The sequence below is a fragment of the Pinus tabuliformis genome, chromosome 6 (genome assembly GCF_031772625.1).
Source record: "Pinus tabuliformis cultivar Carrire ecotype Pingquan chromosome 6, CPIR1, whole genome shotgun sequence".
NCBI classification, from domain to species: Eukaryota; Viridiplantae; Streptophyta; class Pinopsida; order Pinales; family Pinaceae; genus Pinus; species Pinus tabuliformis.
In genome coordinates, this window is record NC_142292.1 from 1258308002 (window position 1) to 1258452180 (window position 144179).

A 144179-nucleotide genomic window follows, 5' to 3' on the forward strand; every position below is an offset into this window, starting at 1 on the left:
ATTGTCTGCCCTAGTTTGGTTGATCTAGGGTTTGCTGCTGCTGATGTAAATCAGATTTATGTACTATTTCTCTCTGCTGAATTATTGAAGATAAAGGAAGATTTGATCAAAGGGTTTCCCCACATTAGGGTTTGTCCCTAGCTAGCCGCCACATCTTGTGTCTCTTGTCTTGGCTTGTTTTCTGTCAATCGTTTAATGTTCTATCTGCAATTTACTTTATGTACATGTAATTGCTAATCTGTGGATAATAATAAGAAAGATAAGTAAATTGTTATAAGCATAGAACATACCATGAATTAACATGGTATCAGAGCTGAGGTGAAGACAAAGCTTGAGCAAGAGCAAGAGCAATCACCGAAGAGAAGATTGGCAAGGCTATCCTAAAAGAACTATAGGGTCCTCAACACTCTTCCCTGCTGAAGACAAGCTCCGTGAGAAAGCTGACTATCATGGATGGACCATCCGAATGGTACATGTTCAAGACTACTCTTCTAAACAATAATGTAATTCCTAGTTTCGAGGAATTAATGGCTAGATGCATTCAAGAAGAAACAAGGGTAGAAGAGCAAGAAATGCCCATTCCTAAAGGTCATCCTACTACCTTTTCTTCTCATGCTAAGAAAAGAAATAATTTTGGGACTAAATAAAAAAAAAAAGGCTGGACCTAAGGATGGAAGAAAAGGACGATGTTACATTTGCAATAACGCAGGTCACTATGCAAGGGAGTGCCCTAATAGAAAGGACTCACACCAGGACGATGATTAAAATCCCTCTCATGGGAATCAAGGGAATGGAAAATTTAATAGCGAAGGTAAAAGGAGTGTTGGAAATCAAGGAAGAGGACAACCATTCAAGAAGGCTAGAAATTCTAGGTATGAATCCAACATTGTTAAAAATAAGCAGGATGAATGTTATCTACCAGCTGCTTTATCTACCTCTGCTCCTTTAGAATCAATGGGAATTTGGCTCATTGATAGTGGTGCCTCAAGGCATTTCACTTGTTACAAACAATTTCTCCATAATATGATAGAGAAAGAAACTATCCTGGAAATTGTCCTTGGAAATAATATGAAATATCCCATGAAAGGTGTAGGCAATGTCTCTCTCAAATTGAGTCAAGGTAATACGATCCACTTACAAGATGTATTACATGTACCTGACCTCAAAAAAAGAACCTGGTGTCCATCTCGACAATGGAAGACAAAGCCTACAAGGTGGCTTTCAGCGATGGCAAGGTACGTGCATGGAAAAACAATATTAAAGATGCCTTCACTCTTGGGTTTCGAGTTGATTCATTATATCAGGTCAGAGGAAGTTCGCTAAGTGTCATGTCTTGTGACACATCTCAAGCCTTGATCGAGAATCAAACCTAAAAGAAGATCAAGATCTTAAGGACTGATAATGGGACTGAATATCAATCTAACGAGCTTCATGACTTTTGCAAAGAGGCTAGCATCAAGAGGGAGACTACTACACCATATACTCCTGAACATAATGGTGTGGAAGAAAGGAAGAACCGTACGATTGTGGAAGTTGTTCGTGCCATGCTCCATGATCAAAGACTTCCGAAGTTTCTATGGGCCAAAGCTACAAACACCGCCGTATATGCACAAAACCGATGCCCTCATCAAGCATTGGGTTCTCAGACTCCTGAAGAAATGTTCACCGATAAGAAACCTGACGTATCTCATTTTAGAATTTTTGGAAGCCCTGTATATTTTCATGTGCCGAAAGAGAAAAGAAATAAATTGGGTGCATTTGGAAAGAAAGGAATCTTTGTGGGCTATGGTGAAAATACTAAGGGCTATAGAATCTATGTAGCTGGTCAAAGGGAATTCGTGATTAGTCATGATGTCACCTTTAACGAAGATATGGCCCTTAGAAAGGTGGACAATCTTCTGACTTTGAGAAGCTCTCAAGAATCTGACACCAAGGAACCGAAAGAAAAGGATGATGAAACAATGCCTGATATGGAAGAACTGATGGATCCTATTGATCCACCTAAGCCTTCCTCTTCTAGGAAGAGGCCCTCTTGGGTTAGGGGGCTACTCGATGATGTTGAAGGACACACTGCACCCTGAGGAACCTTTTGTGAAAGTAAGAAACCCAACAGGTATAAGGGATACCTGACCATCATGAGCACAATCATACAAAATAAGCCTTCATAATTCTCAGATGTCGTCAAGCATCAAGTATGGAAGGATGCTATCACTGAAGAATATGAGTCTATTATGAATAATTATGTCTGGGAAGTAGTTCCCAGACCCCAGGACAAGAAAATTGTCACTTCTAAATGTCTTTACAAGATAAAGCATGCAACAGATGGAAGTATGGAAAAATATAAGGCTCATTTTGTCGCTCGTGGCTTCTCCCAGAAGGAAGGTATAGACTATGACGAGATATTTTCACCTGTTGCCAGATATACCACCATCTGCTCGATCATAGCCCTTGTGGCTTCACAAGGATGGAACCTACATCAGATGGATGTCAAGACCGTGTTCTTGCATGGTTCGATCAAAGAAGAGGTATACATGGAGCAACCCGAAGGATTTGAGATTTATGATCGAAAATCTCATGTATGCAGGTTGAAGAAGCCCCTCTATGGGCTTAAGCAAGCACCCCGAGCATGGTATGAGAGGATCGATAGCTACTTGATGAAGCTAGGATTCACTAGGATTGAAGTCAATCCTAACCTTTACTTTAAGGTTGAACATGAAAAACCTCTCATACTGCTGCTGTATGTTGACGACCTCTTCCTAACAGGTGTAGACCCTCTCATTCACAAATGTAAGAGGGGATTGGCTTCTAAATTTGAAATGAAGGACCCAAGACTAATGCACTATTTCCTAGGACTTGAGGTCTGGAAAAAGCCAAGGGAAAATTTTCTATCCCAAGGAAAATATGTGATGAAAATATTGGAAAGATTCGATATGGTGGACTACAAGCCTGTAACTACCCCGATGGAGCTTGACTTTAAGAAGTTAAGTTGTAGTGCTATTGGACCTGTTTTACAAAATGCCACGGAGTATCGTCAACTTGTCGGAGCATTAATGTTCTTAGTGAACTCCCGTCCAGACATATGCTTTGCAGTCAACACGTTGAGTCAACATATGGTTGAACCTCACCACATACACTGGATTGGTGCCAAGAATCTATTAAGATATCTTTGTGGCACAATCACATATGGGCTAAGATACACTGCCCGAGATGTGAGACTACTTGGATACACTGATGTTGATTGGGCAGGCAGTGTGGTGGATTGTAAGAGCACTTCTCGGTGTTGTTTCTCCTTGGGATCTGCTTCAATATCCTAGATGAGTAGGAAGCAGAAGTTGGTGTCTTTGAGCACTGCCGAAGCAAAGTATATTGCTGCTAGCATGGCCTCCTGTGAGGCAGTCTGGTTGCGGAATCTCTTCAGTGAGCTGTCTGGATTTACACTGAATACCACCGTGATCCTATGTGACAACCAGAGTGGGATTCGTTTGTCAGAGAATCCTGTATTCCATGATCACTCCAAGCATATCGATATCAGGTACCACTATATTCGAGATATGGTGCAGTGGGGAGCTATAAGGCTCTAACATATTGGTACAGATGAAAAAGTCACTGAAATTCTGACAAAGCCCCTAGGGAAAGTCAAATTCTTGACTTTTCGAGAACAAATTGGTCTTGTTCAAAGACCATTTGATGAGGGTCCTGTATGATGCATTGAGCTCTGGGAGCTCCAGGGGGGTGCGGGGTACTTCTTGGAGTGACATATGACCATAGGGTGATTCACCATCCCATGGCGGTATACATGTACACCCCATGGCAACTATGTAGCAGGATGATTGGTTCTCCTATGAGGTCTGAATGATGTGTTCTCCATGATGACTATGTAGCAGGATGATTAGTTCTCTTGTGAGGCCTGGATAATGTGTTCTCCATGGTGTTTATGTAGCAGGATGATTAGTTCTCCTGTGAGGACAAGATTGATTAAGTTCTCCTGTCAAGGCATCCTACCCATGCAGTCTGGGACTCATGGGAAGTACCTCTCATCTAATCAATGAGTAGGGAAATGACGATAGGGACCATAGTAGTACTGATGGACGCATTGTTGTATCTACCGTACTCCCCATGCTAGGATGACCTTCATTGATCTGGGATCAATGATACTAGTCTAGGACCAGTGGTAGGAGTTGTACCCACTATGACACTGACTTTGGGTCAGTTGAGACTGGTCAGAGACCAGTGGTACATACTCTGAGACTCTCTTCAGGTCAATAAAGGACTAGTCTAGGACCAGTGGTAGGATTGGTACATACTATGACGCTGACTTCGGGTCGGTTGAGACTAGTCTAGGACCAGTGGTACTCACTCTGAGACTGAATTTGAGTTAGTGGAGGATGATATTGGTCTGGGACCAGTGGTAGGAGTTGTACCCACTATGACGCTAACTTCAGGTCGGTTGAGATTGGTCTGGGACCAGTGGTACATACTCTGAGACTAACTTTGAGTCAGTTTGATACATCCTCCATCATTTCTTCCTATTCATAATTCGGACAAAGTAGAGCAGAGCATAACAGAGCAGATCAGAATAGGGAAAAACAGAATAGGTAGGATAGAGAATAGCAGAGTAGGGTTCAAGTTTTACAGGGAAGTGCATTTGATGGATGACTAGTAGCGACTGACAGATAGATTGCAGATGGATTTCTCCCTAGTTGAGAGGGAGTGTTAAAATTGGCAACTAGGGGAAAAATCCATGTGGGTCATCTTCTTCATGGCTGATAATATTTTTATTAGATTCCTCTCGTCGAGAGGTGTAGGATTGATCTAAAGATTATCCAATTCTGATAATTATTTATGGAGATATGAATTTATTTTGATTATGGAATAATTATCAAGCCAACCTACAACTCATGTAGGCTCAGAAGCCCAACAGTCGCATCTATTCAATCATCAATAGTTGTGTATAAATACAGGAGGTCTTTTCCTCATTTGGACACACTCATCTCATCACATCTCTCTCTCAACTGCGCAGAAAAGAGTCTCTTCTCTCTCTTGCGCAGAAAAGGCTCTCTCTCACACATGTGGAAGGAAGGTGTAGAATTGAGGGTTGCAACTGCAGAACCAAAGTTTGACCAGAAGACTCCCTCCTCAAAACTGCACTGTAGGTCCATTTGGATCTCCTCTGAAGGCCGCATTTTCTTGTGGTGGAAACAAGCTGACCTGACGGGCGGTTTGTAAGATATTGTCTGCCCTAGTTTAGCTGATCTAGGGTTTGTCGCTGCTAATGTAAATCAGATTTATGTACTATTTCTCTCTGCTGAATTATTGAAGATAAAGGAAGATTTGATCAAAGGGTTTCCCCACATTGGGGTTTGTCCCCGGCTAGCCACCACATCTTGTGTCTCTTGTCTTGGCTTGTTTTATATCGATCATTTAATGTTCTATCTGCACTTTACTTTATGTACATGTGATTTCTAATCTGTGGATAATAATGAGAAAGATAAGTAAACTATTATAAGCATAGAACATACCATGAATTAACAATATCACTATCATGGTTTGGATAATGCTCAATGTAGGTGTTTGCTGATGCACTCCAAGGAATACTGAGTGTGATAAAGTCCACTTGTGGGATAGCAGTATCACTAGCATGTCAACAATGTGATCAAATACCTTAAAGATGAATTGGGAGTGAAGATGATCCCAAGATCATAAATAAGTCTCGGTGATGTCAAGATCACAAATGGCATGATGCTAGAAGGTTTCCAAAGAAGTTTTGGTAAAAGGATACTAGTGGTTCATGATGGGAAGCTTAAGAAAAAGAAGAATCAAGGTGAATATCTCCTCTTCACATGGCAAGTAAGTATCTTTCTTGTTTTCTCTTTAATAACTTTGTTTTGCAAGAAAATAGACATATTGAAGGATAGCCATAGTCCTCATGAAAAATGTCCTTGAATAAAATAAGGAGGATTGTCATATTCCTCATAGAAAAGAGAAATCATTAATGTCTATGGAAAGGTCTGTGGAGATCTAAATGTACTTGAATGTATCAAGAGACTCATAGGAATCATATGAAATCACTCATAGGTTCTCACGTGTCTGAAATTATAGTAAGGAAGGTCACATCACTTAGACCTACATAAAATCTTGGTCCTCAAGCAAAGCAAGACAAAATAAGTATAGCTAAGACTCAATTCTATAGAAATATTTTGGAAGATCATATCATTGAAAGATGAAGGAAGATGAAGAAAAGGGCCAATGAAAGAGGGAGTAACAAATCTCTCCTATCAGTAAGATAGTATCCCTCACAAAAAGGGTCCCATCATAAACTCCTAAATCTTGTACTATAAGATATGAAGATGATAATAAGATACATCATGGCATCATGGAAGCATTAGAAACAAGAGCTCCTAACATCACCATGGGAACCACGAAAGAAAAATTCCATGGCAGTCAAACATAGCTCTTGGTAATCTCATTGAACATTGAAGGAAAGAAAGATGTCATCTAGGACAAGGCTCATCATACATTAAGAAAAAAAGGAAACATCTGCCAGATAGGGATCTGCAAGATCCTTAAGATTCTCTAAAGGAATCCTCAATGGAGGGTTCACTAATCTAGAGAGGGAGCAATTGTTTCATCAGGAACTCCAACTTAGGGAATTCATGGGATAATGATGTGATGACATGAAGCATATCAAGGGATTGAAGATCTCTTCAATCAAGGAAGTTGTTGGAAGAAGCATCAATGACCTGATGAAGAGCCATCTCGTAAGATATTATTTAATTTAATAAGGTATTTTTATTTCTTGAATAATATTTGGATGAGTTCATGTAGGGCTACTAGAACAAGACTTGTAAGTACAAGTACAACCATCATTCATGCGATGGATGGAAACTCCTGAAAGAAGCATGGAGAGAAAATAAGTAGCCATATGAAGAAAGTTCTAGATGTATACCAAGAAGGCCATTTTCCATGAAGAAAGGAATGACATGACGGAATTGTTACACAAAAATATCGTCACCATGATTATTTGCAGCCAGTATGGGTCTATCATCACTTGTACTGTCCTCCTAAGCAAGTCTAAGACCTCAGCTCTTCAAGTCAAGCTTTGGAAGTGGGAGAAAGACATTAAAAATCAATGTAACTCTGGTTCCGCACTTTCTCTCATGGTCACCTGCAGTCCCGCACCTTCTGTGTACAAAAGCTGCGTACCTACCCGCTCTGTTCCTAACGGTGTATGTGTGGACCCCTGTGAAAGTCAAAAGGCGCAATTTTTATCTTAAAAAACTCACTTTGGGTTAATTCTAGAGTTTTCTAGAAGGAATTTTGACGTGGATTGTTCGCTCTGAGGTGGTTCATGCATCCCAAAAGAGAAGGAGCTAATCCCTTGACTAAAGGAGCTATCCCTTTGAAGGAGGGCTTTATCCCTTTGAAGGAGGACCTAGTAACTTCCCTCCATTGCACTATAAATACAGGCATTGGGGTGAGGACTAGAGAGGTTAGAAGCTGAACATTTTGAGGGTAAATGCTGGTGAAATTGAGACTCTTTGGTTGAGCTTGAGAGGAGAGATCACATACCTCTTGGTTCCATTGGAGAGTGAGTGAAACTTGTCAAAGTAGAGGAGACATCTTGTTGGACCCTGGGAGGAGCTTGTACAGCGTCAAGGCAAAGGTTGTAAGGTTCTTCTTCTTTTGAATTAATACAATCAAACTCATTTTTCTCAACAAGTATCTTATGTTATTTGTTTCATGGACTCCTTGACTTTCATGTTAAATATGTTTTATGCAATTGGTTTTTCAGGTGCTATTTAATGTGTTTGCCTTGTTTGTGTTTGCAGATTCGCGAAAAGGAGCTCATTTGGATCAAAGGAGCGAGGGCATCCACAAGCTTTCGTTGGACCAAAGGTAGGCCCTAAAAACCTTTGTTTTCTATTGTTAATTGAAGAATATTTAGAGAAAGATAGTGTCTGGTTGGTTTGCTTGTCGTTAGGTCTTCTTTAGATTCTCGGAAGGTCTATCTTGTCCGCAAGATCGACTCATTCCGCGCGACAAAATGGCAACTCCGTTGGGGATCGAACCCAGAATCATCGGTCTTTAGAGTCATAAAGTTTCCACATAATGGAAAGATCATAACAATAGACCAGCTGGCTTACTTTTCATCCGACCCAACCTCTTCGGAGAGTATTCAGCATGTCGGTAAAACGACTATCCCATATAAGGATGTTGGAGTAGGATTAGTTAAAGATGTCGGTTTACTGGGAACTTTTCCTTTTCCTCCAATCAACGCATCATCTTCATTTGCAACCATTCATATGATTACATCAGACACTATTTTTTATGACGATCCTTGGATCGTTCCTTCTGAATCTGAAATAGACTCATTTGGTAATTCTATGCCTTTGAGTCCATATGAAATTGCCTATGAAGCCGTGCAGTCTTTTGTCGACCCGTGTTCAACCGAAAATGACTTAATGAATGTGGTCCGTGAGGAATCACTTTTCACATCTACCTCGGATTTAACTACGTTTTCTAAACTTGTTCACTCTGATGAGCAAATTCGTGAAATCCTATGTGTAGATGATTTACCATGGGAAGATCTCCATCACAGATCTTCGTTTTTACCTGAGGATGATCGTTTTGAAAATTATTTCTCATCAATCTTTACGACTGAATATGTCAAGGAACCTCAGAATCCAATGAAACATCCCGATTCAGAGTTAAATTTGGGAAACATCTCTCGAACTATTCCCATTGACATTTCGGTTAAGCCCGGAATTGTTGAGAACATTCATATAGGTGCCTCGTGTACAGATGACGAAATCCAATTATATAAGGCCCTATTTCAAGAATTCCGCGACGTGTTTGCCTAGTCCTATGAGGAAATGCCAGGAATTGATCCCGCGATTGTTGTTCATGAGAACGAGACTTACCTGGATGCTAAACCCGTCCGGCAACGTTTGCGTCAGATTCACCCATGAAAAGCTGCTGCAATTAAAGCAGAAGTTGAAAAACTGTTGAAAGCAGGTTTCATTTATCCGATCCCGTTAACGGATTGGGTATCGAATATTGTTCCGGTTAACAAAAAACAGGGAACAATAAGAATATGCATCGACTATAGGGATATTAATCAAGCTTGTCCAAAAGGACAACTACCCAACTCCCTATATCGATCAAATCATTGATGATTGTGCCGGCAGCGAAATATTTTCCCTTATGGACGGTTTTTCCGGATACAATCAAATCAATATTCTACCTGCCGATCAACCGAAAACGGCTTTCATTTGTCCATGGGGGACATTTGCTTATTGCAAATTACCTTTTGGGCTCAAGAATGCCGGAGCAACTTTTCAAAGGGTGATGTCTTATGCGTTTCATGACATCAAACACATTGTGCAACCGTATCTCGATGATTTGCCTGCTCATTCATTACATCGAGCTGATCACCTCGTCCACTTACGTGAAATTTTTATGAGGTGTAGGCATTATCCGATTCGTTTGCACCCACACAAATGTGTCTTCTGTATAGAAACGGGTCGATTGCTGGGGTTTGTAGTTTCGAAAGTCGGCATTCGCGTTGATCCCTCGAAGGTCGAAGCTATCATCAATTTGCCTCCTCCTTCGAGTCTTCGCCAACTCCAAAGTTTGCAGGGGAAAGCAAACTTTTTACGACGATTCATTCCTAACTACGCCGTGGTTACAAAGGGTTTTACACGGTTGTTGAAACAAAATACTCAATTCTCTTGGGATGAGATAGCTCAGAAATCTTTTGATGCACTCAAACACGCGTTGACCCATGCACCATTGTTGCATCCTCCCAATTACAACTAGGATTACTTTTTGTATCTCGCCGCCTCCCATTCCACCATTGGAATGGTCTTAGTTAAGGAAGATGAATTCGGAACGGAACATGTGATATATTACCTTAGTCGAACGTTAAATCCAACTGAGCTAAAATACTCACATGTGGAGAAATTGGCATTGGCAGTCGTTCAAGCTGTCCAACATTTTCGTCACTACATTTTACTACGTAAAACTACAGTCATTTCGGATTGCAACCCTATGATCTACATTTTGACCAAACAATTGCTAGGGGGCAAGTACTCTAAATGGATCGTTATCCTGCAGGAGTTCGACTTGGAGTTTGAGAAATCTAAGTCTAAGAAATCTTTAGTTTTTGCAGAGTTAATGTGTGACTTCCCGCGTGCTGACATGGAAACTGTGGCAGAGGAGCCCATTGTGGACGAATCTTTGTTTCTAATCAGCACTTTAGATCCGTGGTATGGGGATATCATCATCTATCTCCAGACCCAATCCTTTCGTTCATAAATTTCAAAGTCGGAACGTCGGAAAATATGCTTCCAGCCCCAACAATTCAAAATTATTGGAGATACTCTTTATCGCCGTGGGGCGGATTCTATTTTTCGACGTTGCTTAACTCACGAAGAGGCTGAAAGGGTTCTAAATGACTGTCACTCTGGAGCATGTGGTGGTCATATGTCTGGGTATGCCACAGCCCAAAAGATATTGCGCGCTGGCTACTTCTCGCCGTCTTTATTTAAAGATTGTATTACGGCGGTCCAAAAATGCCACAACTGCCAGATTTTTGTGTTGGAAATAATACTGAGAGGGGGGGGTGAATCAGTATTATCACATCAATAAAACTTTTTCATTTCCATATTCAGATTTATATATGCTACTTCCACAACTTCTTATGATTCGGTTAGTTGATCCTTAATGAGTGCATTAGAACATTATCAATCATATTAACAGTAAACAGGTGCAGTAAAATAGAACAAATCATCACACATAAGCCACACACATGAACACCATGATATAAGGTGGAAACCCAACGTGGGAGAAAACCACCTGCTGTAAGTCATCTCAATCTTCTTCTTAATAAGAAAATCCTTTTACAATATTTCTGTACTGGTGCAGTCTTATACCAGTACGCAGGCTTCTACCTGCAGAAAGCTACAACCCTCTCTCGTTCTCCAGTCTTTCCTGGAAGGGAGCTACAACCCCCATAGTTCTTGTACTAGCCGATCCATTTACTAGTACGCAGGCTGCTACCTGCTACAATGCTCCAAAGTTTTCAACTGCTACTGGAAAGGAGCTGCCACCCCTTTAGCTCTTGTACTAGCTAAGATACTAGTACGTAGGCGCCGGCCTACAATCTTCTCTCCTCCAGGTACCACGTTTCATACATTTTCATACTCGACCCATAAATAACATTGAAGCTCATAATCAATCAATCTTCTGAATCACCGAATCACCATATACAAGTATAGCATGTGTGTCTAGTCTATCAGATCATATAAGGATAAGTCATTATGAACCTGATCCATTCATCTATCAAAACTGAAGTTAAACATAATCTATCACTTCTCAGAATCAGAACTTAATACCAGAAACCAGACATCACTTCAAAACCCAAAACACAGAAATAATAAACAGGGGCAGTTAAATAGCTTTCATGAAAAGTCCGCAGCTTCACCCATAGAACACCTGCGTACATCCGCACCTTCTCCTGCTGCTTGCCTGCGTACCCCCACACTGTACCTTATGGTCTGCCTGCGCACCTCCGCATTGTGTCTGATGTACTGCCTGCGCACCTCCGCATCTTCTACACTTCTGAGCCTGCGAACCTCCGCACCTTCAGCGCTTCTGCGCCTGCGAACCTCCGCACCTTCAGCGCTTCTACACCTGTGTACCTCCGCACTGTTCCTTCACTGTACTTGCGGTCCTGTGGGTATAGATAATTTTCAGTCTTCAAAGATAACCCAAACTGTCAGATCTACCGACCTGATCATGCACCGAGGAGATCTCAACCCATTAGTAGATCCGACTTGTAATCCTCATGTTTCTCCTTGACTTAGATTCAGCTATCTCTTCACAAACCGATTACAAGAATTTCAGATCTAGCTTCTCTTAAGATCTTCTGATTTCACAAGTGTCTAGCCAAATGATCTCCTTTGCTTTATATAGGCAAGCTCTTGCTAAAACCATGAATCAATACCATAGATAACCAATACAAGGGACCCAAAAACATGGGGCTCAATAATAATAATAATAATATAAAACAATACCACTGACCAAACCATAGGATCAAATACGTCGGGCTAAATACTATGGTCCACCATTGGATTCCCATGTGAGAATACTTTTTCACTGCTTGAAAGTGTGTGAACTAGGGTCCGCACCTTTTACATGGTGTACCTGTGGGTATGTACGCACTTTATCTATGACATGCCTACGGGTTCGGAGCTTTTGTACGGTGTACCTGCGTACCTCTTATTTTCTTCATTATTTGTGAGCTAATCATCAATCTCTGCTACTGAACTGTTGTACAATGATCCATCACCTGTATGAGTTGCCATCAAGGACAACACTTTAGCCATAATGCCAACAATCTCCCCCTTTGGACTTGATGGCAAAGCTTACTTGTCATACTAAGAACTTGTCATTTGATTCCTTTGAACTGTCATGCATCCATGAATTATGTCACATCTGATATCTCTTCTGTAGATTCATCTGAATGTATATAAGTGAGATGTTCTTCTATGAGTGGGTTGCCATCAAGTACAATACATGCATCATAATGCCAACAATCTCCCCCTTTGGACTTGATGGCAACAACACCGAATCACTCTCCCCCTTTGACATCAAGGGCAAAGGGGTTATGCTCCCCCTGAGTATAAACCAGATCTGCTGAAGTCTCTGAATGAGCTCCCCCTTTGTATATGCCATGGTGCACCAATCTGATCATGCTCTTTCTGAGAACATGCTGAAATGTCTGCTCTGCTATATAGTGCTGATCATGCTCAAGCTCCCCCTGACTGTAAGCAAGGTCTGCAAAAAAAAATTTCTACAAGAAGAACATGACTCTATACATCATAAATGACCTTCCTATCACCAAAAGACTCAATACATACATCCATCACCCAACCAAGTGGGGATACATCAGAAATATGAAAACCAAATACATTACATCTTCATCCCAGGCATAGTGGGGAAACCAACATAGGCCGTTACATGACCTGAAGAGATGACTACAATAGATAGAGACACACTATTACATCATGAGTCTTGATATGACATTTACATGACATTTATAACAGAGACCAATCACCTAAATAAGATAAACATCAGCAACAACATTGTATGATCTGCTCCATAGTATTTGTCAACAGCAACTAGATCAGCAACTTGCATTAGTGCATGAATCATCAAGGTATGTCCGTATCAACAGAATTTCACATTCTATGAGAGAAACACCATAGCCATCCAGATCTTCATGAACCAAGTATCATCAATTGGGAATATCTGCATCAATCAACATATGAATGAAACACTCCTATCATCATATAGATAAGAGTTCATTATCATCATGTCTCCAGCAATGCAACTTTGAATAATCATCCATGTATCCAGCCAACAATCCTCATCCATATGTGCCAAGAATAATAGGAATCCTGCATCATAACTGTAATATATGATCTTTATGCATATGACGACAGCAGCATATGAGTGACCCATCATCAAGAAGATGTGAATTCAAGCTAAGTGCTTCTCCTTATCCTTATGAAGATTACCATGCAAGCACCATTAGAGAATCAACCACAAATCTGATCCAAGAACCATGTGAACAACTCATAATCATAGCAAGATGAATCATTTATCCATATAAGCATCATCACCAAGGACTATTAACCATAATGCCAACAATGCATTAAGAGCATATGCTCCCCCTAAACCTGTGCCATCTGTCAGATCTGATCATGCATATCAATAAGAAGTATCAAGACATCATCAGTATCAAGTTAGAACCAGAACACTTCTAACCATCATATCCATCATCAGCAAAATGAAACCATTATTAACTAGAGCAAAACTGATCCTTTTCTTGAACCTATCCCTACTACCTTTCTTCAAACAATCATATACGTGACTGTGCAGTATCCAACTCACGTATATACGCGACTTCCCTTTATGGAGTTTGCATATGAGATTCAGGACACTGAAGTTTTATACTTTCAGCTCCCTCTGAGTCTGTATGTTGTGCTGTGCCGCTTCTTTCTGACTGTACTTCCTTTTTCACCCATATCTTCAAGTGTGATGACGTTTTCTTCCTTTGGTGTGATGTCCGGGCTTTGTTCCTACATTCCTTTGCTATATGTCCAAGCTTGTTACATGCATAACATCTTACATGTTTCATATTCCTCCTGTAACAGTCATCAGCTTTGTGACCATACATATTGCCAACAAAGCAATATCCATTAAAGTACCTTGAATGTGATGATCTTCCTACATGATGGTCTTGAACCCTTCTTCTTCTACATCTAGCTGCAACATGTCCAAGGTTATGACATACATAACATTCAACATTATTCATAGGAGGATTAAAAGATTTTCTTTGAAGAATCTCTTTCCTTGATAGATGATGAGATTGACCTTTCGTCTCTTCGTTGATCATTTTAGATTTCTCTTTAGAGTTCCTTGCCTCACCTTGTGAACTAGATTCACCTTCAACATTTTCATGAAAGCCAAGACCAGTTTTGATAGCAGGAGACCTTTGACTATTAAGAATATCATCCAAGACTTTAGAACTATCTTGAAATCGTAAAAGATTATCCTTTTCTTCTAATTTACTTTTCAAGATATTTACCTCAACCTGAAGCTATTCTTCCTTTTCAAGAGATTGCTTCTTCAAATCTTCTTCAGCTTTCCTTCCTTCATCCATTTGTTCCCTTAGTTTGAGTATCTCCTTTTCTTGTTCTTCATTCATATCCTGCTGCATTTGACGAATTCTGAAGGCACATTCCAACTGAGATTTTAAGTTGATAACTTTGTTTCCCTGTTTTTCAATATCTTGGACTAGATCTTTATTCTGCTTCTTTGATTCTTCAAGATCTTCCTTTAGAGAGCGGATCGTGGCTTCAAGATTTTCATAGTAATTGGATCTATCTCTGAGTTTCTTGATGGTTGTGTTCTTTTCATTGACTTTATTTCTTAGAGATGTTGCTTCAACCTGCAACTTTTGATATTTCTCCTTGAATAACTCTCGTTGAGCCTTTTGTCTAGTAACAGCTTCTTTGAGAGCACCACTCTTTATGTTCAGAAGTCTTTCTTGTTCACTAATTTTGTTTGTCAGCCTGTTAAATTCTTCTTCTATTTGATATCCTTCTTCCTCACCCATAAGAGCACATTCAGTTGTTTCGTTATCACTTCCATCTTTTCCAAATGGATAGATAGCTAGAACATCAGAGGATAGAAAATTCATACCTGATAGTTCATCTTCATTCTGAAATGATTCCGAATTTGAATCTGAATCTGAAGAGCTTCTTATACCTAATCCCCAATCGATTCTCCCACTGTCATAGTTCTTCTGAGATGTCTTCTTCTTCTTATGAGCTTTCTTCTTAAGCTTCTTTCCCATTGTTCCACAGATCTCCTTCAAGCGATCAAGATTCTACCAAAGGACCTACTCTGATACCAATTGTTGGAAATAATACTGAGAGGGGGGGGGGGGGTGAATCAGTATTATCACATCAATAAAACTTTTTCATTTCCATATTCAGATTTATATATGCTACTTCCACAACTTCTTATGATTTAGTTAGTTGATCCTTAATGAGTGCATTAGAACATTATCAATCATATTAACAGTAAACAGGTGCAGTAAAATAGAACAAATCATCACACATAAGCCACACACATGAACACCATGATATAAGGTGGAAACCCAATGTGGGAGAAAACCACCTGCTGCAAGTCATCTCAATCTTCTTCTTAATAAGAAAATCCTTTTACAATATTTCTGTACTGGTGCAGTCTTATACCGGTACGTAGGCTTCTACCTGCAGAGAGCTACAACCCTCTCTCGTTCTCCAGTCTTTCCTGGAAGGGAGCTACAACCCCCATAGTTCTTGTACTAGCTGATCCATTTACTAGTACGCAAGCTGCTACCTGCTACAATGCTCCAAAGTTTTCAACTGCTACTGGAAAGGAGCTGCCACCCCTTTAGCTCTTGTACTAGCTAAGATACTAGTATGTAGGCACCGGCCTACAATCTTCTCTCCTCCAGGTACCACGTTTCATACATTTTCATACTGGACCCATAAATAACATTGAAGCTCATAATCAATCAATCTTCTGAATCACCGAATCACCATATACAAGTATAGCATGTGTGTCTAGTCTATCAGATCATATAAGGATAAGTCATTATGAACCCGATCCATTCATCTATCAAAACTGAAGCTAAACATAATCTATCACTTCTCAGAATCAGAACTTAATACCAGAAACCAGACATCACTTCAAAACCCAAAACACAGAAATAATAAACAGGGGCAGTTAAATAGCTTTCATGAAAAGTCCGCAGCTTCACCCATAGAACACCTGCGTACATCCGCACCTTCTCCTGCTGCTTGCCTGCGTACCCCCACACTGTACCTTATGGTCTGCCTGCGCACCTCCGCACTGTGTCTGATGTACTGCCTGCGCACCTTCGCATCTTCTACACTTCTGAGCCTGCAAACCTCCGCACCTTCAGCGCTTCTGCGCCTGCGAACCTCCGCACCTTCAGCGCTTCTGTGCCTGCGTACCTCCGCACTGTTCCTTCACTGTACTTGCGGTCCTGTGCGTATAGATAATTTTCAGTCTTCAAAGATAACCCAGACTGTCAGATCTACCGACCTGATCATGCGCCGAGGAGATCTCAACCCATTAGTGTTGGATCAGGTGCACAGCAAAATTAAATAAACACAGAATTAACACAGTAGAACAATCAAGCACATAGGAGACAATTTTTAATGTGGTTCACCCAACCAATCTGGGCTACGTCCACCAAACATAGGCATCAGGTGTTTATTAATCAAATTAGGAGATTACATCATGAAATCCTCACACTCTCTTAGCAAACATCCGAATGGTTGCCTGTTATATGGCCTAGAGAATCTAACAGCCTCATTAATTCCCTCACATCAAATATAGGAGGCATTAACTCCCTCCCAACAACCTGGAGTTAATCTAGGACCTGAATTCCTATTGTTGTCACCAGGTGAGATTTTTCCTATTTCATCCCAAACAGAAAATCTCAACAATCTCCACCTTGACAACAATTCACCTGATGCCCTGTTATTATTATTTTATCTTTTCTGCAAGCCAAGAGAAGCCAAACACCAGTGTAGCTTCTCCAACAAAACTGGTTTCGTGAACATGTCTGCACAGTTCTCCTTTGTATGCACCTTTTCAAGAGAAACTCCCCTTTCAGTGATAACCTGTCTTACAAAATGATATTTGATTGGAATATGCTTTGATTTACTATGATAGGCCGGATTCTTAGCCAAATGTATTGCACTTTGACTGTCAAAAAGTAACCTGATGTTGTCCTGTAACCTACCAAACTCACCAAGCAAACCTTTCAACCAAACCGCCTCTTTGCAAGCATGAGAAGCAGCAATGTATTCTGCTTCAGTAGTGGATAAAGCAACAATGTTCTGTAGCTTTGACATCCAGCTTATAGCTCCACCTGCAAGAGTAAAGACGTACCCTGAAGTTGATCTTCTCTTATCCAAATCACCTGCAAAATTGGAATCAACATATCCACAAACAAATTCACTACTCTTATTGTAAGAAATACAATAACTACTTGTGCCTCTCAAGTACCGAAGCACCCATTTTACTGCTGACCAGTGTTCTTTACCCGGATTTGCCATGTACCTGCTAACAACCCCAACTGCATGTGAAATATCTGGTCGCGTACACACCATCGCATACATCAAACATCCTACTACATTGGCATAAGGAATTCGAGACATATAATCCTTTTCTTCATCTGTATTAGGACATAAACTCGAAGAAAGCTTAAAATGGGAAGCTAAAGGGATCGACACAGGCTTCACATTGTTCATACCAAACCTCAAAAGTATTTTCTCAACATACTTCTGTTGTGATAGCCACAGCTTACCATTGCCCCTGTCTCTGAAAATCTCCATGCCCAAAATCTGTCTTGCCGCTCCTAGATCTTTCATATCAAACGTCCTTGCCATCTGAGTCTTCAACCTATTGATTTCTTCAATGCTTTTGCTTGCTAAAAGCATATCGTCAACATACAATACCAAGATAATGAATATGCCATTATTCAACCCTTTGAAATAAACACAATGATCATATTCACTTCTAACATATTTCTGACTCAACATGAAAGAATCAAACTTCTTATACCACTGCCGAGGCGACTGCTTCAGGCCATATAATGACTTCTTGAGCCTGCAGACAAATTTCTCATTGCGATGCTGAACAAACCCTTCCGGTTGTTCCATATATATTTCCTCATCTAAATCGCCATGTAGAAATGCAGTCTTAACATCTAACTGCTGCAACTCCAAATCAAACAAAGCCACTAATGCTAACACAATTCTAATTGAAACAATTTTAACCACTGGCGAAAAAATCTCATGAAAGTCAATACCAGCTTTCTGAGAAAACCCTTTTGCAACTAGCCGAGCTTTGTACCTGTCTTCCGTATCATTCACACCGCGTTTCAGCTTGAAGACCCATTTGCATCCCACAGTTTTCCTGCCTTTGGGAAGTTCAACCAGATCCAACGTACCATTCTTACCTAAGGCCATCATTTCTTCCTTCATGGCTTCTTTCCATTTGTCACTATTTGAACCTTCTACAGCTTCCCGATAACACAAAGGTTCATCATCATTAGCGATCAAAGCAACTGAAGTAGCATGATCATCATACCTTCTCGGACGACGTTTGATTCTTGTAGATCTCCTTAAGAATGTTTCTGGTGCTTCCACAATTCGCTGTCTATCATCTATAGAAACTTCTTCATGATCGCCATCTGAGACCTGTTCATGTCCTCCATCTGAACCCTGTTCATAATCTGATTCTGAAACCTGTTCATGACTAGAATCTGAACTATGGTCGTTATGACTATCATTAGAAATGCTGTCAAACTGAATATGCTGGAAATCAGATACATCATCCTGTTTCAATATTCTATCTACATCTAACTGTACAAGAGAGGATTCATTAAACTTTACATCTCTGTTGATGATGATTTTGCGGGTAGTAGGATCCCACAATCTAAATCCCTTTGTTCCATCACCATACCCAACAAAGATATACCTTTTAGACTTTGGATCTAATTTAGTTCGCTGATGTTTAGGCACTAGAGCATATGCATCACAACCAAACACTCTGAGTTTAGAATAGTCACAAGGGTGTCCTGTCCATACCTCTTGCGGAACCTTGCAGCCTATTGTCGTTGATGGAGATCGGTTTATCACATAACAAGCTGTTGCCACTGCTTCCGTCCACAACTCCTTTTGCAACCCAGCATTACTCAACATACACCTTGCTCTCTCTAGAAGAGTCCTGTTCATGTGTTCAGCAACTCCATTCTGCTGAGGAGTATAAACCGTGGTCTTATGTCTTTCGATCCCTGCATCCTTGCAATAGCTGTCAAACTCCTTGGAGGAAAACTCACCACCATTGTCAGTTCTTAAACATCTTATAGTTCTACCAGTGTTGTTTTCTACCAATGCTCTAAACTGCTTGAAAACTGAAAAAACATCAGACTTCCGTTTCAACATGTAGACCCACACTTTCCGAGAAAAGTCATCAATAAATGACACAAAATATGACGAACCACCATATGAAGCTGTAGGAGCTGGACCCCACACATCTGAATGGATATAATCAAGTATGCCTTTACTAGTATGTTTGCCTGTTTTAAATTTTTGTTTACTTTGTTTACCAAATAGACAATGTTTACAGAAATCCAATTTTCCAGATCTTAGATTAGGAAGTAACTTTCGGTCAGCCAAAATTTTCAATCCTCTTTCACTCATATGCCCCAATCTTTGATGCCATAAGTGAATGGAACTACCATCATGTTCAGACACAGACACATGATCTGACCCAGTTCTACCTTCTAACTGAAATAGATTTCCTACTTTCTTAGCCTTCATCACTAGTATGATACCTTTATAGATTTTCATAACTCCACCTTGAATTACAGTTTTATATCCATTTGAATCAAGTGCTCCTAATGAAATCAAATTTTTTCTTAAATCTGGTACATGCCTCACATCAGTTAATATTTTGGTTGTGCCATCAAACATTTGTAGTTGTATGCTTCCAATCCCAACAATATTACATGTTACATCATTACCCATGTACACAACACCATCATCAGTTGATTTATATGTTTTAAACCAATCTTTATGAATACACATGTGGTTAGATGCCCCGGAATCTAACAACCAATGTTGATCATGTTTTGAAATATTAACTGACAATACCTCATCACTCATACCTGAACCTGATACTGAACCTGTATCTGTGGTGTTGGCTTCCTTCTTTTCTGTCGAAGAGCCTTCTTTAGCAGCCTGCTTTCGCTTCCAGCAATCCTTTTTCAGATGTCCAGCCTTGCCACAATACCAGCACTTCACCTTGGGCTTCTTTCCTTTGGATTTTGAACGAGAGTCGCTATGCTTTCCCCCGGAGTGTCTCTCTCGTGAGCGACCTCTGGCCATCATTACCTCTGATGTAGAGGTGTCTACATTCGACCTCTTCCTCGTCTCCTCAGCCAACAAGGCTCCAACAACATCGTCAAACTCAAGGATTTCTGATGTACTAAAGCTTATGGAAGTAACAAAGTGATCCCAGGATTCAGGCAAAGAACATAATAGAGTTATTGCCTTATCCTCTGAATCAAATTTCACATCTAGACTGTTTAATTGCACCAACAAGGTATTAAAAACATTCAGGTGATCAGCAATTGAGGTACCTTCTTTCATCCGCAAACTGTAAAGCTGTCGTTTCAGAAGAATCCGATTTGTCAAAGATTTCATCATATAGAGCTTCTCAAGCTTCGACCACAAGCCTGTGGCGGTTTTCTCTGACACAATGTTGAACAGAACATCATCCGCCAGACATAACCGAATTGCGCTTAGAGCTCTATCATCCATCTCATCCCATTCATCCTCCATCATGGAAGGAGGTCTTTTGTTTTTCCCCAACAGTGCTTTCGCCACACCTTGTTGAACCAGCAGATCGTGCATCTTCACCTTCCAGATCTCAAAATTATTCTTGCCATTAAATTTCTCAATTTCAAAACGGGCACTTTGAGTTTTCGCCATTTGATATCAGCAAAAAAACACAGTAATCTCCAAAAATCCAACCAGCAATTTAAAAAATTGCCTATGCCTTTGTTTTTACATAACAAAAAAACTGGCTATGCCTTTACAAAAAAAAAACTGCCCTTTGCACTTATTTTACTTTTCTTTTAAAACAAAACTTTCCTTTTATTTGTGCAAAATTCTGCCCCACAAATAGTTTCGCAGAAAATCTCAACACCAGATGCATTCGTTACTTGCAATATTTTTTTTTCTAGCTGTCGAATACATTTAAAAAATGAAAAAGCGTTCTGTGAAACGGACGTTTCAGGCTAGATACCACGAATTATCTCTAAATAATTCAATGCGGATAGGCTCCTACACATAGATCATTGGCTTTAATATGGCTGTTCCAAATAAAATTCATTGCTCCTTTAATCACACTACAGTCAAATATATGATGACAACAATCATGAGTCATGCGATTAGCAGCTTCTTCATTTCCCTCTACTCATTTTCCAATGGCTGAGAGTGTTTATAAACATATTTAACTAACCAGCGAATGCAGGACGTTTCGATACGATAAAAAAAACATGGATTCAGAACTTTGAAATTAAGTCAAGTTCCACCTGTATCGAGAGCGCCTTGGATTCTTATAAAAAATTAAATCATCTCAGGTATAAGATTAGAGGCACATTCAAACTGTTCTTAACACAGTTTCAGATCCGGCAATAATAAACAGGCTCCAGCAATAATAAACAGCGCAATCAGATAGCGCACCAGCAGTGTTATAAAACATGCACCAGCGATTTAACCAAAAAATACGCACCAGCAATTTAAATATGCACCAGCCATATGTAAAAAACAGCGATCCACGCAGCAATCAGGCTTCCACGCATTCTTATCATACCTTTCAGGCTTCCACGCAGCAATCAGGCTTACAGTGCTCAGTGCGCACACGCAGCAACAAAACAAATAACCTTTACGCAGCACCTCCAGCACCACGCTCCCTCAGCGCTCCAGCTCTTCACGCAGAAAAAACTGCCAGCAATCCACTCACCAGCACCTCCAACTTGCTCTGATACCATTTGTTGGATCAGGTGCACAACAAAATTAAATAAACACAGAATTAACACAGCAGAACAATCAAGCACATAGGAGACAATTTTTAACGTGGTTCACCCAACCAATCTGGGCTACGTCCACCAAACATAGGCATCAGGAGTTTATTAATCAAATTAGGAGATTACATCATGAAATCCTCACACTCTCTTAGCAAACATCCGAATGGTTGCCTGTTATATAGCCTAGAGAATCTAACAGCCTCATTAATTCCCTCACATCAAATATAGGAGTCATTAACTCCCTCCCAACAACCTGGAGTTAATCTAGGACCTGAATTCCTATTGTTGTCACTAGCTGAGATTTTTCCTATTTCATCCCAAACAGAAAATCTCAACAATTAGTAGATCCGACTTGTAATCCTCATGTTTCTCCTTGACTTAGATTCAGCTATCTCTTCACAAACCGATTACAAGAATTTCAGATCTAGCTTCTCTTAAGATCTTCTGATTTCACAAGTGTCTAGCCAAATGATCTCCTTTGCTTTATATAGGCAAGCTCTTGCTAAAACCATGAATCAATACCATAGATAACCAATACAAGGGACCCAAAAACATGGGGCTCAATAATAATAATAATAATATAAAACAATACCACTGACCAAACCATAGGATCAAATACGTCGGGCTAAATACTATGGTCCACCATTGGATTCCCATGTGAGAATACTTTTTCACTGCTTTAAAGTGCGTGAACTAGGGTCCGCACCTTTTACATGGTGTACCTGCGGGTATGTGCGCACTTTATCTATGACATGCCTACGGGTCCACAGCTTTTGTACGATGTACCTGCGTACCTCTTATTTTCTTCATTATTTGTGAGCTAATCATCAATCTCTGCTACTGACCTGTTGTACAGTGATCCATCACCTGTATGAGTTGCCATCAAGGACAACACTTTAGCCAGAATGCCAACAATCTCCCCCTTTGGACTTGATGGCAAAGCTTACTTGTCATACTAAGAACTTGTCATTTGATTCCTTTGAACTGTCATGCATCCATGAATCATGTCACATCTGATATCTCTTCTGTAGATTCATCTGAATGTATATAAGTGAGATGTTCTTCTATGAGTGGGTTGCCATCAAGTACAATACATGCATCATAATGCCAACATTTTGATCATAAGATGCGTGCTCCACCCGTTCCTCTCCACCCTATAATTGCCGTTGGTCCTTTTTCCAAATGGGGTATCGATTTTATTACTTGTAACCCTCACTCGGCCGGGGGGCATGCATATATCATCCTTGCGGTAGATTATTTTACTAAGTGGGCTGAAGCGATGCCTACATTCGAGGCAGACGGCAAGACAGCTGCAATTTTCGTGTTCAATCATATAATTACTAGGTTTGGTGTCCCACGAGCGATAATCACTGATCATGGACGTCATTTTCGAAACGTTATGATGACCGAACTTACAGGCCAGCTTGGTTTACGTCACGATAGTTCAACTCCTTTTTATCCACAAGCGAATGGTCTGGTTGAGTCCATCAACAAAGTTTTAGTTATCATGATCCGACGAATCATTGGGATTCATCAGTCGAATTGGCACAACATGCTATTTTCAGCGCTTTGGGCGTACCGAACTTCAGTAAAAACATCAATAGGGTTCACTCCTTTCCAACTAGTTTATGGTTTGGAAGCCGTGTTACCCATTGAGTGCGAAATCCCGTCACTGCAAATGGCCATCGAGTTACTTCCAGCTACTTCTAAAGAGGAAAAGTGTTTGTTATACTTAGCTCAATTAGATGAGAATCGACGTGATGCTGCATTGGCGATCGAGAGTCACGCAAAACGTATGAAAGCTCAATATGATCGGAATGTGACCCCTCGAAATTTTTCGGAAGGAGACCTAGTGTTATTGTATGATCAAGCTAATGATAAATTAGGTGCTGGAAAATTCGTTCCTATGTGGCATGGGCCCTATATTGTCAAGCGAAAGCTAGAAAAAGGGGCCTATGAGTTGGTAGACTTTGACGGGGACTCTTTAGGTAAACCCAGAAATGGTCTTTACTTGAAGAGGTATTATGCTTAAAAGAATGGGTATGGAGATTTTTAGTTAGGTTAGTTTTTCTTTTTAGCAAGTGTGTTTTAGTTGAAAAAATGTGCTTAGCTTAGAGAGTGCTTTTCGTCATTATTCCTACTTATCTTGGTTTTACTCTTGATATTGCAGATGTCGATGCCTCTCCAAACATACATTGGATTTGCTGATGGTGCTTATCGTAGTACACGGAACATTTCTTCCGCAGCTTGGGTTATCTATTCGCCCTCTGACGAGTTAGTTTCTATGCATGGGGTAAGCCTCGGTCAAACGACAAACAACATTGCCGAGTATAGTGCAGTGATTGAGTTATTATCTGAATCTATTTCATTTGGGATTCAGAGTTTGATAGTGAGGTTAGATTCTGAACTCATTGTATTACAGCTTAATAGAGTGTATGCCATTAGAAATCCAGTGTTATTAAGATTATTTTTGAGAGTGCGTCTCTTGGAACGTGAGTTTGATTACATTGAATATCAGCATATTCCAAGGTCTTTAAATAGTTTAGCAGATGCAATTGCTTCTCGAATGTTAAATAGACATTTGCAATAATCATACATGTAAATTTAAAACCATTCCATAACATGATTTACAAGATAATCCGGTAAGAGTGATATATATATATATATATATATATATATATATATATATATATATATATATATATATATATATATATATATATATATATATATATAGGAGTGTGTCAAAAAATACATCGTCCTCGATCATAGGTTGAAAAACACCTTATGATCGGCAAAAATGATAAGTACAAAAAACAAAAATGTCACATGTGCCCACAATAGGCGATCATCCTATCACTGGTGATGATCTCTATAAGAAACCACTGCCCAGGCCACCTTGAAAAGGAACCTCCTAAAAGGTCCTGGGACTCCAATCACATAGTGGTGAAGTCGACGAGGAATGTCGTCTATAGTGGTGTCAGGAATATCCCCTGTCAAGTGCTCAAGATGGCCCTCCAACTCAGCCAAAACCTCTGCTGATTCATCCTGTGGGGCTAGTGCGGGTGCAACTGGTTGCCTTCTCTCGAAAGGCCGGAGAGCGGCTGGTCGCTGTGGACCCACATCTGCATTTGAAATTTTTACTATCAATTTGAGACGATGCAAAAATAAAATAAAAAATTTAAATAGAAAAGTTGAAAAGGATTTTACCTGACTCGTCCCACTGCTCTCTTGGTGGAAGAGCCATGTCTGGGTCACCACGGAAATCTATCCCAGCATAAGGGAAGTCCTGAATGGCAAAAACCTGGTTTTCCAACCATTGGAAATACTCAGGTTTGAACCGAGAAACCTCTGTCCTCTCGTCCGGGTGACGGGCCATGACTACGACCCATCGCATCAGTTTGGGCTCTCGAGGAAGCCCAGCTCCAATAGTAAGATGCTGTGGGATCAGCATAGGAACCCTCTCCAGGCCAAAACTCATGACCAAAGCCTCATAACCAAAGGTCTTTAGTCGTCCGCTCTTGGCCCTGGTCAGTTGGCCTTTCACATTGGCCAGCATAGCATTGCACCAGTTGAAGATGGTGCCTTGAAAGCAATCAACTGCCATACACATCTGGGATCTGGTGGCAACATGTAATGCGGCAGCTCCGCAAAGTCTGGCGACAGTAAACGCAATCACCATGAGCTCAGGATGGGATATGGTTTTTATGTCTATCCCTTTGTCTTTAGCCTGGCTGTTGCAGTACTCTAGCCGGAGGCTATCGACAGACTGGCCACCTGGCCTAGTCCCGTATAGAGTCAAGTCCTCGCCTCTCTTAGGCAAACCAGTCAAGAAATAAGTGTCCTCCGGCTCGATTTCGAGCCGGTGCCCGCCAATGAAGAAACACTGGTCCTGTACACTCCACCTGTCAACCAGCCACTGTAAGAAATCTACCTGAGCCCTCATGCCAGGAATGGTCCAGAACTTGTACAATCCGCACGCCCTCAAAGCATCAAGTGAAGGCTGATGATTCCATGCGGTGGTATCCACGTCCTCATGCTCCCATTCATGCCAATCTAGCATGATATACTCTCTGCATCAAGTATAAAGATTAATTAGATTGCTAGAAAACATTTTGATTGGTCCATTTTTGAGGAATTTTGGGTTCAAAACCCTTGCTGCGGGGTACGCACCCTCCACGTTAGACACAGTGCATGGGTCCGCACTTTGTCTACACGGAAGGTGCGGACCCCGAGTTTTTTCCCAATGGAGAAAAAGTCGGGGTCCGCGGGTCCGCAATGGTAAACCTGCGGACCCCCGCGCGCGGGTTTTGCGCCTAAAAACCCTCCCAAAAAACAAAATGAGGGGCTAAATCAAAAAACTAAACGGTTGAAAATGAAGAGTAAGGTGATGTGGATTACCTGGAGAAGACGGCGCTCGATTCCGACGGTTGGATTTTCCACAATCTTCACGGGAAGTTTTCTAAGCAAAAGCACTATTTTCTCACCCAAACTCGAACAGTAAAAATGAATTGACAAAGGCCCTTTTTATAAGTTTTTTGAGTAAATAAATCGCAAATTTGTTTATGTTTCACTTTGAAAAGGTATTTTGCAACACTTTTATCCATTTCAAACAGGTATGAGTAATGTTTGTGTCTTTGTGCAGAATACAGGATTATTCAGGCGAAATCTATCATTTTCAACGAAAAAACAAGTAGAGTCATCTTTAAGCCCTTTTCTGACTCCTAAAACATGAAAAGATTGCCGAGCGTTTCTTTACACTTGTTAAAACGGAATTAAAAGATGGTCCACTTACAGCTCTTTTCCGACCATAAAAACATGAAAAGATTGCTGGATTTTTGTCGTTTCAAATTCGATATTGGTTATAAAACGACCTGTCATTGATCACTTTTTTACTTTTTCGGGTCAGTGACACTAATAACGAAAAGTAATCCTTGGTCGTAAAAGATCAAGCGGTTCTCTCAAGTATTATTTTATACTTTTTCGGACTTGGGAGACACAAATTTACGAAAAAGGTCAACCCTGGAGTCTTCTTAAGTTTTTTCAGACTCTCTAAAATTGAAAAACACCGAGTTTCTCCTATACTGGACTCGTTAAAATTTCACAGTAAAGGACCTGTTCAATTACAAATAGGAACGAACCACTCCTTCTTAGGGTTCGAATTTAAACTAAGTTGGACTCATCCAAAGGATGAGCTTATAATCAAGCAAATGTTATCCTCCTCAAGCTTGTTAAAAATAAAGAGGTACTTGCCAGAAATGGTGGGGGAAAAGAGAGGAAAATGAGTCTGTTTGTCATACTTTGTAACCACTCTTGAACACGACACTTTTATTCACCTGGGTTGGGAAATCCTTTGCCTAACAGTTGATCAAACCACATTGAAAGTCTTCAGCCGGTTTCTGGGTATTAACTTTGGGTCAATTGTCACCAAGCCATCTGTTGTGTCGTTATGTGTTCAAGAGGTCACTGCCAATAAGCCATTCATCTGCAAAATATCTGTTATCCATCTTGACCATCCCTGAGTCAGTCCTTGCAACTAAATTTCTTCAACTTGATCTATGATTTCGTGTTGTGGGCTTGCCTACGACGGATCGCTTTCTATCGACATCAGCTCATTATCTAGAAAGATGATCTAGAAATCGTCAGTACCTTGAAATTTGCATGCCTCAATGGCAGGTTTCTCGCCTTTGACGACAGTTTACATCATTGACTTTCGATCGAAGGATTCCGTGACATGTTCGACATCAACACATTTACTCACATCTCGTGGATTGTACTGGGTACTTTGAGAGCCATTGACATCACTGGTGGTTTCTCTCAAACTTGTTAACAGTTTACATCATTGATTGGTAATCAAGTGGTTTCTACCATGTTCGACATCAACACATTTATTCGCATGGATAGAATCATACTATTTCGGGATATAGAAATGAAGACCCTGGATCTAGTTTCCACCATCCAGGCTGCGAGGAATTTTGTATTCATTATGTTGTGGACTATTCATAAACAGATGGCTGCGTCCATACTGTGTTCACACGAGTCTATACTTATGATGTTTTACAAGATCACTCCTATATCAGAGTAGTAGATAGTTTTCTAGTTAGTTTTGATCTGAGTATGGGAATGCCTATCTCAGCGATGATATGATCTCATATATATATATATATCTTGCATTGAATTTTTTTATAGGTTCCGACCGGGCTCTCCACAAGATAATCCTCGAAATGATAAAGTACTTCACTCTTCCTATATGATAAATGAAATCCTCATCTACTACAGACTTCGCACTTTAGGGGGCAATCTGTTACACAAAAATATCGTCACCATGATTATTTGTAGTCAGTATGGGTCTATCATCACTTTTACTATCCTCCTAAGCAAGTTTGAGACCTCAGCTCTTCAAATCAAGCTTTGGAAGTGGGAGAAAGACATTAAAAATCAATGTAACTCTGGTTCCGCACTTTCTCTCATGGTCACCTGCGGTCCCGCACCTTCTGTGTACAAAAGCTGCGTACCTACCCGCTCTGTTCCTAACGGTGTAGGTGCGGACCCCTATGAAAGTCAAAAGGCGCAATTTTTATCTTAAAAAACTCACTTTGGGTTAATTCTAGAGTTTTCTAGAAGGAATTTTGACGTGGATTGTTCGCTCTGAGGTGGTTCATGCATCCCAAAAGAGAAGGAGCTAATCCCTTGACTAAAGGAGCTATCCCTTTGAAGGAGGGCTTTATCCCTTTGAAGGAGGACCTAGTAACTTCCCTCCATTGCACTATAAATACAGGCATTGGGGTGAGGACTAGAGAGGTTAGAAGCTGAACATTTTGAGGGTAAATGCTGGTGAAATTGAGACTCTTTGGTTGAGCTTGAGAGGAGAGATCACATACCTCTTGGTTCCATTGGAGAGTGAGTGAAACTTGTCAAAGTAGAGGAGACATCTTGTTGGACCCTGGGAGGAGCTTGTACAGCGTCAAGGCAAAGGTTGTAAGGTTCTTCTTCTTTTGAATTAATACAATCAAACTCATTTTTCTCAACAAGTATCTTATGTTATTTGTTTCATGGACTCCTTGACTTTCATGTTAAATATGTTTTATGCAATTGGTTTTTCAGGTGCTATTTAATGTGTTTGCCTTGTTTGTGTTTGCATATTCGCGAAAAGGATCTCATTTGGATCAAAGGAGCGAGGGCATCCACAAGCTTGCGTTGGACCAAAGGTAGGACCTAAAAACCTTTGTTTGCTATTGTTAATTGAAGCATATTTAGAGAAAGATAATGTCTGGTTGGTTTGCTTGTCGTTAGGTCTTCTTTAGATTCTAGGAAGGTCTATCTTGTCCGCAAGATCGACTCATTCCACGCAACAGGAATAAGAAGGAAAGTGATCGATGGTTGTTTCCCTACAAGTAAGAAGCTCAACTAAATTTCATGACATCAAAGAGAAAATTTGATCAAGCAGCTGAAGAACCCATGAAGAAGAATCTTTTGATGTAAAAAAGAGTCCCTAGCTAAGAGGTAGCTCTAACAAGTTCTTGATCAAGAGGGAGTTTGAACTAGATCACCCCTAATTACAAAGGAGTGACAGTTGTGTTTTTCTATTTCATGTGTCATGCACTAGACTAGGACTAACAACCATAATTCTAGGTGAAGGCCATGAAGAGAAATGAAGACACACAATAGCCTCCCATGTTGAGAGGGAGAGATAGACACAACATTCTTGTCTTCACTTTTGAAGAAATAATGGAGGATTGGGTAGTCACCTAGCATCTGATGCTCTTTGAGGATGTGTATGGCATCCAAGACAAGAGTAGGCAAGAGGACCGATATTCTTTGAGGGTTGAGAACCAAAGATAAGAATAGTCCTAGAAGGTCATACTCAGTGAACACCTGGGTGGGTATGTACCTTGAGAGACAATGATAAAGGTGTCTATAGTCATTGGTCTCGCCAACATTGTGCTCTGATCTAATGAGAGATAGAGATGTTAGTCAAGGCATTGTTGTGGAAACAATGTTGGTTACTATGATGCTATACAGATGGGTTACCAATCTAATTCATCTTATGAGAAATTCCTTAGATTGAGAATGACCAAGTACCATTATAAATACCTCCTTAGTTAAGAGGGAGTGTTGAAGAAAGTATAGCTAGGTTTGATATTTACAAATGTAACTTTGACAAGAAAAAGAAATATATTTTTTGTAAATTAAATGAATGAGTTTCTTGCTCATTTCATATGTCTAGAAAAGTCAAAGAGTCAAAGTCATATGTAATGAGCTCTTCTTGGTCCTTCATGTAATATATATGGGTCAACAGAATATCTAAGAATATCCCTCCAAGACCAGCACAATCCCCTTGATGACAAGCAAGAAAAATTTTGTAAAACACAGTCACGTCTGCCAACAAAAATGAATTTAATGTCATGTTGGTTCACCTGGTAATGTCTTCTTATTATGGAGGCACAACACCTATAAATAGGTGGCTAGGGTCATCACATAACTACAGATTACAAAAGTGTGAATTACAGAAGTGTGGATCACAGAACTGCAGATCAAAAGACTTCGGATCACTCTGAAATTTTGGTGACACATAATCTCAGGCAAGCACAGTGACAGGATATCGGTGGCAAGCACAGTAATACATAATCTCGGGCCTCTCTATAATGTTTTGTGGGAAAAAGGACTTTGGATACCTATGTTATGCTTAGTGATTAATACATTAAAGTATATAAGTCTCATGACCATGATCTCTTATAGTTTTCAATGACTACTATCTCGAATGTTACAGTCTCAGAATGCATATAAAGAACCTTAGTCATACTCTATCTCAGCTTGCATATATACACAGTCACAATCTTGATGTATCTACAATGGAGAGGATCATATAGTCTTGGCATAAAATCAAGACACAGTAATGATCTAAGTATAGTCACAACTATGAGCTCAGGTCTCTATAGTAGTGCAGCAAGATGATACTGTAATGATGGTGTAGTTGAGATGACATGAATATGGAGTAATGGTGTAGAAGAAATGATCTCATTCTCATAATAAGTATCTCAGTAGAAGCACAATAATGTTCTCAGTGATGACAGCATGAAGGAAGATCTTTGTAATGCAGTGATGATGAACTCATCAATGACGAAGAGGAGGATTGGTGTCTTGGTCTTGGAGTGGCATAGTAAGTCAAGGGTCATGGACTTGTTGTTCGTCAATTGGAATCTCCATAAGAAGAATTATGTGTGGGTTTTCCTCTCCAAGAGGGAGAGGTTTTGGCCCTAGCAAAATGCCAACATCCTGTGTTCTTGTCTCTTTGTTCTTTGTAGCTATTTGAAGAAATAAGAAACTACATTCTAATAATGTCAAAGAGAATATTGTGCTAATAATAAAAATTAAAAATGCCTCACAAATAATTATCAAGTCAAGAAGAATCTCATTAACTTCATGTGCCCTAGGTTCTTCAACACCATTCTTTTCAAGTGCACTTGTTCCATAGATGAGAAAAGCAGTCATGAGGGATAGGGAGAGAAAACATAGAGAGTATTTTTCCATTTTATTAGCCCATGAGTCACAAGCCTTTCTTCTTTGTACTCACAACCATTTTCTATTAAGAGAAAGAAAGCAGAACGGCCTCACCTTCTAGTTGGGTCTCTCCCAAAAGGGTTTCATAGAGTATATCTTGTGTCAATTGTGTTTTGTGATTTTTTTATTTTTCTATTCTCTATTTTCTGCATAAATTTTAATTTGCATGCATACAAAATAAACAGTGATCTACAAATCCAAAAATCTAAAGAGGAATAAAACCTAATAGCGTAGATTTTATTGTATTTTTAAGCTTAGCTTTATCAAATTTGTTGTGATAGATTTTTAAGTGGAATATCCACATAAATTTATGGATAATATTGCTACCAAATCAGGTTTCTTTGGGTATATTTTGGAGATGTGCAAGAGATCTAGATCGTGTAAGCCAAAAGTCAAAAAACCTTAGTCATGGCTTATGAATATGTGAACCATCCTAATCATGTAGAGGAGACTTTTTCGCGGCTAGAAGTGCAAGTTGTAGATATAAGTTGTAATTTCAATCTCCTCACATAAACCTTCAGAAATATGCTCAGGTTATTTGGAGAAGGTGTGGGTTTTAATGTAGAGGAAAAATGAGAGCAGAGATCAAGAGACTGGAAAGAAACAAAGGATGAGACAAAGAAAGGACCTGAGAAACATCAACCTAGTTCAAGTTTCATAAACCATTTGTAGTCCCTATTCAAAATGAAAGTGAAGGTAGATATCAAGAAGTATCAAGATGAGATCGATGATCTGAAGCTAAATCATCGGTTGCACAAATTAGAAGTTTATTTCAATGTTCATGGTATTGAGGAAGAAAAAAAATATTTCCTTTGCGTGGTTGAAATTAGAGGGTCATGTCGTGACCTAATGGAAGGCCACACAGAGAACTTGAGGTTGGAGGGGGATACTCCACTTATTAATTGGGAGGACTTCAAAACCCTCATAATGTCACAATTTTACCCTATTTGGTGGCACTACTTCAAGCATAAGTAGGGGCATAATGTACAAGAGTACATCACAGAATTCAAAAAGATGGCCATAATTTTGGGTGTCTCCAAAAGAACCCAGATGTACTCATCAAGTATTTAAGGGGTGTACATAACCATTTGTAGAAGCATGTGATGTTGTTTAAGCCTAGATTAGTGGGAAAGGCTTGTGTATAGGCACATTACCTAGAGAAAATAGGCTAGAAGAAAGGGAAATTAAGTGGATCAAACCAGAAGGAGCACCAGGATGCTTCTAAGGAGGGGAAGAAGAACTGGAAAGTGGGGAAAGATAAAAATATAGTAACCACAACATACCAATCCAATGATCCTAACAACCACTACAACCATTGTAATATTAATAGTCATACAGGGGAGAAGTGTTATAAATTGCATATAGAGCTTAACCCAAAGAACAAAAACAAAGACAATAAGAAGAGGAATCTCATGGCTACTCATTCAAGAAGCCATGTTGAAAGAAACTCGAACATGGATTAGAATATTGTATGACCATTAGTGCAGAAAGAGGTGAATTCGAGTAGCCTTCGGTAATAGGAAGAGAAGGGAAGTACCAAAATCTTTCACATAAAGATATAGGTCAAGAAGACAAATATTGATGTTTTATTTGACTCAGGATCATAGGAAAATATATTTGCAAGAGAGCTAGTAAAAAAAAATTGGATTAGAAGTTCGTGATTATTCAATATCATATCCACTGATAAGGATGTAGAGTTAAAGGTAACAAAACAATGTAAAATTAGATTTTCTATCAGTGTTGATTTTATTGATGAAGTAGAAATAGACGTAGTTCAGTTTGATGTATGTAGAGTGGTGTTTGGAAGCCCCTATATGTACATGAAATATGTAATATTCATGTGGAGGGCCAACCAATACTGCCTCGTCAAGGATATAAAATAGTTCACCATCAATGTGCATAAAGAAAAGTCAAAAAATTCACTACTAAGTGCCAACCAAGCCAACAAACTGGTCAGTTCCACCAAGAAGTATGTTTTATTATTTTAAGAGAGATTCAGTCTATAAAAGAGTCAGTAAGCATTTGAAAAATAGTGGGTTGTACATGCAGTCTATTATAAAAGCAAGTGAGGTGAAGAAACAATTGCCGCAGGTATTGGAATAGGCTCTCATTAGATTGACTTCATCACCATGTGGGTCACCCATCATCATTGTACCAAAGAAGGATGGGACTTGGATTAGGGGAATTTTAAGGTCTAAAATGGGCCTCCTAAGGAAATTATAAGCTAATAGTGGAAATAATAAAATAAGGTTAAATTACATCATCAAATTTTAGAGGGAAAAATAAAAACTACTTTTTCAACTCGTATTTTCAGTTTATCTCCCTATGGGTTTATTCAAATTTTAAGCGGGAACACTCGTTGGATGCAGAATTTGATTCCTCGTCCAAGGAGTACCCATGTTGCATACTTTCAATGGACCCTACTAGACAAAAAATGAGAAATACATGAAAAACGTGATTACAATCACACTTTTTCATGTATTTCTCATTTTTTTGTAGTAGAGTCCTTCGAAAGTATGCAACATGGGTACTCTTTGGATTAGGAATTAAATTTTTCATCCAACGAGTACTCTCACTTGAAATTTGAGTAAAACCTTAGGGAGATAAGTTGAAAATGTAGTTTTATTATTTTTAATCTTTTTACTTTTTTACCCAAAAAATGGTGAATCATCCCCCATGGTTGACATCAGCATCTTAAGTCCTATTGGTTCTTATAAAGTTTATTTTGGTTGTACATTTTTCTTAGGAGGCACATTTTAGACCTCAAAATTCCCCTAATGAAAATGTGTATTGATTACAGGGCACTGAATAAAATTACACTCAAGAATAGGTACTCCCTTCCAAGATAGATGATCTACTAAATCAGTTGCAATAAGGGAAATAATTCACCAAGATGGACTTAAAGTCTAGATATCACTAGGTTCCAGGCAGTGCAGAAGATACTTGGTATACAGTTTTCAGAACTAGACAAGGTTTGTATGAGTGGTTAGTCATGACATTCATCCTATACAATGCACCAGTTACATTTATGAGATTAATGAATAATATATTGTTCCATTTTATAGATTCATTTTTATTTGTATATTTTGATGATATACTGGTATATAGTGCTACTTGGGAGTAACACATCTCACTTTAAATGTAGGTGTTGGATACATTAAACAAGCACCAACTGCTAGAAAATCCCAAGAAGTGTGAGTTTTCACAGCAATATTTGGTGTATCTGTTAATTTTCACACTGCTCTATGTTGTTTCAATTAATTTAACCCAATTTACTTCTTCAATTAGAAATATTTTCAATAACAATTAATATTTCCAATTATCAACAATAATTGAAGATACAACAGTAAATGCAATGATAAAGGAGACAATCAACACATCAACAAGAGACACTAGGTTTGGTCAAAGAGCAAGGAAAACCCCCATAAGGGGGAAAACCTTTTAACAAATTTTCTTCTATTATATTGTCATAAAATGTTCAGAAGAGATTAAAATGAGCCCAATACAAAATCATCCAACATAATTAACTCAAAAACATTCATAAATATGTTCCCAGCATCAATAAATATCAAAAACAAAGTTTCTTGCCTTTGGTCAATTATAGTAAGAATTCAAAAATTTTCCCTAATTCCCAACCGCATGGAGAAGTTTTTCTTGTGGATAAAACCTTCCAACCACACCCTTGATCTTACTATCCTATGGTTATAGCTGAAAATCTCCTTTGGTGAGCCTACTACTGAGACCCAAAACGCTAAAACTAGTGCGAGCTTCGAACCTTGTATTTTCATACCTGTGCGAACCTATTTTCTCAACCTTGCCTCAGACCTATGTGAACCAATAAATGAATAAGAGGGGAAGAATATTCTTGGTGATGTAAAAATGGGCTTGAGGTTACTTGTATTTATAGGCTTCCAAGGGTGACCAATTTCTTGTTAGGGTCGACCTATCCAAATGTGCATATGTGGACTATTCTTCATAAGTACACTTCCCCTTATCCAAATTGAGCACTTCAATATTCAAAATTGGTCCTCTTGGAAAGAGAAACCTAGTCCCATGGTTTGAATTTGTCACTGAGCTTCCAAAATCAGCACTCCCTCTCATCTAGGGAGAAATTTCAACTGCATCATATCATGTGTATCCTACCTTCATATGATGTCCCATCTCTGCTCAACTCTATCTGATAAAACATTCTCGAATCTAAAGAAGAATAATTGGGGAGAATTAGATACCAACCTCTATAATGTCGAAGATCAAATATAAATCCAAAATAATATCAGGGAGCATATCTAAACCTGAAACTACATCGGGGAGCACATCTTAACTTGGAATCTCATGGGGGAGCACATATCAACCTATCGTATTGCACACTGATCTTCCTAAAAATGACCCTCAAGGGTCATATGGTAGAACACCTACATCATAATCAACTTGGGTTGTACACCTCAAGCACACTCTCAACATGTTGGCTAGATGGGGAGCAGTAATCCCAATAAGCCTAGGGAGTGGGTATGATTCCAACTGGAGTATACTATGCAAGACCAATATATGGGAGAAACATCTCCAACCCTATGGGTAACAGATAGGGAGAAACATCTATAACACTATTGTCAAGATATCCTTCAACCTCGGGAGCCCTCCATCTCAATTCCTCACCCTGGGAGCTCGAACAGGGCGAAAGAGTTGGCTTAGTGTTCTCGATCATTGATGCCTCTTATCAAGAGGGGTCACATCCATCATTCCAAGCTAATGCTTAAAGACTAAGAACATCCCTTTCAGAAAAGCCTTGGTGAGAATACCTGCAATATTCGCATCTATCGATATGTGATGGATTCTAATGGATCCTCTCTACACCATGTCTCGAATGTAATGATATTGAATCTCAATGTGCTTAGAATTGTCATGAAAGACGGGATTCTCTGCTAGACATATCCCACTCTTGTTTTTGTAATATATCACTATAGTGTCTAAGACCTGCTCAAATATCTCACCAAAGAGCTTCCTCAACCAAACCATGTCGCAGCTAGCCATGCTAGCAGCAATATACTTTTCCTCGGCGATACTCAATGTTATGGACTTCTGCTTCCTACTCATTCAAGATATCTTGGCAGATCCAAGATTAAAGCAACATCCATGTGCATTGTTCCTGTCAATAATGTTTCCTGCCCAATCAACTTAGGTATATTAATTAATTCAAACATCTCCGATAGTATATCTCAGACCAAGGGTGATCGCCCCATGAAAATATCTCAAAATGTGTTTGGAAGCGATCCAATTTGCATGGAGAGGATCAATCATGAATTAACTTAATTTGTTCACTTCATAGCATATGTCTCTATTGGTTTTCAATAATAACATCAGAGCCCCAATCAATTGTCTATACTTGGATGGATTTGACAAATTGGGCTCTGCAGCTTCTCCTCATAACTTATTGAAATTAATTTCCATCAGTGTGGGCAACAACTTGCATTATGTCATTCCAAATATCTCCACCTTTGCCTTTGCCACACCCAAGGCCTAGAAAGTAGTGCATGAGTCCAAGGTCCTTCATCTAAAATTCAGAGGCTAAATCCCTCTTACATTCAATCATTAGGGGCTCCCTACCTGTCAATAATAGATCGTGAAATATAAAACTAAAATCAATGGCATACCTTGGACTACCTTGAAGTAGATGTTGGTATCAACATTGCTTCTTGTGAATGCTAGATTCACAAAATAAATATCTATGTAGGTTTACGATGCTCCATGAGTTTTCTTCAAACCATATAATTCCTTCTTCAACTTGCAAAAATGTGTCTTTTGATCCTTTAATTCAAATCCCTATGGTTTCTCAAAGTACACTTCTTCCTGTAACATGCCATGGAGGAATTTTGTCTTCACGTCCATCTGATGTAGAGTCCATCCTTGAATTGCGGAAAGAGTAATTATCGAATGAATGGTTATATATCGATCCATAGGTGAAAATATATCGTCATAATATTTTCCCTCTTTCTAGGAGAATCCTCGGGCCATGATCCTTTCTTTATATTTATCAATTCTATCATCAACTCCATGTTTGATCTTGAATAGCCACTTTGAAGTCACCATAGATTTCCCCTTCAATCTCGGCACAACATCCCATATGTTATTATTTATAATTGATTTATATTCTTCAGCCATAACATCCTTCCAAACTTGATATTTTATGTCTTCTTCGAGGGTGGGAAGTTCGGCTTGTATCATAGTGCTCATGGCTGAAATATATCCCTAGTCCCTGCATGTCTTCTTTATTTCTCTAAATGATCTTCAAACGGGAACATGTCTCTCATCATCCTGCAATCTGTCATGAAGCCAAAATGGCCTCTTCCTAGTAGGAGGATCACTTGAAGGAGGATATAAGGGATCCATGGGCTCCATGGGATCATCCACAATATGTGTCTCGAATTCAGGTACGAAAGGACCATCTAAAATATCCATATCATCATTCTTCTTCTCAGGGGGAAGAGGCAGAGGACAGTCCCTTTCTTTTCCAGGGGAAACATATTCATCAAATGTTACATCCCTACTAATATCAACCTTCCTTTGACTAGGAATATATATTCTAAAATAATTAGAATTTTTACAATATCCAACAAATGTATCTTTTCCTCCCATGGATTCCAACTTGTTTCTTTTGTCCTTTGGCACATGGAAATATACAGGGTATTCAAAGATGTGGAGGTGGTATAACATCGGGCTTGACACATGTGAACACTTCTTTGGGGGTCTTTTTGTCCAACTCTTGATGAGGCACCCTATTTTGAACATATACGACAACATTCATTACTTCTCCCCAAAGTAATTTTGGCAACTTTTGATCTTGGAGCATGCCACAGGGAGCTTCTATAATATACATGTTCTTTATTTTAGCTACTCAATTATATTGAGGAGTATAGGGTAGAATCGTCTCCTTCTTGATACCTTCCTTCTTGTCAAAATCAATGAACTCATTTGAAATGTACTCTCCACCATTGTCAGACATTAATATCTTGATTTTCTTCCCTGTTTGATTTTAGACCAAAGCTTTGAATTCCTTGAAAATTTTGAAGGCTTCATCCTTGTGTTTCAAATAATATATCCACATCTTTCATGAGAAGTCATCAATGAAGGTGATGTAATAGAGATGACCACCAATAGAATGTACAAGCATTGAACCACATAAGTCAGAATGAATGAGATGGAGGATGTCATTTGTCTTGTTCTCGCTAGAGGAGGATGGTCCCCTTGTCTTCTTTCCACTGACACAAATTGGACGTAGTCCACCATGTTGGGCTTGAACATTAGGAATGCTAGAAACCAAATTCTTCAATTTCGAAATAGCATCATAATGTAAATGGGAAAATATTTGGTGTCATAGCTCTCTTAGACAATTTGGATGATGGACTAATGCTAGAAGAGGTCTTCCGGTAACCCTGTAGAGTCCTTCAAATCTTGATCCCAATGTGAATGCATCTTTCATAGGTGAGCCAATAGGGCAAGTAAGAACCTTTCCCCTGATGAAGGCAACCCTCATCCCTTTGTCTTCCAAAGCAGATATTGATACCAAATTCTTCTTCAACCATGGTACATACATCACATCATGGAGCACAATAGATTCCCCAGACTACAAATGGAATTTGATGGACCCAAATCCTTTAATGGGATGAGTGGAGTTGTCTCTAAGAATGATTTACAAATTTGACTCCCTCTCTACCAAATTAGAGATAAATTCTTTGTACCTATATAAATGATGAGTGGCCCCACTATCAACCAACCAACTATCCCATGAATCTGGGGAAGAGGAAATAGTAAGGGTAGAAATAAGAATATATTCATATTGTTTGCCAACATTACTTTCATACCTGGAGTATCTTAACTTCTTTTTAGGATGACGATCTTCTTCATTATCACTTGGAGTATCTCTTCTTCTTTCATCTCTTCCACTGTGATAATTTCTTCGGTCATCTCTTCTTCTTCAATCATCAAACTTGTTTTTGTTGCTTCTATTGTTGTAGCGTGGACCATTCTTATTCTCAGAGAAATATCACGCAAAATGACCCTTCTTGTGACAATTTAACTATTCAATATCATATGATGTTCTATCATCCATTTTCTTTGAATTTAGAGGTGGAGGCTTTCTTGAATTTGATGGACCTCCTTTTCCTTTCTTCTTCTTGTTTTGAGTGACAAATGCAACAAGCTCTCCCTCTTCATGATTTTGAATCCTTCATCTAGATATCATCCTTGATTCTTCTTGAGTTAGCTTTCCAACAATATCATCAAATGATGGGAAGGAATTGTTGTTGCTTATAGTAGTAATGAATATTTCCCAAATGGGAGTGAGACCTCTAAAAGTCACGATCATGAATTCCCTATCAGGTATAGTTTCCCAAACTCTTTGTAATTGATCTCTAAGATGAGATATCCTCATAATGTAGGATTACACAGAATCTCCCTTTTTCATCTTTGTGTCTTTGAATTGATCTTTCAAGTATATGATTTTATTCAAATTTTTGACTTCATACATGCCATATATCTTACCATACATGTCCTTACACTTCCTCAAATTTCCAACATATGCAAGTAAATTATCTTGTAAACCGCCAGCTATAATTTATTTTGTTTTTAACTTGCCTTTCGTGTGCCTGTTCTTGGCAGCAGTGGAAGCATTCTCCAAAGGCTGAGGTAATTTTCGTTGAATTTATTCCAAAACATCATTGTTTTCATCTATGATCTCCAACCTGATCTTCCATGTAGAAAAGTTAGATGAGTCACCCAACTTCTCATGTTCCTTGAAGAAAGAGGAAGACATCTTCACTTGTTTAGATAGGCTCCTTCAACTTTCCAAAGATGATTGCTTCAATGCTTGTCTCCTTTTGGGCTTTTCCTTCACCTTAGCTCTGATCCCATGTTAATTTTCACACTACTCTATGTTGTTTCAATTACTTTTAGCCCAATTTACTTCTTCAATTAGCAATATTTTCAATAACAATTAATATTTCCATTAACAATAGTAATTGAAGATAGAATAGTGAATGTAAAATCCTCCCAAAATGGGGAGGTTTGGTTTGGGTTGGATCATTATATTTTTTTTCATCCATCTCGATGCTTTCAAAGTGGAAAAAGTAGAGGAATCAACGAGTAGGACCATTTTTACTAGCAAGACCTAGTTTGGCAAATTCGGGTCTGAAACCTTCTCAGAGCATTTTGAGGCATTAAACGAAGTTTTTTTGGTAGTAAAACTTTGTTGCTTTATCATTGCACCCTTTTTTCATATTCTACACATAGGGACCTTTCCAAAAAAAAAAAAAAACAAAACAAAAAACAAAAAACAAAACAAAACAAAACAAACAAACAAACAACAACAACAACAAAAAAACAAAACAAAACAAAACAAAAACAAAAAAACAAAAAAACAAAACAAAACAAAAACAAAAACAAAAACAAAAGCAAAAAAAAAACAAAAAACAAAAAACAAAAAAAAACCTTAATAGAGTATGTACACAAAATTTATGCCACTCATAAGTTGGCCTTCCTATTTTCACCACCATATTTCGAGAGGATGTCATGTCAACCCCCATAATAAATGGAAAAGGGGCTAGCCACATGATTATGATGAATAGAACTTTAGAAAATTCCATATTGTAATGTTTGTTAAGAGTTGAGGGAGTCAAACCTAACCACTAGTAGGCTATTGGGTTGTGTTATAATCGGGCCATTAGGAGGAAAACGAGTTCCATTCTTTTCGAGTGCACTTATTCCACATATGAGCAGTGCAATTGAGAGAGATAGGGAGAGGGAACATAGAGAGGAATTATTTATTGTAGTAGCCAAGGGGACACAGGCCTTACAACTTTGTACCCACAACCATTTTCTATTAAGAGAAAAAGAGTTGAGAAACCTCACCTTCTAGATAGATTTTCTCTCCAAAGGGTTTCATGAGTATATCTTCTGTCAAACTTGGTTTGTGAGTTTTTATTTCATTGTTCTCTATTTTCTACATAAAACTTAATTTGCATGCGTGCACAATAAACATTGATCTACATATCCAAAAATCTAAAGAGGAATAAACCCCAATAGTGTAGATATTTTTGGATTTTTAAGTATAGTTTTATCATAACTATTGTGAAGAATTGTCCATTGGAATATCCATGGCAGCTTACATATCAAGTCTGTACGTAGAAAGGTGTAGGATTAGGCCCTCAACTATAGAATATTTTTCTCAGTTCTTGTCTCTTATTAAGGTTCATATAACTTATTTTCATGGCTCCTCTATCACATACTATGAAAAGCTTCTTTTATTAGCAAGAAATTTCATTTTCCCTTTTTCTCCTTGATCCGAAAATTAGTTCTCTTTTCCCATTTGAATTATTTTCCATGAATAAATTAATGAATAATAAAAAAAACAGTCCCATAATTCTTTCTCCATATTCAAATTAGGTTCCAAGAAGGTAAGAAATAAGCCTTGACAAATATAGGGATTATGTTTCCAATAATATAGTAGATGATGGCATATGTTTAGGATAGGGTTTTATCCAATATTGAAAATTTGAAAGTTTGACTATAAAGGGGACTCTAAAAGCATAAGGGTTAATAACAAGTTTAATAGAAATGTAACATAGGGTTTTAGACATGTAGGATTCCCTTATGACCCCTCACCTCTCCCCACTTGTGGTATCATAGCCGCTTTTAGGTGCTCTTTCCTTGCTCAAACCTTTAATTTTATCCATTCTATCAAATAAATATATTTGCAAGTGTTCAAAATGTTAAGGCCACCATGGTATATCTACCTCATGATGTTAAATAGATCATGGTAGTAAAATATTTATGCTAAAAACAAAGCATTTCAATGTGATTAACTACAAAATATTCAAGAGGGTAGGTCAAGAAATTACAAAATCACTAACATCGCATTGATCCTTTGGGGACTTTGTAATGGCATGTATTGTATTAACATTGATGGGGATTTTCCTATCTATACAAATCCCTCCATAGCGATTCCATGATGGCAATAGCCTTACAGATTTCTTGTTTGCTAAAATTTTCTAAAACATGGAACATGCAACAAGCTCATAATGATAAAATAAAAAAATGAATTAAAAAAAATTAGAAACTGTCTTGCCTTGCCTCCATTTTAATGTAATAATCTATTGTAACTAAGAGAAATGTGAATTGATGTGATACACTTAACTTAACCTTTAAAATTTTCATCCATATACACATAAACATGTGCATCAAGTCTATCTTCCTAGAAAACTAGGATTTTCACCTCTAATATGGGGCCTTCTCCCTTTTTGGCTTATTATTTCAAGCCTTGTTCCTGGTTGTGCCCTTTCTTTCTAATGGTACTATCCATTATGGCATTCTCCTTATAGTCATATACCCTTAGGTTCTAGAAATCACCTTCAACTACTATTTCCCTTCATCTAAAATTTCTCAAATGTTAAATGTTATCTACAATCATTCAATGTAGTTCCCTGTAATGGTTTTCCTTCATCAACCAATATTTTTCCTTGGTGCAAACCTTAGCTCTAAAATTATGATGATGTTCCAATGTTTTTCATTCAAATGATATAAATTATTTTCAAAATACATACCACAAATTCCTACTTAAACTTATTTTTCCAAAATCAACATCATCGGGCGTATGCACAATCCTAACCATTTGATCTTCCACACAATCATGCATGTCTAACCTAAATCCTTGACAAGTACTATCTACATCCCATGATTTGTTACTTCAACTTTTCTAACACTAACTCATAGGTTTTTATACAAATAAATGATACCCCCTTACATAGTAAGTCTCACATCAAGGCAGTGTACTATGAGTGTCAATTGGTGACTGATAGCAAGGTAGAGATTTGAGATGAATTGAATGGAAAGGCATGGAATATTGTTGTGTATAACACAATATGGAATCAGGTGAACTTGTTTGCTTGACCACATGGAAAACCCTAGGGAGAGCTCTAGTTCCTCGTTAATGGCAAACCTAAGATGGCGGTGTCGGAAGACCTTGCCGACACTTACTGCTTGACATTGGTAAGGTGTAGACACGTGGAGGATGGGATAGAATGGAGTAGGGAGGAGTGTTTGAAGGTGCTCCACTCTAGGCGGGATATATATGAATGTATTTTCCCTTCTCCTGGTTTGGTTTCCTTGAGGTTTCTGCCGTTTTGGTTGACCATAGGTTCTATGGTTTTCTGAGACTATCTGCTCCAGTTTCACTCTACTATTTTCCCTTTGTCATTTCTTTTATCTTGGGGCTTCACTTCTGGGGAAGTTGGTAACCAGGGCTTGTATGGTGAGGCATTTTTCCCATTGTCTCGAGGTTCTTCCCTGCCTGTTCTGACTATGCCTTTTATCGGACAAACCAGGTTTTATTTCATTGTTTCTGCATTTTCTATTCACTCTTCTAAGTGATGGTGATTCTGTTTGACTCTGTCAACTTGGACCCGACCCTAGAGAAAATCTTGTCGATGTGGGTGTTGGAACCGACAACGAAGTACCTGGCGATAATGAAGGGGTTTATGTCAGCTAAGTCTCCACTTGGAAAAATTTTATGTACAAAGATGGCATCGAATTATGGCAATGGTATAAGCTTGTTGGAAGAGTCCAAAACCCCCTCCACAAAAGAGGTTTGCAGGTTTCCGGACTCTAGAATTCATGAAGGTATGAAAGGGGCAATTTTGGCATGTCTTTCTGACGAGTTGTCGGTAGGTTTAATGGTAAGTTCCACATCCCCTTCTGTTGACTCTATTTCTGTGGTTTTAATGGGTGGATTGGAAGATATTGTTAGGAGCAATGGTTTCATTCTTGCCTTAATGAGTTTCTAGGGGCTAGGAATCCAGTCAGGGGATCTGGTCTTTAAAAAACTCTGAATTGCAAAATCCCAGTTATGAATTGTGCGATTAATCTCTCAAAGTATTTTCAGCTAGAGGTGGAGCTTGGGGTTGCAGGTTTGAAAACCTTTAATGGATTTTCGGAGGTAATTATTTTGGTGAGGTTGGGAATTTTGGGTTAGGGTTCTATGATTTCCCAAGTAAAGCTTTGGACCAAGGTGGTTATCCAAAGTTGGGGTCTCTGGGGATGAGGGAAGGCGAACTACCCCTCACTAGTGGAAATGGTGGGCAGGATTTGGTTCTAGGAGGTCTGCAAAACTCTCTTTTTTCTCTAGATAACCTAGTGGGTGGAGAACACGGCTTGAGAAACAAAGTGGATGAAGAAAATGCCTTTGTCACTCTGTCGGTGAAGGTTTTGTCCTCTGGGCAGAAGAGGAAAAAAGGAAAGGTAATAAGGAAGAAGGAGGGAAAACCTAAATTAATTTTAGGGGTGGGTATCCAGATTGATGAGGCAATGAATGCAACTGAGCGAATTCTTGTGGGTAGGGTAAAAGGTAAACATTTTTCTATTAATTATATTAAGGAATGGATTAATAAGGAATGGGAATCGGGGCCAGATTCTCAAACAGAGGTAATCATCTTGGAAAGGGGGTGGTTTATGGTCCACTTCTCAAATATGGAAGTTGTTGATTGGGTTTTGGAACGGAATTGGGATTTTGGGAAATTCCCTATTTTCTCAAATAGATGGCACCCCCTGTTTGATTCACAGAGAGAAAGATTGGGTGATATTCTAGTGTGGGTTCGCCTCCCTTCATTTTCTCCCCAAATTTGGTCCCTAAATGTTTTTAAGGCTATCAGGAACATCCTGGGAACTTTTTTGGAAGCAGATATGTCCTTCCAACTAACAATGAAAGGAAAGTGGCTTGTATTCTAGTTTATTTGGACCTAAGGGAAGGGTTGGCGGATATGATGGAGACACAAGTGATGGGCTACACCATGACATAGACCCTGGATTATGAATATCATTTCCACCGTTGTCATAACATGACCACTTGGAAAGGGATTTCCCATTGGGTTTCAGGCACAGGAGGAAGAATAAGGTGGAACGAGTTCGAGAAATATAGGAAATGTTAGTGGAAGATGATATGGAACAAGGTGTCCAGTCGGGGGACCATAGGGCAGAGGTCCTTTTACAAAATGAAATCAATGAAAACCAACAAGTTGAAGTTGAAGTGGTTGAAGGGAGTGCTATTGTACACATGGTGGATGAGATGACAGTGGAGGAGGCATCTCTCCCTGCAAGTACTGCCCTTTCTCTCCCTTCCTCTATTTCATTTTTGGTCTCGCCCTCTATGGATCCTTATAATAGGCCTGGTCCCTCCGAGCCTTCTATTGGTTTTCTCTCTTCACATAGCAATATCTCTTTGGCCCTTGATAGCATTATTACGTCCATTCTGACTCTAAATCTTTATGGTCCATCGATGGGGGGCTCTGTTTTTACTTCTTCCATTGTTTTGAGCCCTGATAAACCTTATTACAATCTTAGGCCCTGAGAAATAATACTTCATCTAAATGATCTGGTGGGAGGCCTTGGTCTCCTACAGGACTCTATTAGCCCCCCAAAATCTCGGGGTAGGAAATCAAACCTTTCAAAAGCCCAGCTTAAATCCAAACTTGATATTGCTAATAGCAAACAATTATCCCTAAAAGGGTTGCTTAAAGCAACGATGACCCAATTGGTGGTTTCCAAATGAACCTATTGTCCTTCAATTGCAAAGCGATTGCTAGTCCCCAGAAGAAGTTGGCATTAAAACACTTGTTTATGAATGTGAAGTGTGATGTGATTATGATCCAAGAGACCCTGGGTTCAGGGGAGTCCGTTATAAATATTTTGAGAAATATGTTTCCTAGGTGGTCATTTGTGGCCATGGATGCAAATGGTCATTTAGGGGGTTTGGCTTTATGCACAAAAGACAGCAGCTTAAAACTCTTAAACTCCTGGGGATTGGATTTGATGTTGTTGTTATAAACATTTTTGGGCACTGCAAACCCAATCATAAATGTCCATAAACCAAGGGCTCTTAAGTCCCTAAAAGTGTTGTTCCAACCTCTAAAAGAACAAGGTCAACTGATTACATCTTCTCCCAGAAGTTCTCCATGAAAAACTGCTCAGAACTGGTCAAAACTGGACCATCTCACCTGCTCCATGGTCAAAGTGCACTTCATCCCACCTAAATACACACAGGAGGTGCGATGCATCTTGAAAAGCTCTTCTATGGGGTGCGATGGACAAGAGTGGACAAATGGCAGGGTCAATCTGCAAGGTGGAGGATCATGGAATCTTCCAAAAACTTCTCCTGTGACACTTGCCTCTCTACATTCGCCCAGGGATGAGTAAGAGATCATCAATCTCCAAGTGGAATCAAGAACTATCAGAGAGAGGACACTAATAAAATCTCAAAAGTTGACTCACCCCCCTTGCAAACATCTATATATGGATCCCTCATCCCAGAGATTCGGAGGCTGGAATTTTGTATCTTGTAAGGAAGTGCTGCTGGTTTCTTGGTGCAACATCATAGTGTTGGGTGATCTAAGCTTTTCATGAGGTGAAGAAGGGCTTTCTTGCTGAGAGGATGATGCTGGGTCAGAACAATTGGTTGTAATCCTCTTTGATATTCTTAATTATTAATAAAGCTATTCAAGTTTTCCTCCACATTCTTGTATGATTGATGATATATGCATTTGTGTGGTCAATATATATCTGGTCCTATATTGTTTATGATAAAAGATCTATGTTCTTGGATAGTGTTATTCTGCTTTGATTCTACAGGTGCTCTTTGAAGCTGGGTAGATGAGGAAGCTAGCGGCAAAGATCTATCAGAAGGGAGAGGAATCAAGCAAGGAACCAAGCACAAGATAGAGGTTGGTCTCCTTTATTCCCCTCTCATCTATTTCTCATAAAGGAAAACGAAAGTGGTTTTAGTTTGTTTGTTTCTAAGGTAGCTACCAGCCTTAGTGGGACTAGCAGCTCTGCATAGACACTAGATTTCTCGATAAAAAAATGGCGACTCTGCTAGGGAGCGAATAGATTGTTTGTTTGTCTACATTTGTTTACTTTATAAACTTACAGATGGAGCCTGAAGTCAAGCCAGCTAGCCTTCGAACTGAATTTGCTATGAAAGTGAAAAGTAGATCAATGTTGCTTCAGTCTATCTCCGGGTTTTGTTTATGAATTGAACAATCGATTTACAAGCTCTCTAATTTCCCTTGTGGTGGCTCTAGTAACCTCCTTAGATCTACCCCTGTGATTGATTTATTGATTACCTCTTGCTCCGCCTAAATCCCTGAACTGAGCTACAAACTATGACCCGGAACCCATTTGAAGTCTCGTCCCTGGACCATCGCACTGTCTCTTCTTTGGATTTTGGATGCATCGCACTTCCCGAGTGTAGTAGGTGTGCTGCATCTCTTTTTCCTTGTGTTACAGGTGCGCTGATCAGACAAGGTCTCTTCTGCTCTTAGATTTTGGTTTCTGTTTTCACTCTTTTCAGCTCTATTAAGGAGTTTTGCTGTTTGTAGTCAGTACACCTCTATTGAAACCCCCTTCCTTGCCATTATTCTGCCTCCATTGTGCAAAGAACTATAAATGTTTTTATGTATTTTGAGCCATTTTCAGTTCTCTTTTACAAAGAAGTAGCGTAATTGAACTGTCGTTTCTTGATTTGAAAGTGTCGCAAGTGTCGTTTTCAGTCATAGAAGAGAATCCAATTGTTCTTGATAGTCGATTACACTGTTACTCTTGTATTTGATTTGAATTAGTAGTTTTTCAAGTGTCGAAAGCAAGTTTTCAATTCCAAATCGCAAAGTGTCGTCATTGTCTTCATTTTGCCTTGAAAAGAAACTTGTTAGTAATGTCGCTTTGAAAAATAATTCAGATTTGTGCTTAGCTTTCTTTTTATCATTCACACATTAAGAAGGCTGAAAACAAATACATGCATGTGCATTTGCATATAGACTGTTTGTTGGTTTGCTTTAGGACAGTGCATATAGTGTGTGCTCTCTGCTCTATGTTGAAAGAATGTCATCTCTCTTTCCTTAGTAGCTAGGATTTTCATTGCAAAAAGAAGATTAAATGATTGTTTATCATCTTAGATTGCATTTTAGGAATTGCACATCTACATCACGCGGTGAACCTGAAAGGAAAATTTCTTAACCAATATCAACTGTAAAATAAATTTAATGAATCTAAAAACACTTTGGAACCTAACGCACAACATTTAGAAGTCTAGGCTAGAGACGTATTTTGGCGTCGTAAAGCCTGGTAACTTTTGTTTTCATTGATGGTTGGGTGATTCCTCCACTTTGAGACGATAAGTGCCAGTACGGACTTGTGCTCCCATGTACCGTCGAGTATATATTGGGAGACCACAATAGGCTTTATCCTTTATCCATAGGAAGCCGTGTCTGCCACCCTATCAATCGCAATGCACTGAACACAGCATTCGGGAAGACTGACTGTTGTACCATTAAAAGTATTCTGCAGTTTTGCGATTGGTTTGGTAATCCCTCTGTCTAGATTTCCAGAGCAGTCTCTTTCGTTCCTTTTCAGACTCCTTAAAGGAAAAGGTCCATTTGAGCACTTGTCACTTCATGCTCATTAAAAATCGAAGGCAACTAGAGTTATCTTTTGTTTTTTCTCGACTCTTAAAAATTGAAAAAGCAAGTTGTGTCAAAGCGTCTAAAATTTATTTTAATCGGAATAAATATCACCTTTCCTACGTTGGTCTTAGGTTGAGAAAAATGGAGTCCACCAACCAAGGATTTCCCCTTGGGGGAAATCCTAGTCCTTTCTCCTCTTGGGGAGATGTTGGCGCACCCCATATGGCCACATTGTCGCTTCCAAGATTGACAATCGGCTTGCCCATATGGCTCTTCTCAACTTTTGTCGTTCAGAACATCGTGATTCCTGAACAATCAAGTCAGCAACTAAACGATACCAGAGTTAGCCCCCAACCCTCTACTTCGTCCAATTATTCCTCTCCTCCTTCCTCTTCGCTTGATGAAGCTGGTAAAGCCAAAAATCAAGTAACTGAGAAGAAGAAGGAGAAGAAGAAGAAAGAGAAGAAGAAGAAGGAGCCAAAGGCAAAAAGGGGCGACCAGGCATCGTCTAGCGAAAATCCACACACTGCACCATCCAGGCCTAAATCACCATGTGTCATTTGCAAAGGAGACCACTATCATCGAGATTGTCCTTGCATCCCTTGGATCTTAAGGGACTGGTCTCCTCGTTTGCACAATCCGGTGTCATCAACCTCTGATGATCATGTTGAAAGTACACCGTCAACTAGTGAAAGTGAAGCCCCTGGACAAAAAGGAAGATGTAAATTTCCTTGTAAACTGTGTGAAGGAAATCACGCCGTCCACCGTTGTCCCTTCTTAGACGAGGCTAAAAGAGTTTTGGACGACTGTCCGGTTTCACTGTTACGGCTTCCTCCTGGATATAAGAAGCTCTTGCCGAGTCCGTCACTAGTTGAAAATTCGACTGACACGCCCTTGTGGTCGGCCGAAGCGTCTATCATTGAAGATAAACCATCTAAATCCACACCAGACAAAAGTCAAAAGGTCGAGGCGGCAGTTGACCCAGTCTTGCCTTCAGAGGATCCATCTTCAGATGATATAGTCACCGAAGAGAACAAGAACAACACCGTTCGAATTCTCTTCGTAAGCACAGACTCTGATGAACATGTGGGCAGTCTACCCATTCCTTTACTGCAGGAAGGAAGTTCGTCGGAGTCATATCCGGCCATCTATTCGGTCCCACCTCCAAGCAACCTGGTTGTTTCCTTCAATCAGAATCTACTAGGCAGACCCCGTTTACTGGCTAGTGTACCATTTCGAATCATTGCTCAAATACGTAGAATGGTCATGGCCGGTACCATCATAGATGAAGGGGCTTCTGTGAGTATCCTTTCCTCAACTGCTTGGAAAGCGCTTGGTTCGCCATCGCTTTTACCTGAGATGAGAAATCTAACAGGCTTTAACAAAGGAACCAGTCGACCGTTAGGGATCCTTCCCAATGTGCCGATAACATTGAGAAGGAAAACCGTTCACATGAATGTAATGGTAGTCCAAGGACCCCTGGATTATAATCTACTCCTTGGACGTGACTATATTTATTGCATGGGAGCCATTCTCTCCTCACTCTTTAGAGTAATGTGTTTTCCGCATGAAGGAAGAGTGGTCAAGCTCGTAGACCAGCTTTCATTCCCTGGTTCAAACATAACAAATAGTCATATACCATCCCTGAATGGTCTTTTCACACAAGGAATGTCTCATCAATCCCCAGTCTGTCCTCCTAATGAGCGCGAGTGATTCGAAGGATATGACTGAAACCCAGGGGGCATGCACCCTAGCCTGTTTCGACAGGAAAACCTTGGGTATAGGGTAGGTTTCCACGAAGGATATATGACTGGTTGACATACCCGTCCGTTTAGGAAAATGGGGTTAAACCGGAATAAGATACCTCCGTTAGAAGGTAGGCCTTTCCCGATAGAACAAATGTTTTGTCTGCAAATTGAAGGGTAACCTGGAAAAGGTAGGCCTTTCCCGATAAAACAAATGTTTTGTCTGCAAATTGAGGGGTAACCTGGAAACTCTGCTTCGCTATACCTGGGGGCATGCAAACCTTTTGGCATGCAAGCGAAGAGCGACCATTTATTTTTTTAAATTTATAGGTCCTCTAACCCTTTAAACTCATAGGATTGGTCATTTCCTAACTTGCATAAAGAAAGGATGTGGGGCAAAGCTTTGAAAAAATGTCATTATTATATGAGACATCCTTATTATATGACTGGATCGAGCAATTTTAACGCGGAATTCAAGCTCGTTAAAAAATAAACATAAGAAATGAGCAAATGTTCCCCTAGAGTTTAAGCTCATTAAAAAATGAACCATTTTCCGGTAAATAACCTTCGTGAATGTATTATCATCAGCCTTTGAAGCCTTGGTCGTGTTCTCATCATCACCTCCACTCTGTATTGGTCGATCATTCACCCCCATTTGATTGTTTACCCTTTTTGAGGAACAGTTGCGAAGAGTGATCCTGTTAGCCATCCTTGTGACACTACCGTGATGAGAAAATTCCAAACCTTACCTGGAATTAGCTGCTACCCGAATTTATCACTCGTTCCTCAAAAAACGAGTCTCCTTTAAGCTCTTTTCAACTGACTTGTAAAATATGAAAAGATTGCCGAGCAATTGGCCTCTCCAGTGCGTTAAAGGGTCCGGAAGTGCTATCCCTCCTTTAGATATTAATCTTTTTGGACTTGAGGGATTATTACACAAAAATATCGAGCGCTTGTTTTGTTCTTCTCGTTAAAAGTAACGAAAATTCATCCCTTTTGTATTGTTTTATACTTTTTTGGACTCAAGGGATTATATGACGAAAAAGGATTATTGGAGTTTTCTTTACGTCCCTTTTTCAGACTCTCTAAAATTGAAAAGGACCGAGTTATCCTTGTCGTTAAACTCGTTAAAACTTAATAGCGACAAACTTGTCCATACAGACAAGAACAAGTTTCACTATCGCTAGGCTCGTTAAAACATAGCAATGGGTTTGCCCGAAGGGAAAATTATAGAACAAGCATATGTTATCCTCCTCAAGCTTGACAAAAATAAAGAGGTACTGGTCAGCAATGATTGGGGAAAAATTGGGAAGAAAACTTGAAAAAACTTTATTGGTAGCAAGTCGCTCTTGAACATGACACTTTCACTCCGCATCCGAGCCGGGTTGGGTTGTTTCGTTCACTGGTCATATCACCATGGGTCCATCACACCATCCATATTTTGGATTAACGCTACTAATCCATCATGTCAGTGTTGCCGATATGTTCAAGAGAAGTCGCTCAGAGAATTCACCTGTGTCTCACCCACTGCAATACATTTACGCTTCGTTCTTTCGTGACCGCCACACTGAACCTTATATCACCAGATCGTTTTCACCTCCATTAAAATCATTTTCTCCGTTCCGTGTCATTGATGTGGGATTCACTAAGGCCCTCCTATGATGGATCGCTTCTTGTCGACATCAGCTCATTATCCAAGAAGTCGATCTAGGAACAACCCTTTCAGTACTTTGAAGCTTGCATGCCTCAATGGCAAGTTTCTCACTTCCAGCAACAGGTTTACATCAATGGCCTTCGACCGAAAGATTTTGCGTGGTGTTCGATGCCAAGTCCCTTATTCACACCACGTGAATTTTACTGTAGTACCTTGAGGGTCATCATCATTATCGGTGATTCCTCTCACGCCTGTTAACAACTTACATCATTGGCTGGTAATCAGGCAATGTCTTTCCATGTTTGACTCCAGAACATCTCTCACATAGATCGACTTGTGCTTTGAGTGAAGATCGAATGAGATTGAAGACCTCGGATCTAGTTTCATCCATCCGGGCTGCGATATATATTCAGGAAAATAAAGACATCAAATGTACATCATTACTGCACAGATAATCATCCAACCTAAGGGATGATGTCTCTACCAGAATCATCAGTCTACACTCAAACGATTGTCTGTCTTATGTACATGAAAATGAATTTATAAAGCTGAGCATGGGAATGCCCGCCTCAGCTAGATCATGAAAATATTATGAAGATAATGTATTGTATTGTATCTTATTACAGGTTGCCTTCCAGCTTGAAAAAACTTCAGATCCTCATGATAAAGCATTTCACACGACATCAACAGATTAACGACCTCATGCTTTAGGGGGAAACTGTTATAGACATTTTTGGGCACTGCAACCCCAATCATAAATGTCCATAAACCAAGGGCTCTTAATTCCCTAAAAGTGTTGTTCCAACCTCTAAAAGAACAAGGTCAACTGATTACATCTTCTCCCAGAAGTTCTCCATGAAAAATTGCTCAGAACTGGTCAAAACTGGAGCATCTCACTTACTCCATGGTTAAAGTGCGCTGCATCCCACCTAAATACACACGGGAGGTGCGATGCATCTTGAAACGCCCTTCTATGGGGTGCGATGGGTGAGAGTGGACAAATGGCAGGGTCAATCTGCAAGGTGGGGGATCATGGAATCTTCCAGAAACTTCTCCTGTGACACTTGCCTCTCTGCATTCGCCCAGGGATGAGTAAGAGATCATCAATCTCCAAGTGGAATCAAGAACTATCAGAGAGGGGACACTAATCAAATCTCAAAAGATGACTCACCCCCCTTTCAAACATCTATATATGGATCCCTCATCCCAGAGATCCGGAGGCTGGAATTTTGTATCTTGTAAGGAAGTGCTGCTGGTTTCTTGGTGCAACATCATAGTGTTGGGTGATCTAAGCTTTTCATGAGGTGAAGAAGGGCTTTCTTGCTGAGAGGATGATGCTGGGTCAGAACAATTGGTTGTAATCCTCTTTGCTATTCTTGATTATTAATAAATCTATTCAAGTTTTCCTCCACATTCTTGTATGATTGATGATATATGCATTTGTGTGGTCAATATATATCTGGTCCTATATTGTTTATGATAATAGATCTATGCTCTTGGATAGTGTTATGCTGCTTTGATTCTACAGGTGCTCTTTGAAGCTAGGTAGACGAGGAAGCTAGCGGCAAAGAACTATCAGAAGGGAGAGGAATCAAGCAAGGAACCAAGCGCAAGACAGAGGTTGGTCTCCTTTATTCCCCTCTCATCTATTTCTCATAAAGGAAAACGGAAGTGGTTTTAGTTTGTTTGTTTCTAAGGTAGCTACCAGCCTTAGTGGGACTAGCAGCTCTGCATAGACACTAGATTTCCTGATAACAGTTGGGAGTAGAGGTATACTCATCTGAACTTTGTACAAATTTAACTCTTCTTAACTTATATGGCCCCTGTCAGGATCGCATTTCCTTTTGGAATAATATGTTTTCAAAATATCTGCTAAACTGTCCAAACCTTGTGATTGGAGGGGATCTAAATGTCACACTAGGGATCTCGAAGTCATGGGGACCCAATGCACAAGTGGATTCTTTGGCATATTTATTCCTAAGAAAAGTACGAATGGGGCGTCTCATTGATGTTGATATTATCAAAGAAACTCCCACCTAGAGGAAAAGTAGGGTTGGTGAGGCAAGGGTTGCCAAGAAATTAGATCGTTTTCTGATAAAATATGATTTGGTTGTTTATATTCCTTATGTTCTCCAATGGGTTTCCTCTGGGGGTGACTCAGACCACTTCCCTATTTATATGGAACTAAAAGGGGCCAATACAAAGCCTAGATTGCCTTTTAAATTCAATTCTACGTGATTAAAATATTTGTCTTTCAATAAATTAGTTTGTGAGATTTGAAGTACTCAGGATGGCTCCTTTACTTTATCCCTTACATAGTCCTTTATAGAGAAACTTATAAAAATGAAGCGTGCTTCAATATCTTGGGCAAAGGAAAAATCTATTAGGGATGAGGCTGCTCTAAAATCTATTGAATCTGAACTCGAGGTTCTTGAAAACTTGGAGGGAGATGGGTATGAGATGGAGGAAAAAAAGAGAAAGATATAATCTATGGAGGTTGAAAGGCACAAGATCTTGAAAAAAATGAAGAAAAATGGAGGTTGAAAAGTAGATCCATTTCGCTTAAGGCAGGATATGAAAACTCAAAATTTTCCATAACTATTCCAAGGGAAGGAAAAACTCTAATTCAATATGGGAATTGAAAAATGAAGAAGGGGAGCTAGCTTCTTCTTTTAGTGAGTTATCATTTAGGGGGGTCAAGCATTTTAAAAACTTTTTCAAAGCTCCCCCTGGGGCCACTATTGTTGAAGTCATCCAGGTTGCTCAAGTTTTCCCTAGGTTTGTGGATGAAGAGGATAATGAGACCCTGATGGGCCCAATCACAAAAGGTGAAGTGGAGGGGGCCCTTCGCACTATGCAGAAATAGAAGAGCCTGGGTCCTAATGGCTGGACGGTGGAATTCTTCCAACACTTTTTTATATCATTAGGGGCGATCTAGCTAGATTGGTGGAGGAATCCAGGCATAGGGGTTTTTTCCATGATCCTATTAACTATACTTTTCTGGCTTTGATCCCAAAGTTTGATGATCCCCAATGTTTCAATGATTTCATACCCATCTCCTTATGCAATTTCAGCTACAAAATTATTGCAAAAACCATTGCTTGTCGACTAAAACCTATTCTTTCAAAAAAAAAATCCATGGAACAGTTTGGTTTCCTTGAAGGAAGGAAAATTCATGAAGCTATTGGTGTGGCCCAGGAATCCCTGCACAGTGTCAAAATAAATAACAAAAAAGGAATGATTGTCAAGATCAATCTCTCAAAGGCATATGATAATAGTAGCTAGATGTGTTTACGTCTTTTGGTGACTCACCTGGGTTTCAATATTGGTTTTATTAATTGGGTCATGGGATGTATTACCAATGTGATATTTTTTGTTCTTATTAATGGGGTGGCTTCCCCTTTTTTTCATAGTCAGAGAGGCCTTCGACAAGGATTCTCTTTATCTCCTCTCCTGTTCCTTTTAGCTACGGAGGGTTTGAGCCGTTTGATTCACCTTGACATTAGATGGGGAAATATAAAGGCATTGAAATCGCCATAAACCTTTTCATCACACATCTACTCTTTGTGGACGACATCTTACTTTTTTGTGATGTCTCCAAGGGGGGAATTTCTAAGCTTCATTCAATTATGTATTTATTCCTAAAAGCTACAAGAGTGAGTATAAACGTACAAAAATCTTTTATTACTCACAATGGTCTTTCTGAGGATGAGCTAACTAGATCAATATCCTTTTTTCCCTTTGTTGTCATGCCACTGATGCAAAGCCTTAAATATATGGGGTTTCTCTTGAAGTTGGAGTCCTACAAAAAATCGAACTTGAAATGGTTAGTTACAAAAATTGAAAAAAAGAGTCAAGCACTGGAGTTTCAATTGGATTTCTCAGGTTGGGCGCTTGGTCCTCATTAAATTAGTTTTACAGGCTATTCCAGTTTACTGGATTTCTCTTTCATGGGTTCCAAAAGGTATCATTTCACAAATCTAGAAGATCTATGGTCAGTTTCTCTGGGCATGATCAAAAGTGGAGGATGTACTTCCTTAGGTGGCTTGGGACAAAAATTCCTATCCTAAAGAGAAAGGAGGGTGGGGCATAAAGGACCTTCCCTGTTTTTCTCACTCACTGGTAGCAAAATCAGGATGGAGTCTTCTAACGAATAACAATTTATGGACTTCAGTGATAAAAAGAAAGTACATTGATCCCATTGATTTGATGGCTTGCTTGAGAGCTCCGGAGAAGTCTCATAGAAATTCTTCTGTCATTTGGAAGGCTATGATCAACTCCTTTGATATTATTATTGATGGGTTATCATGGTTGGTTGGCAATGGTACTAGTGTTCGTGTGGGAATTGATCCTTGGGTTGGTTGTAATGAGGCTTTCATTCTTCCTAGGGGCCTGGTTGAGTCACTTGTTGTTAAGGGGATTTTTTCACTCAACCATATCTCACATGAAGAGTCTACTACTTTTTGGAATTAGGGTTGGAAGTCTGTGGAGGCTTTAGAGCTTGAGCCTCAGTGGATGGGGGTTTGGAGGGATTACACAAAGGAACTTCAGAGATCAAATGTTCAACTAAAGGATAGGGTTGATGATCTTCGGTGGGTAAACTCTCCTAGTGGTCTATATGCTTTGAAATATGGTTACATTTATCAAATGGCAAGAAGGTTGGGGGATGCTCGGCACTAGTGGTCCAAGTCTCTATGGAAGCTCAGTAGTCCTCCTAAATCTGGACTCTTTTTCTGGTGCATTCTCAGGAACAAAATCCCAACCTAGGATAACCTACAAAAAAGGAAAAAAACATGGTCCTAGTTGGTGTGCCCTGTGAAAATCCTCTGAAGAAAGCTCTTATCATCTTTTCTTGTCCTTTTCTTTTGCCTCTAAAACTTGGGAACATTTCTTAAAGGCAGTTGGTATTGCCTCAAATTATTCTGGGAAATCTATGGAGACTTCTTCGCAAAACTGGTGGGCTCATACTTTTAATCCTCATTATTGAAATATTCCTCTGATTATCATCTGGGGAATTTGGGTGGCTTGAAACAAAAGCATTTTCATGGATCATACATCGAACCCATATGTTATAGCTGTTCAATGTGCTTCCATTTATGAGTTTATCCCTCACAACATTCATGTTATTCCTTCTCGAAATATTCAAGTTGAAACCATCAAAACTGATATACTATGGTCTTATTTTGATGGGGCTTTTGATGCCCACAATCGTTGTGGGGTAGGGATCGTTATATAATTGAATGAACATAAAATCATTAAGGCTTTTGTGGGTATTGGGCCTAGTTCGAATAACTTTGTTGAATTGTTTACCTTGAAAATTCTTTTATGTTGGTTAAGGCACATGGGGGTACTTTCTACTCAGGTTTTTTGTGACTCTCTAAATGTGATCAACTGGGGAAATAAAGTGCAGTGTTGTCAAAATCTTACTCTAATGCCTATATTAGATGAAGTTTTATTTCTTAAAACAGCTTTGGATGATTTATCATTTTTTCACATTTACAAGGAGAGGGATATGGCGGTAGATTATCTCTCTAAAAAATGTTTACAACAAGTTTTGGACTCCTAGAACATAACTGAATCAGACAATAGGCGGGTCATGATTTTTGATCGAGATCCTTATTTATAAAATCTTCTTATGGTTTCTCAGTTTGTTTTTTTTCTCTATCAGCCTCTTTGGGGGTTGGTTATGGCTTATAGACATGGTGTTGATTATGTATAATTTTGGTTTCTAGACTTGTCCTGGGCATGTTGGTTTTTGGATATTGGTTTGGGTTGTTTTCTTCGATTGTTCGGAGAGGCCCATTTACTTTCATATACTTTGCTTTACATGGTTACATATGGTGGTATATCTATTTTGAGCAAGAGTGTTATCCACTCTTCCTCATTATGTTGTTGTTTTCACTTACTGTGTATGTTGAATTCACAGACTGTACATGAATGCTTCAATGCATCTACTTTGTAACTTTTTCTTTACTTAATAAAAAGTTGGATTTTTTCTGCGAAAAATAAATAAAATAAAATAAAAATAAAAAATAAAAATAGAAATAAAAAGTCTTACATCAAGGCTGTTAACTTTGTGTAGCCTCTAATAAACTATTATAATACCCAATGTGTCAAAAACACATCATAGTGATGATATGGTCCCAAGTGTATGCACATTGACAATTTCCACAATCTTGGAAGGATTCACCAACAACCTTCCTTCCATAATATATGACCTAATATAATGTCGAACATGATACTAAGATGAACTTCTTTATATTCAACAACAATAACATCTATCAACACATATCCAACATGGGTTGTAGGTTCACATCATCATCCTTTAGCAAGTTGTATACCATCCAATCATCCAAATATACCCAGATAAACTTGTGAACATAATTCCAAAATGTTGTAATTACGACCTTATAAAACATCTCAGTGACATTTTTTAATCCAAAGGGATCGAAATTATAAGCATACAACCCCACTCTACAGAAAATCCAATCTTCTTTTAATCCTCATCTATTATTTGAATTTGATGGTAACTTGGGAAGTATCCATTTGTAAATGAGTACACTTCGTGTCGTACCATCTTTAGAATATTTCATCACTAAATAGAGCCAAACATGGGTCATGCATATAGGCCTTGTTGAATCTACAAAATTCAATACATTTTCATATTCCACCTTTATATTTCCCTATATCATGATCAAATTAATCTACCAAAAACATTAATTGTGCATCCAACATCTTATTAATCTCCTATAGCACCTACTCCTTATAGTGTGGATCAATCTTCCATAGCCTTTTCTCTATCTTTGATGCATGTATCTTCAGTTAAATCTCCATCTCAACAAGTTCACCCATGATGCCTTTAATTTGAGTAAAAATATATGAAAATATAACTACATATTCATGGGGAATAGCTACCATTTTTGTGGTTGTATCCCCATCCTAGTAATATCCTATCACTATAAATTTTATATCAACTTCAATCCCAATATCAACCTTCATAGTCCACATTGGCTCATGATAATTCATCATATTTTCAATATCCCTGGTATCCTAAACTATGTGGTGACCTTTTTTCTTCAAATATAATGTTGAAGGTCCTCTATGGGATCAACATTAATCACATCTTCCTCCATGATATTAGCTCTTATGGAGTTCCCCTCATAGCATGGACATTTGCAGGCTCCCTCACTAGAACCTAAAATCAAGTAGTGTAGGTGCTCCATATACAAGAAACACCTAATGCTCCAAATATATGGTATATCATTCATACAAATTTGGAAAGTAAATTAAAACCTTTCCCATAGTTTTAGACAACATCAACAAAAAATTTCATTTCCACTTATAAATACTAGTTCCCAACAATGGCTCCAAGGTGTGAAAAAATTTATGCACCCATTATTGGAGGTGGGCATATTGCAATCTCTAATTCTTCTCATAATTACCCTTATATATGAGCAAGTAAAAAGTCTCATCGAATTGCAAATATAGGTTAGAAGGTTTGGACTGGTAATTTGTTAATGGGATCCTCAGATTAGGAAAGAAGTGAGTTTGGAACACCTACATCATAACTTCCCAAGAATGTGAAACAATGTGATACTTTGTGAGAGAGAGAGAGAGAGTTAGAGAGCCCCCTCCATAGCATGGAAATCTATAGGCTCCCCCACTAGAACCTAAAATCAAGTAGTGTAGGTGTTCAATCTACAAGTAACACTTAATGCACTAAAATACCCATGTGTATGGTGTATCCTTCATACAAAGTTTGAAATTAACTTAAATCCTTTCCCATGTTTTTATACAAATTTGTATTTTCATTTCCACATGTAGATTCCGATTCCCAACAATGACTCCAAGGTGTGCAAAAATTTATGCACCCATTGTTAGAAGGGGGCATATTGCAATATCCAATACTTCTCATAATTACCCTTATATCTAATCGAGTCAAAACTTTCATTGAATTGCAAATATAGGTTAGAAGGGTTGGTCTTGTAATTTTTTAATGTGTGATATGATTTAGAATATTAGATTGTTGTGTTAAGATCCTCCTCAGATTAGAAACAAAATGCTTTCATTGTGCTAAAGGATTCATGAATTTTTGCAAGTGAAATGAAGAGTTTTTATGTTAATTTTATGAGCAATTTAACATAAATAAGATATTGAACAACAACATAAACATGTACAAAACATCATCAAAAATAAATTACAACAGGAACATGATAAAGGAGTTCACCCCTCCTAGGCTACGTCTCCTTGGTCTAGCTTACAATGGCTTGGGCCTCTCTATTATTCTCAAAAGTGTACAAATATGTGTTTATGATGCTCAAATTCTTCTGAAACCTAGTCCAATGAGTCCATAATATCCAAAAATGGCTATATAGCCTCTTTTTGCATCCAATTTTATTGAAAACTAAAGAAGTTATGACCTCTCCTAGTTAGCCCACTATTCACTCCACAAATTGCTCCAAATCCAACATGATCCTCCAATTTCGCCCCAAAAAGTGCTAACTGGGTGAAGATTTCACCACGCGGTGGGAAAAATTGTAGGATGGCTAATTCTACCCATAATCCCATCGACGGTTATAAAAAAAAATGTCCCGGCCTGCAGATAAGGTGGTCACATGGGTGTTTGGACTAGCCATTGGTGGTGCGGTTATCATGGCAGAAACATAACTGTTGCGGGCTGCAGACGAGGTGTTCACATGGGAGGTCCCTCGACGGTTATGTTGGTGGTCTCCCCCCAACCTGACAGTCAACATAATTTAAAATATAATCCGCGACCGTAGTCACATGCTATGGGCTCAACAATAAACCTTGGCGTTGTTGTATGAGAGGTCACGGGTTCGACCCTAGCCTTTGACCTATCTTGCCAGCCAAATTTTTAACTGACCATTAGGAGGACACGTCGTGGCCATAAACTATCAGTGCTAGTAATTCAATTGCAATTGGCTGAAGCAGGGGTGATTCTCCATAACGGGTCGTTGTGTTGTGTGATACGTGATTGTGATATCACAATCGCACCCTGACTCTGTCGGGGTCAATTCTGTAAACGCACTTGATCCATGTGATGTGTGATTGTGATTTATTACGTCATACTTCAGCTTCGTTTTGGGGCCAATTCTTTACCGTCGACATGCCTCCAATCTATCGTTGTGATATCACAAATCGCAACCCAATAGTGCTGGGAGGCGATTTCCTTAACCACGGACCTCTTCCTTTTGTGATCTGCGAAATACAGGGCCAATGGTAGCATGCCACTTGGCGCTTTCCCATTTGCTAAAGACTCTGCCATGTCATTTCTTCTACCATATATATATATATATCTATATATATATATATATATATATATATATATATATAGATATATAGATATATATATATATATATATATATATATATATATATATATTACCTGCTTGACAAAGTGAACAGATCGCGTTTCTGGGAGCATACGGTGTCTGTTTTGCACGAAACAAGTTGTGCTGAATTCAGGATGACGAGCACTACGCAGTTATTCAAGTTCCACACCATTCTGACAATTTTTATTTTTGAACATAATTTTGAGCATCTAATCACTCCTCCCCACTGGAAGCCTTTTGGAATCCAAAATATCACTTTTAGTTGTCTAGCATGTGAGGGTACAGTTCCCTCACCTTTCCAACCTCTATCCATTTGGCTTTGTCCATGTTACTATCAGTAGCAACATCCTTCTTACCAAGATGATACAATACATTATGATGCAAATGGTAATCAAATTCTTCTACTTGATTCCTTTGACTCAAGCTTGAATATACATCTTGAAAGTATGCATTTTTTTTAACATAACTTTCATATAAAACAAAATTATGCTTGAATATATTAATTACACAAACTATATGCCTAGAAAGTACATCAACAAACTTGTCACTTATACCTTTCTTATACCTTTTGACCAAGTGGAATAGTAGAAGAAAACCCATCCAATGAAAGTGCTCGTGTCGCTACAACTTAAACACTGCAACATTGAAAATTTCTGAATGAAATGAAATGGGCTTACCATATTGCATAAAGATTGTGCCCATGGCATAGTCACATACATCAACCTAAAACTCAAATCACTTTTTCAAGTTTAGAAGAACAAGTATAAAGGTTGAACTGATATTTTGTCTTAAAGCATCAAATGCCTCTTGTTGTTTGCCTCCCCACTGGAAAACCTTTTGCACAACTGCCAAAGAATGCAAATGAGCTACAATAGAAGAAAAATTAACAAAATCTTTCCTCCAACATTGGCCTTCTCCCAAAAAACCTCTTATCCAAATGACTATCTTGAGCATTAACCAATCCATAATGGCATCAATCTTGGAGAAGTCTAACTTCATCTCATATTCTCCAATATCATGGACCAAGTATATCAAAGAAGTTTTATCCAAAATATACTTTGACATCTTCAATAACAAATGTCCTTGACATATGACATCAAGTATTGCTTTCTCATACATGAAATGTTCATAATGAAATTTTCTGAAAATGAAAATATCATCCAAGTAAACTATCATGTCTAGAAATGGATACAATACATCTTGCTTCATATGCATGAAAGTAGTAGGAGCATGGCAAAGATAAAAAAAGAATAACAAGCCATTCAGAAAAACCTTTCTTGGTTTTGAATATTGTCTTCCATATGTTTCCTTCAACAACTCTACTTTGATGAAAACCATTTCTTGAATCCCATTCAATGAAATGCTTACCATTCTTCTTGGGCATTAAAACAAGGGGTGCACCACATGGTAAAGGAGAAGGTCGAATGATCCTTTCATTGAGAAATCCTTGGATTTGTTTTGTTATTTCTGAACTTTCCATTCTTAACATCTTGTGCATGACAATGTTAGGAAGAAGATACTTTTGTTGCAATGGTATTTCATGTTGGATTCTCCTCTTGGAAGGAAATCCTTTTGCTTTCTGAAACAACTCATCATCATGGTTAACTACATCAACCAAATCAGTTTTCAATTTTGAATTACAACCATCAAACGCTTCATAATCAATATCAACATTGGGTTTGATCATAAGAAGCACTAAATTCTTGCTTGAATTCACTAGCCATTTCATTTGCCCCGCATTAACTAATGAAAGATTTAGTTTCTTACAATGAGCTCGCACAATATATTCCACACCATCCTTGAACAAGTGGTACTTGTTTTCATGACAATAGAAGATTTCTTTCTTACCATAAAGGTAAGGACTACCCAAAACAATTCCTGATATATCAAGTGGTACAACATCTAATTCAACTTCGTCAATGAAGTTTGTTGTGATTGCAAACCGAAGAATAAATTTTCTTGTAACCTATAAGTTTGTGTCCTTGCATATCCAACCAAATGGATATGGATTGGGATGTAAAATGGTTTCAATATTAAGTTTCTTGACTAAGTCATCAAATATAAAATTAGCTTGAGACCCACTTTCAAAAAGTGTGTCGATTTTTGTATGTTTTGAGATAACCCTCACATGAAATAATTCAATCCTTGTTTCTTCATTTGGAGTGCTAGTGTGATAATTTGACATACTAGTGCTAGTAATGGATTATTTTCCTTTTATACCCATGGTTGTAATTTTAGTTTCATCACCCAAATCAGATCCCAAATCCTCTTGAATGAAGGAAGTTTTCTTTTCTTTTCCTTTGTTGTTGAATTTCTTTGGTTTCATTTCGGAATGAAGCTTCCAACAATGAGTTTCATCGTGACCCTCTCTGGAACAATATCTACATATTGTTTTCTCTCCTTCCTTTTTAATGGATGCATTTTCCTTTCCCTTGAAACCCTTTTCTTTCTCTTTACCCTTAAATGGATTTTTACTACCTTCTTCTAGAGTGTTTTTCCCTCTTGCCTCAAGATGGGTGGCTTGCACGAATAGATCATCTAGATTATTGGGATTAAACATTAAGATAGTATGCCTAAGGTAACTGTGTAAACCCCCTATGTACTTCAGCAACGTGTCCTGTGATTGTAAATCTACACCTAACACCAAAGAAATTTTTCTGAATTCTTGGGTGTAATCTTGCACATTTTGACCTTTAAGATGTCTAAAGTTCTGCCAATTCATGGTGGCTTTCTACATATAAGCTAGAGGGTAGAATTGTCTTTTGATTGCAGCAATGAAATCAATCCAAGAAATTGAGATCTTATCATGTTTTTTAATCTCCTCTTGGGTCTTTGATTCCCGCCATACTAGTGTTTCACCCTCCATTCCCAAGGAAGCTAACTGAATCTTTATGTCATCCTCTTGAAGGTTTTGAATCCTGCAATAGACCTCCAACTGACGAATCCAATTATCAAGCTTCTCTACATTCACTTCACCATTATACATGGGCAACTGAAATTTAACATCAAGTTTTAGAAAAGATGATTTACCAATTCCTTTTAAAGTATGATGATGAGTATGAGTAAGGGTTGTGTTAGTGGAAGAGGGTGAAGATGCTTGTGAAGAAGAAGATGAAGAATATGGTGGATAGGGTGGAGGTTTGTCTCCATTTCCATTATGTCCTTTTCCATTACCTCTTCTTGAAGAGACTTCTCCTTTGGGAGGTTTGGAACTTTCCCCTCGCAACCTAGTATTCCTATCTTCATAGAGGACCTTCACCATATTTGTCATGTCAAAGAAAGTATTTTTGAATGTCTCTTGGCATTATGGTACATGTGGTGTACTTGATGGAAACTCACATATATGATAACCAAATGTATTCACAGGTTAGTTCAGAAAATCACATTGTAACAAGTCAATTCAGAGGTAACAGAGTAATGGCACAGAAAAACAGGATGATGGGACAAAGGATTACAAATCAGAATCAAGAAATTGAGGAAAGAGAATGTTTTAAGTTGTATACATTTTTTAACCTAGTATAAGTAGTGTATACATGTGGGTACACAAAATAAAAGGCGTGTATATGTATGCATGCAGTTTCATAGAAAGAAAAGCGTGTATGTGACGAAAAATTAAGGTTAAATATACCAAGGGTCCATACCATGGTATTAGCCCACAATATTGAGCGGAATAATGGTTACTTGATCCCGTCTAAGAATACCATAGGTTCTAAGTTTTTTTGGTGCATGGTATTGTCTAATGCTCTAAGTATATAAGGAGGAGAAGATCAAAGGGCTATGTGTGCAAGTGAAAGGGTTTTTCATGAATACTTCTATCTAAAGTATATTTTGTGTTGTAAGGGCTATGGTTATGATATAGATCTGAAATATCTTGTGCACCCTTGGATACAGTGTTGGATCAGGATGATGAGACCTGAAATGACTTATCATTGTATGATCTGATAATGGATAGGCTAGACCTGAGTGCTAATGCATGTTTTATCCTTTAAATGTTATGGTCCGGGTATATCTAAAGTCTTGAAAAGCTGTGAGGTTATAAGTCATTATTTGCATATCCATATGTAGGTTCGCCTCGGTGAAGGTGCGTATACATGCAGATTCGACACTCCCAATTCTCGTATGCAAACGAAGGGCTTCTTATTCAGAAATGACTGATCTATCTGATCAGTTAATGAGCCCCAAAAATGGGTAACTTATTGGGCTCCTTTTGCCTATTGTTCTTCATCAATCCACCATTTTTCATAGTTTATGCATGTTTTTTGAGTATATTTATGTTAGTTGAACGAATGAGAATAGTCACTTGACCAAGAAGGCTAACACGTGGTTATTGTAGATTTTTTGGACAAATTTTGGACCAAGGCCAATCATTTATGAGCTAGATGAAATCCAAGCATGAAGGAACAAGGGTGAGGATTCGTAGGAAGGGTGTCTCTTGCACTAAATGGCCCCTTCCTCGAATTCTCCACCCTCAGCTCGGAGTTTAGCAGGCCACCAAAAAGGATTCCCAAGGGCAACCGAGCAGTTTTGTGTAAAGTGACTAATCACTGGCAGTTAGAGCAGTCGAGCCCCTCGAGTTAAGGAGGGTTGTTGAAGACCCTCGTAGTGCATAAATAGGAAGGCTTCCTGCCTTCATAGGTTACTTTTTTAGCAGTTGTATTTTGCACTATAGTGTTGTTAGTTTTTCAGCTCATTTTGTAGCTTTTGCTGTACAACTTTCTTTGTGACATGGTTATTTTTTAATAATGGAAAGGAGCTTCATTTGGCATCAGTTCTAAGCTTTTCTTAGGAGCCTGTAGCTCTTGGGGTTGGGCCCAACCCAAGTGCCAAGGCCTCCTTCGTGTACTGTTATATGCTTTTAATGTCTTTGCAAAATAATTTCTGTTAAGTAGATTACAGTCTTGCTTGGTTACCTAGGTCATTGTTGATGATTAAAAAGGATTTTCATGTTCAGATTGTTTTGATAGGTTAATAATAGAGAATATCTTTAGAAAAAGGCCATCAAGCACCCCTGATCTCACCTCTCCCTCTGTGGGACCATGAGCTGAGACCAAGGTGTCCTTGCTGCCACCAAAAACACTGTCTTTGCTTCATCATGCAATTGTTAGTGTTAAATTCTCATTTGCAGAAGTTGATACCAGTTGTGGTTACATGTTCAGGTTCATGATTGCTTAGTTTGCATAGCTATTTCACATGATTTCGTTGCAATAAACTTCTGTTCATTTTCTTTGCTGATATTCAGGTCAGATTAGGTTAAAGTAGCTAGGTCTTTGGTTTTTCGAGTCTTTGTTTGAATAGTTTGGAAAATAACTTGCAGAGCACCTGTGATACCTCTTTGCCTACCCCTACTCCATCAATACCACCTGCTCCATCCCCCAACTCTAATTCTTGCCTCACATTTGCCACGTTCCCTCACTTTGACCTAATTTCCATATTTTTGTGCAACATTGCTCTACCCCTCCTTGAACAAATCCAACCATCGTTATCACTCACCCGCTTCATTCGCCAGGTCCTAGACCCCTCCACATCATCATCCAACCTTTGTACCCACTTCTTCACCTCTCTTCCACCATCAACCCTTCAAAATTCCCTTTCGGAACATCCTGTAGAAGCCACAAAACATCCTATAGAACCCCCGCAAACTTCCTGTAGAAGCTCACGAAAGTGGTTTCTTGGGATACGAACACTGTGAGACTCTCTGGAAGGGTGCTAGGGACCCCTTAGGCCCTCTTCTAACCTTCCCAACCTCCTACAAGCACCCACTCCATTTCCTTTCATCAGTCAACCTCTGCACAGTCAAAAACAGTTAAAGCACATGCAAAATAATTCTGACAAATTACTCAAAAATGCAAAAAGATGTTTTCTTCATATTTCTCTTCAGAAGTAGCTTAGTGACATGCATTTTACCTTTATAGAAGTCAATGACATCCATTTCTGTAGCTTTCATCCTTTTACTTGCACCAGTAGGGTTAGTCAGTACAACTATGGTTTTCTAGTATTTGTGTTCCTTTCTAGCTTTGAACTTCTTTCTGCAAGTAGATTAGCCTCTGGTTCAGTTAGTTTTCGTCCATCATAGTTAAAACCTTCTTCTGAGAGCTCATAGAAGTTGGCTTAAGCTCCTAGTGGACTTGTGCCAGTTGATCAAGTGATAGCCTGCGGCAAGAGCTAGTACTTGTGCATATAACACCGTCGCTTCCAAGTTTGTTACGAACTTCCGGGTTGATAAAAGTAAAGAAGGGAGTCCCAGGAGTTGCAGCATTATTGCTGTAGTACTGGAGCCCACCATTCTTTTTGGCACTATTGCTAGGGAAGTGTCAGAGTATTTGTGATTGCTGCTTTTCTTCTATTTTCTACTACAACCTTCTACTAAGTAGTTCATTTCATTTCCATTCTGCAATTTCATTTCTGCAAAAGTAGATTAGACCTTTCCTGCTTTCATAGATTAGCATTTCAATTCTGCATTTTCTTTTCAGCAAGATAGATTTTAGTTAGTTGCAATTCAATCTATTTCAGTTTTGCAGGTACAAGCAGAAAATTACAAAAGCAAACAAAAATATTTCATTTCATGCCTCGTAGGAACAGAGACAATACTGGAAAATTCCTACCCAACACCCCCACCACATCACTGAGTCACCCTTCTCTCTTCTTTGGTGGCAATGATCCAGAAGAACCTATAGGTGAACCTCCTGAGATATATGAAGATCCTATAACAGAAGAAGAGCAAGAAAACATTCCTTTTGAGACCATGGCTGAAAACAGAAACGGTAGAGAAGATGAGGAGAGAATAGAAGGTGCCTTTCCCATCCGAGAGACCAACGGGGACATGAAGATGAAAAACATAAGTCCCTCAACCTTACCTCATTTCCATGGATTGACCACTGAAGACCCCGATACCTTCCTGTTTGGGTTTGTTGTCCTTTGTCAAACTTATGACTATGCAGAAGACGAGCAAAAGTTGAAACTCTTTCCCTCTACCCTCAAGGATGCAGCACTACGCTAGTTCATGAGGTTACCTGGAAACAGTATCACAACTTGGGCTCAAATGCAGCAAGCCTTTAACAACAAATACCGAGACTACTATAGGTCAAAGGAATCAAAGGGAGAGATATTTTGGATGACCATGGGAAGTGATGAGTCTTTAGAAGACTACGAGGAAAGGTTCCAACTTAGCTATAAACGGGCCAAGTGCACGCTTGACCCTGAATCTCTAAAGTTGGTTCTGCTCTGAGTAGTCCTCGAAGACCTTCTAGATACCCTCCATCTGCTAGCCGAAGGAGACATCTACCAACTACCTTATGAGGACATAAATACTATGTTTAGAAACCACTCTAGGGCAGCCCAGAAACGAGGTACGAGGAATCCACTCTCAGCTAGTACCACCTTCTCCAAGCATGAGTTTGCTAATCAGATGGAAGACCTCAAAAGTGAGATGAGACAGACCATTTCCATGCAACTGGATACTTTCCAAATCCAACAGAGGAAAGAGGAAGCTGAGAGAGCTTTGGCCATTTTTTGTCCCAGATGTACAAGGAAGCATCCTAAGAACGAGTGTCCATTGCACTCAGTGGAGGTATGTTTTGTTTGTGAGGAAGACCACCCCACAAACCAGTGCCCAACCTTACCTAGACTTAAAGCCATGTACCAAGGGGCTGAAGGGGCCACTGAGCCACTCTACTTCCTTAACCAAAGGAAGCCGCATGGGTCTAGACCTTACCAGTGGGGGATGCAAGGAACATCCCAAACTTATTACAACCCCAACCAGTCGACTCACATGCCTTCTTGGGGGGCCCTTACCCATCCTTCCTGGTCCACACCTCCTCCTTGGTCTTATCCATCTCAATACCATACTCAACGTGTTGCTCATTCGTTTCACTCTCATGCCCAGCCACAACCTCAGTGGAATGCACCTCAACCGGGGTGGAGGCCCCAATACAACTCTCCTCCCGCTATTTTGCCTCCACCTCCTACTCAACCACAACCATTACCTCCTGCTCCTCCAAGACAACCCCAGATGCCTGCTCAACCGAACTCGAACCCCAAAAATAGATAGGCCCAACAGGTATACACTGGAGAGACAACATGCCCTACCTATGGAGATTCAGGAGATCAAACTACGATCTGGAAAGGTCCTTCCAGATCGCTAGCCTCCTCCCCCAAAGGAAGAGGAAGAGAATCAGGAAAGTGAACCCAAAGCCATTCCACCCTTTCCTGAGAGACTAACAGTAGCCACGCAACCAAACCTAGAGGAGACTGAACTTCTGGGAGAACTTAAACAGTTTTGTGTGAAAATCCCACTTCTCCAGGCCATAAAAGATGTACCAATCTACAACAAATTGATCAAGGAGAAGTGTTTCAGGCACCCAGGCAGGCACAAGAGAGATGCCTCGACTATCAATGTCATAGGACAATTGTCCGATCTGATGTTGAGACAAGTAATCTGTCCAAAATATTTGGACCCTGGGAGTCTTGTAGTTGATGTCCACATTAATGGCACCATAATCCCCCACACCTTGATTGATCTAGGGGCTGCCATTAATGTGATGACCAGGGACACTATGCTTAAACTTAACCTTCAGAGTTCCTTAAGAAAGACCTCGACAGTACTGTAGTTGGTAGACCGCTCCACCGTGACTCCCGAAGGGATTGTGGAGGATGTCCTAGTCTCTGTTGATTCTTGGGAGTACCCTGCGGACTTCTTGGTCCTTCAACCAAAGGCAAAACTCACTAGATACCCCCTCATTTTGGGAAGGCCTTGGTTAGCTACTGCGGATGCTTACATCAGTTGTCGAGCTGGAAGCATGACCATCAAGAATGGGCCTATGTCCAAACAGCTAGTCCTATACCCTTCTGCCCAACCTCTGTTAGAACATGACTTACCACTCTAGTTGGAGGAGGAAGATGAGGGTGAATTATACTCGGCACCATTGTGCACAGTAGAAGCTGCCAGGGGAGGTCCTCTAACCAAGGATGACTTGATCGAGAATTTGATTCAAAATCTACCTCCTAGTGCACTATCGTTAGAGGAGTTAGTGGAAGGTACCCAAGCCAGTGCTTTAGTGGACCTCTATGTGGTCGATCCGACCTCACCCAGAGTTAAAAATGTGGAATTTGGCCCTAAAAGAACCTTAAAGATCAGCTCATCCCTATCTTCCTCTCAGGAGAAGGAGCTATATAGCCTATTGAACCGCCATTTGGAGGCTTTTGCCTGGAGCTATAAGGAAATGAAAGGAGTCCATCCTTTGGTCTGTACCCATCACATTTACATTAAAGAGGATTGTAAACCAGTCAGGCAGCCTCAGAGGAGAATGAATCCAGCCCTTAAGGACATCATTAAAGAAGAATTGCAAAAGTTGTTGGATGCAGGATTCATCTACCCCATCTCGGACAACGAATGGGTTTCTCCTATGGTGCTTGTACCCAAGAAAAATGGGAAGTGGAGAATCTGTGTAGATTATCGAGAACTTAACAAAGCCACCAAGAAGGACCATTTCCCTTTGCCATTCATAGATCAAGTGCTAGATGGGCTGGCAGGGAAGAAGTTCTTTTCTTTCCTAGATGGGTTCAGCGAGTATAATCAAATCCAAATCAGTCCGAAAGACCAAGATAAGACCACCTTCACTTGTCCTTGGGGAACCTTTTCCTATCGGGTCCTTCCCTTTGGGCTATGCAACGCTCTTGCCACTTTCCAGAGAGAAGTATTGAGAATATTTGCTGAGTTGGTTCACGATTCAATGGAAATCTATATGGATGACTTTACTCCTTATGGGTCTAACTTCCAAGACGCATTGTCTAACCTGGGAAAAGTTTTAACCAAGTTTATTGAGATGAACCTGTCCCTCAGTCCTAAAAAATGTGAATTCCTGATGACTGAAGGGACCGTGTTAGGTCATACCATTTCTCAACAAGGATTACAGGTGGATCCTAACAAAATTGCCATCATCCAAAAGGTTCCACCTCCTCAAAAGGTAAGGGATGTTTGGAGTTTTCTAGGCTTAGTAGGATATTATAGAAGATTCATTAAAGATTTCAGTAAGCTAGCCTCGCCATTGTTTGGCCTCTTAGGGAAAGATGTTGAGTTTAAATGGACTAACGACTGTCAAGGGGCTCTGGATGAGTTGAAAGATAAGTTGGTGTCCGCCCCGATCTTGAGAGGTCCAAACTGGGCCCTACCTTTCCACATCCACACCGATGCCTCGAACAGAGCCATAGGGGCAGCCTTAGGACAAGTTGAGGAGAAACTACCATATGCCATATACTTTGTCAGCAAAAACCTATCCAAGGCAGAGATGAACTATACTGTAACCGAAAAAGAGTTCCTGGCTGTAGTCCATTCCCTAAACAAGTTCAGACACTACATCACTGGTTATCAAACATTCATACACACTAATCATGCTGCGATTAGATATTTAATGAATAAGCCTGATGTAAATGCTCATATCATTAGATGGTTACTCTTGTTGCAACAATTTGATTTGACCATTATGGACAAGCCAGGTAAGGAAAATGTTGTTGCTGACTTTCTGTCTAGATTGGATTTGCCTGCAGGTGAAGAAGGGACAGTGGATGACTAGATGCTAGACGAACACCTGTTTGTTATTTCAGTACTCTCTCCATGGTTTGCTGATATAGAAAATTACTTGGTCTCAGCTCAGTTCCCTCCACACCTATCCTCGAGAGAGAAGAGAAAAATTGTAAGGAAAAGTGCCCCATTCACTTGGATCGGGGGCAACCTGTTTAAACTTGGCCCAGATCAGATCTTGAGGCATTGTGTTAGGGAGGAGGAAGTTTTCGACATCCTCCTAACCTGTCACTATGGGCCCTGTGGAGGTCACTTTGCAGTGAAAAGGACTGCCTTCAAAAGTCTACAGGCAGGCTACTATTGGCCCACTCTTCATCAACATGTCAGAAGATACATCAGCCAATGTGACCAATGTCAAAGGATGGGGAAACCGACTCCAAGGGATGAAATGCCCCTCGAACCTCAAGTGGCCTTCGAGCCATTTGAGAAGTGGGGCATGGATTTTATGGGTCCTATCAACCCTCCTTCAAAGCAAAGGTCTTACATCATTGTGTGCACAGACTACTTGACAAAGTGGGCAGAAACCAAGGCAATCAAGGCAGCGACAGAAGGAAAAGTGGCTGAGTTCTTAAGGGAAAATATCTTCTACAAATTTGGCTACCCAAGAGAGCTGGTCACCGATCAAGGAAGTCAGTTCACCTCTAACTTGATTGAAGACCTGCTCGCTCATCACAAAATCAAGCACAGAACTTCCACCCCTTATCATCCGCAAGCTAATGGGCAGGTGGAAGTTACTAATAGATCGCTGGAAGAGATTTTGACTAAAGTGGTGAGCAGCAGCAGGAAGGATTGGGCAGATCGCTTGGTTGAGGCCACCTGGGCCTACAACACCACTTGGAAAACTACAACAAGTTTCACACCTTATGAGCTGGTCTACGGGAAGAAGGCTCTGTTGTCCATAGAATTCAAGTACAACACATTGAGGGTGGCAGCTCAACTGGACCTAGATCTCAGACATGCACAATGAGAAAGATTACTACAGCTGAATGGATTAGATGAATAGAGAATGCAGGCCCTCCTCCACTCAGAAGTAGTTCAACTCCAGAGGAAGATATGGCATGACCGAAACCTTAATGAAAAGCAATTCCAGCCAGGAGATTGGGTGCTACTATATGACTCAAGATACAAGGATTTCAAAGGGAACTGAGGACAAGGTGGTTAGGACCATATATAGTAGAGAAATGCAATGACAATGGTTCAGTCCTTATCAGGACCATTGATGAAGAAGCCATCCCCATGCTCGTCAATGGGCACCGATTGAAAATCTACAGGAAACCCCTTTCGAGGCAGCAGTTCATTGAAACTTTGGATAAATCAGTGCTGGTAGTGGAGCAAGGCCCTGTCTCTACTCCACCCACACCTTGAGCATAAAAAAAAAAAAACAGAGAAATGAAATAAAAAGATCCTTGGGTGAAACTTCTTAGAGGCGCCCCTGGCAGACAGTGAGGGTGAAAACCTCATGGAGGCGCCCCAGCTGTCTCTCTCTCTCAAAAAAAAAAATAAAAAAAAAATTAAAGAAAAACATGCCTAATCTCTATGGAATAATTTCAAGTTGCAGGGAATATATTGCAGGTTAGGAAGGTCGCGCAAAACAAGGACAGGGGTCCACACCAGGCTACAGGACACCCTCACGGACACTTCCTCCATGACCACTCACCTCTCCTAGGATTTGATCACATTCGGGGCCAGATTTCACCTTCTATAGGAAGTTCTGCCTATTCTACAGGGAGTTTATGTCTTCTACAGGAAACATCTTGTAGAACCTTCGGGCAAGCGAAAATCAATCTTCGAGGGGAATCTGAAGGTTGGAATCTATTTGTTAGGCCTGCAGCCAATCCTATTTCCACCCATCACCATATGGCACCCTGTTCCATCTCTTTACAGCTCCGTCACCCACCTGGTTATGTGTTCTTGCACAGTCATACAAGAAACCCTGTTTTCCTCAGATTGACAGCAAGAATTTTTTAGTGACAAGTCAAGTAACAAAGTCTCGCTCACCCTACCTATCCAAACTCCATCTAGACTCTTCATCAACAAATCCCTCGTCCGCAATATAGCCCTGCTCGTTTAGCCTGCATCCCAGGAGGAGAAGCAGCTACAAGACATCCTACAGGAATCCTGTAGCAGTTGATCCCTCTGGAAGACATACTCTGGAGGCAGGGACAGCCGAGATCAACAAAGGGAACATGCAAAAGGCTCCTCTTGGACGTGAAAACATCCTCGGCAGCCGAAACCCAACAGAACCTGTGCATGCAGCGTTGACAACCAAAGGATCGGGTTCCAAAACCCGTGCATACAGCATCAACAAATGAAGGAATGGGTTCTAACACCCGTGCACGAGGCAGCAACAAGCGAAGCAGTGGTTCCAAGACCCGAAGTCTACATAACGCATCCACAGCCATGCAGGTAAGTGTCTAAACTCATTCATCAATTGCATAAACTATATTTCGAAAACTGCATGACTGTGAAAATGGTTCGGATTGAACGGGATCGGTGGCCAGCCAATTGGCCACCCTTAGCCAGTTACATAGCTTCGTGGGATCCGAACAAGCTCAGTTACGTTCAAATTTACCGATGAGACGTGCAGCCGACATGTGTGGAGTGTCCAGTCGGGGAAAATCGTCGGGACTGGTAGTGGTGGCGGCGGTTAATGGCAGAGGGGAGGTGATGGCGGTCAGAGACACGCAGAAAAATGATGGCCGTGATGATTGGATTGATGGTTCAGTCTAGCCACCTCATTCCCTCGCCATGAATTGCGCTGCAGTTAAAAGATACTCAGCTAAAGACTCTCACCACCCGTTGTTCATTTGCACTTGCAACGTCCTTGGCCGAAGTACACATCCTCTGCTTCTAAAATCTGTTAACCCGTCATCCTCCACCGATTTTTTCGACTTGTTTCAAAAAAATCTCTCACGTACCAAGCTCGTTCAGAGGCGCGGCGACATCCTACAGAAGCCGGCAAGAGTTCTACAAGAAGCAGCTCTACAGGAAGTCCGGCACAGCTTTCCGGAGCAGAGGAGCCTAGACTTTTCTTCGTTGAATTTGGAGTTCCGAGAGAGGTAGGCTCGAAAACACTCTTCCATGCATGGTATGTTTCAAAAAGATGGTGAATTGAACTGTCTCAAATTAGGGAGTCCGAGAAAAATCTGCCTGTGAGTTGGAAATAACAATTTGCTTATGTGTTGCACGATATTTCTTAGTTGTTTTTGCGTCAAAATTCTCCTCCACAGTTCCTGTTAAAAAAAAAAAGAAAATTCTCCTGTAGGAAAGATACGCAACTGTGAGGGCTAGCTTGTGTATGAAGAATTTGAATTTGCATGTTTGTATGTATGCTGGGAATAAACATTGAGTTCTGTACTTTGTCTATGGAAACCCAATTTCTTCCTTCATAATCGGACAACCGAGTTCTAGGTAGAAATAGCCTTAAAGCCAGGAAATTGGTGCTAATTGATAGTTGAAATCCCTTCTTAGAGTTCAGGGGAGAAATCCATAAACAACATTTCCTTTTTCTGATCAGAGCATAAAACAGGGCACTCTCACCATGCCAGGAGGGTTTATCAGGAAAGAACCTTCGGATCCCAGCAAGTTGCGTGAGCATCTGGAGGTGGTGGACCTCTTCACCCGTGCCAATTGGATGTCCTTTTGTGACAAAATTCAGGGTCATGACGATGAGATAACGGAGGAATTCTTAATGTCCCTAAAACATGAATCAAAGACACAGGCCACAGTGAATTTTAGGGGTTTGACCCTAGAAGTTACCCCTGAGCTCATCAGTCGTGTTACTGGTCTCCCATTAGGGCTCCCTTGGAGCAAAGAAGAAAGGTCATTGGGTCAGGAAGCTAAGAAAGCATTCTTCCTGCCTGAGGAACATCCTGTAGAATACAAAAATGAGGTCCAGAGAACCAGCTTACCTCCTCTTTGGAGCGAAGTCAATTTCCAAATCATGAAATACATTACCTGTGAAGGGAGGTTTAGCATTGTCTACGGCTATCATTTCAGGTTGTTGAATGAACTAAGACATGGAATGGATTTACCTCCAGAAGAGAAGTTGAGCATCCCCTATTTTCTTCTGAAGTCATTAAGTGAATGTGGCACAAAATTGAATGAAGGGACAACGGATCAGTTAGCCCATCATGGGCTCATCAAACTTTTAGTGGAAGATGCCCTCCACACCTACATTGTCCCACTCTATTGGGAAATTTTCCGAAACATGTCCAGAGATGACGATATTAGAATTCTGGCCGAGGAGATCACCTCATCTAGCAGTGAAGAAGGGGAACACACTGAAGCAGGAGAGAAAACCAGTGGTAAAGAAACACAGGACAAACAAGCACAAGCAGGACAAAAGGAGAAAGAGGGAAAGGGCCAAATTGCTGAGCCTAAAATAGAGCAAGGAACAACAGCACAAACACCAAGGGAAAAGAGACTGCAGAGGAGAGCAGAGAAGGCAGAAATATCCCAAGTAAAGGCTAGCATAGCCACATCAGTCAAACCAAAACAAAAGGCAAAGACAGATCCTGAAATGGCCACAATACAGGCAAAAACAGTTGACACAGAGGCTTCTACAGGAAGCATGGAAACAAAACAACAAAGAGGGAAATCACTGGAAATATTGGCAAGAGAGGCAGCAGCTGTGCTTGCCGCCCTAAAAACACCTCCAAAACAAAAAGGGAAGCGAAATAGGCGAACCTCCATGTACCTTAAGGCAAGAAGGAGAAGGAGCACACAGATCAAAGTAGGCAGACCCCAGCCACAGTCAAAGGAGCCAATTATCATTAAAGACACAACCCCTAAACCAAAGGAAGGGTCTCCTTCAAAAATGTCCATCACCTATGAACGAGGAAGCCCAAAAACTTCCACTTGGAGAGAAAGACTGAAGACAATGGACTTGAAGATAGTTCTATAGGAAGCTGAGAAAGCTCTACAGGAAACTTGGGCTAAGCTAAAAGAGACCGAGAAATTGGAGGAAAAGGCGGCCAAACAACCACAAGAAGAAGAAAGGACAGAGGAAATATTGGAACCAAGCCCTCAGCCCAGTTTGGGCTCATACTATAACATGTTAGAAGCTGGGAAAATAATTCCCCAGAAGTTTGCGGTGCCACTATTCTTTGCACTGGAGGAAGAAAGAATTAGGACTCATACTTGGATGAGGATTGCCAAGTCCAAGGGTGTGGCAGACATAGGCCCCCTAGAAGAACAACTCAGGGAGTCAAGGAAAGAATTGGCCATGGTGAAGCATGTGGAAAGCATTCAGAGGGCCAAACTATAGGAAGAAAATGAGCTGCTGAAATAGCAGCTACAGCTACATGGAATCCATCAAGAAGGTAGGACCTCCATTCTAGGAGAACAATAGTAATGGGAAAAGCCTCCAACAGACAAAGAAACCTTGGGTGAACAACAAAGAAAGGGTGGGCTGTAGGCTGAGATCGAGGCAATAACAAAACAGCTACAGGAGAAGGAGTTACAAGCAGCGGAGGAGATACAGTCTCTAAGGCAATAGGTACATGAGAAGGAAGCCCAACTGGCCTGCATGGCCAGCTAGGCAATAGAGGTCGTACAGTGTAGGCAACCTGCCAAGTCATATGCTTTGTACCTTAAAGATCAATGGTTGTAGTTCCAGATTAACACCTTGGCCCAAAGGGGCACTACTCCATTTCAAAACTATCATCAATTTATGGCTTTATGTGATAGTAGCTCATCAAAGGACAAGGCTAAATTATCAGAGTTTTATTTGCACAACTTGGCCCTTCCAAATATGAATTCGTGGGATCCCAACGCTGTGGTAGGAGATGTGCAACTTATGGCCATGGCCTCTTGGATGAACCATGAGGAAAAAAGGGCAGCAGAGGTTTGAAATATTATGATCAGGGAACTCAGTGAGCCACTAATGATCAGAGCAGATATGGAGGATCCCTCAGCATTGATAAGTGCCCACCAACACTTGGCCAACAACCCTCAGGATCTACTAGATTACATTGAATGACAAGCTCAAGCTATTGCCCACTTTGAGGACATGGAGAGACTGTTGGGGGATAACTGCCTTCATGCTTGCACAAGGAGGTGGAACACACTGCCCCACAGTTTGAAGATAAGAGAATACCACTCTCCAACCAGGATGAGGGAGGCCTTGGCAAGGGTACCCCTCTATAAACAGTCAATGCAAAATCTGCAGGCCAATTGGATTGGCCTAAAGTTCAGTCCTCCCTTGCTTTTGGGATTGCTGGAAGGAGTTTAGGAAGAAGAGGAAACAGGAAGTGGGAGGAAGTGGAAATAAAAGCAGGATTTCATGACTGGGAAGAAGACATCACCTCGGAGGCCTGGGACATGAGAGAGGTAGTAAAAGCTATCAAGGATGATAAGCTAGATTAGTTGCTCAGAGGATGAGCAACCCATTTAGTAGGGGGGTGATGATGAGCCCCAAAAATGGGTAACTTATTGGGCTCATTTTGCCTATTGTTCTTCATCAATCCACCATTTTTCATAGTTTATGCATGTTTTTTGAGTATATTTATGTTAGTTGAATGAATGAGAATAGTCACTTGACCAAGAAGGCTAACACATGGTTATTTCAGATTTTTTGGACAAATTTTGGACCAAGGCCAAGCATTTATGAGCCAGATGACAGCCAAGCATGAAGGAACAAGGGTGAGGATTCGTAGGAAGGGTGTCTCCAGCACTAAATGGCCCCTTCCTCAAATTCTCCACCCTCAGCTCGGATTTTAGTAGGCCACCGAAAAGGATTCCCAAGGGCAGCCGAGCAGTTTTGTGTAAAGTGATTGATCACTGGAAGTTAGAGCAGCCGAGACCCTCGAGTTAAGGAGGGCTGTTGGAGACCCTCGTAGTGCATAAATAGGAAGGCTTCTAGCCTTCATAGGTTACTTTTTTAAGCAATTGTATTTTGCACTATAGTGCTATTAGTTTTTCATCTCATTTTGTAGCTTCTGTTGTACAACTTTCTTTGTGACATGGTTATTTTTGAATAATGGAAAGGAGCTTCATTTGGCATTAGTTCTGAGCTTTTCTTAGGAGCCTGTAGCTCTTGGGTTTGGGCCCAACCCAAGTGCCAAGGCCTCCTTCGTGTATTGTTATATGCTTTTAATGTCTTTGCAAAATAATTTCTGTTAAGTAGATTACAGTCTTGCTTCATTACCTAGGTCATTGTTGATGATTAAAAAGGATTTTCATGTTCAGATTGTTTTGATAGGTTAATAACAGAGAAGATCTTCAGAAAAATGCCATCAAGCACCCCTGATCTCACCTCTCCCTCTGTGGGACCATGAGCTGAGACCAAGGTGTCCTTGCCACCACCAAAAACACTGTCTTTGCTTCATCATGCAATTGTTAGTGTTAAATTCTCATTTGCAAAAGTTGATACTAGTTGTGGTTACATGTTCAGGTTCATGATTTCTTATTTTTCATAGCTATTTCACATGATTTCGTTGCAATAAACTTCTGTTCATTTTCTTTGCTGATATTCAGGTCATATTAGTTTAAAGTAGCTAGGTCTTTGGTTTTCTGAGTCTTTGTTTGAATAGTTTGGAAAATAACTTGAAGAGCACCTATGATACCTCTTTGCCTACCCCTACTCCATCAATGCTGCCTGCTCCATCCCCCAACTCTGATTCTTGCCTCACATTTTCCACGTTCCCTCACTTTGACCTAATTTCCATATTTTTGTGCAACATTGCTCTACCCCTCCTTGAACAAATCCAACCATCCTTATCACTCACCCGCTTCGTTCGCCAGGTCATGGACCCCTCCACATCATCATCCAACCTCTCTACCCACTTCTTCACCTCTCTTCCACCATCAACCCTTCAAAATTCCCTTTCGGAACATCCTGTAGAAGCCACAGAACATCCTGTAGAACCCCTGCAAACTTCCTATAGAAGCTCACGAAAGTGGTTTCTTGGGATCCGAACACTGTGAGACTCTCTGGAAGGGTGCTAGGGACCCCTTAGGCCCTCTTCTAACCTTCCCAAACTCCTGCAAGCACCCACTCCATTTCCTTTCGTCAGTCAACCTCTGCACAGTAAAAAGCAGTTAAAGCACATGCAAAATAATTCTGACAAATTACTCAAAAATGCAAAAAGATGTTTTCTTCATATTTCTCTTCAGAAGTAGCTTATTCACATGCATTTTACCTTTTTAGAAGTCAATGGCATCCATTTCTATAGCTTTCATCCTTTTACTTGCACCAGTAGGGTTAGTCGGTACAACTAGGGTTTGCTAGGGTTTGCTAGGGTTTGCTAGGGTTTGCTAGGGTTTGAGTTATTTTTCGTCCATCACAGTTAAAAGCTTCTTCTGAGAGCTCATAGAAGTTGGCTTAAGCTCCTAGCGGACTTGTGCCAGCTGATCAAGTGACAGCCTGCGACAAGAGCTAGTACTTGTGCATATAGCACCGTCGCTTCCAAGTTTGTTACGAACTACCGGGTTGATAAAAGTAAAGAAGGGAGTTCCAAGAGTTGTAGCATTATTGCTACAATACTGGAGCCCACCATCAGTACTATTGTTCTACTGTTTTTTGTCAATTATATATTCACTAGGTCTGAAATTAAATTGATTGTATAAGGAGATTGAGTCTAGTTCACTAATTGATTGAGTAAGAGGGGTGATATTTGCTGTTATCTGTTTAGAACTCTGTAATATGACAGTAGATCTTCAGAATGTCTTTGGTTAATATAGTTTTTGGTTTAGAAGTTTTATGATTCAGTATCCTTAGAGGTATATGTAGGTTGTGTTACAGAAAGTAGCGTATACATGCAGGTTGTCCTCATTGAAGTAGTGTATACATTTTGACATATGGTTTTTGAGGTTTCAGTTGGTTCTAGTTGTTGATGCAATGTTCTGGTTTCAGCTCTATGTTTTGGTGACAGTGATCTGACTGTTTAGATTGATTAATTTTGTTTTTCTTTAGAGTTGATGGGTTTTAGTGATTGGTTGATATAGTTGTATTTGATGGTTGTATTGCAGTGGTCATTGATTTTGAGCTTCAATGTCACTGATGGGTCCAGTCTGAAAATTTGATGAAATGTGGCCTACATATTGTGTTGATGTGTACCAAGAGTATCCAATATCAAAATTTATGAAATGTGGTCCCTGTAGAATGAGTGAATCTGGTAGCCTTCTATAGGTCGGCGCCTATATACTTGTAATCATATCAAGCAGTACAAGAGCTAGGGGGTTGGAGCTCCCTTCCACCAGAAGCTGGAAAACAAGTGAAGGTTGTAGCCTTTAGCAGGTAGATGCTTGCGTAATGGAAAGAGTCTGCACCAGTACAAAACTTGTAAACACTTTTTATAATAATATGAATAGTAAGACGACAGTAGTGGTGGTTTTTTCCCACATTGGGTTTCCAGCTAAAAAATCTCGGTGTTCATGTGTGCTGCTTATGTGTGTTGATTTATTCTGTTCTTACTACATTTGTTTACTTCTTAGTAAATGCATCACACTCTAATTTAAGTTCAACATTCAATGAATTAGTTGTTTTACAATTTTATTATCTATACATTGGTTTCATTCATTATAGTCATGGACACATGCTGTTTGGTTTCTGTAAAATCACATATAAAGTTTGAAAAAGAAAATTATTATTATGAAAGTTTAAAATATTGATTCACCCTCCCCAGTATTTTTCCCAACAAGGTCTTCTCATCTTTTTTCATGTTTGTAGGTTCTCCTTCATGAGACATGATCTTTGGAGTCTCAACGGCAACTTGAGGCTGAATTGGTGTTGGAGATTGTGGCAACCTTACTCTCCTTCCCCTTGACCCAACTTCAGGGATTCAAACCAGCTTCCCTTCTCCTATTTTGAGTTTTAACCTTGTAAGCATGACATAAACTTGAAAACAATTAAATCCTTCTTTCACAAAGAAAACCTAGTGCTCTGATACCAAAATGATCTAATTTATAATATTAGATTGTTGTGCTAAGATCCTCCTCAAATTAGAAACAAAATGCTTTCATTGTGCTTAAGGATTCATGAATTTTTGCAAATGAAATGATGTTTTTTTATGTTAATTTTATGAGAAATTAACATAAATAAGAGACTGAATAGAAGCATAAACATGTACAGAACATCATCAAAAACACATAACAACGAGAACATGATAAAGGAGTTCACCCCTCCTGGGCTACGTCTCCTTGGTCCAACTTCCAATGGCTTGGGCCTCTCTATTATGTAAAAAAAAGTGTAAAAATATGTATTTATAATGCTCAAATGCTTCTGAAACCTACTCCAATGAGTCCAGAATATCAAAAAATGGCTATCTAACCTCTTTTTGCATCCAATTTGTTCAAAAACTGAAGAAGTTATGACCTTTCCTAGTTAGCCCACTATTCGCTCCACAAATTGCTCCAAATCCTGCATGATCCTCCTATTTCACCACAAAAAGTGCTAACTGGATGAATATTTCACCGTGCAGCAGGCAAAATTGTAGGAGGACTAATTCTGCCCATAACCCCATCGACGGTTATAAAAAAAATGTCACAGCCTGCAGATAAGGTGGCCACATTGGTGTTTGGGTTGGCAGTTGGTGGTCCGGTTACCATGGCAGCAACATAACTACTACGGGCTGTAGATAAGGTGTTCACATGGGAGGGTCATCGGTGGTTATGCTAGCGATCTCCCCCCAACCTGACGGTTAACATAATTTAAAATATAATCCGCGACCATAGTTTGTTAAGTCACATGTTGTGGGCTCAATGGTAAACCTTGGCATTGTTGTATGGGAGGTCACGGGTTCGAACCTGGCCTCCGACCTATCTTGCCAACCAAATTTTTATCCAACCATTAGAAGGACATGTGGCAGCCATAAACTATCAGCGCCAATAGTTCCATCGCAAATCGCAATCAGCCGGAGCAGGGGTGATTCTCCATAACATGTCAATTTCTTGTGTGATATGTGATTGTGATACGACAATCGCAACCTGACTATGCCGAGGTCGATTCTATAAATGCACTTGATCCATGCAATGTGTGATTGTGATTTATCATGTCGCACTTTGGCTTTGCTCTGGGGTCGATTCTTTACCACTTACCCATCTCTGATCTGCAATTGCAATATCGCAAATCGCAACCTGGTAGTGCTGGGGGAAGATTTCCTTAACCGCAGACCCCTTCCTTCTATGATCTGCAAAATGTGGGGCCAATGCAAGCCTACCACTTGGCACTTTCCCATTCACTGAAGACTCTACCATGTCATTTCCTCTACCATATATATATATATATATATAGATAGATATTTGAAAAAGTGAAAAAATCGTGTTTCTGGGAGCATACGGTGTCTGTTTCATGTGAAACAAGTTGCACCAAATTCATGATGATGAGCACTACACGGTCATTCAAGTTCCACACCATTCTGACAATTCTAATTTTTGAACATAATTTTGAGAACCTAATCAATGGGACCCTCAAATTAGGAAAGAAGTGAGTTGGAACACCTTAGTTGTAACTTCTCAAGAATGAGATACTTCTAGAGAGAGAGACGGAGAGATAAAGAGGAGAGAGAAACAGAGAGAGAGAGGGAGAGAGAGAGAGAGGATTGTACATGTAGGTTTTATTTTCTCGATTTTATCAACCTTTCTTATTTTCTTGATTGGGTGGATTCTAAAACTTATTATTCATGCTAATCAGAAGATAAAAGAACATATTGTGCTAGAAAATATATTGTAGTGAATTTATTTTAAATTTGATGAAGAGGTAAACCCTATCTTAGGTTCATCCCAATGAACCCTCTCTTGAGTTCTTAGAATCGAAGATGAGTCTTTTCTTTGGTGGAAATCCACCTCCTCTGCCCCCTCCTCGAGATATAGTACTGTCTAACGTTGTTGTTGTGTCTTATTCAAGGCTTGAAAAACCCACTCCTTCCAAGTTCGTGAACAAACTGGATGAAAAACCAAAAGTTGTTATTCCCTCTTAGTCATGTATGATGGCCCTATGTCTCACCGAAAGGGGATCAGTGGGACAATTTACAGGTATTTGGCCATCCCCTTTCTCATTAGCATTTTGGGTAGATAATAATTAGAAACCTTTGATCAATGGGAAAATTTCATTATCCTTCCACGAGAAATGATTTTTTTCCTTCTTATTCAAAGAAAAAAAGGATAGGGATCTCATATTTAGAAGTGGCCCATGCTTCATGGGGGGGCTTTTTATATCTGAATAGGTAGATTCTAGTATTTAATCCAATGAATGGCATACCCTTGATAGTCCCAATCTAGGTGAAACTCCCTCAGTTTCCTCTCCACTATTGGAATGAAGATACTTTCAAACATATAGGGAACACCCTTGGAAATTACATAGATAGAGATAAGCATAGAGATGGAATATTTCCATGTGCAAGAATCAACATCGAAATAGACTTAGAAAAAGGTTTACTTAAAGCTATTCAACTCACTCTATACAATTGGTATTTCATACAACAAGTGGACTATGATCAAATTCCCTTCAAATGTAAGACTGACCATGAATACGTCCATTTATCTAGATATTTTCCAAAGAAGACTTAGAAGAGATACAAACAAAACAAAGAGATCAATGGAAAAAAATAAAAGTGAGTAGGAAAAGCCAAGAAATCTTGTAAAATCCCCCAAAACCATCTCCTCTACCTGCCTCATCAACATTCCACCTCCCTTTCTTCTCAACAACAAATATGAAATCCTATATCAACATGAATCTCATGAAGAGGATTCCCATAGAATATTAAGGGTAGAAAAATAGAAGAAATTCCAATTATGGAAAATCCCCCCCTCCAAACTTCAAAATATTTTATTCCCCCCCACTCAGGAAACAAGTCCAACAACTTCCAAAAACATAGAGGCCCCTAGAGCTAGCATAGGGGTAGTACTACAAAATGCTGACCGAACAGAATAACAATCATAGCACAAATTTATTAAGGACTTTGTAGTTAGTAAATCAATCATAAAACAAGGGAGAAAACAAAATAAAGAAAAGAGGCAAGAACAAGCAAATCAAGAAAAGGAATGGTAACCCAGCACACAATAGAAGGATACTACAACAAAAGCACCAGAAATTCAAAAGGAAATGCAATTCCTGCGATGTGGGGAGCCCCAAAAACAACCAGTAAATGATAAAATCCATCTCTTAGAATTCCAGGGGTTTGGGGAATGAAGAAAAGTGGAAACTAGTTAAAATTTTACCAAGAGAAGAAAAGCCCCAAATTATCCTACTATAAGAGACCAAGATGGAGAAATCAATCCTTCGAAATTATTGAACTGTATGGAATAATAGTGAAGCAGAAACAATCAAGTTTAGAGGAGAATCATTAGGAATTTTTACAATATGGTCATCAACCCATTTTCAACTTTTTCAAGAGTTAGCATCAAATCATTGGACAACAATTTACATACTCCATATTCAGTCAAGTAAGACAATCAATTTTGTTAACATTTATATGCTAAACAAATATCATGAAAAAATCACTTGTTGGGGCACTATTTCAAAATTAAAGGGCTCAATATGGCTAACCAATAGTATTTTTGGGGGAAGATTTTAACACTACAATCCACAGTTGGGAAAAAGTGGTCTCTTTGGTTAGAGATCATTTTATGGAGAACCTAGAAGATCCCATTTATGCCTGTGATTTAGTCAACCTTAAGCCTATAAAAGGAAAATATACTTGGTAAAATAGAATAATAGGCCCTAGGCGATGGCTATATTAGATAGATTTCATGTGCATAGCTCTCTTATAGAATAAAACATCTCCACTCTCTCCTAACTCGTTATGTGATCAGGGTCTAATCATTCGCTTATTTTCTTATCCCTCACTCCTCCTAAGAACTATGGCCCCCTTTATTTCCAATACAACCCTTTATGGATGCAAAACCTTGATTTCCTAAACCCAATATCTATAACCTGGAACCAATGGATAGTAGGAACACCAATCTATATTTGGGAAAATAATATCAAAAAGGTAAAATAAACCCTTAAAATCTAGGCAAAATAAAATCATAGGAAAGTTAAGGAATTCATTAAATCATTATAAGGAAAATTAAAAGAGAACGAAGAAATTATGGAACAACAATCAATCATCCAGAGAACATTATTATAGGAAAAACTTATAATCAAAAACTACAAATAGAACTCAAAAATGAAGAGGAATTGTGGAGGCTTAAATGAAGAAGCATTTGATTGAAATAAGGAAAGAGAAATACAAAATTCTTCGATAGGAAAGCTAAGTAAAGATTATGGAGAAACAATTTCAAAAAAATAACCACTACCAAACAAATAAAAGAGGCATTCATCAATCATTACACCAACCTATATCAAGAGAAAACCTAATGGGGCATAGATACAAAAATAATATGCTAGAACATATTCCTAATCTATTTATCCATGAATAAAATGAGAAATTAAACAAGCCAAATTATAGAGAATGAAGTTTGGGAGGGTCTGAATTCATTTGACTTAGATAAAGAAACTCGATTAGATTGATACTTGGCAAATTTCTACAAGTTTTTTTAGCATATCATTAAGAAGGATTTAGTAACATTGATAACTTATATTAAAAAATACTCAAATAATGGAGGTAGAATAAACCCAACATTTCTAGCTCTAATCCCAAAGGAATTTAATCCCTCCTTCTTTGACAGATTTCAACCCATCTCTTTATGCAATGTCTCTTACAAAATCACATCTAAAATCATTGCAAATATAATAAATCCCCTTCTCCCCAAGTTGATTTCATAAAACCAAGGAGGATTTATCCATAAAATAGAAACATTGACAATATTATATTGGTCTAGAGGAAATCCATTATAGTAAGTTGAGAGGGGAAAAAATGAATGTTAATCAAGCTAGATATAGCCAACAGCTTCATGCACAACTCTCTTTTTTATGTTCTAGACAAGTTTGGCTTTTGTGTTGAGTTCCTAGCTTGGATGGCATCTTGTATCAGCTCCCCTTAGATCTCACTATTAATAAATGTTCATTTGGAAGGTTTATTCAAATAATATTGAGGTCTTAGTTCAGGATACCCTTTATCTCCACTTCTTTATATTTTGATGGTCGAGTCTTAAGCATAAATCTTGAAAATGAAAGAAGAAATGACTTTCTTCCAAGAATCAAAACAGTTAGAGGTGTCAAGGAAGTAAACCATACTCAATTTTCTAATGACATCCTTCTATTGTAAGGTGCTTCAATAATAATAGTTGGCAAGTTCAACTCCATTCTATAGCAATTTGTTCAAGCTTTTGGGGGCTTGATAAATAAGAGGAAGAGTCTTCTTCTCTCTTAAAATGGATCCCACTCTAGAAAAGTAATTATCCAAGGAAAGTTACAAATCCCTATCCAAGAGAAGTGGACATCATTCAAATATCTATTATTTCTAATCAATTTGAAACCTATCCCACATAGTTGGTCGTCAAGCATAGAGGAAATAAAAACAATGTTTCTCAAATGGGGTGCCCATTGGTTGAATCATGCAGGGAGAGTATCCCTTTTAAAAGCAGACTTGTCTACCCTGACTATATTTCAATTCTCAACATCCTGGGATCCTAATGGAGTAAGAAATAAAATCGTTCAAGAGTTAAGGAACTTTCTCTAGCATAGAAGAAAGACAAATTCCAAAATATTTCATCTATTCGATTGGACAATAGTTAAAAATCCTATAAAGCATGGTGGATTGAGTGTGAAATATCTAACTCTTATAAATTTGGCAATGGTGGGGAAATTACTATGGATATTTATTACCAATTATTATAGCTAGTGGAAGAAGGAAAGACATTAGAAATACCTACTAGAGGGTAGAGGAAGATGCTTAGACCAGGTAAACTATTCTAGAGGAAGTTATCAAGTTGGAAGCTAGTGACAGTTGCAATCCTTGTATTAAAGGAGAATCTTACCTAGAGAGTAGGAAATGGGAAGAGAATCTTAGTTTGGAATTATATAATAATGGTTAACACTCCTCTGGAATCCATTCCACCCCTTTCTCCTCTAAAATCTTGTTTAAGACAAGTAAATATGCTTGCTCTCTATGAAATTTATGTTTGGAATCAAGTAGGAAAAATGGAGTGGTTGACATCTCTTCTTCATCCCAACTTATTTAACTCATCTATCATGTGAGGTTAAGAAATAAATATCCATATTCTCTTCATGAAAGAGATAAAATAGGATGGGGGAAGTCCACCTATATAGTGAGACTAGGATATGAATCGCAAATAACCTCATCATCTCCAAGCTCCAACATCTGGGTAAACATTTGGAACTCAGATTGTCACCAAAAAATAAATATATATTTTTAGCCACTTGCTCACAAAAACATCTTGAAATCAGATAATATCTACGAGATGAATCTATAGCCCATCAACATGTTATCTCTATAGGTTTGACGTTGAATTCGTTGACCGCCTATTCTTTGAATGAACATTTACAAAGAAAGTTTGGGGGCATGCGTTGCAAGGAATTAATCATCATCTAAAATTTCCCAATTCAACAGTTAATTCCTTTTAAGCTAGGCACAGTCACTACAAAACCTCTTTCTATGGGAAATGGATTCTCAAAAGAGTATGGATATATCTCCCTAAATTTGTAGTTTAGAAAATATGGTTCACAAGAAATGAGGCAATTTTTTAGGATTATTTCAAACTTCAGAGGTGGTAGAAGAAAGAGAAATAACTATTTTCGTTGAAAACTTGAAATTTAGGGGCATACACCTCTCCACCCTAAGCTCTAGATAGATATGAAGACTGTTGGCATACATAGTTTAATCTCCAATGAAATCTTAGTATGTTACCTACGAAGAAGCAGTTTTGGCACTTATAAATATCAAAGAGTTAATTTCAAGAATGTATTTATAATAAAAAATATTGCATCCTTTGCTTTGATGGGAAATCAAAAAATAAAAATAAAAATAACCTTGTGTGGTAGGAGTTGTGAGGAGTTCTCTACAGGCTTAGGGGACAAATAGAATATGAGTAGACGTGGACTTTGGGTGATGCATATAACAATTAAGATGTATGCTATTCTTAAAGGTATAATGTTAGTTGTGCCAATTTCAGTTAGATCCCTCATTATAACAAGAGACTTGATTAATACAGGCGAGCACCTTATTCTTGGCACTAGTCTTATGGAAGGGAAACTCTCACATTTGTATATGAGAATCACAAATCTACTAGTTTCACTCTCAAACTTCCAAGTCAAACATGTTTTCGGAGATCTAAATTGTGCCTTAGACAAATTAGAAAATCAAGTTATTCAACTACCCCATAGAACCTTATCAACAAATGGAACTAAAAGGGAAGCTCCAATTCCATAATCAACATAAATGCAAATTAAAACTGTGGTAAGAAAAATATGTTTTTTTTTTATAGTGATTGGAGAAGTCACTAGATAAGGTAAGTAATCATATCATCATTCCCTACAACAACTCAGGTGATGTTGGGCCCACAAGATACCAATAGACCCATATCAAGTCTAAAGGAGCCCACTCATTCTCTCCCCAACCGAACGATTATGGAACTCCCACCAAAGATTAACCAAGTTGTCACACCCGTGCACACTTTGTATGGAATAATCATGGATCAATGAGTTTCTAAGGGAAGTCGACAAGGGATGAAATGGCGCATTAAAAGAGGCCTTGAGTGCATTATCCATGGTATTAGTAAATGGGAGAGCAAGGGAAAAATAAGGCATAGGAATATCAAAATAGATATAACAGGCATAGGGCAGTTTCATGGAAGCAAGAATTTAAGGAGCCACATTAGCAAGACCTATAGAATTAGTAGAGTAATTTGGTGGGAAGTAAGATTAGAATCAACTAGTGAAATTGATAATAAAGGGAAGAAACAGGGTAGTATCTCAGAGATTCAGAGACTTGAGGAAGCAATCAAATTGGATATAGCTTTGACAAATAGGAAGGTGGATAGGCTCGTAGTTCATATATGCACATTAAAAAACATTCTCTCCTCTCAACATAAATAGTTGCATGATCTCAAACTTGACCTCTAATGTTTTCACACTCAGCTTTAAACCATTATGGAGGCAAAACAAGGAGAATTTCATGATACATGGAATAAAACTACTTCCATCAATTCTATCAATCTTGATCAACAACAACACCCTAATATCAATTGGGTAGTCCCATAATGTAATTTTATAATCATAGATGAATAAGAGTTAATTTCATATTCCCCGCTGGGTGAGAATTGAAGTTTGTATAAGAGTAAGCGGGATTATTACTCTCCCATGGAGCATCAGTTATGTTTAAACATGGTATAATGCAGACGTTGGGAAGCTTCCCAGTGAACTTTCTAGGGCTTACTCTTGGTATAATAGGGATGGAGATGGTTTGGACACGTAGTTGTAACTATAGGGAAATGAAACTAGGTGTAGTGGAGGGAGGTGTTGGTTTTGACTATGCCTGTATTCTCTATGGAACCCTGATCCATATCTATGGTGGGAGGGGGGCACATATAGCAACCCGAAGGCTAGAGAATGGCAATGAGCAGGAGCTAGTTGAAGCTGAGTTTACAGTTTGTGTTAGCTCTCTATGATACTAATGTAGACCCCTTATTTTTATTGTTAGTGTAGCCCCCTTATTATTATTTCTATGCCCATGTATCCCCCATATTGTTATTTTTGTGCCCCATAGAAGCCCACTATTGTTATTGTTGTGACCTTACATTATTATTGTTATGTAGGCTTTGATTATATTATGACCCCTTAGACTACTATATATACCAAGGAGATATTGTCATTTGTATCATCCAACAATTGTTCATTTATGTAATGTAAATTAGGTTTCCCCCCTCAAAGAGGCTTATTTTTAAGTCATTGATCTGTGTTTTCTTCTGTTTTATCATTTGGTTACCTAACGTTTCATATCAGAGCTTTGGATTCTAGGGTTTCGCTGCTTCGAATAGGTCATATTTGAATTTTTGATATAACGTTTTTTCCTAAGAGGCTTCAAAAAATTAAATTTTTACCACTTGGAGCCAAAATCTTGTTGAACCTTGTGTAAAAATTTTAGATCTTGGTTCACTATGTTTTCTAAGATATGGTCCAAAGAAGTTAGGGTTTCCACATTCTCCAGAATTCAGTCTCAAACAGGTGACCTAGGGATAATTGTCATAAATTTCTCTTCGAACCTCTGATTTGAATTTCGTAAAAATTGACCAAAATTGCACAGAATGTGGTTTCTCATGTATCGATTTTAGGGTCGAATTCTGAAATAGTGACACGTGGAATCCCATACAAGTTCAATCTATTGAACCAGTCCATAACCAAGTCATCGTGGGATATTTGGCATAACTTTACCTTGAAGAATCCAATATTGGTCTGACTTGTGGCATTGGAAAGAAGACTCAAATGGATACCATAGGAAAGAATCTAAAACCTTGGGACGCTGACATTATAGAGATACAATAGTTTCAATGTTGACCTTCTAAAAGCAAGAAAAATGTGTGTAATTTTTTTTAATTTTGCATAACTTTTGTTTGAAAAATCAATTTGAAGTGATTCAAAGGGAGTAGTGAAGCATAGATATCATTCTTTGATTCCAAAATGCATCAAAACAAAAAAATTAATACACCTATTAAGAAACCATAAATCTCTATTATGATGCTTGAAGAATAAGAAGAAATGCAACATGATATATCAAAATTACAAGACCAAGTGCTAAAAATTCCGCTCTCGCAAAGAGTAACCAAAAATGAACTGGAAGCTAATATGGATGGTTTAGAAAAAAATAAAAGGCAAAATTTAAGGTTTAAAGGATTTTTTAAAAGAAAACATGGGAGTTTTTAAAGTAGACATGGACGCAAAGAATGTCAAGTTGGAAGGGTTAACAAAGTTGCTACAAGAAAGGCTTCCCAGTGGTGACAAGGTAATCCATAAAAATTAGGATGGGGAAAAAGGAATGTGAATTATGATTTTATAGAATCCAATGTTGGGTTTAAGACCCACCACATTCCAAAGATAGATATGAGGAAGTTTGGTTACAAGGGTCTAGTAACATGGATACTACAGGTGGAGCAATTCTTTGATCTACATGATGTGCCACACACACAAAAGGTATGCATTACATATTTATATTTAGAGCAAAATAAGTTTGGGTGGTATAGATGGCTTTGTTCTCATAAATCAATTGTCACTTGGAAAATTTTTATGGAATAATTGATAGCATATTATGAGGTTACAAAGATAAATACCTTCTTTAGCCAATTGATAAATATCAAACAAAAGGGTTCAATGGCAGAGCACATTAAGGACTTCCAAAGATTAAATGTCAAGGTAAATGATATTGCAGAGGGGCATAGGATTGATGTATTCATAGGGACTTTAAAGGATAACATCCAACATGAGGTTCACCTTTGAGAACCTAATTTATTGGAGAAGGTATTGAAGGTGGCAAGAAAAATCGAAAGAAAAATTATGGAAACAAGGAATTCTACCACTCACAACTATAAATATGGAAGTGTTGTTGCTCCTAGCCTCCCGTAATCTACAAGGTTGACACCACAACAACTGGAGGAAAAAAGATCAAAAGGGATTTGTTACAATTTTGATATAAAATACACTATTGGTCATAAGTGTGCCAAGGAGAAATTATTTTACATAGATTGTGAAGAGGAGGAATAAAGTAAACAAGAAACATCAAAAGAAGAGGATATACACCAAGAACCAACCCTAGATAAAGAAGAAGTGAATCTGAATATATCTTGTAATGCATTGGCAGGAATTGACACTCCTCAAACTCTCAATATAAAAGGATATATCAATAAAAAAAAGGTAATAGTGTTGATCGATTCTAGCAGTACCAATAATTTTATTCATTGTAAGATAGAAAAGGAATTGAAATATTTTCTATATCCAGCAACAGAGTATCAAGTGATGGTTTCAAATGGAGTAACTATAAAGTTCTTATGGAAGTGTCATAATATCAATCTAACTATGGGGGAATATCTTGAATAGTCCAATTCTTTGTTGTGTGTGGAGCCTGATTATCTTCTATATTCAAAGGTTTCAGCCGGATGTATACCCCAGGAAGACTATAAACCCCTCCATGTGAGGGGGTGTGGGGGGAACATGTCCCCCTCGCGGGGGTTCGGGGGCAACGCCCCCGAAGCTAAAAAAATAGATGTAAAATTGCCTTGTAAAAGTTTAGTAATTTCTAGTCAATCTAAGCTGTTCATTAGGCGGATGATCTGACGGTAGAAATTATGTTTAATTTAGGGTTTTTTTCCCTAGAAGGCAACCCCTCACTATATATGAGGAAATTGTATTGCATCTATGCATATCTGTATTCTGAGTGAGGAAGAGAGAGGAGATTGAGAGCAAAGAGGGTGTTACAGTGGATCTGTTGTAGGTTGTGTCTCTTCAGTTTGCTAGAAAATATAAAAGGAAGGACTGGTTGTTTCTCCGTGGACGTAGCCCAAACTAGGTGAACCACGTATATCTGTGTCTCTCTTGTTTTATGCATTTTCTGTGTTTATATTTCTGCAATATTTTATGTGTTCCATTGCTCTGTAATAAATAATTTTCTAACATTCTTTCCATTCCAATGGGTGGTGTTGATTTCCTATTAGGAGTCCAATGGTTATAATATTTGGGGACGATAGCTTTTAATTTTCAAGAACTTTTCTTGAAATTTTCCTAGGAAGGAAACGAAATTGAATTAAGGGGAATCATTAGGAAACTAGGGAATATAATCAACTCGAATGGCATGAAAAATCTTTTGAAGAAATAATGAGGCATAATTACAAAATTATGCTCACTAGATGTTCAAACATCGAAATCATTTATTTCTCCAAATATCCAAAGAATATTGGACAATCATTCCAAGGTATTTAAGACTCCCAAAGGCCTTGATCATGTTATTCACTTAATTCCAAGAAGTTTTCCTCCAAACATTAGACATTACCGATATCCCTATGCCTAAAAGAGTGAAATTGAACGTATGGTTGCAAAAATTCTAGAGGTAGGTATAATTCAACCTAGCTAAATTTCTTTCTCTGCTCTAGTAGTATTGGTACAAAAGAAGGATGGATCATGGTGTATGTGTCTGGATTATAGGGAGATCAACAAGCTCACTATTAAAGATAAATTTTCCATTCATGTCATTGATGAATTATTGGATGAATTACATGAGAAAATTTACTTCACCAAGTTGGATATTCATTCAGGATATCATCAAATTAGATTGAAGGCTGAAGACATTCCAAAAACAACATTCAGAACTCATGAAGTTCATTATGAATTTTCAGTCATGCCTTTTGGCCTTACTAATGCACCTTCCACATTTCAAGGTGTTAGACTCCGTCTCATGTCAGAGACTGATTCTTCTTCAAAACCCTGTTTTGAAGAAGAAATCATTAAAATGTTGCTTTTTAGATTATGTAATTTGTTCTTCAGCTCTTCAACTGGCAGCGACTTCAAGATCTTACCTCTGTAAAAGCACAAAGAAAACAAAGCATACATCAGACTCTACTGTTGATGAATTTGGTCAAGTTTCATCTTCATATGGTTTCAACTATCATGGCATAGAGGTTCTCTACAGTGGCACCCTTGATCCAGATCTTGATCAAATATTCATAGCCTCATATACCCTTGTTGGATTTTGTTCTGATAGAGAAATGGTACACTGCTTACCTTTTCAAACACTAAAGACATTTCCTAGGAATGAACTTCATGGTAAGGTCATTATGGTGCGATTTGACTCCAGACTGTGTCCCAGGGATGATCAATTTGGTATTCAATATCCTAATAAAAATGCAATTAATACCCTCAAGTATCTTTGCAACGCTGGAGCCAAGGTGGTGGTTGTGACTCATTCGGTTTCTTTAAAAAACTCATCAAAGGATCAGTACACACAGCTTGTTGCAGATTACCTTTCAGTCTGCCTGGAAAAGAAAGTGGTAGCAGCAGAGGGTGTTACTGGACATAAGGTGGAATGCAGTATAAGCAAACTAGAAAACGGGGACATTCTTCTTTTAGGGAACCTATCACTGTATAGAGAGGAAGCTGCTAATTGTATGGATTTTGCAAGGAATCTCTCAGCAAAAATTGATATTCTTGTTAATGATTCATTTTCTGAGTCTCACAGAGTTCTTGCATCTACTGTTGGAGTTGCACGCTTTACTTATGCCAGAATTGCAGGTTTCCACCTTACAGAGGTGCTATCTTTGTTTGCAGAAACTTTACAGAAACCCAAGCATCCATTCATTGTTATAATGGGTGGAGCCAAGATTCTTGAGAAAAGGGATGCTAGAAATGGAATTGATGAATGCGTATTTTGTTTCCACTGATGCATCATCGTCATTTCATTCCATCATTGCTAGTTACCCTGGAGTATTATGGCCTGTTTCTATACAATGTCCAGATCCAAATTTCTCCAATCCTGAACGTCGATGGAGGATGTTGCAAAGGCTACTTGTGAAAGCAATTATTGAAAATATTTATCTCGGAGGAAATATCATAGCTCATGCTTCCGCCATAAGGCTTGCGCTTCGCCAAGGTCGAGACTTCTCTTATGCAGATATTGTTGTTGGAAACACAAACTGTTTTGAAGGATTTGGTTTTTCAGGGCATGATTGTAGATGATGAATATGCGATTCTGGGCTCTGCAAATATCAACCAACGCTCTCTAGATGGTTCAAGAGATACGGAGATTGCTATGGGTTCCTATCAACTGCATCATACATGGGCTTAGAAGAATTGTCACCCACGTGGCCAGGTTTATGGATATAGGATGTCACTTTGGGCAGATATCCTCACCACCTCGTCTTCTAGTTGCTGCTCGTCTTGCTTCAGCTGGTAATGTGGATATTTATGAATACTTTTGATGAAGAGAAGTAATAGGCTTTGACAAAGCAAAGTGCTCAGAATTCCGAGCAGCAAAATTACTGCCAACATCTTCTCCGGTTGTTCATCTGGCGGCAAGTCAGCACCATCTTGGTTTTGCATAAATGGAGAGACAGAGTAAGGACTTGGGGTTATGAGACTCTCTTTTGCATTTCCATTACAAACGCTGGATTGACAGCTATTGCTGAAGTTTTAGAGAACTGCACATCTGTAGTGGTCGGTCCTAGTGGAGTAGGGAAGTCTAGTTTGATCAATGCACTGCGTCGTGGTCTAGATATTCCTAGTGACATGGACATTTTCACAGGACAGGCAGGGGATGGAAGCAAGTGGTTATGATGGGTTGATAGTTCCTGGAGGAAGGGCATCCGAGCACCTAGCTCTAAATGAATCTGTTCTTAAATTGGTCAAGCGGTCTTCTGATTCAAACAAGCCCATTGCTTTTATCTGTCGTGGGCAATTGATTCTTGCTGGTACTCATGTTTTTGCGCATTAAAAAGCATCAAATATGGGCCAAACAGCTCAGCTAACTCGAAACCAGAAGACAAAGATAAATATTGATGAAAATGTGGTTAAAGAAAGCGATGAGGAGGACAGCACCCACGATGGGTCTTTGTTTTCTGTTCCTGTATGGACCATGTATTGCAATGGGCTCAAGGTGGGTTTTGCCATAAAACGCAATGTTACAGAGAACGACCAACCCGTAAGCCGTATTGAAGATGATGCAGTCCATATCGGTTGGGGCTGGAGTTTTGCCCACTATGACTAAGGGAGAGAAGGCGAGCTCATGTATATGAGAGCAACTTATGAACGAGTTGTTGGGTCTTCAGATTCAGAGTCCTTTCATATGATCAATCCCGATGGGAGCACCGGGCAGCAGCTCAGCGTTTTTCTTCTCAGGTCATGAGGACAAAAACAAACTACAGATTGGTGATGGAGATGCATGAATCAGATTCAGTTATAGGGATATTTGATTGTGATAAATAGAAAATAGTTATTCCTGATACCTGTACCATAAAGAAATATTCCAAAGCATATTGTGTCACTGTGTAGATATAGATCAATCCCAAGGAAAAGGAAATAGGAAAGACCGTTTCCAATGAAGTATATTTCGTTTAGTTTCTGCAGTCAGATTTCCATCTGCGGGATTCTCATTTGCAGTGCTCAACAGATATGCCCATTAGTATCGGATAAGAAAGATTGTAGGGGGGTCGATTTCCATCCGATATATGCGGTGGATTTATTCCAGATTATCAAAATCTTCTCCTAATTTCATTAAAATGGCCAATGCATTTCCAGATTTGGGACCTCTTCTGTAAAGAGGCATTCAAACCATCACGATGTTTCAGTGATTTACTAATGATGCAGTGATTTTCTCCGATCTAAATGCGCTTCAAGGATCAGCTTTGTTGGAAAAAATTGGTTTCATGCAACGGGAAGAGCGAACAGTCATAGATTAAAAGCCTATATTAAAACTAAGATATCCATCCTAGCAGGAAAACAGGAACCGATAAGTTTTTTTTTCACTGCAGTTGCACAGTGGCAGGGAACAAGATTCGATTGCCTACATTTGTCTTCAGCAAAGGAAGTGACACCTGTAATGCCACCTATTCACCAGATTCAACAGAATTCAGTGGAAAGAGCGCCATTCTCCCTTCAGGAAAGCGCTGATTATTTTTAGTTTATTTTGTTAATAATAAAACATTCCCTCATCTTGGGGTCGATTTTTTTTTTCCCCAGCTGTAGTTTGTTTGATATTTTTGTAGTGTTAGTTAAAACAGCGCCCCTGTTTTGGGCAGCAGAGGTATTTAATGTATTAAAAATTCATTTGTAGGGGAGTTTTTTTTTTTAGTGAGTGAAGGGTGGAGAGTTTTTTTCTGAGCGCTGGGAGCTGCTGGAGAAGCATAGAGCTTTGTAATGTACAGTTTTCTGCAGAGAATTTAATGGAATTTCACAGCTCTGTTTGCTGAGATTCATGTGGTATGTTGATTTAGCATAAGTTTTTCCCTTTGTCTCATATGTAATCAGTTATATTCCATTTCATTTCATGACCCTTTCAAGCTGAACAAATGAAGTGATTAGGTAGGAATTCATAGTATTATATGCTCCTCCTATAAGTTTGTTCGCATTCAATGTTTTCTACTGTTTAAGGGGGATTCAGAGTTATTGTCTGCCCTCCTTAACTCCTCACCAGTCTTGCCATCCCGTTTGAAACCAGATTTGGTGTTAAATTGCATGCCTACCTTGCCTCAGTTGACAACCTGTGTAGTCATTATATTTCTCTGTTTGAAACTGTGATTTTGCCCATGTAGCCCAGAAAAGCCCCGTCATTCCATTAAAAAACCCCAAAAAAAAAAAATCATCAAATCCAAACCCCCTATCAATTTACTAGCCTAATATCTTTGATTCTAATTGGTCAGCCTAATTATATTATAAGATCTATCAAATCTGACCCGAGAGAGCCTTCTCATACCTCGTAGGGCTAGCTACGAGGTGAAATGGTTTGATGTAGCCTTGAGAGTTTGTCTATCTCAGCCTAGGTGAATTCCAAGCGCTAACACAAGGTTTGATGATTTTTTTTTTCAAACCCTTCCTTAGAAAATTTGTGTTAGTATTTGTTTACAATATACTAATCTACAACAAGTCTTGGAAGGATCATATTCAACATGTTGACAGGGTGCTCAAACTATTGGAGGAGAAACAATTGTATGCAAAAACCTCCAAATGTTTCTTTGGGGTATAGGAGGTGGAATATTTGGGTCATATTGTATCTCATGAGGGTGTTAAGATATATCCTAAAAAAAAAAATCCATCAAGGAATTGAAAATCACCAAAACCCTAAAGATTATTCGAGGATTTTTCAACTTGACATGGTATTATCACAAGTTTTTTAAGAATCATTGGGAAAATAGCATCACCTCTAACAACATTACTGAAGAAAGATGAATTTTTTTGGACTCCAAAAGCAACTAAGTCCTTTGAACATCTTAAAGAGGCAATGTGCCAAGCTCTAGTTTTAACTACTCTAGACTTCACAAAAACTTTTATGGTGGAATGTGATGCCTTAGGAAATGGAATTGGTGTTGTTTTAATCCAAGAAGGAAGACCCATTTCTTTTGAAATTCATCCAATCAAGGGAAAGTATTTACACATACCTATTTATGAGAAGGAAATGTTGGCAATACTATATACCCGGAAGCAATGGTTTCCTTACCTAATGGGAAGACACTTCAAGGTAAAAATAGATCATCATAGTCTTAAATACTTTTTGGAACAAAGATTATCTTCAGAAGAGAAGCAAAAATGGGTCACTAAGATGTTGGGTTATGACTTTGAAATCATCCACAAAAAATGGAAGAAAAATGTTGTTACAAATGCACTCTTAAGAAAGGATGAGGATGTGGAAGCATTACTCTATGTCATTTCTATTATCTAATCTAACTAGATAACTGAAACAAGGGAGGAATGGAAGAATGATGGAGGTGTGGACACTTATCCAAAATTTGCAACAAGATCTTGGTACATATGATACATTTATCTGGAAAAATGACTCATTAGGATATAAAAATGCTTATATCTATGTAAGAATTCTCGACTCAAACAAAATATTCTTTTGGAATTGTACACCTCTCCTTTAGGGAGGCGATTAGGATTTTCAAAAACATACCACAGGGTCAAGAAGGAATTTTTTTGGGATGGCCTTAAATATGATATTCAGAATTTTTTGGTAGAATGTTTGGTTTACCAACAAGAAAAAGTTGAGACAATTAAGACCCCGGGTCTGTTACAACCTTTAGCCATTCCAAGTCAGCATTGGGAGGAGATCTCAATGGATTTCGTCACAGGTTTACCCATGTTTAAAGGAAAGAGTTTCATCATGGTGGTATTTGATAGACCTACCAAGTATGCACACTTTTGTGTATTATCTCATCATTTTAAAGCTAGTACAGTTGCTATTGCATTTATGGAAACAATTCAAAAGCTATATTGAAACCCAAATATTATTGTAACTGAAAGAGATCCCATTTTCACTGGAAATATTTGGACAGAATTCTTTTTTTCCTTGGTACTCAAATATCTCATTGCTCATCTTATTATCCTCAATCTAATGACAAACAGAGATAATGAACAAATATTTGGAAGAATATATTCGTTGCTTTGTGTCTAATAAATAATCCCAATGGGTCAAGTGGTTACCTCTATTTGAATGGTGGTATAACACTTCCTTCCATACTACAACAAAAATGAGCCCATTTATGCCACTTTATGGATATCATCCACCATGGATGACATCATCTTTAAGAGAAAATTATAAGGTTCAATTAGTGGAATATCATATCGAGCATCAACAACAAGTTCTCCAACTCTTAAAGGATAAACTCACTCTAGCACAGAATCGAATAAAATAACAGGAAGATCAAAATCGTAGTGAAAGAATTTTTAACATAGGTGACTGGGTATTTTTATAGCTACAACCATACAAAAAAATGTCTCTCAAGCAAGCTAAGAAAGATAATAAATTATCACCCAAGTAGTATGGTCCTTACAAGATGTTGCAAAAGATTGGTACTTTGGCATACAAATTGATGTTGCCTACATATTCCTAAGTACATCTAGATTTCCATGATTCATGATTAAAGAAGGTTATCGATGACAAGCTCCCAATTCAAAAAATATTGCCAAAACAAGACAAGGAAGGAAAAATCATATTGGATCCAAAAGTAGTTATGGAAACAAGAATCTGACAGCTGCGGAATCGATCAATTTTCAAGTATCCCATTAAGTGAAAGAACTTACCCATTGAAGATTCCAAATGGGAGGATAAGAATTTTATACAGAAGCATCTAGAACTACTCAAGCATTGAGGACAACACTTTTTTTGAAGGAGAGGGGCATGTTAGGTCCTTATAATACTAGTGTAGCCCCCTTATTTTTTTTTTGCTAAAGCAAGAGTCAGACCTTCTATTTCATTAATCAGCAATTAAAATACATAAAATACAACTATCCTCAGTGAATTTTGGACCAAGGAGAAAGCCTGCAAAAACTATTAACGGGCGTGAGGAACTGGCCTCGATCCCAATGACAAAACCTCAAAACTCTCAAAAGAGAGCCGAAGAACCAATCAGAAAAGTAGACAACGCCACTTAACACCCCACCTTAGTAATTGTGGATGGTAAAGGAATGTTGCTTTCCACAAAGAACTATTTGCAACCCACTAAGAGTAATAAAGACAGACTACTCCTATCAAAAACCTAACCAACTGCTTTAATCACAACCGTCGCGAGAGAATCACACCCCGTACAAGAGGATGAGTACGTGCCCAAAAAGTATGATGAAACGCAGCCTACGGACAACCTATCTTATTAATCCTCACCGTTGAATATTCTAACCCAATCCGATGGCAGCAGTTAACATCGCAATGGAAAGAAGCTCGACACTTAACTAGTCCATACACCAAACTGCATGATCCATCCTAGCCGTCACTTCATATCATATGATCGGACGGTCTTGGAACATATCACACCCCCCAACAACCTCGGACGATAGTGTGCGATGAGGGTGGTATTCCAACCGACCCCATCGCCACGTGTCAACTTTTGAATGTGTTCGCTACCAAAACGGGAAAACCGGAATCCACCTTTGGGGCTTGCGATCGCCAGAATACCACTACCACGCCGGTAAGCGGCTTTCGGACAGGAAACTTCAGGTGGTGCAACCGCCGAGAGAACCAGATGATGCACCCAAACCTCCGAAACCAAAAGAAAAAGGAGACACCTGTCGAAGAGCTAGCCAGGGATGACTCTGAACCAGTTGACAGGCAAACACTTGAGGTGATGATGCAGTATGAGATGCTGCTTTCTTTGTTCAGGGTAACTCTGACGCCCAACATGGAGAATATCCCTGCACGTTGTCAACTTAATCACTAACCTTGGCATATCTTCCCTCCTAAACCTTTTTATCCAACATTGAGCAACCCTCTGTCCTCTGATCACTACTCGTTGGTTTCTGTCATTTTGCTTCTGTACCCTTCAATATCTTCCTTTGCCTAGTTGTGACAGAGTTTTTTCAGGTTACTTTGCACCATTGTGTTCCACCTCCATAAGATTGCATTGTTCTTGCAACCGACTCCGTGGTTGGCAAGAATGTATACCAACTTGTTGGCCCTTCTTTTCACATGTATAAATCTGAGGGTGCAAAGCTTCTATAGATAAAATTGAATTCTCTGAAGAACTCGCGTTAACCTCCAGTGTTTTGTGACCTTTTTCGGCCCTGATCCATTGCTAATTCTCCTGGCTGCATTGATGACTAACTCTGAATCTACCTCTATTATGACGTTTTGGAAATTTTTCTGTATCAAAAATTCTAAGCATTGTTCCAAAGCCATTAGTTCTGCCATGTTGTTGGTGGCTTTTCCTAGGTACCCATGGAAGAGGGTAATTATTCTACCTGTTTCATCCCTTAGGACTCCCCCAACGCCAGCCTCCCCCGGGTTGCCTTTGAAAGCTCCATCTATATTTTACTTTAAAAAACCTTCAGGGGGAGGATGCCAGAATTCCTCAATCGCCTCTCTCATGCTTGCGTTCTTGCCTAGGTCCTGAGGAATAAACCCTTGCATGTCTAACAGCTGAAGGATTCTCAACTCTTCAACTGAGGGAGGATTTTTTTGGGGGAGATTCCTAATGGTGGTGCCAACTGTCTCCTTAAGTTGTTTTACAATCAGCTTCACCAGGCTGAGAGAGTCATTCTTTACCTCTTTGAATATTCTTTTGTTCCTTTCTTTCCACACATTCCATATAATGAAACCCGGCAAGAGATCCCAGGCAGAATTGAGAACTTCATTATCAGAAAACTTATTCCTCTAATTGTTTAGGGTGTTACCAATACATTCTTTGTCTCTATCAGACTGTTTGAAGATGTTGGTAAAGAAATCCCAAATCCTATCTGTGAAAATGCAGCTATTGAGAAGATGCTCGATGGTCTCCTCTTGGGTTTCACAGAGATGGCATCTGGAGGGTCCCAGCATGCCCCTTTTTTTGAGGTTGTCCCAGGTTAAGATTTTCTGGTGGTTAACTAACCACATGAAGAGTTTGATTTTCATCCAGCCTTTGTGCTTCCAAAGCTTCTGCCAAGTATTATTTGGAGCTTGTGGTTCCGGATCAAGGAGAAGACCTTTAGCTTCCTTGATATTGAAGTTGCCCTCTTTGTTGTTGCCCCATCTCAGTTGATCCTGCCCTTTCATTACTAGAATTATTCTCTGATCCAGCATTCTCTTAAGGGACTCAGCTTTACTGTTGAGGGTCCTATCCTCTCTGCTCTCTACGTTTTTCCAAATTTTCCACTTTCCTGCATTATGTGGAATTTCCCAAAAGTCTTTCACCTTAACTAATCCTTGATTGTCAATCTCTTGCTTGAGGCCTAAAAATTATTCCCTTAGAAGATTAGGTTCTTGTTGCCATTTGTCCTCCCAGAAAAGTGCTAGATCTCCCTCTCTGATTTCGCAGAAACTATTTTTTTGAACCACTTCCCTGTTCTCCCAAGCCTTGTTCCATATGGGGGAGCCTTTCGTTGTTCCTATCATACGTATTATATCAGAAGCCGGCCAGGCATTGGCATATTTTTCATTCTAGATGCTTGCCCATTGAGCTTTAGGATCCTTGACCCACCTCCACCAAAGTTTTGCTCCTAGAGCCTTGCTAAGAATCTCTAGATTGTCCAAACCCAGGCCTCCTTGGTTTTTGGGTTTGCAGATCTTTTCCCATGAGACCAAAGCCCATTTTTTCCTTGTTTCCTCTTTTCCCCATAGAAAATCTCATTGAATATTCCGAAAATGTTGTAAGACTCCTAATGGAACTCAGAGTACTGATAGCATAAATATTGGGATGGCTTGGAGAACTGCTTTAGTAAGCACTAGTCTGCCAGCTAAATTTAGAGATCTGTTTGTCCATTTCCTGACCTTGTCTTGCATTTTAGTTACTAGTGGATCCCAAATGCTCTTGTGTCTGGGTTTAGCTATAAGAGGAACTCCCAAATACTTAGAAGGAAGGGATTCTCTTTGAAAGCCTAAAATTCTGGAGATATTTCTCTGGATGGCGATATGAGTGTTAAAGAAAAAGACTTTTGATTTGGTAAGGTTAACTTCCATACCTGTAGCCTTCACAAAGTCCTTCAAAATTTGTTTGTAAGCCTGTGCTTCTTTAACTATGGGAATTCCTTGTAACATGGTATCATCTACAAACTGTTGATGCGTCAGAACCTACCCATTCTCCGAAAGTTGGAGTCCTTGAATTCTTCCTATTGCTCTTGCATGTTTGATAGATCGCCCCAGCCCTTCCATCATGAGGATGAAGAGAAAAGGAGATAGCGGATCTCCCTGTCTAAGACCCCTGGAAGGGAGAAAAAGTTTAGAAGGAGAGCCATTCACCAAAATTGAAAAGCTGGAAGAGGTCACCAGGGCCATGACCCATCTGACCCAATTATGATCAAAACCAAACGTTGTGAGCACTTTTTTTATATATATCCAATTTACTTTGTCATATGCTTTGGCTATGTCCAGTTGCATGATCATGCCCGCTCTCTTGTTGCATGTTAACGAGTGAACCACCTCGTGAGCTTGAATTATGTTGTCCAGAATTTGTCTTCCTTCTACATACCCTGTTTGTTCCCCGGAGATAAGCCTGGGCAGCAGGGGTTTGAGTCTGTTAGCCACAACTTTGGAAATTATCTTGTAGACAACATTGCATAAGGCGATGGGCCTATATCTCTCTGGAGTTTGAGCATTATCTTGTTTTGGAATAAGGGCAATAAAGGAGGTATTGAGAGCTTTCAAAATGGTCTTGTTCCTCCTGGAGTCTTCCACAATCTCCACTATATCCCTTTTAACGATATTCCAGCAGGTTTTAAAGAAATCCACATTAAAACCATCCGGCCCTGGTGCCTTGCCATTTTTCATTTCCTTGAGGACCTCACTAATCTCCTTTTCAGTTATAGGTCTATTGAGATTACAGTTATCCTCTCTAGAGACCAGTTTAGGTATATGTTTAATTATGTCCTTGATGAAAGGTTCTCTTTCTGAGACGTTTTCTTTGGCAATGTCCCGAAAATGCTTTACTAAAACTGCATCTATCTCCGCATGGGATTGATGAATTTGGCCATTTTTATCCTTGATCAAAGAGATTCTGTTGTGAGTTCTGTTCGCAATGAAAAAATTTGGTATTATGTTCTCCTTCTTTTAGCCATAGAACCCTAGATTTTTGTTTCCAAAAAATTTCTTCCTGTTTGCACAACATTTCCCATTCTTGTTGGTATTTCTCTACTAGATCATTTTTGTCTTTATCAAAGCCATTTCTGATCAAATCTTGATTGAGTGCTAGAATTTTGTTTTCTACAATTTTTTTACTTGTGAAAATATTACCAAATTCCTTCTGGTTCCATTCCTTTAGCTTCTGCTTGATGTGCTTTAGTCTTTTATGCAGCAGGAACATAGAAGATCCCTGAATTTGCAGGTCTTCAGCCCACCATTTTTCAATGTTGCTATAGAAATCCGGGTGTGACAGCCATATATTTTCAAACCTGAACGGTTTGTTTCTTGGGGTGCCAATGCCCATGATCTCCATCTGAATCGGCCAGTGATCTGAGCCTCCAAAAGGAAGAATATCCACTATTATTTCCTTGTCTAGAAGCATGAGCTCTTCAGAGATCATGAATCTGTCTAGCTTGGAAGCTACCTGAGAATCTCCTCCTCTTTTGTTGTTCCATGTGCAAAGGCCATTGTTTGTCTCAATGTCCACCAGCTTCATGTTTTCTGAAAAACATTGGAAAGCTGAGGAATCTTTGTTTAGTGCTCTTGTACCCCCTTTTTTCTCCGAGAGAGATTTGATCATGTTGAGATCTCCTCCTATAACCCATGGTAGCCCTGCAAATCTGTTTCAGAGGTCCACTAAGGAATCAATAAACCTGATTTTGTCATCTAACCTTTGAGGGCCATAAACATTCGTTACCAAGATAAGTGTCCCTGTCACCTACAGGCTGAATAACAAATGATAAATAATTCCTTGATGCCTCCGCATCAATAATACCTATTTTTTGGGGATTCCAGAGGATAAGGATACCCCCTACTATATTTTCTGCTTTTACTTCTATGTACTCATATCTATTGAGCCATTTACTATGTATTTGTCTTATCTTTTGGACAGAGCATTTCATTTCTTGGACAAAAATTATATCCGGAGCTACCTGCTTCATTCTATTATTCAATATTCTCTGCTTTCTTTTTCTTCCTAGACCCCTGATGTTCCAAGTTGTAAACTTCATAGTTACAGATTGGTAAAGGAGTAACTGGTTAGATCTTTCATCTTACCTGAGTCTATCATGAGCTTGCCACATTCCATTAATAACTCGTTCTGCTTTTTTCTGCCCCTTTTTTCCCCGGGATGCTTGGAGCTAATCCTGGAGTCGATTTTACTGCTTCTATTCAATGGTTGGCATGTCTTTCCATGCTGTTATCTTTGCCCAAGTCCTTTGCCTAAGTTTTCCATAAGAATAACTACCTTATTCGGTTGCATTCTTCTTTTGGTAGAGATTCTACCCCACCCGTTGTTCCCTTACTCAAGAACCCTCCTAGATCTAGGTTTTCTCTGTCAAGAATCTCTTGCAACTCATTGTCCTCCATTTCCATCTCGCTCTGAGTCATCTCCTGATCCATATCCATCTCTGATTCACTCATCATGATCTCTTTCTGCTTTTCCTTTACCTTTTCTTGATCCTGTTCTTCTTCCTTTTCTTGCTTAACATATCCATCCTTCATTACTTGATTTTCAACTACTGTGTCTTCCTCCTCTTCAAGAACTTGGAACTAGTTCGGCCTCACTTTTTTATCTCCGCTTTGGTGTTGTTTTGGCCCTTTTTTGCCATTTCTACCTTTATGAGAAACTTTGTGAAAGCCCTATGTTTCTTTCATTATGTTGGGATTGTTTTTGCTCTCTACCTTACTGAGAGGGCAGTCTCTAAGAAGGTGCCCATGTTCATTGTGTTGGGATTTTTTTTGCTCTCTACCTTACTGAGAGGGCAGTCTCTAAAAGGAATATGCTCGTAGTCAACCTTCTGCACCCATTCCTCATCATAAACCTCCAATATCACCTCGTCCGGAAGTGCTCCAGATAGGTCCATCTCTACACAAATCCTGGCAAAGGAGGTATATTTTCCCCTTCTTGTGGCTTCAGAAGTTTTGACATACCTCCCTAATTTATTGCCTATAGCTGTTAGTGATTCTATTTGCCAATAATCCAGAGGTAGCGAATAGAGTCTTACCCAAACCAGGACGGAGGTAAAGGTTTCCCGCTCCGGCACGAAGTTCATCATCCACGACCGCATATAGAGCCCTGCTGCTGCAAAGAAGTAGGGCCCACCTTCAAACACTCTATCTTTGTCCTCAATGTTTGCAAACACCACAGTGAAAAAACCCTTGGATCCTAGATGAAGATCAATGCTTCCTTTAGGCTTCCAGTGGTTTCTAATCCATGTTTGTAAAGCCTTTTCAGTGGGCCATAGTCCCATGAATTTGCATATGATAGCATAAGTCTGCATGTGCTCCCTGTGGGCCTGCAACTCTGGGTTATTTAAGATTACTCTGGGAGTGATTTCAGCTTTGGGCTTGCACGGTCCCTTTTGGTTCTTGTTTGTTGTTCCCTGTTTTTTGTCATTTTCCTCCTTGTCTTTTGTGCCATCATTTTTCTTCTCCTTGTTACTTACTGTTTCCTTGTCCCTGTTTTCTCCTTCTACCATCGAGTTACCTCTGCCTAATTCCAGGGGTGTCTTGCCCTTGTTAGCCACTACCTCTCTGAAGGAGGGAGTGGAGCTCCCTCCTCTGCTACCATCCATGGAGAAACCCCCATGCAGAAGCTTTCCGCCTTGGTCTTCCGCAAACTCGATCTCTGTAGCCCCCTTATTGTTATTGTTAGTGTAGCCCGCTTATTTTTATTGTTGTGCCCATGTAGCCCCCATATTTTTATTGTTGTGCCCCATATAAACCCACTATTATTATTTTTGTTTCCTTACATTATTATTGTTATGTAGGCTTTGATTATATCGTGACCCCTTAGACTTCTATATATACCAAGGAGGTATTGTCATTTCTATCATCCAAGAATTATTCATTTATATGATGTAAAGGAGGTTCCCCCCTCGAAGAGGCTTATTTTTAAGTCATTGATCTATATTTTGTTTTGTTTTGTCATTTGGTTACATAAAAATTTGGGACTAGGCACAAATTTCTTGCAAAATCATTGGGCGAAAGGCATCCTTTCACCTACTAAGTCCATTCCCTTGCACAATCTCTTCTGGGTTATAAGTATTTTGTATGTCTGGGTAGTCGCTTGGTTTTCATCTGCTTGTTCACAGGTAATGCTCTTCCCATTTGAATTCCATAGAAGATATGTATGTTTTTTTTGTTGCATGGGTCACTCCTCCCTCGAGGATAGTTGAATTATTCTAGTGTGCATGTATTCTAAGTTATTGGGTGGTTATCCACTCTATTGTTTTTCTACTTTGGGATAATTATAGTTTTCTCCTGGAAGACAGTGGGTTTGTTAGGAACGTCGAGTTTTCAATTGTTTCTTTCACTAGTATCCAAGAGATTCTTTCCCCAACTCCCGCAGTGCCTGAGAAGTGAGCCTAGCGGTAGAATCATCCTATTAGTCACCTTTAGAAAGGCATAGGGACCTTCAATCCTTTTGGCAAGACTTGGTGGAACTATTCAAGTGTTACTATCAACTCTTGTTTAGAGGGCTCAACCCTGTCAAGCCAGAGTTGTGTCACTCACGAGCTTCCAATGTTGAAACAACATGGTCATCCCCGTCGGGGGGGGGGTGGCCAACAAGGTAGGGGAGAATGATGACAATGAATTTATTCGGTGGACGATGGTGAGCTTGACATGCCGCATGGAGGCTCACTTGGGCATGTTGATTTTCCACCTCCTTTTGACTCCATTGAAGCCCAAATTTTCCTTGTCTAAGCCGCAATGGACCAATTAACTCAAGACTTCCAAGTAGACTGAAATGACACTATTCTAATATTTTACACAAGCAAGGTCGTGTTCTGGATCGTCAAGCATCACTTTGTTGCAATCAACAAAGCTTGCAAGATCAAATTGATGGTTTTGAAGGGCACATGGCTCACATGGAATCACACATCCATGATGTCTTTCATCACCCAGCTAATGGAGGTAATGGTGCTCAAGCCCCAAATGAAGACAATATGCAATGAAGCAAGTGGTATATTTTCTATTTTTTTCTCAGTTTTGTGCTTGATGGGCTCTTGATATGAAGTCCTCTAGTTTTTCTCAAAAACTTTCAGTTCTTTTTTGTATGTATCTAAAAACCAACAAATCTGGCAGGAGTGAGACCTTATTTTCATGATCCTTCTTTTCCCACAATGTATCTTTCTCTTGAATTAATAGAAAAATGTTGCATTACAAAAAAAAGAGTTAATTTCATATGTTTTTTGTTAGCTTATTCCTTCAAGGTGTGGTTATTTTATGGATAGTTTTTTTCAATTATATCCATTTTAACACAGTTGTTATAGAGTTCATGAAAAAAGTAGATATTTGAAAGGCCATCTCATATTAGCCTCCAAATATTCTACCTCTCTATATGTTAGGAAAAAATTGATATATATCCCAAGTTCTTAGGCACATTTTTCTAATATAAATACAATGTTGTTGTTAATACAAACACACACACACACACACATATAAATATATAATTTTTAAATCTGATATATGCATGCCCACACGGCGTAGAGAAAATAGTGACAGGGTGTTCTATTCTCACTAGTTCTAAACTCCGCAGGAAAAAACCAAACAATGCTAAGGGTTGGCATGGCCTAACCCAAGTGCTATCTACATGTGATTTTGACAGCTTAAATGCCCCTGGGTTATGACTACTCAATTCACAAGTTAGTCATGTAATCATCTCAAGGCTCTCATAACCTAGAAAACAAAAAAAATATGATATATGCATGGAAAAGTGTTCCTTAATGGTTGTACCTTATTGGTATTAAAGTAAACATGAATGGTATTTTATTCTCCAAGTTGCTAGGTGATTTCTGATGAATCAAAAATAACTATTTCTTATTTTTGTTGAATACTTCAAGTCATTCCTAAGGATAAAATTTGATGACAAATAGATATGGGAAACCTCAAGTAAATGAGATGAAATTTAAGAAGTTGCATTAATTGCCCTAATTCCTTAAATTTATATAGTTTGTTGTTCCAGAAGAAAGAGTTAAGCATGGAGGAATATTTAGGAGGTGGAACATTCTCTTAAATTCTATACAACTCTCTTCTTTAGCCTTAGAAGCTACAACACTCAAAAATTTGTTCAAGTGAGTTCTTTCCATGAATCCTCTCTTTTGTTTCAAGCACCTAGGTTAATTAGCTCAATAAAGCAAATTAGGAATTAACTGTAAGTTAGTTTAGTTTTTTTGTTAATTTTCTCTATAACCTACTTATTGTATACCATAATCTAAGTACCATTAACTTATGACCCTAAATAACTAATAGAGATTTAGACCCTAATTAATTTAGTGGCATGTATCTCTTATTTGTCTATCTTTTCCATTGGCCTACTATTTCTCATATTTTCCCTAAAGTTGAGTGTCAAATTCACTCTCTCCAACCTCTTGATTGTGATGTTGTTGTAGCAAGGTGGTATTTTGTTCCTACTCATATATTATGTGTGGTAGTTGGATCTTTATCTCACATTACATTAATTGCCACATAAATTTTGCCTTATGTTGACCTAATCATTAATAATCCTTATCACAATTTGTACCATGGTGAATTTATTTATATCTATGTCAACCTCTTTCTTTATAATGATGTAAGCATTCTCCCATAATTAAATGCTTCTCCTACTTATTTCTAATCTTTCCATCATCATGCATTTTTTTGTGTGCTCTAATGAACAATGAGAAAAAGGATTCAAAGGTATAGTCATTTCCATCCTCTTTCCTTGAAGCCTAATTTTCCCAAAATTCAGAACATAAAACATTATATTATGTTACATACCCTTCCTTGTCCAAGAAGTCTTTTCCTCATTTGCATAGCTTCGACTGCAACTCCTTCACACAAGTCAAATAATCTGCATTCCCACTAAATGAGAGAGTTATAAGAGAGATTATCTCTTCTCAAGTTATGTAACATACCTTTAATCAACCTTGTCAAACAATTTCTTCCCCACGTCATTCATGTAGTCAATTTAACTATTATGAATTGAACCTCCCTTGATATGTAGGTTGTCAAGTCACCTGCAACATTGTCCTTCTTTGCATTAATTATATAACTTCTATTGTTTATCTTTGCATCCCAAAAATATAGTCTTTATGAATTTCCATGATGGTTTGTTGGTCAATATTGTCTCCATGTCTTGTGCTCACATGCCACATTTGTGCCCATTGAGAATCATATCTCTTTTCTTCAAATCCATATCATTTTCACAAAACCTTGATTCAAAACCTACAAGTTAATTCAAGTCAATTATTATAGAAATTTGACTTCCTATGAGCATAAATACATCCATAGTCTTCATGTGATGCCACAACCGTAAAACACCTTGCGACAACTAAAACCAAACTAAGATATTCAAAACTTATGCAATAATTCCATATTTAGAAACATTGTTAAGCCATTATGAAACACAAGAGCATTATACACATAGATTCTTACTCTATTACATTGAACCAAAAACCATATATTAATACTTGAATGTGTAACCTATCTCTCTTAAACAAGGCTTAATTTGGTAACATTTGATCACAAAAAGTGTTAGGGTCCTACCCTAACCCCCCTTATTTAGAAATTTTATTAATGTATGATTCCACCTTCATTAAAAAAGGCCCATTAAATAGTGACTCGTTGTAAAGAGGGTCCTCTTTGTCGATAAGGCCCAAAATAGTTAATAGATTATAGATGGACCCATAGGTAGTTAAGGTTCTAGGTCTATAGCTATATAAAGAGTATAAGGTTATGTAAAGTTTTGTTAAGAACAAGTATTAAGTTTGGAGAAATTTTTAGGTTTCCCCCTTGAAGAGGCAAGTGAACATAACTCTTTATTTTGCATTATCAAATATAATTTTTTAGGGTTTACCTCTCTTTTATGCAATGTTATGTAATGTGTTGTCAAGAATAATTATTATGTTTGGAACAAGTATTAGGTTTCCCCCTTGAAGAGGAAAGTGAACATCACTCTTTATTTATCTTTATCAAATAGAATTGTTTAGGGTTTATCTCTCTTTTATGTTGTGTTCTTGGTTTTTGCATTGTATTTTATGTGAATTATGCTACAAAAAGCAACCTAAGAGTGATTATATAATCTATATTTTTGAACCCTTACTACACCCAATCATTTATTATTCACTGGTTGGGACCACTCAATAATTACAACCCGAATAAGTAGAAATCCCTCCATTAAGTAGTGAACCTCAATTGACTAGTTCACTACTCAGTTGACCCACTAACTAGTCTTGGAATATACTAATTATCGTTCAAAAATTGGATTTCAACCACAAATTCTAACAATATGAAGAAAATAATACAAGATAATAGTGCTTTGGAGATATAAAAAATTATAATGACACAAATTGGAATTTGTCCTTAACCATTCAAATAACCTATTAAGTACCCACACAATATCCATAAAATGACTAAGAACATATAAAAATATAATATTAGTATGAAACATCCTTCACTATACATGGTGATATAAACTAAATGAATAATTGAATTTGTTGGCCACATAATAATCATCAGAGTCCATTATGATAATAGGGAGGTCAAGATATCATAGAAATTATTGGTATATTGGTTTGCAATATGGAAAGGTTTTGGAATATGATCAACAATTTGAATTTTTGTGAGTTAATTATTAAATAGATTTGATAAAATACCAACAATCTTATTCTCATTATATATATATATATAAACATTTTAAATGATAAAGATAGTGGTCGGAAATAAATGATTATTAAATTCATTACCCACATAATAAGACATACCCATGGAAAATTCAAAAAGATGGATTTTGACACAACAAAAAAAAGTTATCTTCACTTTTTTTTTAGAGATAGAATTCAACACAAGTCTACCTAATCACATTCATCTGAAACATAAAAACTTTCAGTGGACCCTAGTATTAGACTATGAGAATACAATATTCAAATATTGAATTGGTTTTCAAATAGGGCACTTGCAAAACACATGCCCATAGGAAAACAAGATACCAAAAAGAAAAAGAAAAAATAGGCCCATAAGCCATGGCAGCATTTCAGCCCTCACCTTTATGAAGAAGGGGGAGAAGAAACCATGGAGAACCATCCAAATACATATGTATAGGCCCAACATGTGCACCAAATAGTTGAGGGAGTTGTGGATCAGACTGGAACTGCAGCCTACATACATAAGGGTACCAAATTAGTAGAGATCCAAGCATCAAAGCAGTAGAAATAGGAAACATGCAATGAAAAAGGTATGGGGAGTATAAAGAGAACTCATGTCTCTGAGAGCTCAGATGTAGACAAAGAAGTCCCCCTGCAAACAGCTGAAAATGAATTAGAGATGGTAATGGTTGATCCCAAACCAGGGGTTTGGAAAAAGGTTCAAAAAAAGAAAGGCAAAAAGAGAAGTTAAGTGATTTTTTATCACACTTAACTTTGGCATAATTTATATAGATATGTATATATATATATATATATATATATATATATATATATATATATATATATATATATATATATATATATATATATATATATATATTACAGTTTTCCTTTTTATTTCTCGTTAGCCAAAAGGCTTATATAACCAACTACTTTTAGCATCTACATAATGTAATTTTGTTCTTTGTTTCTAGTTGAAAAAATTACAATTTGTTCCTAGGAAAAAAGGCATAGCCATACTAAAAGGTTCATACTCATAAAAGGATAATTTGAATTACTAAAGGCATATCATGTCATATGTTGGTTGGTGTGTTGTCTTATAAGAACTTAAAAAGGTGATGAAGAATGCTTAAAAATTTGAAATCACTAGTGATATATAATATAATGATAAAAGTTCTCACCACTATAGTATAGAAAGGGGAAATTATGTTTCACATCCTATATGAGAAAATATTTCATTATTTCTTTATTTGAATTCACTAGCTACTACTTTACATATACTTCTCAATCAATTTAATGATGAAACAAAGATCCATAGAAAAATTTAGTATCAATAAGATAAGCATGACAACCATAAGGCACTAAATGCAACTATTTTTATTGTAGGATATTGTGTAGATTATAAACACAATGTGTAGAGATGGAAATTAAATTGACATATGAATTCAATATGCACTATATACCAAGATGAGTGTTCTTAGGGACAAACAACTCCACATATAAACATCTTTAAAAAGATAATTGTTTTTCATTCACAACCATAATTTTGGAAGTGTTATTGAAGAAAAAGTTCATCTTAGCCTCATCATTATGTTGGTATGTCTAAATGACCCTTCCCAACATCATAAAGTGATATGATATGACACTAAATCCCCAAATTAGGAACTTAAACCCCTTCATGGTACACTTCTTGATTCTATAGTATCAATTTATCATATTGTTATTTTTTTTTTGTGTATTTTGCACTAAGTTTTATTTGTAGAAGTGTATAAGTTTGCACAATACACATGTTATAGGGATTTACACACAAAGGAAATTTTACAACTTATCAAAGAAAGTAGAATTTTATAATATTTTCCTCCCAATCTATAATACAACTAGATTTAGGAAATGAAATCTATTGAAAGTTTGTAATGAAAAGATATGAGAAACTCTTGGATGAATTATGAATATATTTTGAAAGCAAGAAAAACTTTCATTTCTTCAAATCCTGAACGTCCAATTTTGAGTCTCGATTACATGTTTTGGAAATCCAAGGTGGTGTCTTTGTGTGTAAATAATAAAATCAAAGTTCAATGCATGTGGATAAGACCTTGAGCATCGTTGACTCACTAAGAGATGAAGGTTTGAAGAACTTGACTTGGTCCAAATTTTTCCAAAAAAAAATTATGATCAAATGGTAAAATGGATGTGTTGGATGTTGGTTTATTGATGTCAATTTTAGGTAGTGACTTTAAGGAATAATATTAATATGGTGAATATTTGGGTGACTTTCTATCAACCTAATCAAGGGGAATGTACAAGGCTGATATGGGTGATATTTCCTTGTAAATTCTCTTGTTTGTCTCACATTTTATTCCTCATGGTAGAGTTAGTAAGTCATATACTTAGGATCAAGGTATTAAACATGATATTTGAGTCATTTTGGATCATTATTTACATTCAATGGAGAGGGTGGGTTGTTCATGCTTTGTTGGTTGAAGTATTGAGCCTTTTTTATTCAATGGTGGAAATTAAAAGGGGTTGGGATGATCTATGTTTAGGTGTAGGCTTGTTTCTTCGGAAATATTCTTAAGCACACACTTATATTAGGAGGGGGGGTTGTGGGGAAATTTATTATAAATCAATTTTTACTTATTTAAATATTCATGAACCATAAGAAGACAACAACCTATGATATTTATTAGTTGTAGAACACGAAACATTATACTTTTGTGGAAACACTTTTCGGATAAAAGAATAAAACTTCTTTTCATAATTCTTTGTAGGCACCAACTTACTAAATATACCAATCCCACTAGGAAAAATCTTGGTAAGAACCAGCCTTCTCTTATAGGTTGTTATAGACACCAATCCCCACTGCTACAGATATTTGTAGGGGACAACTTATTGGAGACATCTATACCCATTGCTACAAATATTCATAGGGACCAACCTATTAGAGGCACCAATCCCCACTGCTACAAATATTTGTAAGCACTAAACATATGGAGACACCAATACCCATTGTTGTGAATATTCATAGGCACCAACATACTGGAGACACTAATACCTACTGTTAATTAGTAAGAGACTCAATCCCTTTTATTGAGCAAAATCCCTCAATAACAAGTCATCTTTAATGCATATAAGTTCTTCAAAATCTAATAACATTAACATTACCTTCATCAAAATTGGTTGCTACTTCTATGTTCACTAGTTCTTCTCACTCCTTCTGCCTTCATAATTTCTACTCATTGCATTTTCCTTCACTAGGTATGCTTACTACGTTTACCTTCACCAAGTCTAACCAAAATTTGAATCTCCAAATAAAATTTATGGTAACTCTCCCAAATTTAGTTGGTTTTGGCCTCTTCCCAATAATGAGCTTGTATAACATGCCACATTTCAAACTTTGCAAATATGATTTTGCAATTTTTACCTGAGGAAATTTTGCATGTCTCCTTAAATTGAAAATTTCATAATCTAAAAAGTCCCAAAAAAGAAGTTATAGAAAAAATTCCAAGATGACCTATTTGAAACGGGTTTGAAGACCATTCAAAAACCCTAACTTCTACAGGGTATATATCCAAAATTATAGTGAACCAAATTCTACAATTTCTACCAGATGTAACTAGAGATATCGCCTTTGTCTACTCAATTTTTCACATTTTGAAACATTCAAGAAAATAAGTTATAGCGAAAATTCCAAACTAACATATTTGAGTCTAATTTTAGGAGTATTCAATAACTCTAACTCCTCAGAGCATATATCCAAAAGTATAGTGAAATAAAGTTTAGAATTTTGATAATAGGCCATAAATATCTTGCCTCTATCTCCTTAAAATTTCACAATCTAAAATGCCCATAAAATGTGTTACAGCTAAAATGCCAAACTGACTTCTTTGAAACTGATTTCAAGAGCATTCAGGAACCCTAACTTCCATATGGAATATCTCATAAACTATAAAAAACTAATGTAAAATTTTTGAACATATGTACCTAGAAACCTACCCTCTATCTCCTCAAAATTTCATGAACATAAACATGTCAAAAAATATTTTATAATGAAAATTCCAAACTAACTTTGAGAGTGACTTCATGAGCATTCAAGAACCCTAACTTCTACAGGGCATATATCAGAAAGTATAATGAATAAATATCTAAAAAATTTACCACACGTACCTAGATATCTTGCCTCCATCTCCTAAAAATTTTACAATCTAAAACATCCTAGAAAATAAGTTGTAGCAAAAATCTTAAGATGACTTGTTTGAAATAGATTTTAGGACCTATCACAAACCCTAACTTCCATAGCATATATTCTGAAACTATATCATAAAAATATCTAAAATTTTAGTGAAAGGTTCCCCTCGATCTATCCTTAATATGCTCAAAATATCACCATTTGAAGCAGACCCAACAAAAAAATTACAGCAGAAATGCCAAGATGACTCATTCACTTCGCAAATTACATTTTTTCTCACACGTCATTTCCTTCCAATGATTTATCCTTTTAGACAATATTGTAACCCTTAATGAAAATATATGTTAATTCAAAAGGTCACTTCAAGTCATTAATTAAATAATGAATTCCCCTTTTTATTTTGCTTTTTCAAAAACCATACACAGATACCATGGGTTTGAAACCACCAATTTACTTTTTGACTTATCCTTTTTTGTAAGAACCCCTTTTTAATATACTTTGATACTTATATATAAAATCAATGATATAATTCCTTTGACATCAATGTCAATAATCTCCCCCTTTTCCAATGATGGAAATCCTACAATGAAAGACATAATCCACCAGGAAAAGAAATAAATCTCCCCCTTGCTATAATATTCCACTTATCTGTAATGAAATAATTATCCCTTGTGTTTCCATACTTCCATTATATACCACTCTCCCCCTTTGACGTCAATGATAAAGGGATGCTTCCCTTTAACTTATGATTAGCCTAATTATTGTCCAAAGAAAAGTCCCAATCGACCATTCAACTATTTGTTAATCCAACAGCCTCTGTTACATCAATAGTCTTTGTCACTCATAGTAGTACACAATCAAATTTGTCAACAACATAAGGCGGTTAGTGACACAAATGCTAGTTTACCCACTAACCAATCTATAATAATATATTCAAATCAGTACTTCAATAACACTCACCCCTTGGAAAGAAATGGTGTTTTTAGTGTCAATTTCAATAACCCCCCCCCCCCAACCCCATAACTGAGGGAATAATTAAAGCACAATTGACAAACCACCCAGCCAAAACTTAGTCAATCGGTACCTTCAGTCGATCCTCAATCAACATTGTCAATTTTTTGTTGAAAATGACAACAAGAAATGCTAAAAATAGAAGTGCTAAAAATAGCATTTTGGGTATCAGTGCTGGATTAAGCAACAGGGAATGAAAAATGGAAGTGATAAAAATAGAATTACTATTTTTAGTAGTTCAGGATGGATTCCTATTTTAGTCAGTCCCTGGACTAAAAATAGGAAGTAAAATTCGAATTTGAACTTAACAACTATTTGAAAATAAATTAATTAATTCACCATGAGTTAATTAGTTGTGAAAAATCAAACATGAAGTCTATGTGAGGACATGTAACAGTTTCTTTATTAATTGAGGAATTTTTCCATCAAATAAAGAGATAAGGATGAGTTCTAATTTGAGTAGTAATTAGTTGGCTCAGTTAACTGAGTCAAGTCCAGTTATATTTGATTTAAACAGTTTGTTTAAATTAAGTAAGTTTGGTTAGTTAATGCATGCTAGCATATAACTGTTGTACTTCAGATAACTGAAGATTCTCTCATGAATAACTCATGCATGTCAGTTCAAACAGAGACCCAGTTGAGATCAAAGAAGGGACAGTGTATTATCAGTTGGATGAATATTTTTTCTATAAAGGAAGCTCATCCATGATGAGGATTTATCTCCTTCAGGACTACGTAGTTGGATCAGAGGTTAGTGAGTGTGTGAAGGCCAATTCACACAAGTGGCTGCACTGGACCCCAATTAGAATTGCGCAAAGAAATAGGAGGCTTGGAGGGTAGACCAGAGGTTAGATAGAGGACTTTGACTGTCTATGAGTAGCAGAGGTATTGCTGAGAGATCAGGATAGCTTTTGAGTTGATTCTTTTTGTAATACTGGCTATATTTCCACTTATATGATAATACAGATTTAGGTTTTTAAGCTGAAGCTTTCCCCAAGTAAATTCTTCTGCGTTATGTGTGATTGATTCCTTATTATCAGTTATAAGTGTTCTTATTGATGTTGCACATGTTCAATTAAGCTTTCGCTAAATTTTTTGTAGAAGTAGATCAAGTGTTTTGCTTTAGTACATTGCATTACCAAGTGATCTACAGTGGGAATTTCTACATGGTATCGAAATGAGGTTTTGTATAAAAATTTCTACATGGTATCAGAGCAAAGGTGATCAAAGCGGAGAACAATATACTACAGGAGATTTCGAATTTTCGAGTTTTGGGCCGCGCGTTTTTAGAGTAGATCTAAAAAATTTTGTGCAAAATTTTCAGAAACAAATAGCATATTTGGATTCCTTGCGGAAAAATACCCAAAATCAAAAAAAAAAATGGCTGAATTGGAGTTCAGATGAGGGAGATATCGTTGATTTAAAATCAGCTCTTTTTCCAGAAAATTTCGTGACGGCGAGAAATAGAAGTGGAAACAGACTCGTGTGCTAGCCAAGAACCTGTATGCACTTGAGGTACAAGATGTATGCAAAGCCTTGAGGAGCAAGGTAAAGGTTTAATACTTGGTGGTTGAGAGGGAGAGTAAATTAACTCTCAACATGCAGTGCCAGAAGAAGTCTCAGACGATTGTGGAGGAGCCACGGTTGGTGAAGAAGCTTCAGGAGGTTGTGGAGTAGGCACAACTAGAGAAGCTGAGAGGAGATCGAGTAGAGACATCTACTCATACAAAGACCTCCAGTAGGGGGAAATTTCAAGACAGGTGGGCAGAGGGATCACATGCATCCATACCTCTAGGTAGGAGGTGGGGTGATGTGGAGTGATCGTCCCAAGAAGGCTGGAATAGGGGCAGGATCCTTGAGGTACCCAACCTCTTCGATTCGACTTTGCTACAAGAGCCCTGAAGAGGAGTAGTAGGATTGGCTGAGTGGGTAGAGACTAATGTGGATGGAGCGGCAGAGAGAGCTACAGTGCAGGAGTCCCAGGACTGTGTAGAGCTAGCAGGTTGCAGCAATGCGAGAGGCACAGGAGTGTTGCACCAGTGCAGGATGGCACAGAGAGGTGTGCAACAATGCGAGATGCATGGAGTGTTGCAGCAGCTCAGAGGTTAGAGAGGGAGCACTTGTCAGCAACAGGTATAGCTTCAACATCAGAGTATGTTTCTAGCCAAACAGACAGGTCAGTTGGGAGTTTTTTTTGTTCCGAGAGTTGCTAGAGCAACCACACTTGGTAGGAGTGTTGGATGTAGAACATTCCATAGGTACAGGATTGAGTTCGAGTTGAAGCCTTTCTTGTTGAAAGGGAATGTTGAAAATGGCAACAAGAAATGCTAAAAATAAAAGTGCTAAAATAGTATTTTGGGTATCAGTGCTGGATTGAGCAACAGGGAATGAAAAATGGAAGTGCTAAAAATAGAATTGCCATTTTTAGTAGTTCAGGATGGATTCCTATTTTAGTCAGTCCTTGGACTAAATATAGGAAGTAAAATTCGAATTTGAACTTAACGGTTGTTTGAAAATAAATTAATTAATTCACCATGAGTTAATTAGTTGTGAAAAATCAAACATGAAGTCTATGTGAGGACATGCAACGGTTTCTATATTAATTGAGGAATTTATCCATCAGTTAAAGAGATAAGGATGAGTTCTAATTTGAGTAGTAATTAGTTGGCTCAGTTAACTGAGTCAAGTCCAGCTATATTTGATTTAAACAATTTGTTTAAATTAAGTAAGTTCAGTTAGTTAATGCATGCTAGCATATAACTGTTGTACTTCAGATAACTGAAGATTCTCTCATGAATAACTCATGCATGTCAATTCAGATAGAGACCCAGTTGAGATCAAAGAAGCGATAGTGTACTATCAGTTGGATGAATATTTTTCCTATAAAGGAAGCTCATCCATGATGAGGATTTATCTCCTTCAAGACTGCATAGTTGGATCAGAGGTTAGTGAGTGTGTGAAGAGGCCAATTCACACAAGTGCATGCACTGGCCCCAATCAGAATTGCGCAAAGAAATAGGAGGCTTGGAGGGAAGACCAGAGGTTAGATATAGGCCTTTGACTATCTATGAGTAGCAGAGATATTGCAGAGAGAGCAGGATAGCTTTTGAGTTGATTCTTTTTGTAATACTTGCTATATTTCCACTTGTATGACAATATAGAGTTTGGGTTTTAAGCTGAGGCTTTCCCCGATTAAATTATTTTGTGTTATGTGTGATTGATTCCTTCTTATCAGTTATATGTGTTCTTATTGACGTTGCTCATGTTCGATTTAAAAGCTTCCGCTAAATTGTTTGTAGAAGTAAATCAAGTGTTTTGCTTTAGTACATTGCATTACCAGGTGATCTACAATGGGAATTTCTACATTTTTTAGTTACAAGGAAAATTAGTGTTGTATGATTGTAAAGTTGAGGGGACACATCTATATGAATTCCTCAATTAATTTTTTAAAGAATTCCATGACTATCCATCAATCCATACACAGTTGATTTCAATAGTTTGCACTAGTTAATGATTCATATTTTCACAGTGCTTTTACAAAGATATAAAATCATGATCACCAGTATTTCAAGAAATTTAATTCCTGGTAAAATGTATCTGATTATTATGATGAGGAGAGTAGTAAGGATTTGTTCTATTGGAGTAGCAACAAGGTTTGGTTTATGAAAAAGAGCCAAACAACTTGGCATATTAGTAATATCATCAACGGCATTCTTAACTGCTGGAATAGACAACTCATCAATATGTTTATCAGAATTAGAAGGGGGTTTCTCTTCAATCTGAATGATATCTATATTAAATATCACTTCCATGGGTTTAATAAGGCTAGGTGTAGACAATGAGTAAATAATAGCATTATATCCAAATCCTACTCTAGATGCCTATATCTTGGTATCCATAGGAGAAACAATTCCCTATCCGTTATTTCCAAGTTTGCCACCAGTATAATAATTATGCTTGGAAGTATGAATCCAATTATTGTTGTGTATTTTTCAAATTTTGGAGGAACATCATTAGTGACTAGTAATTCCTTAGACGAACCAATAGGGCATACATCACCTGTCTCATAGACAATTGTATTGTAAATAGGGGAGTCTAGCATCTCATCAACAACCTTCTTCTCAACATGTAGTAGTCGATAAATGGTTTCATCCTTCTTTGTGCATTATAGTAGTAAGAAATCATGATCTTCCTTCAAATCCTGATATGCACCAAACCTACAATTATTTGTCTGCTTGAAGTGGAGAGGCTTCTTGGCGAAGCTCATCAATGGTGACCTGAAAATAGGAAACCTCATTATTCAACTACAAAATGGCCACTTCTAGCTGGTGAATGGTGGTCATCAATCATCAGTTTCAACATTCATTTCAAACTTCAAGCTTATAATCAAAGGAGTAGTTTTCTACTCTAATTCCTTTCTTAAGGAAGCAATTTTAGCTTCCATCTTCTTGCAATTTTCTTCCTTTTCCCTTAACTAGATTTTCACCACTCCTTTTGCCCTTGCTGCCTCTTCTAGTTCAATATTTAGGCCAATAATAGTATTCTCTATTTCTTCAAGGCTATGTGACATTTTTTTATTTTGCGTCATTATCCTCCTCTTCATGTTTCTGCAATTACTCATTTTCTTTCAAATTCTTAATTAAGCATATTTATTTTCTTAAGGCACAAATGAGTTCTTCTTCAAGATCCACTTCCCCATCTGTTTTGGAATTTTCTTCTTATCAATCCATCATTTCTTCCCCTTTGTCTTCATCAATATTGGTTTTAATTTCCATAAATAAAGTTTCTTCTCAATCATTATCAAAATTGATTTCATTGCTTTCTTCAGACAAGTCAGTACCCCCTTTTGAGCAGAGGCCCTTCTTCTACATATAAGAGTTATTCTTATTTTCATGTTTGTCTTGGTTGTGTTTCTTTTTGTTTTAATGATGTTTACTTCCTTTCGTTACTTTATGGTCTTCTTCATCATCACTATTTTCATTATTTGTGTATGGGCACTTAGCTACAAAATGTCTTACTTTCCCATAGTTAAAGCATTTAAAGCAAAACTTACCTTTGTATTTTCCATGACCCCTTTTGATTTTACTCACAAAATATCTTCCTCTACATGTAATTCACTACTATAGCTCACTTGATTCATGTTATATGTTCTTCTACTTATTTGAAGCTTCAAATGTTGCTTCTTTCTTTGATGGGTTCTCTTTCTTAGTCATCATTTCATATGTCATGAGAATCCCATGTGATTCATCAATTATTAATTTATCAAATTCATTCATTTCTTCAATAAAGAAAACTTTTGCATCAAATCTTAAGGGGAGTGACCTTAACACCTTTTGTACAATCATCGATTCTTCAACCTTTTCACTAAGTCCTTTGATGGTGTTGGTAATTTCATCCATATGAAGGAGATAGGTTTCAACATTTTCTTCATGTTTCATTTTCAAAGTCTCAAACTTTATTCTATGAGTTTGGAGCTTTGCCTTATTAACCTTTCCATCGTCTTCATTTATATTATAAATAGTGTCCCAAATTTACTTTTCGATTCACAATGCATCACCTTTACCAACTTTGATTTTGATAGACCACACAAGATATCGTTAATGGATTTTGCATTATGTTCACTAGCCTGCTTTCCAGCCTAATCCATTGGTGGAATTGTAGGAACTTTATACTATTCACAATACATTGTAAAATATCAAAGACAAGATCCATTAGATAAGTTTGCATCCTTATACTCCATAAAGCATGGGTTGTTTCATCAAACAATAGAGTTTTTCTTGTGTAGAAATCTTCTTGACTATCCATTTTTTCTTATGATATCTACCTTCTAGTGGTTAGAACATTTTTGAATGAAACTTATTTGATACCAATTATTGAGCACATAGTTATACTAAGAGGGGGGAAAGTGAATCAATACAAGACAAATTTTACTTATCTAAACATTCATGAAGCATAAGAAAACAATCACATATGAGATATCTCAAATGTAGAACATGGAACACAAGATCTAAGTGGAATTCCTTTTAGGAGAAAACTATAAAACATTGTTTTTGTAAATATTTGTTGGTGCCAGCCTATTGGAAACATTGATATCTAATGTTATACACTAAATTAGTAAGAGACACTAATCCCTTTGATTGAGAAACAACCCTCAATTAAAACTCTTATTTAGTGCATATAACTTCAAAAGATAATAACATTCACATTACCTTTACCAAGTTTGTTAGCTACTTTGGCCTTCAGTAGGTTTTCTCACTACTTCTACCTTCACCAGGTTTGATCCCTACATATGCATCCACTAGGTCTACTCAATAATTCTGCCTCCACCAAGTTTGACCAAAATTTGAATCTCCATTGAAATTTATTCTAACTCTCCCAAAGCTTGTTGTTTTTTCTTCTTCCAAAGAACGAACTTTTATAGCATGCCTCATGTCAATTTTTTCAAGTTTGATATTGAAATTTTTACTATAGGATCTTCTTTATCTCTCCTCATATCTTTGAAAAGTTCACAATCTAAAAAGTCTCAGTAAAGAAGTTACAGAGAAAATTCCAACATGACCTATTTGAAAATTATTTAAATACCATTTGGAAACCCTAACTTCCACAGGGTATATCTCCAAAAGTATAGTGAAACAAATTCTAAAATTTTGACCACAAGTACCTATAGATTTGCTTGTCTCCTCAAAATTTCACAGTTTGAAACATCTAAAAAAATAAATTATAATGAAAATGTCAAACTGACATATTTGAAACTAATTTCAGGAGCATTCATGAGCCCTAACTTCCTCAGCGCATATCTCTGAAAATGGTTCGCATTCATGAGCCCTAACTTCCTCAGCACATATCTCTGAAAATGTAGTGAACCAAAGTCTATGATGTTGAACATAAGTACCTAAACATATTTCCTCTCTCTCTCTCTCTCTCTCTCTCTCTCTCTCTCTCTCTCTCTCTCTCTCTCTCTCTCTCTCTCCACAAAATTTCTCTCTCTCTCTCTCTCTCTCTCTCTCTCTCTCTTCAAAATTTCATAGGCAGGTCCATGGGGTCTTGGATAGATAGTGATCAGGTGCTTGTTAAGTCACTCCTTGATGTGAAGTCACCAGTTCAATTACCTGCCCCGATCGGGGTGATATACTGGACATGATGAATATGTAGTCCTGCCAAGCTTACAAAAAAAAAATCATAGTCTAAAATGTCTTAGAAAATATTTTATAGAAATATATGCCAAACTGACATGTTTGAAATTGATTTTAGGAGCATTAAGGAACCCTAGATTCCATAAGGAATATCTCATAAAGTATAACTAACCAGTGTCTAAAGTTTTGAGCACATGTTCCCAGAGATATCACCTCTCTCTCCTCAAAATTACACAATCTGAAGCATCCCAAAAATATGTTATAGAAAAAATGCCAAACTAACCTATTTGAGAATGATTTCAGTAGAATTTATAAAACCTAAATTCCACAGGGCATATATTAAAAATTTGAATGAAACAATGTCTAAAATTTCTATCACATGTACCTGGAGATCTCATCTTTCTCTCCTCAAAATTTTAAGATCTGAAACATCGTTGAAAACAAGTTATAGAAAAGATTTAGAGATGACTCATTTGAAGAAGAGTTAAGGACCAATCACAAACCCTAACTTACACAACATATAGTGAACCAATATATAAAGATCTAATCATATGTTCCCCTCAATCTATCCTCAATATGCTCAAAATTTCACCATTAAAAGTAGCCTAAAAAATAGTTATAGCGAAAATGCCAAGATGGCACATTCACTCCACAAATTACATTTTTGCTCACACACCCTTTACATCCAATGCTCTCTCCTTTTATACATTATCATGACTCGTCATAAAAATACATGTTAATTCAAAATTCATGTCAAATCATTAATCAAATAAATGATTCTCCTTTTTAATCCACTTTTCCAAATACATTGGGAAAATACCATGGATTTGAAACCACCATTTCACTTGTTGACTTGCCTTTTTCACATGAACACTTTTTTTAACATATTGGATACATATATATAATAAATTATATAAGCCCTTTGACATCAATGACAACAATTTTCAACAAATATTACAATCGGATAATTTTTTGGTATTGATATCTCCTCTCACTATAACCAGGAATGTTATGCATGGTGTACCATTGTGAAGTGCGTGGATATGGATTGTCATTCTAGTCCTAACAATGCTAGGGTTAGTTCAATGAGGAATTGGGTATCTAATTGGGAGTTTGAGGGAATTCACCTATCATAGTGGGGTGGCAAGGGTGAAGTGGGATAAGCAAAGGGAACATGAGTGAAGTGTGTGGATATGGATTTTCATTCTAGCCCTAACAATGCTAGCGTTAGTTCAATGAGGAATTGGGTATCTGATTGGGAATTTGAGGGAATTCACCTATCATATTGGGGTGGAAAGGGTGAAGTGGGATAAGCAAAGGAAACATGAGTGAAGTGTTTGTAGGTAAAGAGGTTGTTGAGAAGGGCTAGGACAAGTCTTAGATGACGGAAGAAGAAGAAAATAGTCCTAAGTGAGATGAAAGTATAAACTTTGAGTGAAACAAGTGAGAAAAAGTGCATAAAGTAAAGAAGATATCTAGTGAAACTAGTGCTTAAGGATTCATTGAATGATTAGTATGGCATTGCAATATTTAGTGGGGATATTTCATGGAAGGAGGATGTATGATAAGACAATTTGGGAGTGCATGCATGATGAATGGGAGCCTTTCATAGGTAATGCTCCATCATTTTCATCATAATAAGGGGTTGGATGACATTCTCTTTATTATGCTATGAATGCCAAGAAGATATTGTCTATTTACTATAAATAGGACTCTACACTATTTACCCTTAAGAAATAGTCTCTATTATTCAACCATGGGTTAGAAAGGATGGAAATCATGACAATTGAGGTGAAGCTTCTAGATTTCCTAATTGATTTTTTATCTTTGGAAGTCTTTGGAGAAATGGTAAATTATTTACATTAGTTTTATGAGGTTGATATAATATTTTTGGAATCACAAAACATGTTGATTTCTAGGATTTCTGTAGGGCTAGACTTGCGAGATGGATTGACTGTTGAAATAACTATCTAGAAGGGATCACACTCTTTCCTTCAACACTATTAGGTGTGTAAGGTGCCATGGATATAATCATGTGGTGGTGAGCTATGAATTTATATTCAAAAATAAGTTCTAGGTTAGAAGGATTTAAATATGAGTGAGCAAAAGGATTTAGTTTGGGTTTCAATACAAAAAAATGCCACCACCAAGAATGGCTTAGCTAGATGTTTTGGATATTGTAGAAAAAACATAAAAGGTTAATCGTGTTCATGAGGAGACATTAATTATGAGGAAAAGGTTTACTTCTAATACCTCTGTTGAAAATAAATTATTTAGCCTCCTCCAATTTCTCTAGAGAATGATCCAAAAGTTTTCTCCAATTTGGATGCACCAATGGAGGATATTGGCGATTGTGTAAAAGATATTGTTCATGTGGTTTGTCTTATTCTATAAATAATTGGGTACATAAGGGTATTTGGGCTAGTATTAAAGAGGCGTTGGGAAAGTATGATATATCCAAATTGGGTCCTAGAGCCTGGGAGCCTTCTCAATTTTCTTTAGAGAATTGTTTGCAAGTGGGGGAGATGTTACAAATGAGGGCTTTGAATCATAGAAGGAGAAACATAATTTATTGGGGGAAACAAAAGTGTCTAAGTAAGTTGACAATAACTCGATTGGTTTATCAAGGTATAATATTAGAGCTAGGAAAGATACAATTGGTTTTCTATGTGGTGAAGTAGAAGGAGAATTGGGTATGCACGAAGGAGAGGAGATGAAGTGAGATGGTAGGGTCCAAAATTCAAATATGATTCTCACTCATGAAAAGGATGGAAATGAAGTGCTAGGAGATAATTAACAATATTCTTTATTAGAGATTCTTAAATAAAATTACACCTTCATTGAGGACGACTCATGATATACCCATATTTTAATTGTCCATAGCTAGGTAGTAACTCATAAAAATAGGCCCTAAGAAGGCTATTGGGTGTCCTTGATCCTAATAATATTTTGTTGTGAGAGATTGTGGGTGAAGATAAAAAAATTTGTTTATGATTTCAAGCGATTGCTTGGTGGATGGGAATTTAATTTTATTGGTGCAAGAGGTTTCTTGGGGATTCGAATTTATGGGTAGAGGAATGTAGATTATCTTACTCTAACATATTATCTTTTGAATTAGGTTTGGACATTGTTTTATATTGCTATAAGAATTTTTGGAAATAAACTCTTACATTCCCAAGAACTAAGGAGATAACAATCCTAAACATATGTGAGCCTTATTGTGATAAAAGTTTATAGATAAAGGATATGAAATACTTTACTTGAAAAAATAATAATATGCAATCACATAATAATAAACACAAGAATATGGAAAGAACCCTCCATCAAATACTCCTTGTGGAAATAATCACTCCTCAATCCTTGTTTGTAAAATATAATACTACATATCCAACATATATCAATGCAATGGTTCTCATGTATATTTATACTTTCTCATGAGTATACCTTGGGGGTCTATGTTAACCACACCTTATTATATTATCCCTCTAACTACCTATTGAGCCTATTTATTACCTAGCAATTAGCAAGGGGGCTTCCAAGATTTATTATTATATTACATAAATTATTACCCTTCACATGTTTCATCATATAAACATGAGTGGAAGTCATATAATATGATATACAAGGAAATGTAGTCAATTGGTACTGAGCATGGGCATCCATCCATCATATTGAAATGTGGACATGGGGTCAAACTACTACCTTTCCACCTTAATCTTGATTCTAGTTTCTTCTTTGGTTCCAAATTATTATTATGTAAGTTTAATGTATTCATGCATTGTTTTGAGGGTTCCATCTACTTACATATTGGTTACATTTTTTGTTATGTGTTGGTACACAGTAAATTTACTAATGGTCACAGCCTTGCATTGATTACTTTTGTATATTTGTGTGGCAAGGATGGGAATATACAACAACCTTAGCTATTGGATATTTGGTATTTGATTCTTAAACATTTGCTTCCTTTGAGTTATGTAGCTAGTGAGATTTTTCTTACTTTTTATGCCTTTCTTATGGATTTTATTCATGTGATTTTGTAGGCTTTTCTATTCAACCTCAAAGTCTTTATCTCATGAGTAGATATTACAATGAGCTTCAGGGCTTATTTATGTTGCCCTATAGTGTGATTTTTTTTTCTTCTACCAAAGCTTCATAAACTTATTTTGCACATTAATATTAATTATACCAATTGAGCCCGTCCAAGGAATTCCAAGAATAATATCCACGACATCCATATTTATAGCATGAAATTAGAATGAAAAACATATTTATTCATAGTAACATTCAAATCTTTAAAAAATTACACATTCTCACCCTTAACCTGTGTGCTTTAGATATGTGTCACTCGGACCTTAAATATTTTAAGCACATTAACATTAATGAAATTTTAATTGTATATAGAAACAATGACCTTTCATTTTGAATACACTCATGAACCTATAACAAGAAGTTGTCACATGAGAATGAGCCCTTACAAATTTTAGTATCCGTATTTACAACATGAGAGAACCTGTTGAAAAATACTTGTTCATGGGATTCATCTAAAATGGACATCATCTTGTCATGATTAAGCAATTGCCACCATGTATTAGCCTCATCTTTTAATTGAATTTTTTTTCAAATTTTCCAACACTTTGGCCATACCAACTTCCTTTAATTTTTATAATAGGACCTGTTATCACCCCAAGAAACTCACCTAGGTTGTAAATCATTGATGCTCAGGAACATTAAAAATTCAACAATTATGTTGGATAAGATGATGGATAAATGAAGATACGCTGCACATTTAAGCAAGATAACCACTCCTACTATGACTATCCCCAGGCATGGGTGAAAACCCCCAAACTACACGACTTTCAACCACCAACTACTCACAATTTAAGATAAAGGTGATGATGGAGAAAACTAATTGCACCAGCAGATGCACAGGACCCTGTGATGGCCAACTGCAACCAGACAGAAGATCTGTAGAACTATCATTTAATATACAGACAAAATGAAAGCTCCCTGATATTAAACAGCAGCAATCTGCAAGCAATTTCAATGAGCCACTAAATTATAATACAGAGGTGGGATGACAGCCCCTCTGATATCAAACATTCACAGCACATCAAATAAATGCATGCAGGCATAGCCTAGAACAAGAAGAAGAAGTGGAAAGTGAGTAGGTGACAGCAAAAGAAGCTTGTATTAATGGAAATCAAGACCAGAAGCTGCAGGTCTCATAGTATTAACAGTCTCCAGAAGTCAAAAGGCTACAATAAGCTCTCATTCATCAAAAAATTCATCAATCCATTACATCTCTGTTCTGGGTATATATAGAGTTTGTTTACAAAATTGCTCTGTTGGTTATGCGTGAAGGAATCAATAAATGAGGGCCAACAACATTTACATTCAGGAATGGGCCTTTGATACGAATCTGGCTGTGTTGTAAATGGATTTGCCTCCCTCTGGCTCTCTGCGGTCCTTCTTTGGGCAGGTGGAATGAAATATGGGTGAAACCCATAACCGTTGAATGCTCTGATTTGATCGGCGGTGTCCTGCTTCCCCTCGGCCATACTGTTAATTAAATGTTGCTGCTGGATCATTTAATGGCTTAAATATGACTGCTTTGGCTTTTAAACAGAGTAATGCTGCCCCAAACCATTCATTCCCGCCCATCATTGCTTCCATGTTGACTTTTTAAAGGTTTCAGGCATAGTTTTATTTACTATCGGGTCCGCCTTTGGCTTGCGATGCACGTTTAAACAGGCCCTCCTTTGTTTCTTAACCTTTGACAAATACATGCAAAACTGCCACAAAACCACGAAAAATGGCTTTGGTGGATTTGAATCATATATATATTTTGTTTCTGAACCCTTTCGGATCCAAAACCCATCGCAATTGGCATCTGCCCAGGCATCCCTTGTATTTCCTTTATACAAAGAAAATACGCACAAAACACTGAAAACGCGAAGGGCGCGGACTTGAAATTTTATAAAATGGAGCTCTGTACATCCATCGGGTCCGGCCCATCGGCGATGTCATATCGGCGGACTTACAAAAATTTGGTTTGCGGACCCGAAATGCTTATTGTGCCGCGTTTTTCATTATTTCGGCTCCGCCAGTCGGAGCGATACATGGGGAGTGCAGCGATTAAATCAGGGCCATTGATCTGGGGGTCCGATCCGACGACTGGCGCTAAGTCGCATTTCGCTATCGGCGGGGATATGGGAGCGTCCACATAGAATCGCCGAAACACCATCGGACCCGAAATATATTTATAAGAAGGAATTAATACCGCCGTCGGGTCCGGCCCCTCGGCGATCGCTTCATCGGCGAAGTCTTGTCGCTGCCACTGCCTCCCTGCCAATGCGATATGACCCGCCGATCTTCCTCCGCCGATGCGATCTGGACTGTTGATCGGCCAGATCGAATGACTGTCGCTCATTTGAACTGCTAGGCCTGCGCTTTTGATTTTTGATTGTTTTGGAGTGTTTTAGGCCTCCCGATAGATTATTTCCGCCTTCCAAAGGGCTTTCCCCTTGCAATTTTTTCAATCGGTGGAAGACTTTTAGCCATGATTTGAGAACTTGAACAGCATCAATGAATCCTTTAGCATAATTATAAGCATTTTTGCAGCCTTTGAGAGCATTTTGAATCCATTTTTTATGCTTTTGCATAGCAGCGCTAACACTGGCTCCTTCTGGGGATGAGATCCTCCCTGTGAGGTCTCAAGAACCTGCAGATCAATGCCTTTCCAGCAACAAACAAATTAGCCAAAATTCCTAGTGTTCCATTGGGCATGGAGTTTATTACGGCTACACTAAAAACTAATGAAAGCATAATATTTACAGCTTTTAAGGCCAAAAGACCTTAAATCACATAGTTCTTCAGAAACCACCCATTAACTGGGCCATCAAAGACTGGTTCTCCTCCCATACTTTTCAGTATGAAGGTATTGTTCCCTCGAGTCTGTGAAATGATGAAAGGGCCTGTCCAGAGAGCATCGAACTTCCCATGATTGCCTTTCTTTTCTTTAAAAGCATCCCATTTCATGACCAAATCCCCAACCTGAAAATTGTTTCTTTTTGTCTTCTTGTCAAAGGCTTCCTTGACCTTTTGTTGATGTGTTGTAGCTTTTTCAATCAGCTGTTCTCTGGTCTGATATAATTCTGTTAAATCAGTGATTCTGTTGGCCATATCATCTTCTTCATTCTGCGCTGTTTGGAGCAGCTTTACCACAGGGAGGGTAAGTTGAATGGGAAAAATAGCATCAGTACCATATACCAGCTTGAAGGGAGAGCAGCCTGTAGATCTCTTAATGGTCACTCTGTCTGCCCAAAGTGCATACTTCAGCTTGGCATCCCAATTCTTCTTATTATCCTCTAGCAGCTTCTTAATAATCCTGATCAGACTTTTATTAGAGGATTCTGCTAGACCATTCCCTTGGGGGTAATAGGTGGTGGAATGAACAAGCTTAATGCCCATTGAATCACACATTTCCACCAACTCTTTTGCCTTGAAGGCTGCTGCATTATCTGTTATAAGCTTATGTGGGCAACCAAATCTGCTGAAAATGTTTTCTGATAAAAATTTCATTACCACATTATGATCAACCTTCCTTGTTGGGATTGCTTCAATCCATTTTGTAAAATAATCAGTGGCAACTAATATCCACCTGTGCTGGCCACTGGAGTGCGGGTTGATTTCACCAATGAAATCCAAGCCCCACTGCTGAAAAGGTCCTTTTGCAATTATTGGATTTAGGGGCAGGGATTTCAACTATTGCTTACCTTCAAATCTCTGGCACCTGTCACAAGATTTAACAAAAGCAAATACATCAGAAAATAAAGAGGGCCAATAGTACCCAGCTCTGAGAATCTTTTGGGCTGTAGTTCTCCAATAATGATGTCCTCCACACACGCTGTTATGAAATTGCTGCATAACTTCTATTGACTGTTCTTTGTCCAGGCATCTTAAAAGCACCCCAGATGGATCCCTCCAATAAAGCAAGCCACCATTGATGCAATATTTCATTGCCTTGAGTTTTAACGTTCTTGCTTGACTTTGAGAAAATTCTGAAGGAACTTCTAGCTTTAGCAGGAAATTAATTATTGTGACATACCAGCTACATGAAGCTAGGTTCTCAGCCACCGACTGTCCTCTTTGCGTTTCAGCTGTTTCATGCTCTTCCATTTGACCATTTTCTGCTACATTAAACAAGAAATCAATGTCCAAAGACATGCAATTTTCCTTATCCAACAATTTAGCAAGCCCCTGACCTTTTACCAGCTTGGTGGGCTTCAGCTCTATGTTGAATTCTATCATTTTTGCAATCCATTTCGCCCTTTTTCCATCAGCATCAGGCTGCGTTAAGACATCCTTTATTGCAGCAGAGGGCACATATGCAACTATTTTGGAATGCAAGATGTATACTCTGAAAGCTTTCAAAGATTTGATAAGAGCATAAGCCTGCTTTTCAATAATATCATACCTTAGTTCAGCATCCCTCAAATTCTTGCTGAAAAAGGCCACTGGATGCTCTTGGCCTGTTTCATCTTGCTGCAACAGGACGGCTGCAATGGTATCCTTAGAGGCAAATGAGAACAGATGAAACTCCTTGCTATAATCAGGGCTTATTAAAGTAGGATCTTCCATAATAGCCATCTTAATGGACTCAAAATATTTTCTGGCCGCATTAGTCCACTTTACCTCTGCTCCCTTTTTTAACATGGAGGTTATGTGCTTAACCAGCTCAGCAAAATTAGGAATAAACCTCCTCCCAAAGTTAATTTTGCCAAGAAAAGACTGTATATCCTTCTTTGATCTTGGAAGAGTCAAGGCCTGAATCGCTTTGACTCTTTCTGGGTCAATCTGAACACCTGCAGCAGACACTACATGCCCCAACAGTTTCCCTTTTTCCAAAGCAAATTGGGATTTTTTGGGATTGAGTGAAATTCCAAATTTCCTGCATTTTAAAAACACTCTTTTCAAATGCTGTAGATGATCATGATGGCTGCCAGAATAAACAGTTATGTCATCAAGATATGTCAGCACGAATTTATCCTTTTCTCCCACAAAAGCAATATCCATAGTGCACTGAAAGGTGGCTCCAGCATTCATGAGCCCAAATGGCATTTTTGCATACATGAACGTGCCCCAAGGCGTGGTGAATGTTGTCTTCTCTTGATCATCTGGGTGCACAACGATTTGATTAAAGCCTGAAAATCCGTCTATAAAAGACATTACTTTGGCACCTGAGACTTGCTGCAACAAATGCTCCATTTTTGGCAGGGGATAATTGTCCTTTTTAGAGCATTTATTCAGATTTCTGAAATCAACGCACAGTCTGATTTCTCCATTCTTCTTCCTCACAACAATCAGATTGGCCACCCATTTAGAATATCTGAGAGGCACTATAATCTTAGCAGCCATCAACTTTTTAATTTCTTTCTCAACCAGAGGAAGGAGCACAGGATTCATTGGCCTCAGCTTCTGTTTGAAAGGAGTAGTGCCTTTCTCGAGTGGAATTTTGTGCTGAATTATATTCCTGTCATATGTTTTCAGATCATTGTACTCCCAAGCAAACACATCAGCAAATTGCCTCATTAGTTTGCAATATTCATCATTCTGATCAGCAGATAGATTAGTGGACAAATTTATGACTCTGGGCTGACCTAGACCTCCTATATCATGCTTGCAAACTTCAGACTGATCTGCTTTTTTGGCAGCTTTGTAAGGCACATCATTGTGGTCAAACAACCTCTCAAGAGGAATTAGACCCTTAGGAATATGGTTACTAGGAAGCTGGACTATGTTATTCTTGCCAATTTTATTTCTAAGTTGGGCCTTGGGATCCTCTAGCAAAGCATCATTATTTTGGTCAATATGCATTTCAGAGAACTCATCAATGACTTGAAGCAACCTATTTAACTCATCATCATCATCAAAAACCTTCCAATGGTGGACATTATTAGGCACAAAGGGTCTATATTTCATTTGTACCTCATAAACTAGTTTGGGAGGCGATGGAGGGATGAACAAACTAGCAGAGACAGCAAGGGAATCAGCAAGCTGATTTTGGGCTCTAGGAATATATGAAATGCAGAAAAAATCAAAGAACTCTTTGACTCTCCATACCTCATCTCTATAAGCTTTCAGCCTTGGATGCTTTGCTTGGAACGTTTTGTTTACTTGCTGAATTATCAGATCAGCATCTCCAAATACCTTCAGATTTTTTATTCCTCTATCTTTGGCTTCATGAAGGCCCAACAGCAGTGCTTCATATTCTGCTATGTTGTTTGTCACCTGAAAAACCAGCTTTAGAGATAACTGAACTGTTTCTTGTTGTGGAGATACTAGCACCACCCCTGCTCCTGCAGTCTCCTTGGTACAAGCTCCATCAAAGAACATCTCCCAAATCTGACCTCCTGTATCATGCTCGGCCTGAGCTGTTGGTTTCCTAATCTGCAATTCAGCCTTATGAGATTCTTCTATTTGGAGAATGCAAGCTCCAAAATCAGTTTCCACTGCATATATGGGATGGTTTGTAGGATTTTTCTCATCACTAATAACATATGCCAGCTGTGCTTCTCTATATAACCTCCTGCTTTCTCCTCCAAACACTGGAACAGTCGCATAAGATAGATCATTCTGCAATGTTCCACCCAGTCTCTTAATCCACCCTCTAGATAACAGCATACCAAACTTTGGAGGAACATCAGCCACCACTATATCCATCATCATACTTTTCATGGGCAGCTGGGTTAAGGTAATAGCCAGATCCTTAATTAATCCAAGACATTTTACCTTCCTTGAATCAAAAGAGAACAAATCATGATAAGGTCTAGTGATATCAAGGCCTAACCCTTCCATGACAGTTTTTGGCATTAGATTGTGGCTGGCCCCTGTATCTAGTAGGAAATTGTGGAGGATTTTATCATGGATAGTTAATGAAACATAGAAAGATGGAGAGCTATTATCAGCAGGTTCCATCATGGGGCTAAGCACGATAGCAGGCTTGTCATCTTGCAAATTGACAGAATCAATGGAGGTTTGTTTAGACTCTAGTTCAAGGGCCTCAAGAATGGGCTTCCTAAATAACTCACTCTTCACCAACTCAGCCAGAGGTACAGCTATTTTCAATTTTTGAACTTCTGACTCAAAACTAAAAGAAGAGAGTACTTTATCAGCGGTTTTTACCTCTTGAACTGGAGCCTTGAGGGTAACAAGATCAGTTGCTGGTCTTATTTGCCTGCTATTCTGTGGCACTGTTTGAGCAGCTGCTTCTTGCGCAACATTTTCTTTGACATTATTTGCATCGGATCTTAGATTATATCTTTGCTGCTGCTCACCGGATTGCAGAACGGCGTCACTGTCCCACCTCTGGCTATTTTGCTCTTGCAGCAATGACTCTTCATATTCAGCCAATGTTAAAAATGCAGCACTACCTTTATCCTCCAAGCAGTCAATTTCATCCTCATCTTCTTCAAACTGTTCCTCCTCCATGACTGCATTTTGAAAAGGAGCTTTCACTTTATGATCTTCTTCTGCTCACCATTTAGCTTAGAGATTTGAGCAGCCAATGACTCCATCATCTTAGTCATTTTGTCTAACTTAGGCTCTGAAATTGAATCAGGGGAAGAGGAAGTCTCACCTCTTGGCCTTCTTCTATCAACCTGACTCTTCAGCTTCTCTGCTACCATAATATTGGATTCCACCTCCAGGGCTGCCTCTTGCATATCACCCAGAGTAGCAGATCGTCTTTCCCTCAACAATAAGCAGAAATCAGAGTCAAAAGCATTGGCATATGTGAGTTTAGCAGCAGTGGGGGTAGGCTTTACCTCAGTTGGTATTTTACTATACATTCTATTAAATCTTTTATTGAAGTCAGGCAAAGACTCACCCTTTTCTCTTTTCAAGTTTCCAAACTCTGTATGATAATATAGCAGGTCCTTCTTATCTCCCCATTGCTTCAAAAATGCCTCATCTAATGCTTCAATATCTGTTATAGATCTCTGGGGTAACTCTCTAAACCACTTCCTAGCCTCTCCATCAAGGCTCTGGACAAAAAATCTCATCCATACATCATTCTCACTGATATCTAAATTGTCAGCATAACTATAAAAAGCTTCAAGATGTTCTTCTGCTGTCACTCCCTCTGTTCCAGTAAATTTGGGCATATATTTTTTATATTCTCCTGCAGGCATGGCATTCAAAGGTGCAGGCAAGACCAAAGGTCGATATCTAGCAGCAATAATCCTTTCAATCCTAGTACGTGCTTGCTGTCCAGCCATGTTTGCAATATGTGGAAGAACGCTAACAGATGGAGCAGTAGGAAATGATGTGATGGATGGGAAAGATATTGGGACGTTTTGGACAGTATGGGAAGCTTTCTTTGGACTGAGATTCAAAGGGGAACTAAATGGAGAAGGAGCTTTATGAATCTCTGCAGGTATTTCTTCCTTAACAGTACTAGGCTCTAAATCTTCAAACTGTGTATCCTCAACTAAAAACTCCTCATGCAGAGACAAATAAGATTTCTTGGGCTTACCTGATCCTGATGCTCCTTTCTGCGATGTTTTCTTCGGGTTAACAATCTTTTCAGGGTCAGGCACTGGAACAGCTGGAGACTTCTGTGGATTTCTTCTAGTATGCCTCACAAACTGCGCCAGAACTCCCCAGCGGAGTCGCCAAAGGATGGCCTTCCCCAGTGGAGTCGCCAGACAGATGATTATAACCAAAATCTGTGTTCAAACCTTGTCTGTCATCAAAGTTTGAAGCTGTTTCGTTCTCCCAGGGAAGCTAAGCTTCGATTCTCTTCTCCCCGGCAACGGCGCCAATTAATGTTATCACCCCAAGAAACTCACCTAGGTTGTAAATCAGTGATGCTCAGGAACATTAAAAATTCAACAATTATGTTGGATAAGATGATGGATAAATGAAGATACGCTGCACATTTAAGCAAGATAACCATTCCTACTATGACTATCCCCAGGCATGGGTGAAAACCCACAAACTACATGGCTTTCAACCACCAACTACTCACAGTTTAAGATAAATGTGATGATGGAGAAAACTAATTGCACCAGCAGATGCACAGGACCCTGTGATGGCCAACTGCAACCAGTCAGAAGATCTGTAGAACTATCATTTAATATACAGACAAAATGAAAGCTCCCTGATATTAAACAACAGCAATCTGCAAGAAATTTCAATGAGCCACTAAATTATAATACAGAGGTGGGATGACAGCCCCTTTGATATCAAACATTCACAGCACATCAAATAAATGCATGCAGGCACAACCTAGAACAAGAAGAAGAAGTGGAAAGTGAGCAGGTGACAGCAAAAGAAGCTTGTATTAATGGAAATCAAGACCAGAAGCTGTAGGTCTCATAGTATTAACAGTCTCCAGAAGTCAAAAGGCTACAATAAGCTCTCATTCATCAAAAAACTCATCAATCCATTACATCTCTGTTCTGGGTATATATAGAGTTTGTTTACAAAATTGCTCTGCTGGTTATGCATGCAGGAATCAATAAATGAGGGCCAACAACATTTACATTCAGGGATGGGCCTTTGATACGAATCTGGCTGTGCTGTAAATGGATTTTCCTCCCTCTAGCTCTCTGCGGTCCTTCTTTGGGCAGGTGGAATGAAATATGGGTGAAACCCATAACCGTTGAATGCTCCAATTTGATCGGCGGTGTCCTGCTTCCCCTCGGCCATACTGTTAATTAAATGTTGCTGCTGGATCATTTAATGGCTTAAATATGACTGCTTTGGCTTTTAAATAGAGTAATGCTGCCCCAAACCATTCATTCCCGCCCATCATTGCTTCCATGTTGACTTTTTAAAGGTTTCAGGCATAGTTTTATTTACTATCAGGTCCGCCTTTGGCTTGCGATGCACGTTTAAATAGGCCCTCCTTTGTTTCTTAACCTTTGACAAATACATGAAAAACCGCCACAAAACCACGAAAAATGGCTTTGGTGGATTTGAATCATATATATATTTTGTTTTTGAACCCTTTCGGATCCAAAACCCATCGCAATTGGCATCTGCCCAGGCATCCCTTGTATTTCCTTTATACAAAGAAAATACGCAAAAAACACTGAAAACGCGAAGGGCGCGGACTTGAAATTTTATAAAATGGAGCTCTATACATCCATCGGGTCCGGCCCATCGGCGATGTCATATCGGCGAACTTACACAAATTTGGTTTGCGGACCCGAAATGCTTATTGTGCCGCGTTTTTCATTATTTCGGCTCCGCCAGTCGGAGCGATACATGGGGAGTGCAGCGATTAAATCAGGGCCATTGATCTGGGGGTCCGATCCGATGGCTGGCGCTAAGTCACATTTCGCTATCAGCGGGGATATGGGAGCGTCCACATAGAATCGCCGAAACACCATCGGACCCGAAATATATTTATAAGAAGGAATTAATACCGCCGTCGGGTCCGGCCCCTCAGCGATCGCTTCATCGGCGAAGTCTTGTCGCTGCCACTGCCTCCCTGCCAATGCGATATGACCCGCCGATCTTCCTCTGCTGATTGCGACCCGCCGATGCGATCTGGACCATTGATCGGCCAGATCGAACGATTGTCGCTCATTTGAACTGCTAGGCCTACGCTTTTGATTTTTTATTGTTTTGGAGTGTTTTAGGCCTCCCGATAGATTATTTCCACCTTCCAAAGGGTTTTCCCCTTGCAATTTTTTCAATTGGTGGAAGACTTTTAGCCATGATTTGAGAACTTGAATAGCATCAATGAATCCTTTAGCATAATTATAAGCATTTTTGTAGCCTTTGAGAGCATTTTGAATCCATTTTTTATGCTTTTGCATAGCAGCGCTAACAGGACCATCGTATTTTTTTGGTAAAATACATCTTTCTTAGAAAATTCTAGAAGGAGAAATAGTGTTTTGAAGGAGTAACTTACTTTTCAGTGGGGCTCCTTTATGTGGTTAGGGTTTTGACTCAACATATTGAAAATAACCATAACTCTCAAATATTGAACATGAACTCTATTATGAACACATTCATGAAATTCCATGGGCACTTATCATTGGTTTTGTGGAAATTCAAATACTTTGTCAAAATATATATGCTTTACAATCCACAATTGGGAAACTCTAAACTAGCTAATTTTAAATTAAAAACAACTTCAATTCATGGACATTGATTTGAACATTTTTTTTTAATTGGGTATGTTTTTAAGAGGAACTTATATTTTTATTTTGTTTCTTCATAATCTACACACAAAACAAATTATTCAAACATGGATTTGAATGTCATCATCCTCTTTTATACCATTGAAAAATCTACAAAAACTGAAACAAGAAAAACTTTGATTTTTAGCCCATGAAAGAGCTCTAATACCAATTGTTGTGAACCTTGATAGCTAAAAGATACAAAAATTTTTACTTCATAAATAATAATATGAAATCACACAATAACATGGAAATAATGTTGATAGTTTCAATAGAGGCTCGATTGGAAAATATATACAATCAAGAGAAGGTTTGTTATCCAAATGAAGAGTATAAATTAAGGGTGGTCATTTGGAACAAAGAAAGGGAAGCTCTTGTCAAGCATAGAGATAGTTTAGAGGTTGAATATTAAATATCTATCCCTTGCATATGGGGATGAAAACACTAAGCTTTTACATCAATATGTAAATCATAAAAATAATGTCAACATAAGTTGGAAGGTCAAAAGAAATGACAATTTTATTGCCATAATTTTTCAAGACATTTATAGAACAAGGGTTAAAGTTTTTGGGGAGATTTATGAAGAAGAGAGTAGGGTTACCATTGCTAAGGTAGTTATAATTAAATTATTTTCCCATATATTTTTTAATCAAGAAGACATTGTGAGGCTCTTGGGGGAGGTCTCAAGATATGAATTGTAGTTAATTTTTGGTAGCTTCCAGAAAAGACAAGAGTCCATGATGGTTGGATGTAGAATACCTTATTGGATTTTGTAAGGTAACTAAGAGTGATACGTTGAGGGAAACAAAGGAATCTAGTTCTTTGAATAATATGCTAGAAACATTTAATGATCCCTTTATTTCCCTTACTTTAAAGTCAAATAATCCTTTTCATTTTAGAACGGGGCCCATTTCTACATGTGATTTTATATATAAGTTATTACAAATTATAGCATTGAGCATTAAGAGGTTGTTATTGGCCAAAATTTCACATGCGAAATTTGGATTCTTATCAAGAAAACAAACACATGAGGTGATTGGGGTAGTCTAGGAGGGGCTCCACTCCATAAAAACAAAGTGGCATTAAAAATAGACTTGTCAAAAGCCTACAATTAGCCAATATGGTTATCAAGGTTAATGTCAAATCACTTGGGATTTTGTGTTCATTTTGTTAATTGGATTATGAGTTGTATAACCTCAATGTCTTTCTCAAACTTGATCAATGTATCTACCTCATAATTTTTAAGGGTTGAAGGAGGGTTTCCCTATATCACAACTATTAGTCATTATTATTGTTAAAGGTATAAGTAGGGATTTGATTGAGGCAAAGATAATAGGCTCCTTTAAGGGCATAAAAATAGGAAAATTGTTATAATTTCCCCATTTATTATTTGTAGATGATATTTTTTGTGTTGTGATGGAAAAAGAAGGAATTTTTTAAAGCTAAAGGATACTTTAAACATATTCTTTATTATCACAAGTATGAAGATTAGCATAGGGAAGTCAACTATTTTTTATATGGGAGTAAAGGATGAGGTACAAGTTTGTTTTCTCACAAAGTTTCCCAGTCAATTAATTATGATGTGAAGTAGTCCAAAGTATCTAGGTTTTTACATAAAGCCAACAGACTCAAACTACTTAATACTAAAATTTGAAAGGGACTTGTAGTTTGGTGTAATCCTTAGTTGTCTAGGGGTGAAGACCTCATTTTAGAGAAGTTTGTGATTGAATGATTTGGATCTCTTCAATTACTAGAATTAACCAAGATCTTTTACTTCTGTGATGTTAGCAGAATTTCATGTGAAAGAGTATGAAAAACCACATGTGCATACTTTAAAGAAGAAGAAACATAATGACGACCATCAAATCAAAGGACACACACACATTGATAATGGAGTTCACCCAGTGTGGGTTACGTCTTTGGGCTTGGTGTCAAGAGTGGGGAGGTCACTTCATTAAATGCTGCAAAATGATGATGATGTACATGGTATATTCTTTGTCATTACAAGGATAAATTCCCTCAACCAGAGTGGCATGTCTCTCCACGAGACGTTCTCCTATAGGAACTCTCACTCATATGGGCCCTCCTTCAACATGACAAGATAATAAATTCTCACATGACATGGCATACAAGTATCCTTCAACATAATGGTAACAAGGATCTCAACAAAAAAATCATCATCTCAGAAAATCAAAAGAAAAACATGGCATCACTGCATCATATACCTCCACTTATGGGGATGGTCTAAAATTGCAATGATCTACTACAGAAATGGACATCACCATTGAATTCATGGCATGAAATCGTGTCAAACGACTGTAAACTTGACCCCTTTTTGACACCGCCAAAATCTGGAACATTGGGAATCTCAAAGATTCCCCCAAAGATTCCTTCTTGGAGATTGGTGAAAAATCTTTTGCTCGAATGAAAATTATGAGCACACCACTCTGCTCCTTGTGAAATTCTGAGAAAAATGATTATCAATTCAGCATCATTCTGCCTTTGTCAAAAATCAGCTTCCAAGGGAATCTTTTAGATTCCTCACTAGTGATTGCCTAAAATTTTGTTTCTCAGATGAGGAAATGGACCACACCATCATGTTCCTTGTGAAATTCTGGTTCGTTTGAGTATAAACTTGGCATGATTCTCTCACTGTGAATTTTTTTCCCTCTAGGGAATCTTTTAGATTCCTCATTGATTCTGCATGGAATATTTTGTGGAATATTCCAAGGAATATTCCACCTAGAATATACATGTCTCGAAAAATGTGCCCCGCCTAGGTTGGGTTCTGTGCACAGTGTTTTTCTCTACCTCCCTATGTTCCTCCTCAGTCCCTAGTCGAATGGAAAAGGATGGTTTATATGTAAAATTTTGGGTGAAGATATCGAAACAGATCCTGTTGGCAAACATGGTTGGTAGACATAATTTAAGGCATTTGGTTTGGGATGGGCCGAGTTCCAACCCCACGGCCCACCCGTTTGGCATTATTATTTGTTTTAATTAGGGCAGCGGTTATTTTAAGTTTGGAATTGTTTTTTGTTAAGTTTGGGACCGTTATATATGGCGTCGCCCATTGGGGGCCGACCACTTGGTTGGGAGGGTTCAAATCTAGCTAGCCCCCCAAACTTAGTGGCTCGGCGATTTTGCAACGAAGGTAATATATAATGTGATATGGTGTTTGTGGGTTGGTGGATTTTGACCACTCACCAGTCGTATTTGGTTTTTATATATATTATATATGCAGTGGGGTGGCGGGGGTGGTGCCA